The sequence below is a fragment of the Genypterus blacodes genome, unplaced genomic scaffold, assembly GCF_046128005.1.
Source record: "Genypterus blacodes isolate CSIRO-AG114 ecotype Tasmania unplaced genomic scaffold, CSIRO-AGI_Gbla_v1 ptg000022l_1, whole genome shotgun sequence".
In the NCBI taxonomy this organism is placed as follows: domain Eukaryota; kingdom Metazoa; phylum Chordata; class Actinopteri; order Ophidiiformes; family Ophidiidae; genus Genypterus; species Genypterus blacodes.
Window position 1 is genome coordinate 5,614,597 of NW_027466835.1, and position 139,467 is coordinate 5,754,063.

Consider the following 139,467-nt stretch of genomic DNA (forward strand, 5'->3'; position numbering starts at 1 on the left):
TTTACCTGCAATCCAAATTTGACATTCACAGAATCAGTTACAAAGCAAATCTGGCAGAAATAAACAAAATAAACCCCAGTAAAATCATGAGGGTTTCAGCAATTAGACCCCTAAATATTGAATCGAATAAATATTGAATTGAAAAGCAGCTTCTGGTTTGCTGAATGGTGGCTGCAGCTTACACAACATCATTATTTTTCTATTTTGTTCTTTTAGAGTATTTTTTCCTTGATCTTGAAATAGATTTAGTTGAAAATCATTTAAGATCCTACAGTAACAATCATTTCTGACGTAAACCTTTGGCAAACGGGCCTTGAATTGAATGCAACGAAGCAAAAATGTGGAATGTGCACAAAACAAGACACAAATAAAACGAACTTGCACATTGTGCACACATACACTCAACTATTATAAAGGTTTGAGAGAAAATAAATAAAAAATGCATATAACTGAACTGAACGTGTAGGAGTGTTTGTCAAGCTTCCTGTACACTTAATTGCCACTCCATATACGCTATTTTCCATACTGCAGCACTTTAGTTGAGGCACAGTGAGGGAGCTCTGTGGGCGGGCGAAAGGGACAAACAAAACAACGCAATAGTGGAGGTATGCAAGTCAAAATCAGGCTTTACTCATTAAAGTATCTCAGAAATCAAGCCAATTAAAGGTGTTAATGTTGTAATTTTTGTCACAAAGTTGCCACAATGTAAAATTGACACAAGCTGCCACTCTGGTTGTGAAGTCTCATCTTTGAACATCCTTGAAGATTTATGGCAGATAAACCCAAAAATGGGCGTCTGTCGGCCACAACTGCTGTCTCAATCTGCAGAGCCTCAGTCCATCAAAGCTTTGTTTACAGGGCGTTTGAAGGATGCGGAAAAGGAATTTACTCTAGCAAAAGGATAACAAAGTCTGCCTTGACAAAAGGTGGATTTAGTGGATTAAGAAATGCTAAAAGTGCAGCAGGATGAAACCAATACGTCTTAGTGTAGATGGAAGTTGAAGTTCCTCTCAGACACACAGTTTTCATTTACAGAGATGAGTCTGTCTGTCCAGTATCTTAAATGTGGCATCTGCACACTATTGTACTGCTTGTGCACAAGTATCTCCCAGTGGTGCAGAAGCTGAAGTAAATACGTCCTCCTCTCATCCCCTCCTGTCTCCTGCTGAGTGGAGGGGACACTTTTTTTGAGGTTTTTTTTCCCCCCGCCCAGTTGCCCAGAGATTGAGTGTTGATTGCCTGTCCCCCCGCCGTCCCGCAGCATGGGAGTGATCTGCAGGCGTGAGGACAGCAGGCCATTATTCAGTCTTTAGACGTGCTGCCTCTTATCAGTGCGCGGGGTTGACTGAGGCAGCTGCTCTTGTCAACACGCCAGCACCCGAGCGTCCTCCGGGGGGCAGGATTTGATGGGAGGGGGCCGCTCCACAAACTCCTTGGAGGAAAAAAAGAGGGAAAAAAGAACACGCGGTATCTGCAAAGAGCGAGTGTCAGTCTCTTGAATATGCACAAACGCACACACACACACAAACACACACACACCCCACTCCACCCAAACATGATTGCCCATCTCTCACTCTGTCTGGGGTCTGGTTTTCAGTCGGAGGACGTGGAAATGTCTGACAGCCTGTGGTCACTTTAAATCACGTAGATGACAATCTAAAATGAGTTCCCTCTCTAAATGTGTTTCCTTTCCCCCTTTTCATGATTTGCCACGTTGGATTAAAAAGATATCGGCTGCGACTTTCGAAGGCATATTTACCCACAGTGATTAACCTAATGTGTTCTCCTATCTGCCATCACACAGATTAACAACACAAATCATCAAATGACTTATCAGTGGTGCGCATTTAGAAAACACTCAGGTGTGCCAAATGTGAGCTTTACGATCATCAGTCACTGTAGAATAGACTCAATCATCATCATCGTCATCATCACAGACGAGATGCCTACTGAGATTTTCTGGTAGACTCCCATCCAAATGAAGCTTCTCTCAGCAAGTTTGTAAATGTAACCAAGGTCAACAAAATCCACCGGTGTTAGATGAGGTTCGGCGTGTCACACTGGGTGAAGAAGCAACTCACTGTTCAAAGTTGATCTTTTTCTTTGATCTCCGCTAAAACTCGACCTGTCTGTCTGTCACTTCTATTATGTATGACCAGCTTGTGTTCAGCAGCTCATTATGTTAATCGTTTTCAACACATGTGAACCTTTTGTTTGACGCAGTAGACGCACAGCAGCTGTATTGATGATGAAGCAGGTGAAGCGGTAAACTCCATCATCATTGCTCTGGAATGTTTGGAGAGGCTGATCTCTGTAGGTTTTTGCCCAGAACCCCAAACTTTGCCATTGTTTGGCTTTGATTGACTTTGATTTCATTGGGAATCCCAGATCTTAGTGAGGCATATAGCTGTATTTAATTATCTGTGCATTAAAGGAAAATGAAAGCTGCATACCCAAATCTCAACCATCTGCAATCTGACTGGAATCTGAAAGAAGTCGACAAATATAAACTTTAACATGGTGTATCTGATCGCCGCCAGAAAAACTGCTGCGTCATTCTTGAGGAGAGATTGGAGAAAACAGATTTCTTCTATGGTTGGTGTACATTGTGGTTTACTAAATGTGATATTGCCTCCCAGTGGATGAAGTCAATGTCCAAACGTGTATCAAAGAGAGAATGAGACGCAAAAGTCTTCGCTCTCGTACACGTTTGCTTGATGTAAAGTAGCATATCATCGCCTTTTGAAGTATCTTTGTTGCGCCTCTGGTCACACCCCAATCAGTGATGTCACACCCGATGTTTTCCATCTGTTGTTAAAAGCAAAACAGCTGCGATTGCAACGCACATTTAGAAGTTTGATCCAGAGAGCCATAGAGCAGCAGATACCTGCCAAATACACAGATGCAATTCTGGGTATACATCGCTAACTGCTGATTGGGCTTTCATCATGTGATATTCTCAAGGATTTGAGAAATATAACACTGGCAGGAATTCTGGCACGGCTTTCTGCAAAATATCAACCTTGGAAAACATCACCCTACCACCTCTCCAGCTGTGCCTCCTCAGGTAGCCAACTCATACCTCCTGCAGCCGTGCCAGGAAGTCCTTTAACCTTGATATTCAAACAGGAGAAATACCATATAAACAAGACGGCTCCTTATTATTACACATATTCAGACGCTGTGAAATGCACAAACAGCTTTAATATTGCACAACTTCCAAGTATGAAACAGTGATTATGATTAGCACAAAGAAATACTGCTTTGCAAACTGGCTTTCCTAATTGAAAAGTTTCCCTTATTTGTATTTAGTGCGGTTAGGAATCATTTGATATTCTGACTCGAGATGTGGGCTTCTTTTATCTAAAATTAGCATTTCAAATGTCTTTTCTGAGTAGGAATTGGTAAGAATTTTGCCCATTATGACTTCCATTAAATGCATAGTGTTTGCAGAATCCTTTGGGTGAATTAAGAATAATGAAAAGACGAAGGCTCACATTGAGGGATAAATTTCTACATTAGCATATCTGATTATCTTCTTTGATTACTGCAGGAACTAAGAGGCTTTTTGAGACTGAGCGTTTTCTTGTGCACAGCATGTGTGTCAAAACTAATAACAATATGTGGAATAACTTACTGAAAGAGCTCTGCTTTCGGGCTTCTCTGCACTTGGTGGGTAATATCTGCTTTTTAATAAAGGGCAAATAAGTACTGGGAAACAAAGACATCACCCTAACAAAGCTGTTTACAATTACAGCTGCACTATTTACAGCACATTAAGTCGTTCTAACTGACCTCTTCACAACTATCTGGTGGCCAATGTAACCATGGAAATGTAATCTTAAAGGGGGTGATGATGCGCTCCTTTTATTTTCCCTCATTTCTATCTTGTAATATAGTATCGTCAATACGCATATCAGATTCATCACACACACCGAGTCAAGGGAGTGTTTGTCCATCATCCTTGTTGCCAGGTCAGACCTGATGCAGCAGTGTTTTGATACAGGTTTCTAAAAAACACAGTACCTAAACGGAGCTGATTTCAAGGCGGCACAAGGGTAAGTAGAAGTGGATCCATATGTTTTTGTGCAGTAAAACATTGTAATTGTTCGAAAAAACAGCCTTGAAAGCCAATATGGAGGTGTAATACTGTATGTCCCCTTTAAGGTGCACTGCGGCCTCATCAATTATGCAAAACTGCAGTGTTTATAATACAACACGCATCGTTTTCCATCAATAATGCAATGACGTTATTGTCTCGTGTGTTATTGTTCTGCATTAAATTTGAGCTGTGAAATGACAAAATAAAAGAATACACAAGAAGAAACGGTTATCAGTGCGTCAAGGTAAATTGTGTGTCATTCTGTGAAGATGAAGTGTGTTTTTACCTGAGGAGCCATAAGGAAATCCTGTCAGCATTTGGCATTTTATGGTTTGAGCTCGACTCAAATATGAGCCTCTGGGATAGGAGGAAGGATTTCGCATTTCCACTCTGTCCTCAGCCAGGGAATCACAAATAAGCCGTGGCTGCCCACACAGATTCTCTCACGTGCAGAGGAACACATGAATTACCGGTAAGTATTGGAGACGGGGGGCTGTTCTGCTCTGACAGCTTCCACTGACAGACTGAGCATCAAGGAGAGGCTCTCCAGAGCTCTCCAGAGCGGCTGCTTGATGCTCACTCTGTCAGAAGTTTATCAGAGGGATCAGAAACAACCTCTCATCTCATCATGTCTCTACCTATTGAAGGACATTTTGGGGAAAAAGCAGATGAGGTTGGAAAATCTCCTGGAAATCCAAATGAAATACCTCTCAGCTGCTGGATGATATACATAATGTCAAGATTAAGCCATTTTTAAATATAAAGATGGTTTTACATTTTTCCTTGTTACTGTTGTATATACATCAACAAACAGGAATCATTTTGAGTTAGAATAAACTGTTAGAGTAATCTGAATTCAGATGTGAAGTAATTCCCCGGATCAGATCTTGGCTATAATTGCCTTTTGCTGTTTATCTTTCTATGAGAGCAGAACATAAATCTTTTTGACATCAGTGCATCCAGTCCCTTTGTCATGTGAGACAACTATAAGTGTTGTTCCCTTTGGGCTGTAAAAAGAGTTTGTGAAGTTTTTTGAAACCTCCACACAGACTTGTGCAGCGTGTCTCCCTACCCTCAGTCTTCAGTCTGCCAGTGACCATATGCAAATGAGCCAGGAGGCGGGGGCTCACCAATATCAGCCATGATAATGACAGTGAATTGTGATGAAACATTTTGGACTAAAACTGCTTGAACCATTGGGAGGGAAAAAGGGGGGCAGGTGCTGCAGCATCCAGAAGGTTCGGTCAAATTTCCGGGTTGTGACAGACCTGGATGACAGAGGGGCGAGGATAAAGTGGCTTTGTCTAATATGGCTCCTTTAAAACATTACAGTGGTTTCAAAATAGAGCCTCAAGTACAAACAACCACATGGAAATCTGTAAAATATGTCCCTGAAGGTACTGGACTGGACAAAACGTATTTAGCTGTAATTCCATAGTCATTAAAATTCAGTATGTGATAAAACGATAACAGAGGATATCAAACTATAATTAACTAGCTTGCAGATTACATGTAAATTAAGTGTAGTGATACATTTCCTAATGTAAACTGTTTTTCTGTTGCCACTTCCTCTATTCTGTATTCTCATGATACTCCTCTGAATGTGTACACGTGTTATGGCTGTATTTAAAACCCCTGATGTGTTTGAACGTAAGCACGGCACACACAGACACACACACTGAAGCATCGATCCGCCCGCCTCATCTCCTTCTTCTTTCAACATTAGCCATTGCCAGGTCCACTTAAGGTTACCATGCTGACTGCATACTAACAATGTCATTCGGCAGACATCCCCGTGTAGCAGACTTCTTTGATCTGTCCAGGCTTAAAATAGCAGAACATCCAATCTAAAATTAAGCCCTGTTCAATCATACATAAGACAAAACTCAAAGGAAAGGTGCTCAATAATGGAAACTAATTGAGATTCCCCTGCTATTGTGTTTAAGTCCCTCTGAATTAACCCAGACTCTCCTCTAACACTCCCCCCCACCCCAACCACACACACACACACACACACACACACACACACACACACACACAATGTATATCTTTTTGCCTTTACCAAATATTGCATTTAAGGAAAGTTTCCACTGTTTTCCTTCAAATCTTTTGAGAGCTGTAGCTCTTCGTGCTTATTTTGGCATCAATGTTTCAAATCTCTTTGCTTCCACCTCACTCAGCTGATGCAATCTCAGCATCCACAAAGCCTGTGATATATTCTTTATAAAACAGTCTATAATGAATGCCTACGCGTGGTGCAATGTGCACACAAGACTCTGGAAATCTTGTGATACTGTTTCACTTTTGAAAATAAATTCTCGGGACCGAAGAGATTTTGTGTTAGATATAAAAATAAAGGCTATTGCATTGAATATCGACCCCTCTGGTCACTTATTGTATAATGAACTGAGGGATTTAATAGCTTCCAATTGATTAAATATCAACTTAGCTGTGGACAGACTTGACACTCTTGATTGGACCCTCAAGCCAATAACAATAAAACTGCTCTTTTTCGCCTCCGCATGGATTTTATAATAAATACGGGAACAAAGACACACTACCAAACCCTTCAAACAAACTGGGATAAAAAAAATTATTTGATATGTTAAAACCTGACAAGACACAACATCACTGCTTAGGATAGAATATATCCACACATTACTCTCATTCATTTAAAAGGGACATACTGTAACACATGGATTTAGCGACATGGACACCTGATCAGACGCACCACCATCAGGGGCTACAGGGAGGCTTTGATCAGCATCCATGTTTTACAGTCCCTGGATGTTGCCAACAGGCCAATCAGAACACATTAACTATTTTTGGAGGTTCCCTTAACGAGTCATTATGCAAAAAAGGCCTGTTCTCAGTCAGTGTGCACTGTGGTGCTGCAGACAGGACTGCACATTCAAGCATTTGAACTGTTTCAATATCGAGCCCTAAATGTCAATAAGGACTTTGGAATCTTAGAAAAAATAAAAATAGAAAAGAAGATACAAGATACTAGATACAAGACGATGACTTTTAAATCCAGATGACGCTTTCAGTGCACTTGAGATGATAAGCAACATGGTTACAGGGCGGTGACAGAATAACTTTTCAGACGTTGTCTTACAGAAACACACAGGCTTGTGTTTGTTGGTGTTGTTCAGTGTTTTGGAGTAAACACACAGCATGTCTGCAGGAGGACATGTCTCCTGGCAGTGTGACAGGAGCAGCTTGCGAGGATCTGAGCATTCCTCTTCGTGACTCTCTGCTCTGAACTGTCATGGGAGCAGATGGTTTATCAATTCAAAGTAAAGAGGGGAAAAAATAGGGAATCCTGCATCAGACACCAAACAAAACACAAAAGCGATCAAAGTATCGCTGGCCGTTGGATCCCTCTCCATCTTCTCAAAAATACATGAAAGGAAATACACAATGCTGCTGAAATTTATACATCCAGCAGTCTGGGAATTACACTTGGATAGGAATGCATGTATAGTAGGCAAATGTTTTATTCTCTTTCAGTTGACAGTATGAGCATTGCATTTCACAGTGACACACTTTAGATTTTTTGACAGTGGGAGGTGTGGTAACTGTGGAGCGATCCAACAATTACATCCATGTTGACATCGGCAGGATGAAAATTTAAGCCTCTTCAATGCAGAAACCAAAAAAGGGTCTGCATATGTTCACATTTGATGTATGAGTTGTGTCCAACACCCATTATGCTGATAAGGAAAGAAATGCCTATTACTGCAAAGTGTACATGCGCACAGAAGACACTGCAGTCAAAATGCAAACCAACACAGTGTGGGTGACATTGTGATCTCAGGTCGTACAAGCCGCAGTTGGATAAAGTTGAAAACACAACTTAATAATGTTGATAAATACACATTAATAAAGTTATTTTCAAATGTGCCTACACCTGGAATGAGGACAGCCCCAGCCCATGTAAAAAAATATGTGATTTGGTTGGTTGTCACTATTCAGATGCAGAGATTATATTTTGAGGCTAAATATCTATCCATATATACAGTATATAGATATATATAGGTTATATAGTCTTGTGGATGAGTTTCCCGTCTGGATCAGTGTTCAAAAGACTATACATAAACACAACTCAATTTGTGAAGATACTCTGCAGAATGTCAAGGCGGAACCAAAATGATAAATTCATTTCATTTGCCTCACTTTGCCTTTGAGTAATGAGTTTACAATCCTCTGTCATGTCTCTCACGGCCATGTGGGCTTTCATGGCGAATCGAGTTTCCACAGCCTGCCAAGGCGAATGCAGGGAGACGAGAACGGGCAGTCTCGCCACTTTCATGTTTCACCTTGCAAATTTCTCAGCCTCGTCAAAGCACATGAGGTGAGCTTTTCAGGTACTAACAAGCGCATCTAAAGTCCTTCTTAAAGGTCAGCCATCCATTGAGAGGTGTGGACTTTTTGAATAATTCATTTCCACTGTTATCCTTTGGAAATTGAGACCAAGAAATCAATTTCACATGCAAAGCACCATGGTCCATATTTAACGGTTCAGTGTTTTAGGCAACGTTTACTCTCTAATTAGTAGATAATCAACATGATAATGGATTTTACAAGGTGTGTGGAGTGCAGCCGAATGGTTCATGAGAGTTGGAGTTTAGTTTTTCCAACACAAATTATTTCCAGGTGGTGAAAACACTTCTGGTGCAGTGTGATCGTACTGTGAATTACAGTGTTCACAGTGTTGGTAACAGGGTGGAGGTCAACGCTAACATGCCAGAACACTACAGATACCTCACAAAGCTGTAAATGGCACCTAGAAGCATCTAATGCCTGCACTCAACAGTGAAGGGATTAACTGTGAATTCTCCTCAAATGTCTGATTCATAGAGGGAATCGCAACATCTGTCCTAGAATTTCCTAGGAACTAATAGCAGATGTATTTAATTGTAAATTAGTCAGTAACCTTTCAGAATATTTCTTTTTTTCTCTCCAAGATTTATTTGTAAAATTGTCCCTTTTTGCAAAACAATTTAGGGTTTAAAAGACATTTATTAATGATTTATGCATTATTTAATGCACAGATTTCCCTCAACTGTAATTTGGGTTTATATTTTTTGTTAGACATGTCTTTGCTGTACCTAAACAGGCTTTGATTCTATTTTGTGCATCCACATTGTGCTTTCATTCATAACTTTTTACATTCTCGTGCTATTCTTGCTTTAGTCTTAATTACATCCTAATTTTCTTTGTTGCATCCTATTCCTATTTTCTGCTGCTATGGCCCATTTTCCTTGGAGGGATCATTAAATTTTAATTTAATCTGTCACTAATTCAAGAGACCTATGACAAATTCACCTCTAATAGCCCTGCCACATAAGCGTCAGCACGTCCTCTGGAGACATACAGTATGAGGATCGGCTTTTGGAAAATCTAGCTGCTCCATAGCAACTGGCCAATCCAGCAGAACCAATAGTGTTCCAGCAATCATCTTTTGGCCCTTGTGGGTGGCATTTTAAAGTAGGTGTCGTCACAGTGTAAGGAAAGGAATAATGGTGAGAGAGCACTCCATTGTGGCCTATGGCAAATGGATCAGTGATGTTCAGGAGAGTGTGAGCTCCCTGGTTACCTTTGAATATCCTTGAAAGCTGGTTGATGTCATTTTCCACCCACACATTATTCCCCTTTAGCTTTCCGTCTTCACATGTGCAGACTGGACACACACAGGGAGGAAAATGCAGGCAAATGTTTCCTGTCGAACAAACACATTTACATTATGTGTTCTGTATTATTATTATTAGGTTAAAGGTCCAGTCCTTCATTTTATGTCTTTCCTCAACTGCACCGGTTTGACATCTATATAAAAACAACTCCTGCATCTTGTGTTTCTAGCTGTAATTTAATATGTCTGTTTAACTATGTGCTTGGTGAGATTGTCTGTCTGCAGTCTGTGATTGACAGGCAACCTGTCCAAGGTGCGCCCAGCTGCTCACCCATTCAGTGTTAGGATGAGCTCCATCCTCCCTATGACCCTGAAAGACTCAACCATGAAGAACAGATGGTTGAAACTATACATGCGCGCTAAAACGTACTGATAACACAACGGTAACAAGTCGACATTTTCAAACACAAACAATCAGACTGAAATGGGTATAAATCAACATGTGGGTAATGAGATCTTGAATTTCAGCCAATTTACTCAAGTGTGTAAGCCGATAAAACAATGAATCATGTATATTCACTGAACGATAGAATCCTAATCCCATTCAAGTATACGGCTTAGACTCTGCAACGTTGCCTTGATCGCACTACTGACAGAAATCTCACTCTAGTGTATATGCACATGTACTGAATGCAATCCTCTCTCTTCCTCCTGAAGTGACTGTAAAAGGAACTGACATCACAACATAAAGGCAGTTTCAGTCCTTCTTTGCCCCTTCTCTGACCTGATCGTGATTTATTCAAGTACAAGGTTGTTCATAACTCTTTGATCATTGTGTGGATTTGATGTTTATTTTTAGATTTCTTGAGACTCAGCTTAACCAAGACCAAACCTTCCTTTGTTGCTGTGCAGTCACCTTCAAATCTTACCAAGAATTATTTTGAAAATTGACACAAGCAAGTATAATATCGGTTAACACTATAGAGAGTTTAAGTACCTCCTTTGACAGCAGTTGTTAAACATACTGTATGAAGGCTCAGGCTCAGCCTCAACCTCAGCCACAGCAGCAGAGTGGCCGTAGCACTCCATTGCGCTCTCTTGTTCTCTTTCCCTTTGCTCTCTCTTGTTCTGACAGCTTGCCTGATGAAGTTAACCTGGAGATCTGGGTAATAAATCAAGGCACCTTGGTTGTCCAGTTGATAACAGCTCATACTCAGCAATTATCTGCTGAATCAGATTGGTCACCGCAAGTCCTGGGAGCCATAAATCTGCAGCATCTTCTGATGCCTCTGATATATCCAAGGGAAATGAGCACGGCCAGGAAGCTGCTGACCTGTCATTGTTTCTATATGAGCGAGCAGAGCGAGGTTAGAGAGAGATTGTGACTGAACCCACCGATACAATGGGATCTTTAATGTCTTCAACAACGGCAAAAAAATCCTATAAGTATAACGCGTGTTCAGGAGATATTTGTGTAACTGTGAGGAAAAGTCAGGCAATGGCTATGACCAGAACCGAGACAGTGACGCTTCAGCACAAGGCAATAGAAAGGGAAAAGAAGGGGGGGGGGGGGAAGCTACCTCAGGACTTACTGTCCTTAATAAGTCCCAGAATAAGTCCTGAGGTAGCTTCTTGGAGACTCTAGTGGAGCAGCATTCGCCCTTTAACCAGAAATGCTGCTTCACAGTCCACATGAACAGAGTGGAACACTAGGAAACTGGGAAGTCTGCTCTACTCTGGACCAGGCTGCCAGAAACTGCACTTGAAGTACCACAAAAACTGAGATACAAGCACAAAACACCTAAAAGTAGCTTTCTTTGGTGACAAATTTGAGATTCCTTTATGATACATTAGTTTCAGTTTCATTTTTGCCTGTGAAATCACTGTCAGATTTGTAACGCTGCCTGTCAGAATGAACTCCATTGAACAAGACATATGTGGACAGTGTGAGAGACGAAGTTTTTTTGTCTTGCTGAAGTAGGTAACCAGACCTCAGAGGGAAAGACAGACAGAATCCACAGCCACAGGAAAAGCTGTGTGGATCCTCTGATGGACACGCCTGCCTTGACTGCCACCTTCTGGCTGTTGATTTCACATTCGAATACAATCAATATTTTCTCAAATTTTGATGAAAATGTTGTATTTTACCGCACCGATCGTCTCAAGGTATGTTATGAATTTAAATCTCTTAGCCTTGATGAAATATCCGTTTGCTTGACCCAGAAATCGCTGCAGCGTCCATGAGGAATAGTGTGTTTACCGCTGCCTCCCTGTGTATCGCTGAAGTTGTGGATTTATATCACACCATCTACTGCACACAGAAGAGAATTAAAGAAAGCCCAAAGTTAGGCGACCGATCCTTCCCACATAAATCACACACTGTTATGAGTGGAAACAGCCTGGGCAGAGTTGAGCAACTATGGTGAACATTGAGCAAAATAAATCATTTATCACTTCTAACTGCAGCCACTGAACCGTGCAGTGGTGAAATAGAGGAGGTAGACCCTGGAGTGCTTTGTCAAGACCGCAACAAAAAACCAAACTACAATCTATTCGCACCGGACGGAGACTTAAAGGCGCTGGGCTATGAGTCGCACCATGAATTGCAATTCAAATTACAGCTGTGAGTCACGCGTTGGGATGTGGGTGATTAAAGTGCTGCAGTACACGGCCAAGCTGTCACTGCCATTTCAAAAAAAAAAAGAAAGTCTGTTCATATTTGATGGCCCTGTTAAAAGGATACAGTGACATTTTCAGTTTTCGGTCCATTATTTAACTTCACCAGCAGCTTGCCGTTATGGAGGAAGAGGGGGGTCCATTTTTATCCCAGTTAACCCTCGGGAACCACTGTCAGTGATCCTAAATGAGACCAATTTGCTGTGGTGAGTGACAAGGCAATGGGACTGGTTTTAATTAAGGGTGCTGACAGTGTCAAAAGCCATTCAAGCCAAGTCAAAAGTGTGTGTTGGAGTGTGTTGGTGATTCACAAACTTGCATCTCTCTCTCTCTCTATCTCTCTTTCTCTCACGTTGTTGCTTTTCCCACCTCCGGCTCCTCTTGCACACCTGGCAGTTTGAGCAGAGGGAATCTCTCTTTGAATTGCCTCTCCTGGGAATTCTTCCCTTTTTTTCCTATGTGTTAGGCTTTTCTTTGCCTTCTTGGAGAGAGTCGAGCTACAGGGAACCATTGCTGTCCTGTGAAAACACTATATTTGATACTCGGCTACACAAACAAACTTGACAGGCCTTGATCTACACACCTGGTTGGACATACCTGCAACGTGAAAGTAGTAGTCCGTGGTTGTTGGCAGCTCAGGCCTGACACAAGTGGCCAAACATAAAAGTGTTCTGGAAGGGGGTACTTAAAGAAACATTACCCACAAATATCACCCTGCTTTGCTGGTGAGCAGAAGTGTATATTTTCAAAAACGCTATCAAGACAGACCCAGGAAAATAAAAACATGGAAAATTCCAACCTTTCCCTGGTTGGTACAGTATGAGTATGAGCATGTCAGAGCACATCCATACGTATGTCTACACATGCTGCTACAAGTTATAGATCCAGAGTGGAGTGTGAAGTCTATTAAAGTAGTTCACTGCACTTCATTTTGCCTGAGAGCAGACAGCAGTTACCCTCAGTGTGTTCCCACTGCATGTCAGCAAAGCTCTCAACCAGATGAGACACCTCGCTGCTGTGGGTGTATTTTCTGCTCTGGGATATCAATTCGCATGTACAAATTTCCTCTTCAGATGCAGTCGTTCACCAGCTCCTTGTGACAATTTTGTGGAGTTTTTTTTTTTTTTTTTTATGCCAGAACTGCTCAAATCTCGCAGCTGTCAGCATCCGTGTTCCCTTTGGCGGGACGTGAAACCGGTCCTTCTCCTCATTATGCGTGACCTCCTCCTTGTTTGTCTGTATCTGCCCTTGCATCCTGCCCTCCACTTTCTGTCACACACAGTATAATCATATTCACACAGTGGAAATCACATTATATATTAACTGCCACTGTGGAGGAGTTCAGGCCAGTGGCTGGACAAGACTAATGAATACCCAACCATCAAAATGACAGCGATAATGGCATGAAAGGAGGGTCCCAAAATATCCCAGGCTCCCCTCCACCTGTCCTCCAGCTCCTCTGGGTAGCAGCTAATACACGTGTGTACTGTATGTCACCGTATTACCTCCATCCCATGCTGGTATTAAAAAAATTATTGAGTCCTGAAAGCCAGAGGCCAGGTTTATAGTGACGAGTCAAAGACCCCTGGGTGCCCAGTTACGTTCACGTACATTACCCTTAGCTATAGAGGCAGCTAGGTTTAATGCCACTCCTGAGACGGAAAAGTTTTGTGTGCTCTGTGACCTTGGCGAAAATGAAAACAAAGTGCATTTTCTGTTTTATAGTCCCTTATACGATGATTTAACGGTTGCATTCTTTCCTAAAATGTCTTCAGCCTCTGCAGATTTCTTTTGGTTGGATGATTACAAAAGATTTGATGTATGTTTTAGGAAGGTATTTTTGCTATTGCAGAGTGTGTGCAGAGCCTGGGAGAGGAGGCAGAGAGGACTGTTTATGTTGAAAGAATTTGTATTGATTTATCATGTAGAACTTGCTCTGCAGTTTGTTCTTTTGTGACAGATTTTGTTGAACTGCTGCGAGATATACTTGTCTTCTAATGTCTTGGCAACGTCTTGGCACGAGTTCTGCCTGACACTATAAAAATCAATCAATCGTGTACAATATACGCGTTAGCAAGATGTAATACCTGCCGAAATTGTGGGGGTGGTAATGTGACTTTTGTCATGTCAGCAGTGCTCTGAGGTGAAACTGATCAAGCACGGCTGAATTTGTTTAATGGCCTCAAGTGCTGCTGCCGCTGTGTCTTTCGTCCTCTTGTGACATGCAGATCTCCATCTTTGCTTCCATTCATATTTACACTGTTGCAGGGAATGAGATGTAGTGTTTAACGTGTTCTGGAGTAAACTTGGATCACTTTATCACATTTCCCCCTCACGAATGGAGCAATGAATCCTAATATATCCTCCTGATATAAAGCATGCAAGCAACTTTGTCAGCATCTTCACTAGTAAGTCACATTTATGATTACAACATTTTTCATTGTGTAAGGGAGTTTTTATGACACAAACTGGCTGCAGAAATAATTTGTCTGAACTGATTTCAGTGTGAATTCATATGATATAACAATTCATTGTGAGCATCTGTCATGCTGTAATGGCCCTTTTCTTCATTCTCGCCTAGCTTTATGAGGAACGTCTAATATCCTTTGGCACCATCCTGGCTAATTTCAAAGGTAGTGAATTCAGTCTTAAATAGTGGGTATCGTTTCAGACAAGTTAGACCTTAACTGCCACAAAAGTGCAGATCAATTGAGCCAAAATGTCTTCAGTGTGTGCAGGGCAGATTAGCAGCAGAGTTGAGTCTGATGGGGTCAATGTGACAACTAAAGGGAAGCTTGCATCACCCAGGCGATCCGAAGCTTAGTGAATATTCATTAAATCCTCCACAATAAGAGAGAATTTAATCTGCCAATTTAATTATGAGGCCGGCACAGAGGAAGGCTTTGGTCTAGATTCCGTTTCCCTGAGAGATTTGCCCTCTATCCATCCCTTCTTAGATGAGAGAGAGAGAGAGAGAGAGAGAGAGAGAGAGAGAGAGAGAGAGAGAGAGAGAGAGAGAGAGAGAGAGAGAGAGAGAGAGAGAGAGACAGACAGAGATCGCAGCCATTTTGACCAGCCAAAGAGGGAGACCTGGCCTCGCTGCTGCCACACATACCAGAGGAGGAATAATGAGTGAGGGATGAGATGGGAAAGGACGCAACTATACAACAGAGTGGCCATTACATCTCTATATGGCCCATTATACTGAGAAAACAAGCAATATCCCACACCACAAATTAGGACACTAGAGGAACAGGGAGTTATTGAGGCTAGGAAATGATATTCCTGAGTGGGATGCAGTGTCAGTAATAGCTTTCAAATAGAGTTTATACAATACCGGTTCCAAGTTCTTTTCAGCTATATGGTGGAGTGAATGACCCCACAATTATAGGTGAGGAAGGGCTGGACGAGTTGTCTCTGCTTTAGAATAATTCATAAAAATCACACGCAAGTATGATCAGTATAAGTCAAGTGCAGATAAATTCAATTTCTACAATTGGCATATACCTACAATATGTGTTTTCTTAATTCTTCCAGATTAGCTCGTAGCAAACCTATCCCTTGGACTAAAAAAATCAGACCGTGATCGCGTGCAGCCAGAATGAGTTTCCCTTGTTGGCCGTTGGGACTTTGGGGCCAAACTACAACTAAACAACGTGAAATAATACGATTGAGTCGACACAGCCAGTGGTCCATGCCCTCCTCAGGCCTTTCCTGGCTTGTGATCTTAAATACCCCCATAGCTCTAGGGACGCTCTGGAGGTGCTCAGTCCTACAGCCTGAGAGATTAGACCACTGAAGCTACACCTTTACCCGGTCAGTGGGTTAGGGAAGGGATGGTAGGTGTAGAAAAAGCAGTAGAAAACAACACACTCCTCCAACATTTGTAGCATTGTACTGCAGGCATCAAAGGATGTGAGCATCTGCAGGCGCACACTCTGGTATTTGTAATTCTGCTCCACGTCAACGTCCACCACAGCCCAATGGGGACCGGCCAAAGGGAATGCTTCTACTTTCAAAAGTTCACAGCTATCTCCTTTGGTGAGTCTGTGGCAACACTCTGAGTTGCACTCGTCCAAAGTGACCAGGTATATTTGCAGGCAGATATGATGAGTGAATACAATCAGAAGAAAGAACTCAAGCAGTGACCACATACAGCAGCACCAAAGATGGACATCAAATACACGCCAAAAATCTCACAGATGGCAGACAGCAACACTAACAAGCAGAACCTTCAGTGTCAAACAACTGCTGGCAAACTCTGCTTCTGCGGGTTTGAACTCAACGTGGAGTTTGCACAATTTGGAGTTTGTCATATTCAACCTCCAGTGCGCGCTCAGTCATCCTTTCCCTGTGAGACAGCTCTGTGATTACACTGGACAGGCAATAGTCTGCCTTTGCTGAGCTGTTTATTATGAAAGGCGAGAAGGAGAGGTTTGAAGCAGAGGTGATTCACTTCGGTTGTCTGTCTCGGTGGATTTGTGTGGATGTTGGGCTCTTACGTGCTCATTCTGATCTCTGCGAGCTGCAAGACCCCACTCGGTGATATTTCTCAAGGGTCCAGTAGAGCTATAAGGACGAGGCATTACGCATATGCTGTTATTACACCTACAACAATACCTGGATAGTTTAAGGCTGTGAAATCACCTGGCTTATTGTCAGAGATTTCCATATATTATCTTTACTTATCTGTGTTTTACCCACATATGGAACTAATAAGAAGACAACGTGTAACTTCTACAACAGCTACAACAGCTAATGTGGATATTATTCATTCAATTTACTTTATTTCAAAATGTCAACTGTATGACTACTGCAGGTCCTCTTCAGGGAAAAAAATGAAACAGAAATTTGAAGGGTAAACTCACTTTCAATTTCTGAATAGATATCAGGAAAAGAGACAAATGAGCTGGTTCCCTCTAGCTTACTGTACTAGCGCAGTAATGGTCTGTCAGTGAACGCATCACGGCATGGTCTAACCTAGGCCCTCGTCTGTCAAAACTTGGTCCCCCTAAAAGAGGAGGGCAAGGCTTCGGTGAGCTATAAGCCTTTCAGAAGCTGAGTACAAACAAGTCAAGTGGAATACAGCGAATACAGATCGTGTCAACATGTGAGCATAGACAGATAACTGTGTGCCTGTAAATGTAGTCCTTTAATACACAACAATGCACCTGCTGGCTTTTAGATGTAAACTACTGCTGTGAGACACCAAACTACAACCAGAGAAAAGCTGCCTTGGAACAGGTAAGAATGAACTTGTGAGCGTTCCTCAGAAAGCTTACATGAAAATTGTTTTTGACCTCATGAATTGCGTCAAAACAAATCATCGCATCTGTCTGGCTGTTTGTGGGAGACGATCGGGGCATCCAGGGATGAGAAATGCGTTTCATCTCGGTTTAAGCCGTTACCGCACCTAAGCAGGGCAGCAGAAGAGATAATGAGAAAAAGGAGTTCAGATCCCACGACACAACCGCTTCAAACACTGGGAAAATGAGCATGCAAAGGTGCCATCTGAAGGAATTCTACTGTGGTGGAAGATTTAGAGCGTCTATCTAGTCTACTGCTGTGACATCAAATGTAAAGATTTTATCCGGTGTTGCCCGCACACACATATTAATAGAGCAACAGCAAGCTATGTAGGCCTACTGGAGGGAAATTAATGGCTTTGCTGGGACAAGCTCAGGTCCCACAGGTTTCCCACCACAGTGGAAAAAGACGAGAGATTATTTATAATAAAAAGAAAACTAAATCACATCTACAGTTGTTAGAATTCCATGCTGCTTTCGAGTCCAGATTAGGGAAGTTAACTGGCCGGATGACCCGCTGTGCCCATGTGTTGCCGTCCCCGGGGATTAAAAAGGTGAATCTCTACCCACTGTTATTTTTCCCCAAATTTCTCAGCAGGTGCAGGCTTGTGCCCAGCAGATCATCTAAAGACGATCATGTCAGGCAGTGGAGAGATGAACCGACCCTGCGGGGGATGGAGGGATCCAACAGCCCGAATAATTTCCGGGCTTGGGCCAAGCTCATTTCTCTTTTCTCTCTGGTTTTCTCTGTTTTGTGTGGGATGCATCCCTTCAGGGAGTCCAAGGCCACTGCTGCATTAAGGTAAAGTTTAAGAGGAAAACAATAACAGAGTGTAACAATATTAAGGGTATATGATTGGATTTGCATTATGAGGCAGATGAGGAAATGAGGCAGAACGATCATGTTTACTCTGTAGGCTATGCAGGGCCGACGCTTTTCGATTTGAATCAAATGCAATGGAACCTTTTTTCGTACCCTTTGGACAGGAACAAACAAATATATCGAGCCCTACAAACAACCAACTTATGGAATTTCCGTGAGTAAAACTGATGTATCTAAAGTCATCTAATCTTGTATTTTTTTTGAATATGCAAAACACAACAACAACTTTCAAAAGGATTATTCAATATCTGACAAGAGGAGTGGCACCAACAGCTTCTCAGTACAGATGGCGGAGGTTTTTCTGTGCATATTTATGGGATTAGTAAAGCAGAGCTAAATCTGATTTTGAATAAAATAAAAATTGGTCGTGTTCCTTTGTGCGGTAGGAATTGTGGAAAGCTGCAGCCTTTGTTAAAATGTTGAGTAATAAGGACTTTGACTCATAACGTTCAGATTCAGACTTTAGGACAAAAACAATCACGTTTTGCAGGAGAAAAGCTTCATCATCTCCTGTGATCAGATGTAAGGGACGTTTGGTTTATATGGTGATAAATAGGAAGGAAAAAGGGAGGTCCATAAACAAATTCAGGTTCAGGTTCAGGTTCAGGTTCAGGTTCAGGTTCAGTGGTGAAGAACACACCCTCGTCCTTTCGGGATTGGAAATGGAATATGAAGTGAAATCTAAACCTTGACTGCCTGATTTCACTCACACTCACACAAATCCCATAGTCCATGGTTCTTTGATTTATGGGCATCCACATACTTTCACCCATGGCAGCCTACCCCGCCAACCAGATTCCCAACAAAGAAACATCATTAGGCGCTCACACACGCACGCATGCACACATACACACATAGTGTATCTGAGTTTGCAGGGGAAAATGCAGTACACAGACTCACTCACAGCTGGAACCCGACAGATCAATGAGTCCCACAGTCTCATTCTGCAGAAAAAAAAGCTATTGATTACTCACAACAACAAAAAAGTTGTAACAGGTGGCACCACGTTAAAATAAATCCCCATCTGTACTCAGAGAATCAGCTTCTTGTTTGTTTAAATCCCTGAAAGCTCAGAGTCTTTCAAAACCATCTCTTCTAAGTTGGACAACATCTCAGACTTTGCGGTGTGAGTGAGTGTGTGTGTGTGTGTGTGTGTGTGTGTGTGTGTGCTGTTACAGCTTCTGCATTATAAACAAGTGAACATTCGCATGCTGACCTGTAAGACAGCAAAAACATGGCAGCTCCCTCCACTTAGCAGGTTTGTCACATTTCATCTGCTGAAGTCGGTATTACCTGCCAATCACATAAACCAGCCATGGCAGAATTGCGAGTGTTTATACGATGAAATATGAAATTTTCAATGAGTATGTTAAGAAACTAATTAAAATAGAACTGGGTGAAAAACAGGCGTCTCCAGCAAGATATTAGCCCTGAGAAACATTTTCAAGTATATTCAGGCAGATAAAACAGTCGGGGCTGAATGAAAATGGGCAGCTTAGATATAAGATATATATATATATATACATTATATATATAAATATATATATACAGTATATGTGTGTGTGCGTGTGTGCGTGTGTGCGTGTGTCAAAGTGCCTTATTTTGAAATTCTGTTCTATCTTCAGTGGCACAGGGAGCACGGACTCCATGTTAACTGCCAGAAAAACAATCTCTCAGCATTTCTTCCAACTTGGACATAAATGTGTCCACAGGAGTGAAACAACGCCTTGTTCAATTGTTCAGTCATCCCTCAAAGAAACAAAGTTCTTCAAATGGCAATAGGAAGAGCACACGTCCATCAAATATTAACACGCGTTCCTCTATAATAATGAATAAGCACTTGAAAGGCGAGTGTCTCAAAGACAGCCAACCTGTCTGTTATGCTGGTGAGAATAGAAGAATCTATATATCCAAGTCGTTTCTGTTGATTTCAAATATTTAATTCCTGTTTCAACAAAGAATGTCCAATTATGCTAATTCCTGGCTCTACTGTTTTCCCTACATCAATCATTCAGCGTTAATGATTTTGGATTGTAGTAACAATTCCTTCCCTTTCTTTCTCACGAGTAACATTATGTAAAACACATTCTGAGTGACTGAGAGTTGATTCACTTGTGCTTCTAGCTACTAAAAAACATAGAAGTGAACACTAAACACGCCCTCAAATGATAAAAGCACAAACACGACGGCAGCTTTAAACTCGAGTCACAGTCCGCATTTACAGCAAGTCGCAAATAACTTTATGAATGGTAGCGAGCAGATGGGGGAAGGCAAAGCGGAGAGATGTTTGCAACTCGTGGGCGTACTTCATCTCTTAAATGTGTCCTCTGTGTAGGCAGTGCATTCACAGCTGGATCCTCGGGACAGAGATCCATCCACAATGTGAGTTTAACTAAAGATGGATGTGGACACTTTCTGATCACTTATCCTTCTGCAAGCATTTACACCTTGCATTAACCTGTGACCCTGTTATCTGGATAATGAGTGTCGATTATGATAGAACACGCAAATGTGTAAATGAGGCCAAAAAGCCATCAGCTGAAATATTTTGGACAGCAAACAAAATTACATCTAACAGATAAAACATCTGAGGTAATTCTGTGTGTGTTGTACTCCAGACTTATCACTCAACCTTCCTGTGAATTTCTTTGACGGCATCCAAGCCTGGGAGCAATTCTTTGAAGTTAATTGGCTTGCTCAAGGGCATTTAGAAGAGATTGGATACCGCTGATGTAATACCAGCTACCCTCGCAGGTGGCAAGCACCAGTTTGACAGCGGGGGTTGGGTTACTGGTTGACCTGTCTGCGCCTCCCGGCCATTCCGGTTTACAGCAGTAAACTCACAGAAGGCGTGAAGACCTGCGGCAAATCAACAGATTTATAATTAAACAGCTTGCAGCACAGGGAAAGGAGCTCACCTGCAGTAAAGCCTGAAAGCGTGTCGGATTAAGGAAGCCTAAACTCATTTGACACATACCATGATCACAATTTACTGAAATCATCCCTACTCTTTAATAAGTCTTCTTCTGCTCAGCTGTGGCCGTGCATTAAAATCACATTTATCCCTGATAGGCACTGCACAAAAGAAAGCAAACCCTCAGAATAAAAACAGCATGTGTAGCGCTATAGTTCTGCTGCAATAAAAGTTTCTGAGCTTATAGTAAATCTAAACCAAGGACACTGGCAGGGATTTATGGAAAGGCTGAGATTATATCGCCATACAGTACAACGATAATAAGCCTCAACCAATTCATCACCACAGTCAGGAACCCTTAGCTCAGCTAAAGTCTGCATTCATTTCTCCTGAATAGAGACAGTCTCACATCCTGTTTTGCCTTTTTTTTTTTTTTTCTGATTCTTCCGCGTGATAAATGAAAAGTTCCCCGGCTCAGAAACAATTGCTTTTCTTGTGGATTTGTGTGTCTTTTCATAAGCGTTTGACTGGCTTAATTCATTTGTACGGTGAATTGTTATTTCTCAGCCTTTCCCATTTGTCAGCAGACACAAACAGCAAATGTCGCCGTTTGTGTGATCTGAATGCTATGAGCACTAATGTTTCCCCCTCTATAAGTCTGATTCATTTGTACAGCAAAAGAGAACAGAAGCTATGGAGTTATGCGATAAATATGTCAAAATCATAAATATATAATATATATAATATAATATATAAATCAAATCAGAAATGTAAGAATTTCTTGTTTTATGAATGCAAGATACACATAGCTGTGTGTGCTCAGGCATTGAGCCTTTAAGTACATCCTTATATATTAATAGAGCAGATTATTGACCCATTCGATCAGAAAGTTGCACTCATTCAAAGCTTGATTTTTGGTCACTACATACAAATTTAGAAGACACTAAACAACATTCGCAACCCACTACACTCATATTTCTGTCCACCTGATGAAGTACAATACACTCTCTGCTCTTCAGGCCCTAAAGTACATGCTGCTATGTGTGTGTTCGCCGACAACAACGTCAATAACAATGGTGGAAGTTTTTGAAGAGAAAATCTGTGATCTTGTCCACAAAACATTTACTTGTGCAACGGCGACGCGGCCGCTTTTTCCCTTGTGATCTCAACATCGACATTAAAGTCACACCCTCGAGTGTCGCCATGTTTATTTATGTTGTGCAGATTCTCAAGTTTTCAAGGAAGATCCATCCGACTCTGATCTGCTCCCATGTGTAAATACTTTTTAATCCTTCGGGTACAAAAGTACGCAGGGAAGTACGTGAACACTGATGCTTGTGCAGATTATTACAAAGTAACCAATATGCGGCTGAAACCACAACTCTCAAACTGTAGAGTTGATGGATAATCATCCGTAAATTTGTCAACACAAGAAGCGCTTTCACATCACATTTGATTCAGTGTTACTAAACAAAATGTAATTAATGCAGTTTAAATCATCTTCATCTCTGTATTCACAAATGGTTCAAGTTATCAAAGTGTGTAGGCTCTTAATGCTTTTGTTATCATCCTTGCCATCTTCCAAACACTAAACCATTGTGATGCCTTTTGGAACACTGGCTTCATTTTAAAGCAGTGTGTCGGATCAGATTTGCAAACACTCAAAACAACTCATACTCAAAGGGTCCCATTGTGGACTCGCTGGTCCGTGATGAATCCACTGTAGATTCCAAGGTTTGGGGGCACGTTTAAGATTTTGGATCTGTGTTGGAGGAACGGGGCAGACACCAGGCCGAGGTCTTAATTATCTCGCGACTCCTTAAATCAACCTTTCACGTATGTCTCTGGTAAAGAAGATAAGACAAATCCATCTTTGTCTGTCTCTCTTCCCCAAGGGGCCGTGTTTATCTGCTCACAGCATCTCCACGGAGAAGCCGCCACTGCAGTGTGTGATAATCCCTTACTCCTCTGCTCAGCGGTAAAGGAAATGCTGTCACTCTTTCTCTCATTTAAACCTGGAGAAGTTCATTTTGCTACTTATTAGCAGGTGAATTTGTCCTTTCAAAAAAAAAAAAAATGTTCACACTCCATTTCCTAAAGAGCCTATTACTGCAGTACGACATCTCATCTTGATTGATCAAAACACCAGAATTCAACATCACAGTCGTCTTATTTCAGAGTGGTGGGAATGTTCTACCAACATAGGATAACAAGGACGCAGTGTGTAGCGAGTCTTTGATGAAGCGAGAGTTTCTCCCCCTTATTACAGGTGGGGAAACGGAATCTGGAAGCCTGCGTCTGCTCAAACGACCACGGAAGCATGAATGCAGCAGGACCGCACGCTGGCCTGCAGGGAAATCAAAGCTGCGTGGGAGGATATGGAAGCTGAAGGCAAGAAGACTGTAAGTGCTGAGATTTGACATACAGATCTGTAGTGTCGGACCATCAGGGGTAATTGGGGCTCCTACACAGTGTGCAGGAAGACAGATGGTTACATCAGCCTGCAGTGGTTGAAGAAACACAAAAAATCCTTCACTGAAGTAAAAGTGTTAATACTACAAGGATATTATGCTATTTCATGGGAAATTCACATTTTGTCCTCAAAGGTTATCATACAAGTATTATTTCTCTCCAAAGAGCTGAACCGTGACATCAGGGTGTCCAGACATGGGGGAGCTTTGGCTGGAGCCTGAAAGCGTGATTTGAAATATCCTTTTTTCATTTCACTGTGGCAATAATGTTTGAAAGAAAGAAAAATATCTGTGATGGCGGAAAACATTTTTTTCTGTGGTGGAAGGAATCTAAAAAATCCAGGAAAGTTTACAGTTGTTCTCTTCTTGATTCTTGTGTAATGATTATTTTGTTATCGGGTCAATGTTAAATTCAAATAAAGCAATACTGTGAATTCGTACTCCGGAGCAGAAATGTCCAAACTCAGTCCTGTACACGGGCCTCAATCCAACAGCTTTCCAGTCCTGTCACGCAAACAATTGCTTTCACCCATCCAGGTACCTGAGAACAACTTGGAATGTCATGATTGAAAGCAATTAATCGCATTGCTGGATAGAAACCTGCTTGTCAGAGGGCCTACGCAGGGCTTAGGGGCTCCGGGTTCTCACGCCAATCAAACCCTTTTCCAATGGAATTCCCCCGATCGGCTCCTCATCTCAGGCTGATCATTGAAATCAGCTCGCTTATGGGCCCCGGAAGGGTTAAACACGGACACGAGACAGACTTGCTGCCTTTACAAATCTTTGGATCGCCTTCTTTTCACCTCTGCACAGGTGCACCAGGTGGTTACACGGTCTCCCTTGTCATTTCCTCCAACAGTAGACATAATTCCACACGGCCCTGCACTGCGGCGGAGGTATTTGACAGTCAGCAGTATCCCCCGCAGAATTAAAGATAAGCCACAACTGTGTCAGTCACACCTCAGACACTAAACTGGGGGTTCTGGATCAGCTGTGACAAATTCCACCTCGAACAACGCACCTAATGAGAGTAATGAGCTGGCTGACCTAAATCCCTGGTTTGTGGTACATGAATTCCCATTATGATGAGATATAAGATACGCATACACTGATAAATACGTGGCATATGAGCTCTCAAAGGAATGCTGGTTGATAATACGTACACCCTTTAGAGCAGCAGCTTAAACTCTGCAATTCTCAACTAGCCTTTAGTCGAAAATGCAAAATAGTAAACTAACTACATAGTCGTTTGTCCGTCCCTTTGTGTTAGAACACATTTACTCTCCGGCCATTTTGCCGTGTGAGACTTACAAGGCAGCCTTCCGATGCAGCTTGCCCCTCATGAATGTGAGAGTAGCTGATTGGGGTTTTCTTTTTCTTTTTTTTGGCCGGGGGGACGATTCTGACTTTATATTCACATGCGGGGCCAGATGAGAGCCGGTGCTTTCCGAGCCTCCCGAGGTTTGCCTCTCAGACAGTCTGTTAATGCAGGGCGGCCATGCTGGGGGGAAGCGAGAGAATAACCCAGGAAGGAGAAGTACACGGAATACTAATGTCCCACGGTCGCACCGCCTCTCCGCTCCACAACAAAAGCTGCATTGGCACATCTGAAAAGTCATTTTCACAGTATTGCAAAGTTATCAAAGCTCTGGTGTGGAACTTTGATCTCATTTTTGTGGCTTTTCTCTCGCCGTCTTGCGGGGAGTCGAGGGGGGGACAGTGAGGCTCTGACTGAGTCCCCTCTGGCTTTAGAGTGATTTACAGGGGATGGATGAAGGTGTGCGAGCAGCCCGGATGAAGATCTTGATTTGAGGTGACAGCTGATGGACAGTAATGCACGAATCCTGGTCAAATCACCGGGGACAGATCGTCTGACCACAATTACCGACCTGTCCATGTGACTGTGACCTCCAATCTGAGAGGCTGAGCGCTCGGGTCTCTTTTTCACAGAAGTCCCGTCAGATTACCTCACACTTTGATTCCTGCCGGAGGAGAACGGGGCGGCTCTCTGAATCAGCAGCCAGGCAGAAAATGTGAAGAGAGGTGAGCAGGCTGCATAATTGACTTTGGAATGAAGCGAAGCGTTCAGGTGGAGGAGGTGTATCTGATTGTAGTGTCCCCCTCGGTTCAGATCTGTCTCCCATCATTCCACACCAAATAAACTAAGACAAACATGAATAATGCAAGTGCCTGTTTATGTGATGATTTCATATTATAATAGCAACTCCTCTCTTCTCCTCTCCTTCTTCAGCCAAGAAGCAGGATCCAGGGGCGGCAGCGAGGCTTCTTCCTATTCTTATCCTGATTTAAGACAGAATCCTTTGAGGGCCTAACCCAGATCCTCTAATAGCTGCAATGGCAGGAACAAGATTGCAGCAGAAGTCACATAAACGTTTACTTTTCCAGGGAAAGATGGGGACAAAAGCCTGTTTATGGTCTCTGTGGCGCCTCTGACTACTGATGTTGGATTTGGGAAAAATGTCTTCCCCGGTAAAATACCAATATTTACCACAAGAGGAGTCGCTGCCTTAGTTGTCAATCATGTCTCACATTCTCAGGTGGGAGCAGGGAGTCCTTCCTGATTTCCTGTTTCCCAGTATGGCTTGTGGTTGGTGGGTAAAGGATTTGTTATCATTTCCACTCATCCCTACCCCTTCCAGGCCTCTCCAGATGCAGGTTGTCTCTGGGCCACAAAAGGGCCTTAATGGACTCAAGTCCCAAGAGCAAAGAATCTTCATCTCACTCCTTCACACACCAGAAAATAAACTCCAACTCCCAGCTGAAAACCACTAATCTCAGGAAATTCACATTTCACAGTTTGCTTCATATATTTAAGTCACCAGTCTTATCTAAAAGGCAGAGGGGGGTCCTCTCAATACTGCTGGTTCACTCTGAATCTTTGGTTGGTTTAACTTCTGGCTGAGCTCATAGAATGAACTCACTAAGTATGCAATGCAAGTCCACACGGGGAAATAAGTCTCATTGGTGGGAAATGTCAGGAAAAACAGGCTTGGGTCTTCTCTGTAAGCGAAAGGTCAGGCCTCTGAAATCAAAGTTCATCCTGCCTGAAACACTTCATGTGGGTGGTGGGAGTCATGTCATGGGCCAAACAACTCAAAAATGCCTCCTCCTCTTCCTCCCTTCCCCACCTAATGTCCAAAAACCATGGAGGAGACCAGCAAAGGAAGTCTGATGGAGGATCCTTGCATGTATCCTTTTAGGGAAATGACATCACTGTGTCCTTTAAATCAAAACCTACCAAAACTTTATGTGCAAAAGCCAAACTTGAGCAGTCGGGTTGCCTTTTCATGCACGCCCAGCAGTCCCCAAGTTTCCTTACGATGGACATTCGTTAGTGTCGAACACAGGTTTTCGATCTGTTAACTATATCCGAGATAGTCGGTGAGGAATTTAAATCTACACTGCAGTCTGTAATTGTATGGTTTCGTGTGGCAGATGTGATTGGCTACTATTGTGGGAGGAAGAGCAGAAATCTGTGACTGGGCCAGTTCATGGGTTGTTGATGTTGAATATGAAGGTGGAGGACATGGTGGAGACATTAATGAGACAGACCCTTTATGTCTACAGTGTCTACAGCATGTCTGTACTGTAGTCTGTTTTCTATACACTTATAATTGGTGTACAGTGACTGACATAAGACCGAGGTTTCGTTTATTCTTCCTCCCTTTGTTGGACCCTAGTAGTTTGAGCAGTGCTGCCAATTATGTGCAACCGACCCTTCAACCAGCTGAAATCCTTGATGGTTTCCTCACTGTTCATGAGAGGTGGAGCAGATTCCTACAGCTACTGCGCCCTCAAGTGGTAACACAAAGCCATCCTTCATGAATTCCTGCCAGGTCGGTCGATCTCCCTCAGCCTGTGGCCCCTGTGATAAGCTTTGATGGCTCACTATAGCCCCCATGTGGACTAATGTGAAAGCAAACACGAGCAATCTCATTTATTTCCTGTCATCTTCGCCTGCTCCGCCTGCTCCTGGAGCTCAGAGATGCTGATCAGTAGAATGCGAAATGAACTGATGATACTCTGATTCACCAGGATGGAGCAAACGTCGGGTGAGAAGATGAGCTTCAGACAGAGGAAGATCTGCGAAGGCTCTCACACACACACCATCAATCCAGGACTAGTGGTTTGGATTTGGGATATTGGGCCACAGAAAGGTCACACATACGCGCGCACACACACACACACACACACACACACACACACACACACACACACACACACACACACACACACACACACACACACACACACACACACACACACACACACACACACACACACACACACACACACACACACACACACACACACACACACACACACACACACACACACACACACACACACACACACACACACACACACACACACACACACACACACACCCATCTGACCTGATTAGAAGAAACCCTGAATACCCTAGAAACTGTAGCATTAACAGAAACGTAAGACTTTGTGGTGCTGCTTTGTTGTATTGATTGGCAAAAAACACACTATGTGCACTGCAGGGAAATAAAATGTACAAGCTTTTTAAAGAAAAGCACAAAGCAAAATAAAAATCTAACACTCTGTTTGTGTTCCAATTCATTAAAATAAAATAACTGCTCGCTGTTCTCCGACCGTTTGATCAAACATTAATGACTCAGGCTTCAGCTGGATTTCAGTCTCTTAGTCTCTACGTTGTGCGTCAGTGCCTCCTGCTGGTCTCGCTTGGCACCTCGGCTCACGTCGGCCGTCGCTGCGGTCCACAGCCCGTGCATGCCGCTTTCCTTCATGTGTTTCAGCTCCCTCTTCTCCCTCCTCTCCTCCATCTCGCCGATCTCGTTGGCAAAGAGGGCTTTGAGTGCAGGAATTAGCCTGGGGAGGGTTTTGAAGTCTCCAAAGCGAATCTGAGGGAAGGTGGAGGAGGAGGAGGAGGAGGAGGAGGAGGAGGAGGAGGACAGGGAGAAAACGGTCAAGAGGCTCCATCTCAACCCACTCAGCAGTGAGGCTCAAGGATACAACTGTATGACTTCACAGGTCTGGAGCTGGAAATCAAATGCACCCGAGTCCGCTCACGTTTTCCTTCACTTCACACGATAAATCCCAAAACGTGCAGAGTGGGAGACAATCAGCGTTTTTTAACCTTTAGACTCCGTGTGCCCATATAGTTTTGAAAATGTCACAGTGTCGGCAGTTTTGGAGACACGGCACAGTTACACACAGTGAGCGTCACTTACTTGCATATGGTCAAATGATATTCCCACTCGGTTGCTGAAGTCTTCGCTGAACAGAGGGATCTTGGCGTAACGCTGGCTGAAGTGGTTGAGCATGATGAACTCAGCTGTCATCTTCATGCCCATGCCGATGGCCTGCGAGGTCGTGCTGTCAGGAAGGAGAACAAGTCATCGCTGTAAGCCTTTGCATAGACCACGTTCACATTAAAGCCTCAGAGAGATGCTACATGATTGCAACGTTTGCTACATTTACACTTCAGATCTTGGTGCCCAATTCCCCAAAGCCCAATTTGGGAGAGCCGTCTTAACAACCCTCAAACACAGAGGAGGGTTTGGTTTTGAAGATGGAAGTAAACAAAACGCAGCCGTGGTGAATGCAAAGATGCAAATGAGACAGAAATTATACAAGCGGTTGCTTTACAAAGTTTCTTCCAAAGATCTGCAAGACGTCCTTAGGAGCCTGTAGCATCGTCAGAACTATTTTGTTATGTGAAAGTCACAAATTCACTTGAACGCCTGGTTTGTTAAACAAAGACTTGAAGCAGGAGACAGCAATGTAAGGGCTTGGGTCTGTGTCACGATGATGATGATGATGATGATGCATGTTCCCTGACCTGTGCCTTTTCTCTACAGCCTCCTCCTCCATTCCGTCCTCTAGCGTGGCCTCGTGGATTAGCAGGGTGGCATCCTTCCCTGCAAAATAAACCAAAAATCACAAACTTGAGATGCAGGAGCGCTGCTGCACAGGCGAGCACTTCCCTCCTCTTCCCGTCCCACAGGAAATCAATCAGGTAGTCCTCGTAATCAAGAATCGGCACACCCCGTTCGTCTACTGAGCTGAGCCGTCTATAATGAACAGGCATGGGAGATACTCGCTGTCTCGCGGAGGCTTTGCTTGGAGAGAATCCAGTCGAGCAATTTAAGAGCAGTCAATGAAGTGAGATCCCCCAGGATACATTAGAAGAGCTCGCCTGCTGTGAGAGTGATCGAAAGCATTAAGACACGTCTGATAAATTATTCAGGGCTGCGATGAAAGAGAGCTTTGGATTTGAAAAAAAAGTGGAGGAAAACCCTCATAAGGCCATTATCTGTTTTAGTCAGCATGTGTGGGCGTCGTGCGTTCTGACTCATACTGACCGATGCGTGCGAATGCGTCACAGGGCATTGTGTCGCCAGAAAAGGCCAACTTCCAGCCAGAGCGGTGAGTGAAGCTGCAGGCGAAGGCGTTGTTGCAGTGACGCACCAGGCACGTCTGGAACTGGGACCCGCACAGAAACACAAGCAGGTGAAACTTTGAACTCTGCCGCACCAAACGTAAAATAAGAACGCCGTGTTGGAGCAGCAGCAGACCTTTTCCAGATCGTTGTTCTTCAGCAAAGCTTGGACAGCCCTGGCTTTGTTCTGTGTCACCTGGCCGCCTTCAGAGAGAATGTCGTTAGGGATGATGCTGAAAAACAAAACAATAGAATGAAAAGGTTCGTCATAGCTACGATGGCAAACTCTCTACAAACTCTGTGTCCACATACTTGATATGGCTGCGGATCTCCTCGCAGTAGTCATGGTACTGGTTCAGCCAGGTCATGATCCTGACGGGAGCCACCAGGCTGATTGGAGCGAAAGGCTTTCCTACAGTTGTCTTAAGAGCCAAACGTGCCAGTCAGTCAAACATCAGCATCATCTGGGCTCACTAGCTTTCTCACCCTCATCTATTCCACAATTTGTTTATAGTTTTCATGTTAGTGTACAATTTGTTTATCTCAAGTCAACTCACCAGAGCTCTTTTTCTTTGGTACAGCAGCTTTAGTAGACCCTGAGACAAAAGCAGGGATGTCAACTTTAACATTTGGAATCAGAACCACGACGACTTAACCGCCACCACCACTACATTCCAATACGTGGATGCCGGCCGCTGCTTACTGTGTGATGGTCGGCGTGCAAGTGGGAGATGAAGACCGTGGAGATCTTGGAAAGGGCTTCATCCACGCCGGCGCCGTAGTGACGGCAGAGCTGACCGAAGGTTCCCTCCCCACAGTCCAGCATTAAAGACTGACTCGGGCTGCGTGGAGGTGCAACACAAGACGGAGTTACAGAAACAAGCTGGGAATATACGCTGATAGAGATCTTCATTGATCTTAATTGATGAATCATCTACACATACCTGATGTTGACTAAAGTGCCGCTGACGTTCCTGGTCTTCATCGGAAGTGAAGATCCTGTCCCCAAGAAAATCACCTCTGGGTATTTATCTGCCTTTTCTGTGCGAGCAAACACACAAACACACCTGTATAATCACAAAAACACGAATAAAAAAAGGCAGAGCGTGGCTTTAATATACCAAAGGAAACTTGCCAGAAAGCACTGCGGCATCAGCAGAGCGCAGCTGCCCGCACTTCTCCACTTCCTCCAGAAACTTTGGCACCTCAGACGCCTCTTTCACAAACTCCTGGGTGTCGCAGGAGGGGACGGCGTCTCTAACGGAATGAGAAACACGGTGAAGGAAGCAGAGACACACACCACTGCACGCAAAAACACTTCTGGGGAAACGAGGGATTCTTTTCCGCTCCTGACCTTTCCCGCCGACACTTGTAAGACGAGGTTAAGAAACAAAGCGGCGTGAGTGCAATGGCCCATTCCGGATTGTTTTCCGGGACAGGCCAGCGCGCTGCGAGCTGCTGAGGAATGTTTGGTGAATTGAGGGCGGACTGAAGGACAAACTAACCTTTGCCACTCCATTACAGGTCTGAGCTGGAACTTGAGCAGACACTGGGCTCTGACGCTGGGGACGTGCAGGGCAGCCTGAGACTCCTGAAGAACCTGGGGGGGAAATATTGTTTAACAGAGCAACAACAACCTTCGTTTCCTCATTTCTTGCTCTATTTTGAAACCTGTAATACACAAACAAAAGCCCACATTGATCCACATGTCCTCTCCCCGCTGTGCACACTTAGGGAAACCAGGATGTTGTGCCATCCCTTTAAGGAGAAGCCCACTGTGTTCTGATTGATTCAGGCCTGAGCTGGCAACATCCCAAGTGTCGTACATTGTGTGTTTGTCTAATCCGTCCTTTGCAAAGGTGTCACAAGTTGATCTAAACGTGTTAAAGTAGAAGGCATCATTAAAATGAAGCTTTTGTGGAACCTTCAGGATCTCTGGATTTGTCTTACTGGAAGCTCAATAACCAGATTTTTTTGTAAACACTGCGTTTAGAAAGGTCCAACAGAAATCATTGCATAGATAACAGGATCTTTACCTTTGATTGGTAAGACTTGAGTTCTGGAAAGATCTCCGGGTGGATCATGTTGAGCTGAGTCTGGATCTTGTGGCTTCGGATGTTGTGGATGGTGCACACGTCTTCGTTGAGGATCAGATGCTGCGTCGACGATGGAAACCTACAGAAACACGATGCGCCACTCTCAAACTGGGGAATATTGTGTTGAGAAGATTGTGGTGAAAAAGTTGCGCGCTTACCTCTCCATCCACTGTTTGTACTGATCCGTTTTCAAGACGGACTCCGGCGTCATGTGGACCACCAGAACAGCAGGGTCCTCTGTCCCGCCTGTCTGATACCTAAAGGGTGACGGACACAGTTTGACCTGGAGCTCTGGAATGAATTACAAAATGCTGTTAGATACAAAGCGTATCAGGCTGCTACCTGCCCAGCTGCTGATCGGTGCTAACGGCGTCGACAAACTCCTCAGACGGACACTCGACCACGATGAAGGCGACCCCCGGGTCGGTGGGAGTGCAGACCTGCTCGGGTCGAATCTACGGGGAAAGCGAGGCAAAGCGTGATCAGATAGCAGCGCGGCCAGGAGCGGGAGTCTCTCAGATAAGCTCCGATCAGAGAGGCGATGTTTCCCACGCACCTCCTTCCCCTCATACGTGATACTTTCACCGTTTTTCAGAGCGGTGACGAGGGGACCAATGGCTGATGTGCCACTGTGGGAGAGGAAAGGAATGCATTTAATGTATTTTAGAACATGGAATGATGTCACAATGCCTTCTATGAGATCGATATTTTATAACATCCATGCAGCTTTGTTGTTAGATGTGACTTTCTATGCTCAGCTCAGAACTTACCAATCAACCCTCATAATGCTCAGGACAGTCCTTCGTACACACTGGATTGAATTAGAAGCCCATATTAGGGTTAATTCGGGTTAAGAGGTTTCTATAGCTACACTGAAACATGCAATCCATCATATCAGAGGACGACTGCACGGACTGGATCGCGCTTCATCTTCATTAAAACACCCAATCACAGCCATGCATGCCGTAACCATAACAACAATCCACTTACAGGGGCAGTCCGAGCTCCTTGGCTTTAGTGACTATGAAATTTCCTTTCTTGGGATGAAGCTGTGGGAAGAAGAGTGTGACGAGTTAAGACTGTGGGGAAAGGTTTCTGCACATGCTCATCAGACGGAGCGCAGCATGCACCTACCTTGCACACATAGGCGACCACCACAGAAGCGTCTCGAGCCCCTTTGAGTTTCCCACCTATGAGAGATATCAGACAATTGATGGTTCAACTGCTTTTATGCAGACACGCCCGGACAAAATCTGGAGTCGATGGGCCTAAACCTCACCTGGACTCCTGGGCCGTTCGGTGTGATTGCCCTCCTTTCCCTCAGGGGTCCCCTGCTCTCTCCCCGGGGAGCCAGGATGTCTGGACGGGCTGCTCGCTCCCGATCGGGGGGAGGCATCTCGGTCGTCGGCCCTCCGCTTGGCTGGAGGGTGAAAAACGGAGAAGAGTGAGGTGGGCGAAGAAGAACAACGAGCGACCGACAGCAATCAATATTTCAACTCACCAAACAGAGGCACTTGATGAACCCTCATTGTTTCGTCCGAGTACGTCTCTTCAGTGTACGGCCGAACCGCTGCGAGTGTACCATACAGCAAATGTCACACAACAGGGGAGATGACGCAGGAAACGCAATTATCACAGCTTAGTTCAACTAATTCAACGTACACAGCTTGATGTCATCCAGCGGCCCGGAAAACACCTTGATGGCATTTAAGTAGTTTTCCTTCAATGAGAATAAAAGTCAGTAAATAACAGTTCATGTAAACAGTTCATGTCCATCGAAGGCCCATTTCGGACGTGCATGCTTCACTCTCTCACCAGCTGTGGCGGCCCAAAGAGAACACACTCTGGAACGCCCGTGTCCTTCAGAGTTAATATCATCCCTGCATAAGACAGCGTAGACATGGAGTAACACAGGTGTGAATGTACAGTGATGCAACACAAACAAAGATGGAAGCCGGTCAACAATGACATCTACCTGATAAGCCCCCGACATTGTCCCAGCTCACACGGGTGAGGAAGATGTTGTCCAAGCGAGCAGCCCTCAGCCTGACAGAAGAAAGCATATTTAGATTAACTCTGACTGATGATGATGATGCAAGTATGGGTCTTACAGAGAAACCAGCTTACTTGTGTTCCTGCATGAGTCTCTGTGTTCCTTCACCACAGTTGAACAAGTACCTGAATAACAAGAAGGGAAGATTTGATATTTATATTTTGAGTTATGAACCCCATTTTGCCATCACAGCTGATATCGATTTGCCAATATTATTGATCAGCTTTAAGCACATCTGACTGGAATCCAGCCAGTAAGAGTCTGATTAATTTGGCAATACAAAACTCAACGTGACATTTACAACAGTTTCTGCCTCATCACGACACTACATCAGTTTAGGTCAGTGGTTCTCAAAGTTTGAGCACGGGCGCCCGAGAACGTCCGTTGCCGGCACACTTGCCGGTGAAAATCACGGACAACACGTTTTTGCTTTTAGATTATTTCCGGCCACCGGGACCACCGTCCGAAACCACCAGTGGCACCACCTGGCCCCTCCTGTAACTTGAGTTACAGGTGAGTTACAGAGGGGGCGATATTAAACCCGGCACCAGTTTTCACGCGCGCGGGCGCCGGGAACGTCACGGACAACACGAACAACGTATGATCTATAAAAGGGGGGCGCGAAAGAAAACGTTTGAGAACCACTGGTTTAGGTTGATTCACGCACTGCAGCCCTGATTTCAAAATAAAAGCCTGAGCTCGTGCCCTGCTCAGTGTGTGTGTGTGCGTGTGTGTACCTGTTGTACTCGGAGAACACATAAAGCGATGCGTTATTATCTCTACTCCCCGCACCGACCACCTGCAGGTGCACTGTGGACGGTCCCGACGGGTCCCCGCGTTTGTTGCGGCTCTCTTTAATCTTCACTCTCCGCAGAGGCTCCTTCGCCTTGTCTTTCTTCCTCGCCGGTTGTCTTGTCTCCGGATAATTGGTCGCCATTGTACGGAAAGACTGGTGGAAAAGAGGATCAAAGCGTGTGGCTGCAGGCGGCCGGGAGGTGAGTTTGCCTTTCACACACAGCAAAGTTAAGGATCTGATCACGGTAATCATAATAAAAACACGACGTGGTTAGAAGTCAACGAACCAACGTCGGTAAATCAGGTGTAAAATCACTAAACGCATGCTGGGATGAACATTCCCGGACGCCTTAGTGGGCCTGTGTTGGTTACCTCAGTGTAGACACACTCAGCTGCCGGGACAGGAACACGCAGAGGTGTTTGCTGGACTCGGTTGACACATGTGACATTGGTTCCGGCATCTAAAGATGACGTCACATTAGGTCACTGCTCATTGGGGGGGATTCGTTGTTTGGCAAGTCAGCGGACCAATCACAGGCGGGGACCGAAGAAGCGCTTCCAAAAAAATAAAAAATACAATTTGATTTAATATTTTACACAAAAAAGCTCAAGAAGTAAGAATGATCTACTTGTTACATTCTCTTGAATCAACTAAACTGCTTGAGCAAATATAAGGGTTCTTTTTTGTGTTGTTTTTAAAATATACAGTGCTATTAATTAGACAGGAGAAAAGTGTGCATCACTTCCTGTCTGCATCTCCTGTTACCCAAACCCATTAAAACTACTTCTGTGGCTTTGCTTCTAGCACAGGGAATCGATTTGAACTTTGCCCTCCCTGGCTCCACTCCAGGTATAACACATCAAACGCCCTTATTGGAAGTCGCTTTGGATAAATGACCGTAATGTAACGTAATGTGACACACAGACTCCAAACAAAAAGCACATGGCAGTTTTCCTTATTTTATGTTTATTCATACATCAGCACATAATTCACAGCACAGTGAGGGAAACCTCACAGCACTGTGGTTTAAACATGATTATGTCCACCAACGCGTTAACCTTTTAAATTGCTTAATACCCTAAGAAGCAAAGTTCCATTAAGATAACAAACACAATGCTTTCATTCACATACATGGAAGAAGTGGGACAATTCACAAAGAGCGTGATTCCAGTACGCAGACAGTCTCCAAATCAAATATTCCGTTTGACTTAGGTTCTATAAATACAATTCCAGGTTTTTTTTAAATCACTGTACTAACGACTTTAGAGACGAGTCAAGACCATGATTGACTGATTTAGCTGCTATTATACTTACATGAGTTTACTTTGTGTGTGTATGTGTGTGTAGATGACAGAGAAACATAAGTGTGCAGATGTTGATATATTACACAGGCAAAACTGAAATAAACACCACTTTAATTGCACAGGGTGTTCTCAGCTTTCAAATTCTATTTAACACTGCAATAAGGGGAACCAAGCAAATTTACACCAGGATTTGTTTTGTTTACTTTTTTTTTATCGTTTCTGTTGTTGCTCTCTTGAAGGTTGCAGGCTGCTCTTTTTAACTTTTTTTTTTTCTCTTCTTATTTATAATGGATGTGGCGCGGTCTCATCCTGCCTGTCAGTCCACGTACATGGGCGAGCTTGGGGAGGCCGGCATCTGATCCATGATCCTGCAGACGTAGCTGGCCACGTCCACGGAGCGCTCCTCGTACATTTGAATGAACGGGTGTTTCTGTGAGAAGAACACACACACACACACACACACACACACACACACACACACACACACACACACACACACACACACACACACACACACACACACACACACACACACACACACACACACACACACACACACACACACACACACACACACACACACACACACACACACACACACAAGCTTGCATCAAGTAATACTTACACAGCAGCTCAAACAGCCGGTATGCTGTATGATATATGTATAAATTATTCCCCATGAACTCACCAGTAGCTCTTTGTACTTTGGCCTTTTTGAATCGTCCTTTGTGAGGCTTGTGAAACAATGAAAAAGACAATTAGGAAGGCGCTTCACTATTTTCTAGATGAAGGCAAGTCACCTTTTGTCCACCAGGGGGAGAGAAAGCAGCAGCGGTGACACAACAGCACAGCATTTCAAGCACAGACCATTTTTATTTTAAAGGTCTAAATTTGCTGTCATTCAATCATCATACAAACAGACATGTGTCCATCCTCACACGTTTGTCCAGAACACTTTCAGGGCCATGTTGCCTTACCACAGGTTGACAAAGGTGATGAATTTGGGAGAGAAGCGCCTCTCCTCTGAGTTGCTGAGTTGTGGCGGGTCTCCCCTCACCACCTGGGTCAGCTGATCAAACACACTGTTCCACTTTGGGTAAGGAAATCGCCCTGTGGCCAACTCATACTGAAACACAGAACCACACATGACTAACAGCGTCAGATTATCTGGCAAAATCTGGCTTAAAAAACTAAAATAAGGTTTGAAATAACACTGTGTGCAGGAAAGCACAAACACTTTATACCACTAGATGTCACTAGATTACAATTGGACAATTTGAACATCTCCATATTTTCCGAGGCCTTTTGGACAGCCTGGTTTAACAAAGGTTGGCAGATTATACTGGATTTTTTCTACAATTGAAATGATTTCTGTATTAAGAGTTAAACCAGTAAAAAGTGGCAAAAGCTCACCAGTGTGATTCCCAAACTCCAAACATCTGAGCGGACGTCGTACCCTTGCCTGGAGGCGCTGGGGTCTATTCGCTCCGGCTGAGAAGGAAACAGGAAACTGATTAAAATGCAGGTTGGAAGAGAGAGACACAGCGCTGGGTGTTACAGGTATCAGTGAGCGAGCAGATACTTTAGGTGGCCAGGAATAGCACAGGAAAGATGGAAAGGAATGTATGAATGCATGTTTTGGCTGAGTGTCTACATTTACATGCCTGGAGAATTCAGGTCTTTACAGAAATGACTGAAGTGAAGTGCTTCTCGCTTTATGCACTCATGCTCGGAAAATGTGAAACCCAGACTGAAATGTTCGTCTCGGTCCAACGTGAACGAGTTACTGTGCCCAGAAACATCTCACTTATTTCTATTTTGAAATACTTCAGACCCGTGCAGCATTATGGGCACAACGTGGCCTCAACTAACATTTAAAGACGTGAAGGAGGTGAGCTTCACTTTCAAGAGTTGGAACAGTTTTGTGACCCAAATATATTATTTCTCATTTCCACGTCCCGTTTGTGGAATAACAGGTGTTGATGTCCAAAACACGCACACACCCCATTGCTCTACCTACTCATCTGACAGAATACCAAGCCCCCTTCATCACCTCTGGGCATGTTTACACCTGCATAACAACAACATGTCTCACTCTGGGGCTACAAGTGACATGTTCTCCTTCCAGCCCCTCAGGGCCGCTGCATGTCTCTGCATGTTTGCTGCCTTCCACCTCCCGTTTCTTGCCTTTTTCTATCATCCATCCGCAAGCGGTTAGCGAAGCTGCTACTGGGAGAATCCTCACTGCCGCCGCGCTGCACCTCCCTGGCTCGTTTACAGGCCCCCGGAATTAGATGCTGATGTCACCCAGCAGTGAGGGACAGTCTGTACTGCGGCGCTGATGCGTTTAGTGGAACAGCAGCTGCACTCTGCATAAAGGCCGGCTCACATCTGCCACGACTGGAAACGTGGAGCCGCTACATTCGCGGCCGTTATCAAGTAACGCCGGCATAGATTCCTTTAATAGTTGTACAGTGCGGCTTTGAATAACATCTACCGCCAACGCACGGGACCTTTACCTCGCTGGATAAAGGTGTGGCTGAGAACACACAGACACACACATCCAACATCTGAATGTTGTCCGAGGTAAAGGCTGTGTTTGCCCGTTTATGGCGGGCATACAACCATACATGAAGTCAGGTTCCGCAGCTGTACCGCGGTCACTTTGACGTCATAATGCCTGTAGTAACCAGTCACGGGGCGATCAAGCACGCAGCATGTCGGCCAGCTGGAAAGAAGAAACGAGAGCCGTGTGGCTGAGATTCCTGGGCCCTGAGCTCACGGCCGTGGGAAGCTCCTAGATGGCTTCGTGTGAACCAAGATCTGAATGAAGCCCTTTCCTTGGCCTTTCAGACAACGCGTGTGCGCGTGTGTGTGTGTGTGTGTCGGGGGGTGGTGGTGCGCCACTACAACACCTACCAAATTTAGAATGGAAACTGCTGTGTAGCGACGGTGGTGAGGTGGGAGGAGAGTGACATCATCTCACCAAAAACCCCACAAAAATCAAACTCTGTGATGACGCCACAGTGACATCACTCCCTCAGCACTGCCAAGGTCTCGTGCCCAAGAAGTGAGACGTCAAGAGAAGAGTGTAATCAAGACGTCCACCTGCACCTGAAGATCTGAAATCCCACCAATATTAGCAACTCATGCAGGATTGAATGTATTAGACCACTGCTGGATCACTTAGCAATTCCTGTAACTTTCACTATCGCCGCATTCTTTGACCGTCTGGCTTTCTGAACCCTCAATTTGCAGTTTGTACCTTCGCTTCAATGCAACCTTTGCCTCCCGTTGGCATTTCCAGTAGCAGGAACTCCTACTGGTTGCACATGAATCCCATGAACCTGCTGCAGGATTTAGTCACCGTCCAGTCTCCCTCATGTCAGCGGTGATCACACTCGATTCTCAGCAGCGTTATCGCCGATCTGTACCGATTTGTACATTCCTTGACCTATCCTCCTCATGTTGCGCGAGCAGATGAGTCACTGAGACCGGCTCCCATTCACATCTGCTTCTCCTAATGTTGAATTAAGACGATACAAGTCTAAACCTGTTGACCTTTGTAATTTATGACTCCCTGTGATTGTCATTTATTAGTCGCACACAGACAGTCCACAAGTCCAGGCAGTTCTATTGAATATAATCTTTCCCAACAGTGTCTCCTGCTGTGTGTGTGTGTGTGCTTGACTGAACTTGACTTTACTGTCACACCTACTCAGTCTCGACTATCGCTCCATGCTAGACTACAGTGCAACATCTTTGTGTTCTGATCGAGCCACCTCTGCGACACACACCAGGTCTTGCGAGAGGAGAGTGTCCTACTGGTCCAAAACCCAAAACCCTTCATCCAACCGTTCCACTTTACGACATCGGACCCATCCTAACTTACTGCCATGTATGGTCTGCAACCGGCATCTCTGGTTTTGGCAATGGAGTCCACCAGCTGCCCGCTGATGCCGAAGTCGCAGAGCTTGATGTTGCCGTTCCTGTCCAGGAGGATGTTGGATGGCTTAATGTCTGACAGGGAAGAGGAGCAGGAGCGTGAGGGGGTTAACGCAACCACATTTGGGAGAACACGAGTACCAACGCATCAGATATCCACTCACCTCTGTGTATGATTTTCAAGTTTTCTTTTAAGTGGTTAAGTGCTTTCACAGTCTGCAAAGGGAAAGGTAAATAATTAGAAGCGGAAGGTCATCATCATTTGGCGACTTCTTCAAGATTTGTGCATAAACATCACAAAAACACTTACAGCTAATGTTGTTCTCCCTAATATTTCCTCTGGAATCACGTCGTCTAATGAGCAATACACATATTTGTAGAATTTGTCTAACGAGGTAGCCATAAGTTCCATACAAATCCAGCAGTCGCCCTGAGAACGCAACACAACAACGGTTATTCAGCGGACAGACACAAACAGGAAATACAGAAACGAGTGGAGACGTAAAGCGGCTTCACCTCTCTGAAAAGAGCGCCGTAAAACTGTACAATGTAGGGACAATCGCTGCTTCTCATGACCACGTCCAAGTCCATCAGCAGCTGCTTCTGCTCCTTTTCATCCACCGTTGATCTAATTCTCTGGAAAAGGAAACATAACGCGCGTCGATAAGATGGAATCCTCTACGGCGCGTCGAAGCCAAACCAACGACGCATTCAGTGATCGACACGCCCGCTCACCTTGACAGCCATGATCTGGTTACTCGGCTTGTGAACCATCTTGTTGACGGAGCCGTAGGCCCCTCGTCCGATCTCGCCCAGGTCTTTGAGATCCTCGGCGGTGAAGTCGCAGTGCTGCTCGGGGGAGATCTTCAGCTTTCCCGATGACTCAATGCTGTGCGTCCTCAGCCTCTCTCTGACAAAGGAGGCGGCGTTGGATGTTACTTAGTTTGAACACATTTCCTAGAGAGTTTGGTTGTTTACTTACATGTGAGGGTTCTGAAAGGGAGGTCCGGCTGTATTCAGCGTGAACCTGGTGGTGGATTTGATCGGCGGGTTGGCAAAGTTTAACTTCAGGGCTTTGCGTTTGCCTGAGCGGGGGGGAAAACAAAGCCACAATCGGATCAGAACTCTATAAGCACCGACAAACAAAGGGTGAGGAATGAGCAAGTGATAAGCAAACGTGTCACACTTGAGGGGTTAGAGTGGGAACTGGGTGAGAGCAGAAACGTGTGCGATGAGACAACACAGGAATGAAGAGGCAAGTAAATTCATTCAATTTACTCAAATCCATGGATGTCATGCTTTCCATAGAACAGGGGGAGAAGTAAAGGTGTATCACTGCATGTATGTGCCTGCTTTACTGGATACATGCTACATTTACTACAAGGTTTCTGACAGATACTCACCCATAGGCATGAGGAAATGTACAGAGTGAGTACTTCACATGTAACCTCCCTTAACATTCCAATAACTACTAGAAGCTTTAATTGCAAGCCACAGCTGGAGGGATTCCTGTCTACCTGAAGACTTACACACCGAATGTTCTGGTCAGACCTCCACTTAATCCAAATATCAGACGCATTATTTCCGTCTTACACTCGAGCCGAGGCCGTCGGATTGATAGTGGTGCAGGCGTCTCCTCCTCAGAAACATCTTAAGGCTATAGATAAATTCTATTCAGCGGAAGCAGAAATGCAGCATGCCACTAAGATCCCAGAAACCTACGGTACGTTCACAAGACAGGGACAGAAACCCAAAAGGTAAACACAAAATGAGAGGGGGGAGAAAAAATGACACTAAATGAATCTCAGTAGAGACATGCGTCAAGGCCAACTGCTTTGATTTCACCTTGAAAAGAAGGAAGAAACCCTAAACTCGCCCTGACGCCGGCAGAACGTGTGCACCTGAATCCCGGTAAGAGTTAAAATGGGCTTGAAATGCCAACTTTCAAGCGTGCTCCGTGTGTCAAAGTGTGCACCCCATGCCAAAACAAAAGACACAATAGATCGTGTGAAAACACTACAGGCACTACGTTTTGCTTGTTAGTTGCACACTGACAACAAATGAGGTAGAGCTTCCATTACTGTATTCAACTGGGAAATTAATTCTTTAGTTGACGTAACAGAGGGGTAAAGAGCAGTCGAGAGTGCCCGGGTCAGGATCTTGTTGCGGAAGTATCAATGGAAGCTCTAAGCTTTAGGCTTGTGCCGATACGGAAACATACACAGACACCGCAAACCTCGTCTGTATTTGCTCTTTTTTAAAAGAAAAAAAGTATTAAACTCACTAAGACGATGGATTTCACCTTTGCGGGGCATAAAATTAGGAAGGTAAAATCCTCTCAGTGCAGGTATCGGTCACATTAAGCTACCGGCACAAGCCTACTTGAACCCATCAGGTCTCCACTTGGATTAGTTTGGGAACAGCAGGGCAGACTCCCCCATACCAGACTGTCAGGCGGAAACAAAGGGATGAGAACTGTTGGTGCTGAAGCAAAAGAGGTTTGGCTTACTTGGGGGAGCTCCAGACAGGTTTATCTGAAACCCTAGAGGCAAGAAGACAGCTTTAATGATCTTCATATTCCACTTTTATATCTCAGAGGCCAGAGAGAGACTTATCGTAACCTCCCTGGCTCCCTCGCTCACTCGCTCACTGCGTGCTCTCATGTTCGCCTTCTCTTGTGTGACACTTCTCCTGAAACACAAAGTTGTCTACTTGGCACCCTGCAAGCTAAATCATCTCATATCGGGTGACCAATCGCAGAAATTGGCCTTGGATCACTGAGTTGTCAAACACACTGAAGCATTCCACTGCAGGGTTAAATGCATTTTTTTGAAAGTAACCATGCACACACATTTACGAAAAACAGTTACAAGCACTTGAGTATGGTGAAGGGTCACTGTAACAGCTGCAACATAGCAAAAGAAGGAGGGAAATGGACCTGCTGATGACGCAGGTCAGGTGGGGTCTAGACACGAGTGTGGCGTATGATTATGAAATGATTTTGCATGAAAAAGACATTACAGTTGGATCAACATTTTCTTGGGACATCTCACCATCATTCAGCATCAAGTCAGGAGTTAGGGATAATAAGTTAGCAGCATTAAGGTAAAGGAAAAGGGTCAGGGGGGTTGAAAGGCAGGATCTTATACATTAGAAATTGAATGACATTCTAAACATCAGATGTTGAGGGCTATAAGCCTCTGCTCACAAGTGTTAGGCATCATTATGTTGATGTTCCTAAGGTGGTAACCATGGAAATAAGACTTCACAGTGGTGGGTTCACCTCTCACATGAAGGGGAAATCAACAGATATCAATTATAGACCAAATGACACAAATACTATGAAACGACATCAATAAAACGATACAAGTTACTTTTGAGACGTTTAGCATCACTGAGTCATTTAAAACTATCTCAAGTTAAATGATTGCACATGATCAGCAGAGATCTCAGCAAAATGACTCACAGCTCCACAAGCATTATGCCGAGTCTGCAGATCTGATCGCTTTGATGATATTGCAAGTCCTTCATTTTTAATTGAGCGAGAAGCAAAAGAACCCTTTCCCCCAAATGATTCCCCATCAATGCGGAAGAAACACACATTGAACATGAACAGGTGATTAAAACCATCATTCATTAAGCTCATCATGGTCCCTCACTACCAAGGCAATGAAGTGTGTAGCTACCTGTTTCACTCTGACATCTCCAGCAGGTGTTGGGCTCTGAAAGTTCAAAACGAGACATTGTTTGTACAGAAACACAGCATAGTAGTGAGGCGGTGGTAAAGAGGAGGAGAGCGGCCCTGCTCTGGCACTTCTGCTGAAAGGACGGAGCCTCCAGATTCAGGTTTCACTCACACGGGTCGTCGCTGCAGACTTTCATACTACACAAACACACACACTCTCACTCCACCTGAGAAAGCTTAATGGAATGAATGGCCCATTTTTTCTATCTGTTTTTGAATAGTGACAAATGGCAAAACGTGGCATGGAGTACCAGTATCAATTACTTATGATCATTCTTACATAATGACAAGTAGATACGATTAGAAGTAAATAGATAAGTTTGGTGTCTCTAAAACTCAATTAGCTCTCCGATACACTGTGGAGCTATTCAAAGAAGAACCAAAGAGAATAACAGATGGCTCGGCACTTATCATCTCTTAATTGAACGTAAAACTCCACAGGGCAGAAATGGAATGGAATTTAAGTTTGTTTGCTTCATCTATCAATCTATCTGTGATCATTTCTGGTAAACCAATACATTGTTTAGTCTATAAAGTGGTCCCAACTGCCGATCATACGTTCCAAAGTAACATATTTCTTGGTCATGTAATTTTGCCATCATCATTATTCACTATTTCTGCCGTCTTTCATAATTCATTTTATTGTTTAAATATAAAATATTCTGCTTCAGGATAGCAGCTATCATGACTATATAGTAATTCCATTTGAAGCAGCTCTGGAACTAAAATATTCCTTTATGCTATGTGTCACATCCAGATATTGGCTGATATGTTGAGTGAGCAGGTCAGATTCTGCTAAAAACGTACATTTAGATCAAATTTTCATTTATATTTAGGAGAGCCGGACCCAGTACACGGTTTACTTGATTAAATCGTGATTGATTACCTTTCTATCGGCTGATAAATCGACTGTGTGGCAGCACCGCTAAGCTTCTGTCACGATGACATCTGCGGTATAAACTAAACCGTCTATTTTAATTTTTGACGAGTTTCACGTAAATGCCTCGCACAACTCGGGCCTGCGATGACAATCCAGACATTAAATGCTGTCTTTGTTTTGCAATAACATCATTTATTCTCCATTTATGTTTTAATAAGGAGTAATTAAGCTATAATCGCGTTCTGTCTCCCGTGGGAATGATTCCGTGTCCCGGGTGCAGCTTGAGCCTCCCACGGCTAACAGTGCTAACGTTAACCTTCATTTACTAGCGACTATTCCGACGATTTCCGCCCCGCACACTCACCCTGCATGCTGCTCATGGTTGTTACGTGTTGAGACTGCGACTGCGGATGGTGGAATGCAGCAGATCCTGCGTTATTGCTGCTGTTGTGGCTGCTTGTTGTTGTTGAGTTGTTCGGACTGGGAGTCGCCATTGTTGTGTGTCTGAATTCCATCAGCAGCACCGACCGGGCTGCACTGCGGAGACACGGAGCAATTTCAGCTTTGCAGCCGGGGTAACGCACCGACGCACACGGGGAGCAGCGGGGACAGCGGCCGTGGAAGTGGTTTGAAATGTTAAAATGGCTCGTTAGAACAGTTTTGGGTTTGGTTAAGAGCTTGCTGTGTAGTAACCTTAACCAAAACAAACAACCGAGGCTAACTAAATTGGCTAGCAGTACCAGCAAAGAGCCGCAATCAGCTGACCGAGCGACACACGCATGTCAACACCCTGTTTAGCGAGCGCAGTAAGCTAGCGATAACTAGCCAAAAAAAGGATATAATTCTTAACCTGTCAAAATAAAGCACAACGACAGCTTTGCCAAAGAAATTTGACGGGGAGAATATTTCCGCAGTGGCCAGTAAAAGATGTGATTTAGATATACATATTTTTTTTAAGTTATAATTTAATGCCTGTGTCTGAATCATCACAATTACCACTCCCTTTATCTGTGTTTCACCACTCTCGACAACGGAGGAAACTGTAACACTCATCACTTGTCTTGAAGCGAGATTTACACATTGAGTGTGTGTTCAGTAAAGTGGAAAATGGTCATCCCTTATATGTGTAAATATTTTATTTGATATTAGGTATTAATTGTTGCTGACGTAGGACTGAGTTTAAGAGTCGCACCCCCATTTTATTTATACGTATTTTGTCATGATTTAGGCGTTTTCAGCCGTGAAAGGTTTTCATTTCATACACGGAAATGTATCACGTTTTAACATAGCTAACTTGACAATGATGCGTTCGTTTTGCTTTTGGGTGGTACTTTGTGGGGGCTCGTTTTGTTGTACAGGGCAGCCAGTTCGGGTAGCGTAGCGCTTTTAAGCTAAAAAAAACCGAAACATTCAGGATCGGATTCACGACAGATTACGTAAATGTATCGTATGAACTATTAAGAAGATTAATATAATCAAATATCGTATCCCCATTCTCTATGCAGACAATATTTTTTCCAGCTAAAGTAACAAAGATAAAAAAGAATATATGTACTCTGCTACGATGCTATCAGCTCCTGTATCTAACCCGGGACTTACTGTGCGACTCATTTTGGAATCTGTAGAATTAAATCATGGAATTATATCAGTTTATGTCCACACTCAGGGCACATTGGGTGTGACTTAGTGTGCAAATCGAGCAAACCCCCTTGCTGTTATATCAGAGGAGGGCCTGTTTTGTGTTACGCCCCGCACGGACGGGCGGGGAAAGCAGCAATGGAAGGAGTTTGTAAGGAAAACCTCACCAAAACATGGCTGTGTGTCATTTGGCAAGTCTGCAACGGTTTTATGTCTTTATTTTTCGCTCTTGCAACTTACGTACAGGTAGGCTTTCTTCTCTTTTCTCCTATATTCAACCTCTCTCTTTAAATCGCGACACTCAACCAACTCTCCCCACTCTTAGATCAATGATCCAGATGCAGGACTGTGGATGGTAAGTTCTGTTATTCTTCTCCTCGCATTTTTATTTTGTGTCATAAGTTGAATGACTGACAGCTCTTTCCTGTTGCAGGTTGGTTATGGTGTCCCTGCACTCCTGTGTGCATTTATAACTCTGAACCCCCAAGTGACAGGTAGACATGTACACATTCGCTTCCCTATATTAGTTTGTAGATGTTTGTGCTTTTTGAAATGAAATTAATCACGTGTATGAATGGATGTTTCCTGTCCTGCGACTCGGACACGTTATTTCCCTTTCCCCCCTCTTTGAGTTACTTCACACTTTGGTGTAGGTTGGACTCCGATCCAGTGCAAAATCTCAGTGCTGACAGCGCCATCAAGCGGCTGTAGCACGTTTATACACGCCACAACAATTCTGCACTATTTGCTCTCACTTTCCATAATATAGTTTTCTTATTTGAATCGCAGAGTGTTCGCCCTGGAGGAGACTCGCTGATCTCCATGTGATGATTTCCAGCGCTGTCATTGCCATGTTGGGATGGTCACTCTATAAAGGACGCATCACAGATATCTTCCAACAGGAGGAAGGGAGGTACTCACTTCATTTGGCTGTTAACATATTTAAGTTAAAGCCACAGAGCCTGCAAAGTACACATACAGGGGAACGTTATCATAATGCATTCGTAATCTTTACCCTGTTAGGGAATTTTCTGGTCTCATGTTGACAGCTGTTTGGCTTCTCTTGTGTCGTCACTCTGGGAGGTGAGATGAAGAGATGTGTGTGTGTGTGTGAGCAACATACATTCATACAGATAGATCCCAGACTGTCACCTCTGCCTTTTTACTCATGTTTTACGATTCTGTTTTCTGCCAGGGCTCCGGTTGGGATGCTGAGACTATCGACAGCCGTTGCCATCACAGTCTTCCCCTTTGTGGCCTGGCTTTATTACTACATCAACAAGGAGCTAAGATCAAACTGGCCCTCTCATTGTAAAACTGCTATTTAGACAACAAATTCTAAGTAACCAAAGTAAATCAGGGTTACTTTCATTCCTCCAGGTGAGTCTTGTTCACAGCAAAGCATGTAAGAACAACTCCTTAGCCATTCCTAGTATTGCTGTGACAAGAATGCTGCCAGTGGAAACCTTCAGAGTGAAAAACTACAAGACTTCAGGTGGGGGCATTTTTTGAATTTACTCTGCCCATTCCATTGTATTCTTAATTTCATCTTCAGAGATGTATTACTGATCTTCAATAAATAAAGTCTATAATAGACGATGGCTTGAAGTAGAAGACGAAAGAAGGAGAAATAGGAAGAGGGAAGGTGCAGACTGCAATCCTCTGTCAAAATTATTGCACTATGTAAATAAAATAATAACAATAATAAACACCCACAATCATAAGAAATACATTTTAGTCAGTTTGTTGTGTAATAACATTCCCAATAAAAGTTGCAGATTACATGTAACAAATATTTGACTATTTATTTCAGTGTACCAATGTCAAATAATATAGAAAACGGTTGAAACTAGATCACAATAAAACACATAAGCCAAATCAATTACCAAATCAAATTCAATAATTTAATCATTTCTAGGACTCCTATGTATATATCCAGCACAAGTACTCAACATGTATTTAATTGTTCATTTTAATATGAAAGTAACTTGAGTCGAATAATCTGAAAGGATGTGAGAGGAAGTGGATGTCACGTCACTTCCTCTTGGCTTCCGGATTTTACTGCGTTGATCTGATCGCCGATCAGTCCGCTGACTTCTGTCGTGACCGCTTCGTCCCTTACCGCCGTGCAGACAAACGCAGGCTGACCGTAGATCAGCCGTTTGTTCCGCGGCGCTTGTCGTCGCTTCCTGGATGTCCCCGTGAAAGTGTAAAATGGCTCTTGGTGCTTTATATCGCAGATACGCTCATTTCTTACTGAGGTCCTCTCATGTCCACGCCGTCAGACCGACGGCGGGTGTCATAAGCGTGGACACCGGGGCGGTGCGCGCACGGACCGTCCACTGCTTGCCGGTAGGTCATTGAATGCACCGGCACATTGTGGAGCGCGTGAATGCGCTAGACTGCTGTCAAAATAACCAGAGCTCACAATTCATTCGCCTCTTGTAACGCGATTTAGAACCTTTAACCGAACAGTTAATTTAGTAAAGATTACAGTTCTCAAAGCAACACTTATTTTTGTGGATTATTGTTGAACATACAGTTATGTAACTTCTTAAATAAACTCCTCGTATAATCAGTTTGAATTGTATAAAGTGAGGCCACTGTGAAATTGTGTCCACAGCGCCTCCTACAGTCGGAGTCTGATTCGGTTTGTATGAAAGTTGTGGTGCGTGATCAGGGTCAGGTTTGACCCAGGATCAACCTTTGACCTCGAACTCTAATGATGATTATTTGTATTCATTCATATTGTCAGACACAATTAGAGTGTTTTCTGTATCTATATTGTCTTTAAAGATATAAATGCTGATCATTTATAACCTTTCTTACAGGTTTTGAGATTAACTAGCAACAACAATAGGAAATGTCTGTTTGTCTAAATGTTATGCGCTCATTCACCCACTGCCATGAACTCATTTCCTGTATTTGTTTCATTTCCAGGTGAGAGCAAGCTGGCTTCTGACCTGCAGAGCGTCACAGCGGCTGCCTCAGTGTTGCTCAAGGGCATATTCATCGCTTCCTCCTCCGCCGTCGGGCAAGGACAAGTCGAAGAAGTCGGGTGTAAGTGAAGGGATGTTGGGCTCAGTAAATGAATATTCCAAACATGTTTACGGTTCACAGGCCTCTTCTATTCTTTGATATGCATCTGAAAGAAATGTGCCTCTCTGGATCTTGGCTCTAGAATTCCTCTCATAATCACATCAAAGTTGCACAGACCTCTAGTATGAAATTTGTCTAGCAGATAGTGGAGGTAAAATGAGATGGTAAACTCTGAGCTGTTTGATATTCTTCGTCTGATAAAGGAGAGCGTCGCTTTAATCCCTTTGGTTATGCAGTCAATAGATTAAACAATATGATAAAACATTCTCTGTTCCGCTTTCCACCCACTGCAGTTGTTAGATTTTGATCTTTCTAGTTGCTGGTTAAGGTTCAAAAGTTTTTAAAGGGCATTTATTAGCATTTTCTCCTTATCTGAGGGATTTAATCTAGATCTTGTCTCCTCTTCAGCCTGTGACATGGAAATCTTTAGCAATAACATTTGCTATAGGAGGCTCCATCCTCGGAACCATGAAATATTTCAAGAAGGAAAAGGAGGAACGTAAGTACAAATGTGAACGACGGTCTTACTGTCTTAACCCTTCAGCTGCTTCACTCTCCATCTCTGCTGGTGGTTTGCAGTGATCGAGAAAGAGAGGAACAAGTCGATGGGCAAACCTGCGCTGGGCGGTCCATTCGCCCTCATCGATCACAACAACAAGCTCACCAAGAGCGAGGACTTCCTGGGCCAGTGGGTCCTCCTCTACTTTGGGTTCACACACTGTCCTGACATCTGCCCGGACGAGCTGGAGAAGATGATAGAAGTGGTGGATGAAATCGGTATGTGAAGCGATTTCCACGGTGATACGTGAGGGAGGCTCTACTGGATATTAAAAAAAATGAATGCTGTGTTTTTGTCATTCCACAGATAACATCAAGTCGATCCCCAACTTGACACCGATCCTCATCACCATCGATCCGGAGCGGGACACGCCGGAGGCTTTGGCCGCTTATGTGAAAGGTACAAAAACACACACATATACACAATAAGGAAAGAACGTGAATAAGAGAATACGAAGCTTTCCCCCTTTAAGTATGCATTGTCTGCGTCTAGTGGCACTTGTGTGTAACTACTTTATGTATTTCTCAGAGTTTTCTCCTAAGCTGATCGGCCTGACGGGAACGACGGCTCAGGTGGAGCAGGTGTCCCGATGCTACAGGGTTTACTACAGCCAGGGACCAAAGGACGAAGACAACGACTACATTGTGAGTTCCTCTTCCTTCGTCAGAATAAGGAAGAGGTCACCTAGAATATCTGACCCTCTGTCTAAACCCTGCCTCTTGTCTCCCTCAGGTGGATCACACCATCATCATGTACCTGGTGGGACCGGACGGAGAGTTCTCTGAGTATTTCGGACAAAACAAAACCAATGTGGAGATCGCAAACACCATCGCAGCACGCATGAGGAAGTACAAGAAGCCAAGTGGCGGGCCGCCCTGAGGCTTGGTGTGTGGCGTTTTGGACTCTTCCTCGCTGGCAGCTTGTATTTATTCTGGGTTTGACCATTGTGCAGCTTTTACTTTTGCGGTAGGACATTCCTGTCAGCAGGCGGCGCTCAAACCAAACTTCATTTCTTTCTTCACTTTGCATTTCACGCTGTTGCTGCTGTCCCAATCACAGATGGAGAAGAAAACACAAGTGTCTTCATGATGGACTCTGAATTCTCTGAGGAGATCAGAAAACCTGCAGACAAATATTTAAAAATAATAATAATTGCACTGAAAATGTGTAAAATTACTACTTTTCATTAATAAATGTGCTTAAAACTCTTAAAACTACTTGATGGATGTTTTGTGACCTGACAGTTTTGGTTCGCTGCATTTCTATTGGAATAATGGTTTGAATCACAAACCTCAAATCTGAGCTTTGATCAGCGTCTTTAACAGAGCAATTTCTTGGTTGATGTCCACGAGGAGGACTTGCTGCTGTTCTGAGTTCCTCTCTTCTCTTCCAATGCTTTGACCTAAAGCTGCACGTTTAGTCTGCGAGCGGTTGGCAGTAGCTTTATTCTCAGTCTGGCCCTTGTCTCTCCCGTTGACCCTCTAATCCCGGGCAGATGCACCCGTCGTCAGATCTATTTTCCATTAGCTTTAGCCATCGCTCCCTCTCAGACACAACCAGCTGATGGGGATTTTCTCCTCCCATCTTCTCTTTCTTGTCCCGTGACCTCTGAATGCACCTCGCGTGGCCTCCTAATGTCCTTGACACGGTCGCACTTTCACGCACACTTTTGCCGCCATGTCGCGACTGTAAGCGCCCGTGCCGGTGTGGCTACTCAGACCATTCTTGTCCACCCAGAACCAATTATAATCGCAGCTGTCGCCAGACCTTCAAGTGACATTAAGGGTCTATTAAATCAGCAATTAGAGTGTCCCAGATGCATGGCCAGGGCGCATTATAGCGTGACAAAATGGCCGTGTCATACCGCTCTTTCCACGGAAACGCCACATTATTCCCTCTCCTCTAAAGAATAAGATGAAAAGATCAGTTCACTCACAGCAGAAAAGGAACAACTGAGACGGTTTGGCTTTATTTACAGAAGTGATCAAAGATCTGCAGACGGGTTTCCTACACATATATGCCAAAGAATTGCCAAAACCTTTTCCATAACCTTTCAGTTGTGCCATACTGAACTATAGTGACTGCGTCGTTTCTACTGTGACATCGTAAAGTAAACTTCACCCAAAGTGTAGATTACAACATGAAGGACGAACTTGTGTATATGTTTTGTTTGACAGACATTCCTGCGACGTCCCACCTCTGAAACGTTTGAATATAGATTTGTCTTTGTCCAAATCTGTGGCTTATGTTATAGTAGATCTAAAACATCATTCCAGCCTTCAGCAAAGACGAGCAGGATGAACCCGTGTGCATATTGTAAAGATATAGGGAAGGATTTGAATTTAACACCCTCTGGCCTTAACAAAGCTCCCTGTCCAGGCGGTCACACTGGTCTAACATACAGTAAACATGAAGCACATACTTGAGCTGTATAGACTCAGACACATTATTAGATCTCCCACGCGGCGGATTCCCGGTGGATCTGCCAGGCTGCAGTGGATTCATTGTTGTTATTCGGGGTGACGACTCGGTCACACTGGAGGTTTTTGGTTGTGGAGCACGTGGAGCCATCTTGAGTGTGTGTGCCAACAACTCACTTAATCAGCACATTTGAGTTCTTGTCGGTTCATAATACATCCTGTTATGATCAGCACTCCAAAATCATCTGATAGTTTTGATACTCTAATGATAAAAATCAGGACTCAGCTTGAGCTTTACTTGAATAAATGTGAGCTTATAGGCAGCAGTGTGTGTGTGTGTGTGTGTGTGTGTGTGTGTGTGTGAGAGATGAGCTAACTGTTGCCCGTCTGCCCGGCTGCTCACAACACACCCAAACACTCCTGCGTAATCAACTCAGAATTCCAGCAATGCCCTAACAGACCTAATCTTCCCTGATCCCAGAAAATGAGGCCCTCCATGTCGGGACCCTAAGCCCCCTAAGCTGTCGCCCTTAGCAATCATTGCTTTTTAATGGACGGGCTGAAGGATCACAATTGAAACCATTTAAAAGTGACACAATACGTCTAAACATAGAGAGTTCAAAATGTAAAATGGGCATACTTGACTTTTCAAAGGTGGCACGTAAGCCAGATCTCCCAAAATAGGAGAAGCCGTCGGTGAAAAAGGCCGGAGCGTCTCTTATAAAAGCTGTCAAAGTCTCGTTAGGGCCGAGGAATGTCAGCGGCAATTAGAAACGGCACAGCGCGGACAGTTTGTATCAAGAGACTCTGAGACATTTCTCTGACTGCAGCCCTCAGGTGAGCGTCTACGTGTTTCATTTCTGCTCTGTTTGATTTGTTATTTTGAATACCAGTCTGCCCTGAGAGTTCATGTATTTGTGTGTGTGTGTGTTTGTCACCATGCAGTAGAAATGGTCGACCCTGAGATCGAGACGTTTGGGGTGGCGGCCCCGTATCTTCGCAAATCAGAGCGGGAGAGAATCGCAGCCCAGAACAAACCGTTTGATGCCAAAACGGCCATATTTGTGCCCCATCCAAAGCAAGAGTACGTGAAAGGGAAAATCAAGAGCCAGGACGGCACCAGTGTCACCGTGGAGACAGAGGATGGAAAGGTGAATGTGTCATCCAGAGAAGAGGGTGTAAAGATGGAAAAAGGGTCACTGTCTGCTCTGCTGTAGGTCATTTGAGACTTTAATTTGACATTCCAGGTTGTGACGGTGCAGCAGGACGACGTTCGCCCCATGAACCCTCCTAAGTTTGATAAGATAGAGGACATGGCCCTGCTGACGCACCTGCATGAGCCCGCCGTGCTGTTCAACCTCAAGGAGCGATACGCTGCCTGGATGATCTACGTAAGGACGAGAAGAACCAGCAGAATCTGAATGATAACGTTTGTTGTTTATTTACCATGTTTCTTCGTTGAATAATTAAGATTTAAGTAGATGAAACATTATTCGTAAAAGTAAAAACGTATTAGAACTATATATTTATTTTTCATAACGATAATAACTTTAAGATAAAATAAAATAAAATAAAATAAAATAAAATAAAATAATGAGGAATGAGTTTTTATTCGGCTCCCATTCAGTGAACAGTAGAAATGCATTAAATTCCAGTTATGATACAGGACACTTGCACTTTGTCATCTTGATCTTTCCTCGTCTCGTCCATTCACAGACCTACTCTGGGCTCTTCTGTGTGACTGTGAACCCCTACAAGTGGCTCCCAGTCTACAACCCAGAGGTGGTAGCTGGGTACCGTGGGAAGAAACGCCAGGAGGCTCCCCCCCACATCTTCTCCATCTCTGATAACGCCTACCAGTACATGCTTACAGGTACTTCATCATCTAACAACTTCACTTTCCACTCACCTGTCACACTCTCTACCTCCTCAAAGCTGCTATCAATTTGTTTTCTTTGAACAGATCGAGAGAACCAGTCCATCCTGATCACGTGAGTGCAGCTTTGTGTGCTGTTTACAAGAGAGCACTGTGTTTACTTCAAGTACCGTCATTTATCTGGTAATGTCCCCCTGTCAGCGGAGAATCTGGTGCCGGGAAGACGGTCAACACAAAGAGAGTCATCCAGTATTTTGCAACAATTGCATCGATGGGAGACTTCAGCAAGAAAGAGCAACCTGCAGGCAAAATGCAGGTTGGGTCCGTTTATCTGACACTCTGACAGCGAGGAAACTAACTCCAACTCCATCGTGAACTTTGACCACTCAACAAATTGTTTGCAATAGGGAACACTGGAGGATCAAATCATCCAAGCAAATCCTCTGCTGGAAGCTTTTGGGAACGCCAAAACCGTGAGAAATGACAACTCCTCTCGATTTGTAAGTTCACGATTTATTAGTGAAATATATGTGCTGAAATATATGTTAACTACTAATAACAACTAAAAACTCTGCAGGGAAAATTCATTCGCATCCACTTTGGAACAAAGGGGAAGTTGGCATCGGCTGATATTGAAACTTGTAAGTTTGCAAACATGATCCTGGTCCTATTTGACAGCTTATCAATGTATTTAATCCCGGTTCATGCTCTCCATCTTTATGCTTAGACCTTCTGGAAAAATCCAGGGTGACCTTCCAACTCCCGGCTGAGAGGAGCTATCACATCTTCTATCAGATCTTGTCAAACAAGAAGCCTGATTTAATTGGTGAGGATCCTTTGTCTGCATTTCTTCTGATATGTGAAGAACTTGAGCCTGTGCATGTTTACTGAAGCTGCACTCAAACACCTCACTGCTGACAGAAAGGTTTGTGTTTCATTTCAGAGATGATGCTGATAACCAAAAACCCGTATGACTACCCGTTCATCAGCCAGGGGGAAATCACGGTGCTGAGCATCGATGACACAGAAGAGCTGATGGCCACAGATGTGAGTGAATCTCTTGGTTTGTGGTCTAAACAAACTGGAATGTGGAACTAACACTCTCAAATCCCACTACAATGCTGGTGTCTGATCTGTAGAGCGCCATTGATATCCTGGGGTTTAACACAGAGGAAAAGGTCGGAATCTACAAGCTGACTGGCGCTGTGATGCACAATGGGAACATGAAGTTCAAGCAGAAGCAGCGAGAGGAGCAGGCAGAGCCGGACGGCACTGAGGGTGAGCTGACAGCACAGCAAGGAAAACAATCTGATCGAACATCACAGTGATCCATTATGATGAAGATGAAATGAGTCTGAGCCTTCTTAAGAGATTCACTCTGTTTCTCTGTCAAATACAGCTAAGTTGGCAAAGTGGATTGTAATACTGATACATTCATATCGTACATTATAACATCTGTTATAAGGACGAAAGGAAAAATTTGTAGTCCGACTTTAACCCACGAAATCCTCAAATGAACAACAACGAATTTAGTTTTGTGCACTTTTAGCTTGAATTCCTTAAATCTTAGCCTTCAACATCAGTTCCTTTCTTCTGTCTTATTCTTCAGCCGTGTGTGTATGTATTATACAGTTAGACGTGTCTGCATCTGTTTTGCTGTCAATCAATCAATTCATCAAACTTCATAAAACAAATAAAGAAAGACAGTGACAGAGATAATAAGTCATAAACTAAGGAAAACTGTCAGTGAAGGGAATAAAGAAGAAGAAAAGAACCAGTCATCTATCAGTCAGTATCTGTCATCTCTTTTGTTTTGCGTTTAACAGTGGCAGACAAAGTGGCCTATCTCATGGGCTTAAACTCTGCTGATCTGCTCAAAGCGCTGTGTTACCCTCGCGTGAAGGTCGGCAACGAGTACGTCACCAAAGGACAGACGCCGCAGCAGGTACGGCCTCACTGTGTGTCTGCAAACCAAAGGAGATCACATTCAGTTTGAACAAGATATCAATGACACGATGCCTCATGTTTCAGGTGAACAACTCTATGGGCGCCCTGTCCAAGGCCGTGTACGAGAAGTTATTCCTGTGGATGGTCACACGGATCAACCAGCAGCTGGACACCAAACTTCCCAGGCAGCATTTCATCGGCGTCCTGGACATCGCAGGGTTTGAGATCTTCGAGGTGAATGTTGTTCATCATACAGGGCATTTTTACTGAAGTGATTCCACACATTTGCTGATTGTGCCGGTGCTCTCCGTGCAGATGAACAGCCTGGAGCAGCTCTGCATTAACTTCACCAACGAGAAACTGCAACAGTTTTTCAACCACCACATGTTTGTGCTGGAGCAAGAAGAATACAAGAAGGAAGGGATTGAGTGGGAGTTCATTGACTTTGGTATGGACCTGGCAGCCTGCATTGAGCTCATTGAGAAGGTACGTCAGCTTCTCATAACATCAGATCACACACATGGCCACATTAACATCCTGGTCTAGTTCCTTGAGGTTCCCCGAGTTCCTTGAGGTTCAATTGTTGAAACTTCATAGACGAGAACGATAACAATCTTTGTGTCTCCTGCAGCCAATGGGTATCCTCTCCATTCTTGAGGAGGAGTGTATGTTTCCCAAGGCGACAGACGGCTCCTTCAAGAACAAACTGTACGACCAACACCTGGGGAAGAACAGCATCTTCCAGAAGCCGAAGCCATCCAAAGGAAAGGCCGAGGCTCACTTCTCCCTGGTGCACTATGCCGGTACGGTGGACTACAATATCAGCGGCTGGCTGGAGAAGAACAAGGACCCGCTGAATGACACGGTGGTGCAGCTTTACCAAAAAGCTTCACTCAAACTGCTGTCTCAGCTTTTTGCGACGTACTACTCTGCTGAAGGTCAGATGATGAAACAGCTATAACACAGATTTCAGCAATGGGATATATATGTATAACACATTTTCATTTATTTGTGTTGCTGCAGGTGGAAATAAGAAAAGCACAAAGAAAAAGGGCTCTTCTTTCCAGACAGTTTCTGCACTCTTCAGGGTAAGAACCAGAAATAATCACATATGTCCTTGTTTAGTATGACATGGTATCAGTTCCCCACTAGCAGCATCATTAGCTGAGGTGACAAATCCCGTCAACTAGGGATCCAGCCTGTGTTTATCTCCTGCAGGAAAACCTCAACAAACTGATGGCCAACCTGAGGTCCACACACCCACACTTTGTCAGATGCCTTATCCCAAATGAGACCAAGATACCAGGTAAAAGAAGAAGAAGAGGAGGTGATTTCAGCTTACTCACCCCACAGTTGACCTTAATAGAGATCTATTATCAAAATAGGGTCCATGGATCATCATTTGGTTCTGCACCAGCTCCGCTGTAACGGCGTGCTGGAGGGAATCCGGATCTGCAGGAAAGGTTTCCCCAGCAGGATTCTCTATGGAGACTTCAGACAGAGGTAATACACACCATAGTTGGTCTGTGAGGAGCAAACAGCAATGCTCACTCTGCTTTTAAACTCAACTATCTCTCTGACAGATACAGGATTCTGAATGCCAGTGCGATCCCAGAGGGGCAGTTTATCGACAGCAAGAAAGCTTCAGAGAAACTGCTCTCCTCCATCGATGTGGACCATGCGCAGTATAGGTTTGGATACACAAAGGTAGATTACAGAAAGCACCATATGTGTGTCCATGCACGTGGTAGACACGTACACACTGCAGTTTTTATGCTTATGAAACCAAATCTTGTGAAATGGAGATCTACTGAAATGCAGCACCTGTCCAATGTGTAGGTGTTTTTCAAAGCTGGCCTGTTGGGTCTTCTGGAGGAGATGAGAGATGAACGGCTGGCAGTGCTGATGACTCGCATCCAGGCTGCGGCCAGAGGCTACGTCACCAGGCAGAGGTTTAAAGACATGTCAAAGAAAAGGTCTGTGGGAAATATTCTTTCCTCCAGTTTAATAATCAGGATGTGATGTGCAGAGTGGACATTTAGGGAACTAAGTCTCCATCGTTTGCTTTGTCACTACACAGGGAGTCCATTTTTGTCATTCAGTACAACATCCGTTCTTTCATGAATGTAAAGAACTGGCCTTGGATGAGACTCTACTTCAAGATCAAGCCTCTGTTACGCAGTGCCGAGGCTGAGAAGGAGATGCAGAACATGAAGGAAGAGTTCTCGCGACTGAAAGAAGACTTTGCAAAGTCTGAGGCCAGGAGGAAGGAGGTGGAGGAGAAAATGGTGATGCTGGTCCAGGAGAAAAACGATCTCTTTCTGCAGATTCAAGCAGTACGTAAACAAGCAACCACGAGGAGAACAAAGTGGTTTGTTTGTATTGATTTCATGTTAACAGACAGATCAGGAGAGAGAGGAGATGCCATGTGCAATCTCAGGTCCTGTCATCATCATGTTTCTCTTTTCTGTTTGGTAAGGAAAGGGAGAACCTCTGCGATGCCGAGGAGAGATGTGAAGGCCTGATAAAGAGCAAAATACACCTTGAGGCCAAAGTCAAGGAATTCTCTGAGCGAATTGAGGAAGAGGAAGAGATCAATGCAGAAATCACTGCCAAGAAGAGGAAGCTGGAGGACGAATGCTCAGAGCTGAAAAGGGACATAGACGACTTGGAGCTTACCATAGCTAAAGTGGAGAAGGAGAAGTATGCCACAGAAAACAAGGTGTTATTTATATCACTTTTACTAAGCACTGAGGTGCATTCAAAGTCCTGCATGTGAAGTTTTACATGTATTACAAGTATTGACTGTAACTAACCTTCACACTCAAAATGTATCTGCCCGTAAATGGCGACGATGCACTGCTCCAATGAGCAGTTAAACACAAATACTCAGATAGCGGCAATGCACAGCTCTAATAGGCAGTTAAACACAACTACCACCAGATGGCGACAATCTACACACCGTTGTAATAAGATAACGCACTTTCAAAGTGGGTAATTAAAAAGAATTTCCACTAGATGACGACAATTTACTCTCATACAGTGGTTCAAAAGAATTATCACCAGATGGCGTCAATATACACACACATGGAGTTGTAATTAAACACAAAAGCTATGACACGTAAATAGCTGCCCACCCAGATAGAAAATATTCCACCGCAGTAGTAGTAAGTTACCTTATTGTCAATTTCAGGATAGTTGTGCAGCTAGTTTCACTGTTTGGTCACAGTTTATGCCGGCTGTTATCCCCTTTGATGTGTGTGGTTTTCAGAATACGTTGTGATGCATTCTGTCTTTTACCACTAGGTGGCGACAATGCACATGTATCATAGTACAGTTAAATACATTTACCACTAGACGGTGACAGATTTAGTTTGGGAGATAAATAATCTTTGTTTGCCCAAATGTCTAAAATCCACTGGATGCGGATTTGTACAAAATATAAAAGCAATATTTTAGTTTACCTCACATATCAAGATCAAGTGTCATAATTTGTCATCTCTTAACCAATACAAATGCACACACTATTATTAAATAAAGTTGTTCTTTGCAGGTGAAAAATTTGATCGAGGAGCTGGCCACTCTGGAGGACAATCTGATGAAATCTTCAAAGGAGATCAAAGCTTTGCAGGACGTGCATCAGCAGACTCTCGATGACCTCCAGGTTGAAGAGGATAAAGTAAACTCTCTAATGAAGATACAGATCAAGCTGGAACAACAAGTCGATGATGTAAGTATCTAAAGTCAAATCATCACTCAGTTCATCGATGGACACAAAAGGCTTTTCCATGATTGATTAACAGTTGATTTCAACATCTTACAGCTGGAGGGCTCTCTAGAGCAGGAGAAGAAGATCTGTGCAGATTTAGAGCGATCCAGGAGAAAACTCGAGGGGGATTACAAGTTGTCCCTGGAAACCATCATGGACCTGGAGAACGAAAGACAACAGATGGAGGAGAGACTTAAAAAGTAAATGACTTACTTACTCTGTGCCATTTATTTATCCTGGATGGAATGCAAGTTGATGTACATTTTTTGTTTTAATAACACTGAATTAGAGGAAATCTCCTCGAAGGACAAGACTCTTAACAGTTCACAGAATGTTATGAGTCAACAGAATGATCAAATGTGTAAATAAGCAAATGCAAATGAAAATGCAAATGCAGGCCAAGACTCAAGCCTAGAATAACACAGCATGCTTCAGCTGCTGTATGAAGTGGCTTCAGGGCACACAGGTGCACTGTTGGTGGATAAGTCTTCAATTTGAAGTGCCCAGTTTGCATGTTCACTCATGATGAAAGGAAACAATTTGCAATGGTGTTTTATCACACTTGTTTTCTCTCGTTGACACAAACACTGGCAATCTGCGGCATTTGTATACTCCAGGCAATTCTAGTGTAAAAAATAAACTGATTGCTCGTCTAATGTCATCGCAGATACTTGAGAAAACCTGATATTTCTAATCTGGATTATGCACGTCTCTTTTCAGAAAGAACTTTGAAATGTGCAACCTGCAGAGCAAAGTTGATGATGAGCAAGCGCTTGGCACTCAGCTTCAAAAGAAGATGAAGGAGCTTCAGGTAGGAACTGTCAGGAAGCTTTATTTCAGGGTCTCAATCTTTGGTGTCGTCATACATAATTTAATTAAATTTCGCTGCAGGCTCGCATGGAGGAGCTGGAAGAGGAAATTGAAGCTGAACGCTCAACTAGAGCCAAGGTGGAGAAGCAAAGATCTGACTTGTCCAGAGAACTGGAGGAGATCAGCGAGAGGCTGGACGAGGCCGGGGGAGCCACGGCTGCTCAGGTGGAGATGAACAAGAAGCGCGAAGCGGAGTTTCAGAGGCTTCGTCGTGATCTGGAAGAGTCCACCCTGCAGCACGAGTCCATCGCAGCTGCCTTACGCAAGAAACAGGCTGACAGTGTTGCTGAGCTGAGCGATCAGATAGACAATCTGCAAAGAGTCAAGCAGAAACTTGAAAAAGAAAAGAGTGAGCTAAAGATGGAAATTGATGATATGGCCACCAATGTAGAGAGTGTTCTGAAAAGCAAGGTAAGAGGTCTGTTGTTAACATTTCTTGCAGTTAATTGTGGCTTCTGAAAACTGATTATTATTTCAGGCCAATCTGGAAAAAATGTGCAGGAGCCTTGAGGAGCAAATGCATGAATACAAGACCAAAGCAGGCGAAGGCCAGAGGTCACTGAGTGATTACACAACACTGAGTGCTCGACTGCAAACAGAATATGGTGAGTGTGTGATTATAAAGAGAAAGATATAAAAGGGAGGCGGATGATAAATAAGTGTGTGTCAACTGCATATCTGGAATAGGTGAACTATCACGTCAGATGGAAGAGAAGGAGGTGACTCTGTCTCAGCTGAACCGAGGGAAAACTGTGGGGAGTCAACAAATCGAGGAGTTGAAACGACTTCTGAATGAAGAAATGAAGGTTTGAAAAACACATTCAAGCTTATTTCGATAAGACAACCCAATATAGTCCCACATATAAACATAGTCCTTCATCACAATCTGGTTATTCAACTGTAGTAAGCTTTTCTGCACTGCGGTAGCCCCAAATGATGTGAAAGTGTGTGCTAATACACAGAAACCAAAGGCTTAAACAGGCAAATAATGAGTCTTGTTTAGTCCAGGTTTCTTTGAACATTTATATTGATTTTGTTCTTTGTGTAGCCAATTATCTGTGATCACCAAGAGAATTGAATTCGATCAGTTTTTCTCCCTGTACACCCTGATGGCTTTTACAGGCCAAAAATGCCCTGGCTCATAGCGTGCAATCATCCCGCCATGACTGCCAGTTGCTACGAGAGCAGTACGAGGACGAACTGGAGGCCAGAGCTGAGCTGCAGCGCTGCCTGTCCAAGGCAAACAGCGACGTGTCTCAGTGGAGAACCAAGTACGAGACCGACGCCATCCAGCGCACTGAGGAGCTCGAGGAAGCAAAGTAAGAGGAGCTCTCAATCATCGGCAGTAAACACAAATGCCGAGGCCCTTCACTGGAATACAAATCCTCCTTTTACGCAGAAAGAAGCTGGCCCAGCGGCTGCAGGAGTCTGAGGAGATCACAGAGGCAGCAAATGTCAAATGTGCATCGCTGGAGAAAACCAAGCAAAGGCTGCAGGCTGAGGTGGAAGATCTTATGGTGGAGATAGAAAGGTCAAATGCAGCCAATGCCACTCTGGACAAGAAACAGAGGAACTTTGACAAGGTATTTATCTTCAACTCTGACGGTTCTTTGACTTCCTGCAGCATTCAAACTATGCATCACACTGAGGCTGCACATACTCGTTCTTCCTCTGTTAGATTCTGGCTGAATGGAAACTGAAATATGAGGAGAGTCATTTAGAACTGGAAGTCTCTCAAAGAGAGTCTAGAGGGCTGAACACTGAACTCTTCAAGCTGAAGAATTCCCATGAGGAGGCTGTGGATCACCTGGAGACCATGAAAAGAGAGAATAAGAATCTACAGCGTAAGGCTTCTAAGGGAACACATAAACGCCTTTGGAGCGATCAACCAAACTTCTTACTTATTGATGAAGAATGTGTTTTCCTTTGCATCTTCAGAGGAAATTTCCGAGGTCACTGAGCAGGTCGGGCAATCTGCTAAAACCATCCACGAGCTGGAGAAAGCTGCAAAGCAAACAGAACAGGAGAAGGGAGACATCCAGGCTGCCCTAGAAGAAGTCGAGGTTTGTTTTGTGATATTAAATGACATTCATTTATACCTCCGACAGCATTTAATGACCGTCGTGCCTTCATGTAGTCTTCTCTGGAACATGAGGAAGCCAAAATACTACAGCTTCACTTGGAGCTGAACCAAATCAAGTCAGAAATGGACAGAAAGGTGGCAGAGAAAGATGAAGAAATGGAGCAGCTGAAGAGGAACTACCACAGAACCGTGGAGACGCTGCAGAACACCCTGGACTCAGAGACTCGCAGCAGAAACGACGCCATCCGGGTCAAGAAAAAGATGGAAGGGGATCTGAATGAGATGGAGATTCAGCTGGGTCACGCCAACCGCCAGGCATCTGAGGCAACCAAGCAACTCAGAAACCTGCAGTGTCAGTTCAAGGTGTGTGGGAATGAAAAATTGCTCTCTCCATCTCTTTACAACATTGATAGAGAGATTGGAACAATATATCATGTCCTCTTTACATTTATACCCCAGGATACCCAAGTCCACCTGGATAATGCCCTACAAGTTCAGGAGGACCTAAAGGAGCAACTGGCCATCGTAGAGCGGCGCAACAACCTCATGTTATCTGAGATCGCAGAGCTGAGAGTGGCTCTGGAGCAATCTGAGAGAAGTCGCAAGCTTGCTGAGCAGGAACTGATGGACGTCAGTGAGAGGATTCAGCTGCTGCACTCTCAGGTTAGACAACACCATAGATGGGATGGAATAGAATGGGATGGGATGAGATGAGAAGACATGAAAAGGAATGGGATGCGACAATATTAGATGGAGTGGGACAGGATGGAATCATTATGTGTTCTGTTTCATATCTGAACCACAGAACACCAGCCTCCTAAACTGCAAAAAGAAGATGGATTCTGATTTTGTTCAGCTGCAGTCAGAGACGGAGGACAGTGTCCAGGAAGCCAGGAACGCCGATGAAAAGGCCAAAAAAGCCATCATGGATGTGAGTTTAATTACTGCAAGGAATGAATGAATGACTGAATGCATGGATTTCACTGTGGAGTTCATATGGATGTACTCTGCAGGCTGCAATGATGGCTGAAGAGCTGAAGAAAGAGCAGGACACCAGCGCTCACATGGAGAGGATGAAGAAGAACCTGGAGGCCACCGTCAGAGACCTGCAGCAACGCCTGGATGAAGCCGAGCAGATGGCTCTGAAAGGCGGGAGGAAAGAGCTCCAGAAACTGGAGTGCAGGGTAGGAACGACTGAATGGAATAGAAGGAAAATAGAAAACAGAAGAGGTAAGAAACTCAATCAACCGTGTGTTTCTCAAGGTTCGCGTGTTGGAAAACGAGCTGGACACAGAGCAGAAGCGAAGCAGCGAAGCTATGAAAGATGTGCGGAAATATGAGAGGAAAATGAAAGAGCTCACATTTCAGGTAAGTTAGATCCTGCTGCGTAATTATAATAAAGTCACAAGTGGAGATTTGTTTGCGGCACAGTCAGCGGAATAGTAATAACTCCACTGTTATAGGGGGACGAGGAGAAGAAGAACGTGGCTCGACTCCAGGATTTGGTCAACAACCTGCAGCTGAAAGTGAAAGCGTGTAAGCGACAGTGTGAGGAAGCGGTGAGTCGAAATGAAAGCGTATTGTGTTCATTCTTGCGTTGATATGAACCGAACAGAATAACTCTTTCTTGTCATCATCAACACTAAACTCCTGCGGTTTCAGGAGGAACAAACCAGCGTCCATCTGGTTAAATTTCGGAAGGTGCAACACGACCTGGAGGAAGCGGAGGAGCGAGCGGACATCGCCGAATCTCAGCTCAATAAATTACGCGCTAGGAATCGTGATCTTTGTGGCAAAGGGGAATAGAGATGAGGCCTCAGCGTCCAGTCCACCTGAATAAATATGCCAATACTCACTGATGAACTAGGATTGGATTGAACGGTTTGGACTATTTACCTCAGATTATATATCAACTAGTATGGATTACTTTTAAATGATGCTTTTCTTGTTTTCCCTCATTTCTATAGTGGAATAGGGAATTTGTATTGTCTCATGCTAATTCTATAAAGGAGAAAGGAAAGAGGCCTTGATTGTTGTATGCAGGCTTGAAAGCCATCATCTTGGTTAGATAAACAATTTTGCCTTTTATGGTGAAAATTAGGGCAAAATCGGTGACAAAATCAAACAGAAAACAATGATGTCAGACTCCAAATGCTTCAATTGGCCCGATGAAGACTCTTTCTTCTGCCGTCCGGTCAGCGGGGCAGCGATAAGCAGCAGCTGGTCTACACAGTACGTGACATTTGTCGGTTTGGGTTACTGCTGTGCATGTGTGACTTTGGAGGGTCACAGGAAGGAACATGTGTTGAAGGTAATCTCCAGCTGTTATGAAAACACAAGAGGGGGGGGGGAGGAGCCTGAGGAGAGATGAGGCGACTGACAGGACACATTAAGCTTTAATCATGTGTAATGTTTCCACAGCAGCAGATGGTAACTAGTATTTACGGACCAGAAATTAGCCCCAAAATGATTTATCAATAGTCAGTCTCAATCAGAGTCAATGGTTAGCAGCACACTGGCATTATTTTACCTTGAGTGGAGTTCAGGCCTCATCCAGGTGACTCCTCGGGTCACATGGGACTCACTGAACATGAAGTGATGAGTGGAGTCACACAAATAGCCCAGAAATCCCAATCAGGAAGATGAAAACAAACCTTAACTTGCTACTAACTTCTAACACAAGGTTTCTTTCCCATAAATAATAGTCATTTGTAACTTCTTGTTGTTATTCAAACCACAATCTATCAAATAAATATGTTGTAATTCAAGCCAAGTCTCTCTACTTCTTCTTCAGTCATGCCAGTAATCTCTAAAGGTTTGGTTTCTGTCTAACTTTGATCCTTTCTGTCCATCAGTATTAACACACAGTGTGACGCTGCTGTTCACACTTCCTCACTCACGCGACTCCCCCTGACGTGATGACAGCAAAGGCTCACACACTTCTGTCCTTATTTCAAATGCAGGACAGTCGGATCATTGTCTTTTCACGGTCTTTCCAGCTGTTTGGGGCTCATAAAGTCTTAAATATAACACACACACACACACACACACACACACACACACACACACACACACACACTGGATGCCCCCGTGTGTTCACTTCTAAACAAATAAGGTTGTTATGTCAAAACTGTGAGATGATGGAGTATCTTTGCAGTAAAATCCTATATAAAATACAATCATCTCATTGTAAATTGAATCTCATTCCTCTCAGACTTAACTGTGTGCATATTGTTTACACGGTGCTGTCTTACAGTCCAGCGCTTATGCCAGTAAATCCAAGCAAGGTGCCTTGGAGGAGAATGAGCAGGTGGTCCTCAAGTCCAGGATGAACACAGAGGTCAAAGAGGATCACACACACCGGAAGAGGATGACTGTAAAATGAATACTTTACACCATAAACACACACAATAGCAGTTACTCTCTCACTAAATTGAATATTATCTCAATCGATTCATGGATAAAGCAGTCTGTCATACATTAAACATGAGACACGGCCTGTTGAACAGCAAGTACACACACATGACAGTATGGATGGTATGTAAAAATAGTGCTTGAGGATCATCACCTGTCACTGCAGACTTGTTCCTATTACCACTTGAGGATCTTCTTGTGCCATATTTAAGTGCAGAGCAGTAATCGATAATGCGACTTGATTGACATTTGAATAGAATGACATTGCCAAGTTTAGCGTGTCCTCTTGGCTCCAGCAGCACATTGGTCCTGATAAAAGGAGCCGGAGGAACCGACCGGCGTCCAGTGAGAGGAGAGTCAGTCAGATTCAACACTGTTTGCCGTCTGCGAGGTCATTGACTTACAGACTGTGGAACTTCTAAATAGTCTCTCCTGGGGCCTAAACACAAGGTAACTATGACACATAAATATACTCCAAAAGATAGAGAATTAGTGTGTTTTACAGTATTTGTTGTCTTTTTTTTAGTGAGATTTCATCATGAGCAGTGATGCGGAGATGGCCCAGTTCGGGCCGGCTTCCGTCTATCTCCGCAAACCTGAAAAGGAGAGAATCGAGGCTCAGAACCGTCCGTTTGATGCCAAGGCGGCCTGCTTTGTTCCTGATCCCAAGGGTCTGTACATCAAAGGTGTCATCCAGAATAAAGAGGGCGACCAAGCCACTGTGAAGACCGAAGCAGGGGAGGTGAGTTCTGTTTCTCAACCCTCACAACTCTGTCAACAACACTTCTATCTCATTATTCTAATCTCTATATCCTCTCCTCTCCTCTCCTCTTCAGACTGTAACAGTTAAGGAGGAAGATTGCCTTGCTATGAATCCCCCAAAGTACGATAAGATTGAGGACATGGCCATGATGACCCACCTCAATGAGCCCTCTGTGCTGTTTAACCTCAAAGAGCGTTACGCAGCGTGGATGATTTATGTAAGTACAGATTCAGTGAGAGAAATGTTCACATTTTCATCTCTGTGTTTGTGATTCTCTGCGTGGCTTCACATGATCTCTGATCTGCAGACCTACTCTGGGCTCTTCTGTGTCACTGTGAACCCCTACAAGTGGCTTCCAGTGTACGACCCCAAGGTTGTGTCGGCCTATAGAGGCAAAAAGCGTATGGAGGCCCCACCCCATATTTTCTCAGTGTCTGATAATGCTTATCAAAATATGCTTACAGGTATGCAATCACTGAGATCTGACCTTACCTGAACCTGTAAGAAACCTCAAATGAAAATGATTTATTATCATCAAATTGTGAAGTTTTGTGTCTAAATTCCATAGAAAAAGAGAAACTACTGCTGAGTTTAAATTCATGTGTGTGTCACCAACAGATCGGGAGAACCAGTCTGTCCTGATCACGTAAGTCTGTTGCATATGAACTCATTCTAACCTCAGACTGCATGAGTTTGAGCTCTGATTGTGCAGGTCCAAATAAACGTTTAGGTCAGAGCCAAAGCATTGGTTGTGTTGTTGTCATTTTCATGCATATTTCTAATTATTGGGGAAAAATACGAGACATTCTTCAACACAGTCTCACACACACTTCTTCTTTGCTGCATATGATAGCAGACACATTAATAGGCAAATCGGTAATGGGTGTACATTTGCACCTTTACGTCGCTTATGCACCAAGATTGTTGTGTGTGATGTGTTGTTGTTCAGCAGTTTTGTGATGGCTGTGTGTTGTTGTGTAGTCTGACTCAACTATTCACAGAATGTGTTTAGATGTCTTGAGGTATCTGTTATCGATATCTTTACAGTGGAGAATCTGGTGCAGGAAAGACTGTCAACACCAAACGTGTCATCCAGTACTTTGCGACAATCGCAGTGTCTGGCGGCGCCGACAAGAAGGAGCAGTCGTCTGGGAAAATGCAGGTACTGGAAACAAAACGCCATGGATTCAGTTTGTAATCTCACAGGACAGCACAAAATGCATTATGGGAAACTGATGGAGTTGGTTGTGGATTCTAGGGGACGCTGGAAGATCAAATCATCTCTGCTAACCCTCTGCTGGAGGCTTTTGGGAATGCCAAGACTGTGAGGAACGATAATTCTTCTCGCTTTGTAAGTATGATGTAATACTCTGACGATCCACAGAACGCTTCAAGATCTAAGACTCCACTTTCTTGTAGGAAGTGTTCTTGTGTCATTTGCCACACAAACTAAAGGGAATGTTTTTTCTATGATAGGGTAAATTCATCAGAATTCACTTTGGAACCTCAGGAAAACTGTCTTCCGCTGATATTGAGACCTGTAAGTAGCCTGATGATAAATGAATTAATTCCTCTGATGCCACATTCAAATGCTGATCCTGATTTGACCTCATGTAGATTTGCTGGAAAAGTCAAGAGTAACCTTCCAGCTGTCCGATGAGAGGAGTTACCACATCTTCTATCAGATACAGACGGGTCACAAACCAGAGCTCATAGGTGCGATGAAGACAGCATCTGGGCAGCTAAGATACAGTTTTAAATATAATATTAAGTCTATTCATGTTTTTCCTGCAGAAATGCTGCTTATAACAACAAACCCATATGACTTCCCCATGATCAGTCAGGGGCAGATCACTGTGGCCAGCATTGATGACAAAGAGGAGCTGGTGGCCACAGACGTGAGACACGTTTCTTTCACTTACAGTGGCAGAGATGCACACACATATTTAGTCTCACACTAACATTGATACTTTTTGACAGACTGCCATTGACATCCTGGGCTTCAGCAATGAAGAGAAAGTGTGCATCTACAAGCTGACTGGTGCCGTGATGCATTATGGGAACATGAAGTTCAAGCAGAAGCAGCGTGAGGAGCAAGCAGAGGCCGACGGCACTGAGGGTGAGGAACTTTAAATGGTGTTTATTATCTACAGCGGCATATGTTAAGTGTTCACTATCGCTATATTCCATTTCTCGTTTGTCTTTCAGTGGCAGACAAAGTCGCTTTCCTCATGGGGTTGAATTCTGCTGATTTGGTAAAAGGTCTTTGCTACCCACGAGTGAAAGTGGGGAATGAATACGTCACCAAAGGCCAAACAGTCCCTCAGGTACTGGAACGCTCAAAAAAGAAATAAAGTACAAAATAACAGATGAGGTGGAGGCAAAACTATTCTGTAATAATAACATATAAGCCACAATATCACAAGTCATTTTGTTTAGATTGTGTAGTCCGGTTTCACTAGTAAGATAACTAATTGTTGCTGCGATGGCCTAGTGCACTCATTTATAGCAGTGATTGATCAGAGGCCACAGTAAAATCTAGTTTTGATTCTAAATCAACAAATTCTTGATGTAAAGTATCATCTCACAATCTCCACAAACCCCTGATCAGGTCGTCAATTCAGTGGGCGCCCTGGCTAAGTCCATCTACGAGAAGATGTTCTTTTGGATGGTTATTAGAATCAACGAGATGCTGGACACCAAGCAGCCGCGACAGTTCTTCATCGGGGTGTTGGACATCGCTGGATTTGAAATATTTGACGTGAGTTTGGACCCTATGTTCTCTTTGAATCAGCTGATTGTGGCAGGTTTCTTGGTTTTGATGTGAATGTCCCATGTTTGGTCACAGTACAACAGCATGGAGCAACTCTGTATTAATTTCACCAATGAGAAACTGCAACAGTTTTTCAACCATCACATGTTTGTGCTGGAGCAAGAAGAATACAAGAAGGAAGGGATTGACTGGGAGTTCATTGACTTTGGCATGGATTTAGCAGCCTGCATTGAGCTCATTGAGAAGGTGAGATAAATGTAATGCACATTATTGAACAGTTAAGCTCATTGAATGCATCATCATCCCTCATAAATGTGCCTCTGATACATTCAACAGCCAATGGGCATCTTCTCCATCCTGGAGGAAGAGTGCATGTTCCCCAAGGCGTCGGATACTTCCTTTAAGAACAAACTCTACGATCAGCATATGGGGAAAAATAACGCTTTCCAAAAGCCAAAGGTTGTCAAAGGCAAACCTGAGGCTCACTTCTCCTTGGTGCACTACGCCGGCACGGTGGACTACAACATCACAGGCTGGCTTGAGAAGAACAAAGACCCGCTAAACGAGTCTGTGGTGCAGCTTTACCAAAAGTCGCCCATGAAACTGCTGTCTTACCTGTACGCCTCCTTCTCTGCAAATGAAGCAGGTACAACATCAATACCATCAAAGACATTTCACATTTATGGTGATTAGTGTACTGACAATAATCATAATATTGGTTTCCTTTGAAGAATCTGGTGATGGCAAAACTGCAAAGAAAGGGGGAAAGAAAAAAGGCGGCTCTTTCCAAACCGTGTCTGCTGTTTTCAGGGTAAATAATTGATCCACTTTTCAAAGGGACATTCATTTATTTTTGGGCAACACAATGGCCTGATGTGGCATCATCAAGCTGCTCTGTATAATCATAGTTTTTACATTGTAGGAAAATCTTGGAAAACTAATGACAAACTTGAGGAGCACTCATCCTCACTTTGTACGCTGCCTGATTCCAAATGAGGTGAAAACACCAGGTACAGACAAATATCCTGAAGTACAAAATCATATTTAGGATCCTATTAAAGGAACAACATGTGCTATATGTCACTAATGTCTGTTGGAAATGAACATCTTACATTGCAGGTATCATGGACAACCACCTGGTCATCCATCAGCTCCGCTGTAACGGTGTGCTGGAGGGAATCAGGATCTGCAGGAAAGGATTTCCCAGCAGGATTCTCTATGCTGACTTCAAGCAGAGGTGAGTACTGTTTTTTTTCCCTGAAAGTGCGATACAGAATAAATGCTTAAGGTTTGATTTTCTACCTTTATCTAAATTTAAACAGGTACAGAATACTGAATGCCAGTGCCATCCCAGAGGGCCAGTTCATCGATGGAAAGAAAGCTTCTGAGAAGCTTCTTGGTTCGATTGACCTTGACCACACACAGTACAGATTTGGGACTACAAAGGTATTTCTTCAAGAACTGTGAAAGGTTTTTGTAGCGATATCGCATGTAAGCCTTTTTAAATGTAACTGGGTTGGATTTGTCATTAATGTACTTTGCAATTGCAGGTCTTCTTCAAAGCTGGTCTACTGGGCACTCTGGAGGAGTTGCGAGATGACAAGCTGGTTTCCCTGGTGACGCAGACTCAAGCCCTCTGCCGCGGGTTTCTGATGAGAAAAGAATTCTCCAATTTAATTGCACAAAAGTACAATCCAAGCAATGAAAGCACATTTTTTAATGACAGATGCAAAGAAGTGAAGAATGAATTGAGCTTAAGCTGTTGCTGTCATATACTTTGTATTTTAGAGACTGCGTATGGATTCTGCAGTATAATCTGCGCTCATTCATGAATGTGAAACACTGGCCATGGATGAAGCTGTTCTTCAAAATAAAGCCACTTCTGAAGAGTGCGGAAACTGAAAAGGAGATGGCAACCATGAAGGAGGACTTTGTCAAATGTAAAGAGGATCTGGCAAAGTCAGAGTCTAAGAGAAAGGACCTGGAAGAGAAAATGGTTTCCCTGCTCCAGGAAAAGAATAACCTCGTCCTGCAAGTACAAGCTGTGAGTGTCAATGAACTCTTTAGAACCACCATCCAGCCCATGGTGATTAATATTCTATAATGTCCCTAATCGCTTACTTTAGCACATTTGGTGCCGGTATCGTCTTTGTTTTTCATAGGACACAGAAAATCTTTGCGATGCAGAGGAGAGATGTGAGGGTTTGATAAAAAGCAAAATCCAGCTAGAGGCCAAACTCAAAGAGGTGACCGAGAGACTGGATGATGAAGAGGAAATCAATGCTGAGCTCACCGCCAAGAAGCGAAAGCTGGAGGACGAGTGCTCTGAGCTGAAAAAAGACATTGATGACCTGGAGATGACCTTAGCTAAAGTGGAGAAGGAGAAACATGCCACAGAAAACAAGGTTTGTCAATCCTCAAGGATTTATTGGCTTTATGCATGCATGTTTCTCATTACATTGGCGTGTATGTCTCACCTATTGCAGGTGAAGAATCTAACAGAGGAGCTGGCTGGTCAAGATGAAAGCATCGGCAAACTCACCAAGGAGAAGAAAGCCCTTCAAGAGGCCCACCAACAGACCATGGACGATCTGCAAGCAGAGGAAGACAAAGTCAATTCTCTGACCAAAGCAAAGTCGAAGCTTGAACAACAAGTGGATGATGTGAGTGAGAACCATGAAGACAATGATGAGTTCAAACACTGATGTCATTTATCAATGTTTTTAAATGTATGGAATTCACTTTCAAGCTTGAAGCGTCGTTGGAGCAGGAAAAGAAGATTCGCATGGATCTTGAGAGAGCCAAGAGGAAGCTGGAGGGCGATCTGAAGCTCGCGCAGGAATCCGTCATGGATCTGGAAAACGACAAACAACAATCTGAGGAGAAAATTAAAAAGTGAGGTCATGCTTGATTGTGTCCACATGCAGATAATGTACTGTTTTCTGGCCTCACAATGACAACGTGAGTTATATTATCTTCTCTGTGCAGGAAAGAGTTTGAAAACAACCAGTTCCTGAGCAAAATCGCAGATGAGCAAGCGATAAACAACCAGTTTCAAAAGAAGATGAAAGAGCTCCATGTAAAACGGATTGGGTGTATTCATTAATCATAGGAACCAGTTCTTCCCTTCCCTCTGAATTGCATTAATGATTCACATCTTTCTGTTTTAAGGCTCGTATTGAAGAGCTGGAGGAAGAAGTGGAAGCTGAACGAGCTGTCCGGGCGAAGATAGAGAAGCAGAGGTCTGATGTCTGCAGGGAACTGGAGGAGATCAGCGAGAGGCTGGAGGAAGCCGGAGGAGCCACCGCTGCTCAGATTGAGATGAACAAGAAGCGTGAAGCTGAGTTCCTCAAACTGCGGCGAGACCTGGAGGAGTCCACGCTCCACCACGAGGCCACTACTGCCTCACTGCGGAAGAAGCAGGCAGACAGTATGGCTGAGCTGGGAGAACAAATAGATAACCTCCAAAGAATCAAACAGAAACTGGAGAAGGAAAAGAGCGAGTTTAAAATGGAAGTTGATGACTTGACCGGCAATATGGAGACCGTTGCAAAAGCAAAGGTATACACATCAAAGTATTTGAGCATGAGGCAAGACAGAAAAGCTCCCGACTGAATGTGTTTGTGAAATGACAATGTTTAAAGGTCAATTTGGAGAAGATGTGTCGCTCACTCGAAGATCAAGTTGTGGAGCTAAAGACCAAGACGGATGAAAACACCCGTCAAGTGACTGATCTCAGCAATCAGAGGGCCCGTTTTCAAACAGAGAACGGTAACGCTGGCACACTACATTCATCCATTACTTTGCTTCGCTCATTCTTTTGATTAAAATATGGATTCACGTTTCCCTCAGCCGAGTTTGCCCGACAAATGGAAGAGCGAGAAAGTCTCATTTCCCAGCTGACCAGAGGAAAACAAAGCTTCACCACTCAGATTGATGAGCTAAAGAGACTTACTGAAGAGGAGGCCAAGGTACTAACGGCCACACTCCCTGCACTTTCCCATCTGGCTTGATATTGTAGTCACATTCTATGTTTCTGTATTTCCCTTTAGGCTAAGAATGCCCTGGCGCACAGCTTACAGTCAGCCCGTCATGACTGCGATCTCCTTCGTGAGCAGTTTGAGGAGGAGCAGGAGGCCAAAGCTGAGCTGCAGCGCAATTTATCCAAGGCAAACACTGAGGTGGCTCTTTGGAGAAACAAATACGAGACTGATGCCATCCAGCGCACCGAGGAGCTCGAGGAGGCAAAGTAATTAAGATCAAGATATCCAATGACTTTGGCTTTCATTAAATATCCAACGCCAACGTTTCAAACTGTTCATTTTAATTTGGTATCAAGGGAAAATCTTCATCATCTTTATCTTATTAACAGGAAAAAGCTTGCCCAGCGTCTGCAAGAGGCTGAAGAACAAATTGAGGCAGTGAATTCTAAATGTGCCTCACTGGAGAAAACTAAACAGCGACTCCAGAGTGAGATGGAGGATCTGATGGTCGATGTTGAAAGGTCCAACAGCTTAGCGGCTACACTAGACAAGAAGCAACGGAACTTTGATAAGGTATTTGTTTAAGAAAGATAGGGTTTAAGGTTCATCTCTATGTTTTACTGCACATCGGAAAGTATTACTAATGTTTCTGTCGTTTCAGATTGTAGCTGACTGGAAGCAGAAGTTTGAGGAGTCTCAGTCCGAGCTTGAAGGTGCCCAGAAGGAATCTCGTTCTCAGAGCAATGAGCTTTTCAAACTGAATAACTCATACGAAGAAGCCCTAGATAATCTGGAGACGCTGAAACGGGAGAATAAAAACCTGCAACGTAAGTCATCATTCATCATTTATGAAAGAAACACTTCAAATCAATGGGAATCTGAAAACCAGCGTCTATATTTCACAGAGGAGATCTCAGACTTGACAGAGCAACTTGGGGAGAATGGAAAGCTCATCCATGAACTGGAAAAATTCAAGAAGCAGGTGGAGACTGAGAAATACGATATGCAGACTGCACTGGAAGAAGCTGAGGTACCATTCAGACTGTAACCTGTCAAACGATTGGATTAAAAAATTGTAGATTCTTGCCTTTTTCACTTGAATGAACAAATAAATGTTTTGTTTTAAGGCCTCCCTGGAACACGAGGAGTCTAAGATCCTCCGTATACAAATGGACCTGAACCAGGTGAAGGCTGAAGTGGACCGGAAGGTGGCGGAAAAGGACGAGGAGATCGATCAACTGAAGAGGAACAGCCTCAGAATGATGGAGTCCATGCAGGCCACTCTTGATGCTGAAGTCCGGAGCAGAAATGATGCCCTGAGACTGAAGAAGAAAATGGAGGGAGACCTCAACGAGATGGAGATTCAGCTGGGTCATGCTAACAGGCAGTCTGCTGAGGCTCAGAAGCAACTGAGAAATATTCAGGGGCAACTCAAGGTAAACCCACAACATTCTTCTGAAAGTTATCCACAGCAAGTTTGATAGATATCTGAGCAGGGTTGAATGGAGGAATGAGAAATCTAGCCAACCAGCATCGCAATGAATTTAAGATGATTATGAATTTAAGGTATTGAACAAGTGTCACTGTATTTTCAGGATGCGCAAATCCACCTTGATGAGTCTGTTAGAGGTCAAGATGATATGAAGGAGCAGGTATCCATGATGGAGCGCAGAACCAACTTAATGCAGGCTGAGATTGAAGAGCTTCGAGGAGCTCTGGAACAGACGGAGCGTGGACGCAAAATAGCTGAGCAGGAACTGATTGATGTCAGCGAGCGTGCAGGGCTTCTGCATTCTCAGGTCGGTCGATCGCCAGTATGAAGTTATCAAGCCGACCTTTTTACTTTTGCATCCTGCACATTGACACTTTACATTTGATTTGTCCGTGCAGAACACCAGTCTTCTGAACACCAAAAAGAAGCTGGATGGTGATGTCACTCAGCTTCAAGGTGAAATAGAAGAGGCGGTTCAAGAGGCGAGGAATGCAGAGGAAAAGGCCAAGAAAGCCATAACAGATGTACGTGCATCTTTGATTGAGTTAATATAGCGTTGGTAGTATTTTAAAACTAAAATCTAGCCTCATGTTGGGGTGCTTGCAGGCTGCCATGATGGCTGAGGAGCTGAGGAAGGAGCAGGACACCAGCGCTCACCTGGAGAGGATGAAGAAGAATCTGGAGGTCACTGTGAAAGACCTGCAGCACCGCTTAGATGAGGCTGAAAATTTGGCCATGAAGGGTGGAAAGAAGCAACTCCAGAAACTGGAGACGAGGGTATGATCTGCACTCAGCTCAAATCAATGTTTAAATCTATAATTAAAGTCGTACAGACTCACTGAAGCAACATGTAAAGACCCTACAAAATTCTACTTTCTGTTAAGGTTCGCGAGCTGGAGAATGAGCTGGACGGTGAGCAAAAACGAGGCGCTGATGCCATCAAAGGAGTTCGTAAATATGAGAGGAAGATCAAAGAGTTAACCTATCAGGTAAATCTACCATAGTGACGGTGATTTGGTGTGTGGCATCGACTGTTAAACCTCAATGAGACTGAAACTTTCTGATTAACGGGCCTGAACATTCTTCACCCTGTAAAGTTCCAATCCCAGGGTACTCGGAAATGAAAAATTCAAATCATGTAGAGATCATTCTCATATTTTACTGGACTGAGAGAAGTTTCATTATTCCTGTCAGGCTGAGGAAGACAAGAAGAACAATGCTCGCCTCCAGGATTTGGTGGACAAGCTGCAGATGAAAATGAAGGCCTACAAAAGACACGCAGAAGAAGCCGTGAGTGAATCCCTGTCAAGAAATCTATTCAGTGGTTTCTTGAGCTGTCAGATCGGCAAATCACTCATTTAAACATCACTGTTTGGCAGGAGGAGCAGTCTAATGCCCACATGGCCAGATTCAGGAAGGCTCAGCATGAGTTGGAGGAGGCAGAGGAGAGAGCTGATATAGCCGAATCACTGGCCAACAAGATGCGAGCAAAAAGCCGTGAAATCGGGACAAAGGTATTGAATGTTGTTGACTCTTCTTAACCTTTTTCCAAGTTGACACTTCACTCCCACGCACCCACCATTCAGAATCCATGGGTGTTGCCAGTGCAGGCCTAACACAGGTGACCAATCAGAACAGGGCAAGCACATTTATGAGGATGTCTTAAAGCAACAGTGCCTAAAATGGCCTGTGTGCACTCAGTGTGCAGGGCAGTGATGCAACAAGGAAGAGTTGAAGCAGATCAGTGAAAAAAAATAATGCTATCTCAGTTTATCACCAAGAAGTGTTTGGCTTGATCATGATGATTAAATATTATCAATATATTTATTTATGGCTTCACAAATTTTAAATTTATTTTCTAGGTGCAAGAGGGACCAGGAGAGTAGCAGAAGGCCGACGGAAACTGCATACTGGACACTGATGATTACGAATATGCATGATATTAGTCTTGATGTGTGGGAATAAAATCATTTATAGTAGTTTAAAGTTCAGCACATCAACAGTAGATGAAAACATAGATAAACTCATGTGTCATCTGGCAAAAACTGAAAATAGCTTTTCATTATTCAATGGAAGCTTTTAATATAGGGATATTAAATGTCAAAGCTGTTCACCTCAGAAAATTCCTGATACACAATTACTCTCTCGTGAGATACATTTGGCTTTTGAACAGGATTTGAAGTGTGTCATTGATTAAATTAAAGAAGCAGCTTCTGACTGTATTGTAGCTTTTGCTTCTTAATGTTCCATCTAATAAACATATGATCCTGCAGCCTGTCTCGGGCACTTTCTTCAAACCCACCTGTGTGCAAACAGATCGATCAAGCTACTGTTAAATTATTTGTTTACTAAATTTTTGTTAGTAAGTTTAAAAGTTAGAATTATTTTGTCATGTTATTGCGCTCAATTAAGTAGAAAATAGCATCTGTCATGCACTGCTATAAAATATAAATTAAATAAATAAATAAGTCCTCAGCCCCTTTTTTTTTCTTTTTTTCTACAGACTCCGGACTCTAAATTAAACTATCTGTCGGATCTAATCCAAGAGAAAAGTTCGGACAAACTTTGAGGGTTCATTAAGAGGGTTTTTATCACTGAACTAGTGTGATTTGTCTTGTCATTAGTGTGATTAATGGTACAAGCAGAGAACAATATTTCAGAGGATTGATTATGTTGCTTTTCAAGGATCATTTCGGGCAGCTGTTACAGAGATAAAACCATTCAGAGGCTCAGTGCAGTTGTTTGAACAATGAGTCCAGTCTAAATAGCAGAATACATAAGGATGAATGCAATGCTTTGTACCCGTGAGTCAGTCATTGAAACCACTCAACAAGCAGGAACCTTTCATATCACTAAAGGCTTCTGGGCCCGCCACATAAAAAGTTCATCTTTTGTAGCAGCTGTAACAAGTATTGTACTCAGGGGAGCTTAAAGATTAAACACAGACGAGTTTCCAAAATCCACAGTGAATTATTCCCTGAACAAATCTGGATTATTCTCAATGTTTACAAGACATAAGTATGGTTCCTTCCTTAAGCCAGTCTGGGCCCCGACCCCCCAGCTTCATAAAACTGCTTTTGCTACAGCTCTTTGGCTCAAAAGTGGGCATAGTCGTGACTGTGAGCAATGCTGAGATGTCGTTTTAAATGGAGAAAGTTTCTGTTTTGCTCCACAGGCTTTCCCTTGAAACTTTCATCAAAGCAGTGAAACCCCTCTGAAGGCCCTGAGCCGAGGCGCATTGGTTCAATAAAATGTAATTGCTCGTAATACGACAGGTGTTAGTGGGATCTTTTGCCTTCAGCTTCGCTTTACTCCTCCATACACCCTGGCAGCGTCTTGCACACAGCAGCTACCATGGCTACGGGTATGCATACCTAACCTCAAGTGCAATATAATCCTAAGAGTACATTTTATGTGGATAAAAACATAAGCCACTAATTCTGCAGAGCCAAAATAATAAATATTAATGACCACTTTGTGACCGTTATAAGTAAACATCTGAAATCAGTGAATAATGTTTGTATGACTCTTACAGTGGGACTCTGTTGTTCTCACCCTTTCTGTTTACTTCCTGACAGCCACTGATAATAACAGATTGCAATGTGAGTAGGATTATAATGGGAAGATGCGACGCTTTCCCAGAAGTATTTAATCACTGGCTGACAGCTCCATGGTCGACTGATCGGAACAGAGTTCTTAAAGTCAAACTCGAGCTGAAAGGACACGTTTTTAGTTTGTCATTGGATCAAAGAAAAGCCACAATCACAGAAAAGTCTGTTGGTCACAGACATGTTTATCTATTTGACTGTCTCCTATAATCTCTCAGTTGTCTCCACTTTTGCCCATATGACAAAGCTGACCCCTCCTTTTTTGGCAATGGCAGCACTGGAACCAATTAATGTTCAAAGGTTAGAATGAGGTCACAGTGACAAATGAATACAAGTTAACATCCCGTCCATCAGCTCATTTACAACACTGATTTATGTTCACTGGAAATGTTTTGGACATCCAGATACACCAGAGGATTGACCTTTGACCCTGACCAATCACTGTAGATTGTGCAACTATTCTGTCAATGTAGTAGATTTATTGTGTCTGAACAATGAAAAAGCGCAAAGTGATTCAACTTATATTCACACAATAGAGCCAGACAGCAAATCCTCACAATATTATGGCTTTATTCATAAAACAGTAATTCAATTTCTGTGGATCAACAAACTAATTGGACTGATTGCAATTAGACTGCTGATTGTTGGCAGCTTGATTATTTCTTGGATATTGCTTCACTGTGGCTCACTCCAGTTTCAGGCACTTGGCATGAATCCCATTCAAACCCAACAATGACGTCTTCAGACTTGCGCCGTTTCTCTGCCTTCTTTGTCTGTTTTTGGGCTTATTTTGATTTTCCGGATCAGGACTAGCTAGCAAGACAGTAAAGTCCTTGTTGTGTCTCAGTAGTCCATCACAGATTTGCCTTACAGTGTCTGCTTTTGTGCAGCCCGCTGCAGAATGGGAACCACTGGATGCTTAAACACTCAACAAAGACTCATAGAAAATGTCCTGCACCGACCAGAACCGAGGAGTGTCTCTCTTCCTGGCCTTTGATAATGTCCAACTGGGACAACAAAGCTTTGCTTGAAAGATCTTCAGTGTCTCTTCATTCCTTCTCTGTCCTTCACTGTGACCCTGCTGGCTTTGGATCACTGTGGACATTAATGACAAACCAATAAGAGCCAACGATTTCTGCAGTCCTTTTACTCTCATTCCAGTGGTTGGCTGGAGAGCGTGGCAGCATGGTAAGAACTTCTTTTTAATGGCTTCATCATAGTGTCTTTTCTTCTCTCGCCAGCTTTTTGTAGGATAGTATGTGCAGTAGAGACTGTGCCCACAGCATGATATAGAAACAAATACAACATGTGCACTGACAAATGTGTTTTGTCTTTCAAATTTATCCTCTAGAAAATGTGTTTTTAACATTTCAACTTCAACTCTCAACTACAGATGCATTATGTCCTGACTATAGCTTTTTGGTTGATAATTGTGTTGCTTTTTTGCGAGTCAACTTATTTAAAGAAGTTATTTGAATGGATTTAGCTTCCTATTGAATGTTTATACCTGATTGAACTACTGTATATTTCATTCAAAGTCCACCTATGGATCATTCAAGAGAGTCACAAGGTTTCTCATGTACTTCTTGTTCCTTATTAAACATTTCAGAGAATTTAACTCTGAACTATAACTGTGATTTTGACAGCTACAATGCACATTTTAAACATTCAAATAAGCTACTATTGGTCTATACCAGTAGCGCACTGGAATATGAATGTACATGATCTGTGACATCACATGAAACTTTTCCAGTATACATTCAATTTAACCATTGTCATCCATAAAACATATTCATGCAAAATAACTGTGGATGATCGTTAATCATAGTGGGAAAAATAAGTTGGACATTTTAAACCCACTTTGGGGTTCTGGAGCATGTGAAAGTCAGCGGTCATTAATCTGTGAACATGTCAGCAGAGCTCAGTTAGGTTTGTTGTGTACATTAAACATCCTCTCAGTGTGAATACTGACAGAAATACTGCAGCACACCGCAGCTGCATGACAGGAGCTTGGAAACGCAGCAAACGTTAATCAAATGAAGAGACAGAAAGAGCGAGCGAGTGAGAGGAGTCCCTTTTATGTTACACAGCAATCGGCTGGTTCACCCACGTCTTATCATTCCATTAATAATCCCCAGTTTCCCCACATTCACATCCTCCCTCCTCCCCCTCCTGCTGTCCTGCAGTTCAGCAGGCGCTCAGTCAGACTGATCTGAAGGAGTCGTGCATTGTTGAATCTGAAAATGAGCAGCCAGCCAGCGATCCCTGGTGATTAGAAATGATTTCTCCCTTGTAAGGCCCACTGCAGTCATATGGAGCCCAGTGTATTCAGAGTTCATGTATAATGCCTTCCTCACTGCGGAGCCTCCTGGGTGCTGCTGATAAGGCGCAGCAAGCATTTGTCATTATTTATACATTTAATGGATCGCATTACACAAATTGAATAACGCCATTTATTTAGCGAGTAGGAAAATGCTGAAAAGCAAACTGCGAATTTGATGATTATAACATTGCTTTTTGGAAAATCTGTCATGACTGGTATATTTGAATTTGCTATATATGCAAGTTTGTGGAAATATGTAACACAAAACTTTTAAACTTATTGCATAGGACACTGAAGCAATATATCATCCAGTTTTTGTTATTCAGTCTTGGTGCACAAAACTAAACTAACTAACTAACACACACATATAACTTGGACCTTTTTACTGAGAGAAAAACATCCACTTTCAGACTCAGGATCTTCAATAGTTAATGGCCACATTACACAGCGAGCATTGTGCCAGAATGCAGGACTTATTCTTTCCTCATTCCTAGATGTGGCTGCACAGCTCCCAAATTAATCAAGTTAATGATGTTTTCACTAATTACCTCAGATTTTCCCCCAGAAACCCAAACTTGGCCCTCAGAAACTCAGCAGGGGTTTGTTACTTGTTATTAACAAATTAGAAGAGGAAAAACCCTCAATTACAAACATTATAGAGAGACAGACAGGCCATAAGCAACTGGAGCCATTCAGGATGGGCTTCTCCATTTACACTGAGATGATGAAATGAAATTAAATGAAATTACTGAAGGCAGTAATGCTACATAATTTAAATTAAATCAACAAACCAGCAACTCAACAAATGTTCATTGATTTCAGGGCTGTTCTGTTGTATATTTTCAATTGTTCCTATACAATAATGACTTTGAACCAAAAAAGACAAATACTCAGACAAATTAGTCCAATCAGTTTTAAACAAAATAATGCACCCAGCAGTGAAAAGTATCTGCAGTTGAAGAGTTGTTCTTGAGTAAGGAACATGAGTAAAAGTATGTCTTTACCCTCCACCTGTCATAGCAGAGGCCAGCAGCTGTAAGCCCTGCTGCATCCCCGGAGCAGACTGACAAGCTTCCTCTTCCCTCAGGCTGGAGATGCAACATGTCACCCCAGGGACAGAAGTATCACGTCAACAGCTCCAGTAAAGGTAACAGAGTTACACAACTGCAACTGCAAGTTTGCTGGTAAACCTCTCAAGGCCCCAGTAAACTTCTTCTGAGACCAAAGACCTGGTACCGTGTCCTCTCTAGGTTACGCACGCACGCACAGTCTGTAGGGGTTGTAATTTCAGATGCTATGGCTATCATCTCTGTAGGTGTCCAAACAAGATATGTTGTTGACAGATTGTGTCCTATTTGTAAATGATAAATAATTCACAGCTGCTTTTGTACAGAGCTGCAGGTGGGGCTGCGATCAGAGAGAAACCAGAGAGCGATCCAATAAGTGCACAAATGAAAAGTGATCAGTGGCTGCGGGAAGTAAACGGCCTCTAAAAAGCATAAATAGGTGTGTTTGAGATAAAACGTATGTCGATTCTTCCAGGGCAGGAATGAATATGCGTCATAGTTCCATACTGTGCTTTGTAATTCTAATGTGCACATGAATAAATTATGTAACACCACATACTATGGGTTTACTACTTATCCATCAGCTTTAGACACTCGCACACATAGATTCCACACACTTGGACAGAGGTTTGGTTTTGACACTCCTATTGCCACTGGGATTCATGTGTGACAGCACAGCCAAAACATTTCACGGCTCCAGTGTGTTTTTTTAGAAGAAGCAGCTTGATTGCACTGAAAGCCTCAGAGAGCGGTTGCACATCACCCACACAGCAATTACAGACTAAAGGACTTCCTGCTCTGCTAAGTGTAATGATGAAACATTGAAAATACTGCAGGTGGAGGTGTGATGTCCCTGTTTACCAGCTGAGGTCCCACATAACTTCTCACTATATGGTATAACTGAGTCATTGGGACTTTATTTAACACTATCTTTTACTACAGTACCATCATGATAAATGGTGGGTTGAAGGAAGTAAAAAAGTTTACAGCTGAAGTTGGGAGACTGTGATTTATGAAGATGAACCACTGACCTGTGTTTTATAGCATGTCTGTCCTTTCTAAAGTCTGTTTTGGGATCGAAAAGAAAAACTGTATCTGATAGCATCCATAATTTCCATCAATGTCTGCTGTGTAAACTGGGAGGCTTCTACCTTCATGAAGATTGTTTCCAGAAGGTTCTGGAGCCACAGGTCATGATTTATATTATTTTTCGGCAGACATTCATGCAGTTGTAACAATCTGCTTATTGTGATGAGACTCAGGCTGTGTAGATATAAAGACACAACGCTGCATACGAGTAATCATGCTGTTTCTGCACAATGTTTGGCCAAACAATTACACAATACGTCCTTTTTTTATTTGCAATATCAGTGCAGATCTGAGCATAGAACACATTATCATTCAGTGCTTTTAAATGAAATCCCACATAGGTTTTAATGAATAACTTGTCTTGAGCCGTCACTGCCAGCGTCCTCACCAACATCTTCTCAGCAGATAGCAGATGGTTTTTCTTCTTTTCGCCGGCATGTGGCCCAAACATGCACTTGAAGGAAAAAACGAGCTGGGAAGCAGTCAGCCGCTGGGAGGTTTGTCAGCATTCAGCCAGACAAGTGCGATCTTCCGAGGAGAGACGGGAATCTAACGAAGGCCAGGTTTTAGAAATCGGCGACGCCTCCCTTTAACCTCTGGAGAGAAACATCAGGAAAGAGAGAAAGAGGCTGGACCGAGCGGTTTACAGAGGAGGAAAGAATCAAACAGCGTCTAACAACCAGCTGAGAAGAAACGAGACTTAATTGTTAAAAATGTGGCTCAGCATCTGTTGGCCAGCTTTAGTTTTTTAGGATTCCTTTGCAAGTTTTTCTTTTGGAAGCCCTCCTCAACATCATAAAGGTTCATTGACAAATATAAAAGCATTGTCGTGTTTTGCCTATGTCCTCTTCTTTATAGCCGTCTGTGTCCCAAGATCCAATTCTTGTGTGTACATGGTATAGCGGTGAAATAAGATGCGTGCGGAAATGAGGTTTTAGTTTCTAAGTTTAGCAAATTGGACACAAATGAGTCTCTCCAAGCATCCTCTGGAATTACTTACTTGTGGGAAGATGGAGGGTGAGATTTCATAAAGCACAAGTCGGAATGGCAAGACGATCTGTGGCCATAAAGCTTATGGGATATGTGAGATGTTCCACATATAAGCAAAAAAATCAGAACTGGGTCATTTGCTGATGTAAACGTAGCATAACATCAGCACAACATCAGCATCCTTGCAACTGCAGGCTGTTACTTGATTAATGTTGGGACATACTGCAAAAGGTACAATTTTACAGTTCCATTGACCACAATACCTGTATATCTGCAGAAGTATCTACAGTGCATTTCAGTTAATAATGCATCATTCCCAACAAATAAAGGAGAGTGACAGACTATAGGATCAATATTCCCGTACCTGTGGTGATGCATCACTTCCTCATTGTGTTTTTGATGAATCTCTACTCAAGGTACCTTATTGTTCTGTTGTGAAGGCGTGACTATTATTAATGACCCTGACAGACTGCTTATCGTAGAATTATCTGTGTTGTTGTAATCAACCGTTCACTGATGGAGGTCAAAGAAGGTCACATATTTTTGAACATCTCCTGAAGCTTAGAAATGATTGTCTCTATTTTTGGAGCATTTTTCTGAGGACAGTCTCTTACTTTATGAGTGTATGATGCAGTGATGTGTGGCCCCGGGGGAGGGGGTCACACCGCCAGGCTCGCTTGTTTACCTTCAGCAGGAGATCGGACAGTTTTATATGCAAAGAGTGGAGAGGCGATGAATCCCCGATGATGAAGATCCATTAAGGACTGGTAGGATTAAGCCAGGGGCATGACGCCACAACTGCTCCTGGGGCTGTGAAACCCTCAGGCCAGGTTCATTAATAACATTCTTTCAGTGTGTGTGTATATGTGTGGCTCAGGGTGAGTGGAGGCATGTGGCATTGACCCTTAATATGTCACATTTAAGCTTAGCTTTGCGTTTACACTACCCTGTAGCATTAACAAAACTATATAAAATATTCATTGGTTTGGTGTGAGAAGGAACCTCTCTGACTCCTCCTCCTCGATATCACAAAGTCACATCACCACCTCAGTGGAACGTGACCTTTTCCCTATAATTGAATCACGTGCTGCCTCTCAAAGTGTGTATTGCTCCCCATCTGCTCTTCATTGTCAAGTGATTGTATAGAGACGCGCTGTCAGCTGTCGGTCTTCCTACTAACACCTGGTTTATGATCTGTTTGTCTTCAGTGAATGGATGTCAAAGCAGTAAGAAGTCCATCCTGCCCACAGAGACCACTGGTGTTGCTCTACGGAAACAGGTAGGCACTCATCCAAAGCGTGCACACCGTTATTACATTCACACACTATAAATCAATAATGCATTCAGAGCTGTTTCATATTGACTTCATTTACGGTGTATGGACATATCACAACAGTCCACTACCACGTCCTGGACCAGGTCACTGCATAGACAGTTTGTGTACCTTTGCCTCCTTGACCTTCTGAACCTAACCATTGTTAATGATGAATGAATGGATCAATCATTATCATTAGTTCATGGGATATAACGGGAATCGCTAATTCAATAGCTGCTGTGGCTCTAGCCCCTTGGCTCTTGGAAATACATCAACGCTCCTCACAAGATTAGTAGTTACAGTAGTTGCATACAGTATTTGTAGTCCTACTAGATGTTGGGCTATGGCTGGATCCTATCTGAAGCTCCTTTCTGAAAAGGATATTTTGGAAATGCATTTTTGACCTCCAGATCCAGATTTTGGCAATCCAGAACCAGATATGATGGTAAATTGCTTTTAATCCTACCTTCTACAGTTAAAACAGGACTCACAGTCTGAATGGTTGTCTATGGTCCAAACTGTCATGCAGATGTGCCTCAAATCAAACAGAATATTCTATGGCCCATGGTCCACCTCTCCTCAGAATTTCACTATGATCTATCGCTAACTGTATGAGCTATCCTGCTAACACACATAAATACGCAACCGCACACTCACACACACACACACAAACCGAGGCAAAAATCCCAATTGCACAATTGCGATACATGATAGGAGTATTCCCATGGCATAAAGCTGACATTCTCTGCACACTGAAGCTAAGGCCACTCCTGTAACAGTAATGAACCTGGGCCAACAGCGATGACATGCCAACCCACGTGACTAATTATGAGTCGGATGAGGGCATGCCGTGTCATTATCGCACAGGAGATGGACAGACAGTTGGGCCATATGGGCAACTGAGATTTGGATTCCGCCTCTTAGAGTTTGTCAGCCTTGTCAGAAAGGAGGCCAGCCAAGACAGTCAGAACTCACACTGGGATCGCTGGGGCCCGGATCACGGAAACCAGGGACTGTGCTGGTCTGCCGCCATGTTCTGCGCTACGAAGGTGAGAGCGATTTGATTCAGGGTGCCTTGTGATGGTGTTGTTGGGCCGTTGCAGGTGGATGTTGTGATAAGGTGTGCGAGTGCAGAGAGCTGCTGCCGCGCTTGTGTTTGTTGCCTCGGGTGGTGAGCTGTCACACTAGAAAGATAACGATGTAGCCGCCTCTCTCTTCCACACCCACGTACACACACTCACACACACACATACACACACAATTGAAGACAAGGCATTGCACAGAAGATGGAAATACACACATTTTAGTTTTTGCTAAATGTTCATGTTGTATAATCTGTCTCTGCTCTTCCTCCTAACCTCTCTGATGTACTGTCTCTGTGTAATCAGTACCGATCTCAAACACGCGCACACACGCAGGCACGCACCCACACACCTCTTTTAACACCACATGATCATGAACACAAACAAGGCTGATTTCCATTGGCTGTTGGTTTCCCCTCCCCACCCCCTCTCCTCTCCCCCTCCTCCAGCCTCTCTCCCAATAGTAATTAGTCTTGTAAAGATCATCATTCAAACATTTGAATGATGATCACACACACACACACACCAGCACCTCCACCTATGCTCCCTCCTCCCTCACTATTTGGTCTCTCAGGGGAGAAACGGGGAGGTGTGGCAAGGATCATGTAAATAAATCCCCCTCCTCCTCTCCTTCTCTCTCTCTCTCTCTCTCCCGCTCTTACTGTTTCTTCTTTCTTTGTCCCATTTGTTCTCCCCCCTCGCATTTTGTGTCTCACATCCTCCCCTTCTGCCTCAGTGTCTGTGTGCATGTGCTGCCTCAGTGGTCTGTCGGCATGGACAGCGGGGAAAGACCCAGAGGTCCCTCACAGGCTCCATCCATCTTCTCCCACCCAGCCTCAAAACTCATCTGACGGCAGCGTGTCCGGGGGCTAGACTCCGTCACACTCCCAGAGCAGCAGCCGATTACCCCCAACCCCCCGCCCCCCCCTCCCTCCTCGACACCCCACCCCCTAACGCTACCACACACACACACACACACACACACACACACACACACACACACACAACCCTGCAACGAGACTCCACTCCACTCACTCTGTAGCTTGGCAGCGCAGGCTGTGAGACTGAAGGAAGCCTCAGTGTGTGTGTGGAGACAGAGAGAGAGAGAGAGAGGCTTTCCCAGAATAGAGGAGCAGGAGGAGGTGAGAGGGATGATGATGGAAGCCAGCTTTGACACTGAGGAGAGTTTTGACGATCCCTCCTGTCTCGCCCCGCAGCCCCCTGGCGCTGTTTCTCCGGCCAAGAGGCAGATCAAAGAGGTCAAGGAGACCAAGATAACCGTGAGTACCCAGCAGCTCCACTGTAATCCTCCTCTCTTACTCTCCTCTGATGCCACCTCCTGCTTCTGTCAGCCGCTCCGGCTCTGTTGTCGCTCTGTCTCCATCCTACCAAAACTGACATTTCCCCACATTTCCATCAACAGTAAATGTTTGTGCGTTTTGTATTGTGGTTGAGTGAAGCTGTGGAGTAGCTTGGGGAACCCCATAGACAACAAATTCAATTCCACATTATTCTCAATGAAGGAGCTGTTAACGAATCCTGCAGCCATTTCCATCCCATCAACTGACTGGCTTTGGTCCATAGTATTGATTAATGCTTCACACGTGCCTGTCAAAGAAGGAATTAGGTTTGTAGGGAGCAGATAAAAGACAGCCAGAGCATTTTCACTACACTGAAATGGTTTAGAGAAGTACAAAGCCTTTGTTGCAGCCTGCAGAATGTTGCTGGTATATTTAGAATCACCATCTTTTGTCTGTCAGATGAAAGAAGTCATCTTTCGCGGGGTTTTCTCATCAAGTTCTTGGTCCTGGATGTCCCCTTTTCCAGCCTTAAATTGGTCTACGGGTGAATCTATGGGGCAGTGCGGGACACAGTACTGCAGTTTGTCCACATGCTGTATTTGGAAAGTGATCACAGGCTTGTGATGAACTCGATCAGTATCTGCAGACACATTCATGCAGATACAGTCACGGCAATCTGTGATTAGATTGTTACACAAGTCGTCAAACACATTTTATAGAGTGCGGTTATTGGCTGGATCTATACAGTTAAGATGCCTGGACAGTGGCTAGGCTTATGTAATCTTGTAGTCTATATTGATGACTGTAGGAGGAGGAGAGATGAGGAGAACGTGTGGTGGTGGTGGTGAAGATGAGTGCTGCGCTGAGAGAAGACAGACAGAGGTGTTTTTGTGTCTCGCAGGGCTGTTTTTGCGCTCGGTGGGCTCGCTGACCTGCTGCAGCCACGGGAGCCGTCAGTCTGGCTATTGTGAAAAACCCACAACCCTCCTGCAAGAGATGCAGCAAGTCCAGTTTCCATGGTGACAAAAGCAATAGCACTGATTAATGGCTGTTGAAAATGGAAAATACTGCCATAGGAGAGACATATTCACTGTGTGTGTGTGTGTGTGTGTGTGTGTGTGTGCGTGTGCGTGTGCGTGTGCGTGCGTGTGTGTGTGTGTGTGTGTGTGTGTGTGTGTGTGTGTGTGCCGCGTGAATGAGATTATTGTCTTTGTCTACCTTTTCATGGCCATTTCAAAGGCTTTCACAGCGCTTAGATCCATTGTTGACAGCTTTGGTTTCACAATTCCAGTAGATTCTCATGTAATGTGGAGCCATAACAGCACTTTATGAGCAGACTGTTTGCTTCTCAAACCAATGTGACAGCAGGAGAAGAGGACATCATGTGCACATCTCTTCCTTTCTTAAAGCGTACAAAAAAGGGCTCTTTTTTTTTTGAATGAGAGGATCATTCATTACAAAATAACTGTGCAGATGAGTCACATACTAAGATTAAATGCGTCCAAGTGATTACATGGATCCAAAGCCATGATTGCATGACGTCAGACCACAAAGGTGTCTTTTTGTTTGCTATGGTGCACCTCCCGTTACACAACCCTGACAGCCCTGCAGTTGTCATGGAGACATGCACATGCATGACTGTTGGCAAAATGGACTCCCACAGGACTCCAAGGCCTGCACATCAGATAGGAGAAGGAGCCATAACCTTGCTTTCACCTTCAAGAGGATGTAAAGTGTGACCAATGCGCAGCGATGTGACTGTCAGACTGAGTGCGTTTGCTTCAGCCCTCAATGTTTTTCACCTTATTAAACATTGATTCAAGTGCTGCTTGACTTGTTGCTATGCTCTGTTCTGTGTAGACACTCGGGGAACAGCATCATCGGGCCTCGTTGGCGGGAGTTGGACGGGTCATTTGGATTGGATTGTGCCAGAGCGGGCGGTCTCATTCAGTCTGAGCTGGTGGGAAATGAATAACAGACAGGAGAAGAGAAGGAAACGTAAAAGCAAGAAGAGAGAGGAAGTCTGTGATTGTTTTGTTACATGCGGTGTAATGGGGGGGTCCTTTTACAGCAAAAGTAATTTGTCGCTTAGCAACAGTGGCAGAGCATCCTACAGTCTCTTTCGCTGTAGCAGAATTCATGTTGTCAGAAATGGGTGTGCATGCGTGCATGCGTGCGTGCGTGCGAGCATGCGTGCGGGCAGGCGTGCGTGCATGCGTGCGTGCGTGCGAGCGTGCGTGCGTGCGAGGGAGAGTAAGTATGAGTGATGAGGAATATTGTGTTTCCCGGTTGTATGTTTGACTGCCAAACCATTACTTTTATGTGTCTCGTGGGCCATTTATTCTTTCACTCTGTCATGATTTTTTTCCCTCTATTCAGCAAAACAAATAGAGAAAGAAATAAAAAAGACCAAAATGTGTGATCAAATGAGCTATTGCCTCCAGCCCCACACACAAAACCCCACGAGAGCCAATGTTTACCGATACTGAGTGAGGACAAAATGTCCCAGTTCACCCCACAAACTGGTGCTGTTGTTTGCTAATAGCCTAATGGGCTTCATGTTGAGCTGAAGTAATGTTCATGGATACTATTCAGCGTATAAGCTTCAACTTTTTTAAGACCTGAACTTCAAACATCCTCACAGCCACCGACTCCTTCAGAAGGATTGATTACACGCTGAGTTTCCCTGTGTCGTGAAGGTAATCTATATTAATATTTTAGTCCTAACCCTGGAGCACCTCGCTAAGCACCCATAAAAGAGAAGTGACTTAGGGAGACAGCCTTTCTTTAGATAAATGGTCTCATTTTCAGCTGGATGTGAGGGGGAGATAAACAACATCCATGATAGATATGGAGCCATTCTAATGGAAAATTTGGTGCCCATGACAATCAGTATGATCTCTGAGGCAGAAAATGAACAAAGTGACTGCTGGGCGTGCAGAGTAAATCATGAGCCACTGTTCATTTAGATTAGAAAGTGTTTCTACAAGTCAATGTCCCTCTGTTGTTTATGCACGTCGCTGCAAAGCCCATGTTTTCCTTCTCTCATACCAGTTTACCTGAATGGCAACTGGCTTCTGTGTGGATTTCGGTGATTACATAAAGAATGAAAGCACACTACTCATCTGTTTCTGACTGTTTGTTGTTTGTTGGAAGCGGTTCAGATCGAGTGGTGCGCTGGCAGCCGAGAGAGAGAGTGGGTCAGTGATGAGTGCTCATGGGCCTTTCAGGTTTGTCATGCAGAATATGTTTGATGGTCAAAGCTGTATCAGATGTAATCTATGAAAAGTACACCCACGTTTCCAGTCTAAGCGCTGAGCCAGGCTGCATCCCAGCATTCTCATGTATACTATCACAGGAGCGTGTTCAATTTCGGTGTTGCTTCTGTTTACGTTGCGACACACAAGACGTGGAAAATCAGAGGAAACTGTGAAATCAACAGCAATGTGTGACCTGCATCTTCCACTACATTTACATTTACAACTGCTCACATGTGGTGCATATTAGATACGCCTTGAACATGCAAATAGCAAAAATGGAATCGGATCAGTCCCATCTTAAACGAAGTCATAATGTTCAGAATCATGTCAACCTATTTTGGAATAAGGAAATACTTAATAGCAGAGGATTATAATTATTAAAACATTAAATCCATTGCGTTGTGGCACCGCTGTTATTATCTCTGAACTGTCAACTGTGCAACTGTGGGAAATTACTCTGACTTTGTGTCCATAATATTACAGCTTTTTGTTGTAAAATATCACCACTTTATTCTCATAATGTATAGCCTTCATCGGCAAAATCTCTCTTTTCAATGACTAACACTAGATCATACTGGCTTCACCGTAGAACTCCAGAGCTATTCTCAGATACATTTTGGGATTTGAATTATCTCACGTATTTATGCTTATCGCTTAAAGATGCTTTGAAAAGCAAATTGCATAATAAGTGTGGTCTCATTTCCCTGAATTCAAACTTTGGATTTCACTCAGAATTGTTCCTTTCAGGTCTAAAAGTTTCCTTCCACTGCCATATGTCACCTGTGTGCAGAGTTGCTCCATGTTCACCGTTTTCCTGATCTTTATAGCGAAAGCAATGAAAGCACAGCGGCACGGTCTTAAACTCTGCAACCCTCTGTGAACAGCTTGTGTGATTGTGGACGGCCATGTCGTTTGTAGCAGCGGTTGCCGTGGCACAGAGCAGAGGGTATCTCGCTGTGCCAGGAGGGAGGGCTTGCAGATGGCCAACATTACATAATTGCAGCCCCAAGAGTAATTGAGGACGCCGTGGACCATGGAGTCTGTATTCAGTCTGAGTGCTGGGTGTGTTTATCTGCAACGCCACATATTCTCATGTGGGTACAGCTGATTTGAGGGAGGTTCACCCACCTCGCCCTCTCCCCCTGAAGGCCCATGGGTCACCTTCTGGATGGCCAACATCACCACGTTCATGTTTACTCACGCCTGACCTTTTGTGCTCCCATCACATCATCCAGACAAACCCCAGGCCCGTAACCTCCCGCTGCAAAAGACAAGACGTCATTCCAACCATTTCCACAGACGCTGCAGCTCATGTCCTCATCTAACGAGCAAAATCACAAATAAACCCTCACAGAGCTGCTCGGCTCCCAGCTCAGCAGCTCTGTTGTTTGTCACTGTTTTTCATTGTGGAGCTCTGTAATTAAACCTTTGTTTCTCATTTTGTGTGTTTCTTCTTTCTTCAGATTAACTGTGTGACTTTTCCTCTACATGGAGAAGGACCGGAGCAGCAGCTCCTCAAGCCCAATGACTGGAGCTACTGCGATTACTTCTGGGTGAGATCTACTGTTTGTATAGTTAAGCCTTTATTAATTCCTCCTTTTATTATGAAAGTAAAACCAGATGATGATGAGGCGATGATCCAGTTGCTTTGTCCTTCACTGAAGCCCAGGATCTGTAACTATAAACAAGGCTCGGGCAGAAGATGTTCAGTCTGAGTACACCGTATTGTTGCCTAATGAGGCAGCTTTTTTGCAGTAATGCCACATTTGTTTCCACTTATTCGAATCAAAAGAAATGTAGGAATATGATGAAGTACCTTGATTCGTCAGGCATTTCATCCACTCCATCAGCCAAAAGCAGAGGTTCCTTGTCCCTCTTTGTTGTTATAGTGTCTACATTTGTCAGTGACATTTCCAGAGAAGAATGCTTTGTGCTGCACTGATGAATGAGATGAAGGAATGAGATCACATACAACACAGTATACGACACTTTTCAGTTCTCATGCTGGTCGTGTCGGTCAGTGGTGTTCAGTTCCAACTCATTTTGAAGAAAAAACAAACCTGAAGACAGATCGATGTTCTTCTGCAAGCTTGAAATGTCTGCAGTTCTTCCTTTATTGGATTTCATAATAGCGGGGGAGTTGGACTCAGATCACAGGTGGAAGGCTGATGGAGAGCAAACACACTGATTGTTTCTGCATCTAAGGTCTTCTAGTGGGTCCTGCAATTTTCATTTCCCCTAAATTCACACACTTCTGTAGATTTTTATCAAAATCCTTGAGCTTGTATAATTGAATGAAAACCAATTCCCATTCCTTCCCTCTTATTGCCGTTTGCTCCTTGTTTGCAGTCGGTCATGCCAAGTTGCTTGTGCTGGTTTGTAAGTTCGCCGGCCTACAGCTCAAACCTGCTTTGCGAAATCCAACCCTGGTCCAACTGGTAACACACATTGGCCCTGTCAAACACACAAGTCCTGCTAGAATTTTTATTCACAGAGAAAACACAAAATACACATCTTTGATTGACGCCAGTACGCTGACGCACGCCATCCTCGACATGCAGCTGTGACTCACACAGTCACGTATATGCTTTCTGACTCAGTCTCGCCAACCCCTACACACTCAAGCGTAAACAACAAAGAGGCGGTGCTGGACATTCTGTCCACCAACGTATACGTGTGATTCTATAAGTCAGTTGGTGTGACCGAATGATGCTCTTCTCTCCCTCAGACCGACAAGAGAGACCCCCAGGGGACCACCTCCGTGGCGGGCTTTGAGGTTCTCCTGCAGAAGCAGCTGAAGGGCAAACAGATGCAGAAGGAGATGTCTGAATTTATTCATGAGAGGTAAATGTTTGAATTAAAAAAAATTACAACTGCTGTCTAGAACATTTTTGTAGAAATTGCATTTTATCTTGGTCTGATCCCTACATTGAGCGCTCTGTAGTCAGCGCCATGTCTGTGTAGCACCTCCTACTGATGGAATCTGATTTGGAGAAAACCATTCAGTCCTCCATAAATCCAAACATTTACCAGAAAGGGAATCGCCTCCTCCATTGTCTCAGTCACGTCATACTCTTTAGGTGGGAGGAGTTGTGGAGGCAGGTAGGAAGGAGGAGGACAGGCTGGATCAAATTCCACCCACTCCACAGTCTCAGATTGTTAGGCTGACTGCTGTAGGTTTTAACAACTCACAGATTCCCTCTGTTATGTGGCTGCTAATTGAATCCGGACCAGGTTTTCAAAAGCATCATGAATACTAAGGAATTCACTTGAAAGTTTTACATCCGATCCCACGTCTCTCTATATAATTAACTCCAACTAATCTGACAAAGAGTCTATTCATGTCTCTGGTCCTGGGAAGTTAATGATTCTCCTTGCAAGTTTGATTGGAGAGGCTTCAGTCTCCCTAATCCTTCAAGTAGTTTCCCCTTCAGTCCTGACCTTTCTGTGTTGTTTCCCTGAGTTGCTTGGTGCCTGAATATCTGAGCATTAAGTCCAAAGAATGGGGCTTGTGACCTTCTTTAGGTGACAGATTTACTCAGGTGTGGATGGTAAATGTGAAATCAGCCACGGGTGTGAATGTCAGAAAGGGCACAAACATGGCTGACCGCTGTGAACGGCCCTCAGGGAGAGTGTGAGCAAATCTCAAATTTTACTCTCTAAAGTGAAGATGGAAATGAGGATTGCTGCTCCAGAAACAGGCTGTTCTGTAAAAATACTGAATGTGTCAGAAGTGCAGCAGGGTTACAGATGTGCACGGGTCATGGGTGAGTGTGACATTTTCCATTCCAGCAAAGTGTACTTGAAGTGTCTGTCATACTTCAGTGCATTGGTGAATTTGTCTAACTTGAAGCATTTCCTCCTTTGCTAAATCAGATTTCCTCGCTCCCTTGAGCCAGGCAGCTGAGGGTCTTGCATTGATCTCTCTCTTTTGCAGGATAAAGATCGAGGAGGAATACGCCAAGAACCTCTCCAAGCTGTCCCTGAGCCCTCTGGCAGCACAGGAGGAAGGGTGAGCGCAGTGTGGTTTTGCACAGCGTGCATCTTTGGCTCGCAATCAATCCGCCCATTTCAATTTACCAGCACTACTTTTTCGCATTTTGTCTTAATGTGTTGGATGCACCTTCAAAGATAGCTGCTCTCAGCACAGACAGACTGGCCTCGGCTCACAGATCAGTAGATTGTATTTCTATAATTGTGCATGTTGTTGTTGTTTTTTGCCATCAAAATAGAATGAGAAAGGAATAGGATTAAAGCAGGGGGTGGGAATTGATTTTAAGTGATTTAACTGTTGGTAAAGATGCCTGAAGGCATAAGAGCAAAGAAGAGTAGTTTGTACTATGGAATAAAGATGTAACAAAATCCAGATATAGTGTTCTGATATGAATAGATTAAGCATTTTAAATAGAAAGGCGATATGTTTGATTTCATTTCACATTTTTAGAACCTCAACAACAGTAATTTCAGGTAGAAACCTTTATTAAGGAGTAAACACACATTTAGCAGGGTAACTGTTCCTCCTTTTGTATTGAATAAGGGCACTAGCATCTATGCAGAGACAAAGTTTGACTCCATTAAATCCATTTTCTGGATCTTGTGGAGCTTTTTTCATTCAGCATGTGAAAACAGCTGCATGAAGGCTTTTTGAGGCTTTAGACGGAGATGCGCTAAGTCAGGGAAACAGTTACTGTACTTCCTTTTGGGCTAAAGACCACAAATCCAAGCTGTCAGGTGCACTGCAATTCTGTAAAAACTTCAAGGGCAGAGATTCAGTACCAGCAATTGTTCAGTGCCAAGGTGAAGTAACCGTGACAATGTCAGGTCAGTTTCAGGTTAGTTTCCCTGACAACAAAAATAGAAACCAATGTTTTTTGCTTCACACCTCAACTGTATAAAAGCTTTTTACTTGAAATATTCCTCTAACTTAAACAGATTTAAACCAGATATGATGTGTTTTCCAGGACCCTTGGAGAAGCCTGGACTCGGCTGAAGAAGAGTCTCCACGATGAGGCTGAGGTGCATCTGAAGTTCTCCAACAAGGTAAAGATTGTTAACGAAGTAATGGGTTATTGTTATTAACTGTGAATTCAAAGACTTCAGCAGAAAAGTGACAGGAAGTATGGTTCTAGTAACATTTATAGTTTTCAACAGGTCATTCGTAATCTTGACATGTTGGACTCCAACATGTTGGAGTATTTGTCTTCCCCTGGATGCTGCGTTGATTAAAGACGCCGTGAGTTTTTCTGCACCTTGGGGTCAAGTGTTTAATGTTCTGAATCGATGAGTAAGTAATGATGTTTGCTCTGGCTGCATTCAGGGGTGGCAGCGTGTGTTTACCTCAACCTTGATGGTGTCGACCGAAGAAAATGACCCGTCAGCGGTCTAATTACCAGCAATGCAGAAACCATATAGTGGCCTAAAGTGAGGCGCACGCTGCCTCTGAGCTTTTCATAGCCCTCTGTTGTCTTATTAATTAGCTCTGACGTTCTGACAAGCGTTCACCTAGGGCGATGCAGGCTTTTCCCTGCTCCACTAACACTCTGACACATGCCTTATTATGAAAGCGGTGGTAAATTGTAATGTTTGGTTAGCTGGAGAATGAGAGTCTTATCAAGTCTACTGGGTTTGTTTTGTTTGAGGCTTGTTTTTTTGATTTATTTTTCAGTGAAATACATTTCAGACCAGTTCGCTCGCTTTCGATTACAATTCAATGTGCAGGACCGGCTTAACTGACAAGCAATTAAAAAGCTTTTGTAGGTGCATTTTGTAAGAATATTTTAAAAGGGAATTTGCTTTTCATTACATTCGTTTCATACCTTTGGGATTCCTGTACATTTCTAAAACATTTATTGGACTTTCTGTCATCTCTATTAGAAATGTGTTTGGTTCATATTGGACTTTATTATTTGACAGTTTTATTATAAATACAATGTGTAGTCATTTGTTTTATACAATGGATCTTACTTTGAAAAGGAAATGCACTTGTGGAATATGCAATTCTGGAACATTTACCAACACAGGTCTTGTCTGCTAAAAATCACTTTTAAGGGGTCATATTGTGTTTTGTGTTATTCTTCCCTCTGAATGAAAGTTTAAGTGTGTAATAGATTTGAATTGATATGCCTACACTCATGGTTAAACACACCCTCAAAGCACAGGGCTAATGAATGGCTGTTCAGGCCTGTTCAGAGGGTTTCTTAAAAGAGACAGTACCTTAAATACCATTTTCACTCCATGTGCACAGGAGTATTGCAAAAAGGGAGCGCAGGCACATATAGACCCCCAAATAGAAGTATGTACCCCCTGCAAACCCATAAAATAACAGTTAACTATAAATTATTAGTTTTTTTACACATATTAATAGTTCCATGAAGCTGTTGCTAAGCAGCAGAAAGAATGTGCACATACGTGTGTGTGTCTGGGTGGAGATTTCCTGTAGATGAAATGCGCCTACACTTGGTGCCGTCATGGGCTGAACAGATTGCAATCCGATCTGCCCAATCAGTCCAGGACGCACTGAGTGACTAAGTGTAAAATGTCCTTCGAAGACCAACTGCTGAATGACGCGTCTCACTCTCCACAGCTCCACACTGAGGTAGAGAAGCCCTTACTAACGTTCAGGGCCGACAACTTCAAGAAGGACCTGAAAAAGTACGACCACCACATCGCAGACCTCAGGAAGCAGCTGGCCAGTCGCTACGCAAGTGTGGAGAAGGTAACACACACACTCACACACACACATTGATAAATCTGTCTTTATGCAAAATGGAATCCATCTTTCCATCAATATCCCACCTTCTGCAGCTTCCCACCTGCTAAATCACTGTCTTAGCATATTTCTGCTGATCTGGCTGCGTCTCATTTTGAGTTTTATTTGGGAGGCTTGCTGGTGAAGTCATGGTGAGCGGCAGCAGTGCTGAGTCTGCACTCGTGGAAATGAAACAAGTGAAGGATGAAATGGAAGCAGGTCCCTTCGCGTTATCTCTTATTCCAAATACGGCCTCCCGTCACCCTCCTCTTCCTCAGTATGTCAACTTTACCCCTCAGCTGAACGCAAAGACAGAGAGGCTTTGGATGCAATTTCTCAAATCTGCAGTGTTAAGAATAGTTCTATTGTGGATATGTTATTATAAATAAGCAAACAACTGATAAATACATACAGCTTATATAGTTTTATGGTTTCATGTCACCCAGTGGTTTGCAAGTGTATGAGTGTTTATTGCTCTTCCTCTTCTTAATTCACCAACGCTTACTTACAGCTGCAAGATGCACATATTGTATGCAATTAAAACATTGTGTGAATTATTTATAGCTATTATATAGTCACAGTCTGCATCAATATTAATGTTTGTTTGTCTTATTAACTGTGGGTTTATGCTAATCGAAACCATTTCATTCCCTATTTACCCACTGATAATGAAGTTAATCCATCAATGAAGATCAGAGAACTCTAACCTCTATTTCTGTTCCACAACTTGAAACCATCCTATAGGTGGTAGTTTAGAATGCCTCAGTCTTCTTATGGGCTTAAATATCAATGTAACTGTACGTTCACCATTCAAACACGATCACACTGTGACCTTGGAGAGTCGGCTCAATAGAGAGGAAAAGGAAAAGATTCAGTTACATGGATTAAGTAGAGATTAAAGGATGAAACCGGGATTGGAACATGAATGTCAGTTACCAACAGGAAAAGGCTGTAATGACTCTTGTTATTAATGTAGGTACAGTAAATCTAAGGATTATGCTGAGTGACTCATTGTTTCTTCATTCATACGTCCCACTCTGCTGTATGTGTGTGTGTGTGTGTAGTCCCGTAAAGCCCTAGCAGACAGGCAGAAGGATCTGGAGGTGAAAACCCAGCAGCTGGAGATTAAACTCAGCAACAAGACGGAGGAGGACATAAAGAAGGCACGGCGGAAATCCACACAAGCAGGTGAGAGGTCGTGGATTCAGCTTTAAAACAAGTGCACATTCCCACTGAGCGCCTGTGGATGCATTTCAGTCATACTGAAACATCACAGAAATCTAAAAAGCATTAATATGGAGCTGCTCCCCCTTCACCCACAGCCACCCACCAGGGAGTACATAGTGCACAGTACATAGTCCATGTTCTCTGTAGCAGAGAAGTGCATGCAGAAGGGAAATGGTCTTTCTGTTTGCCGTGACATGATATGTGTTGTTATTATGCGAATATTCCCCTTTAGGGTTTCATCATTAGTATGAATATAAGATAAGTGAGACATATTACTTGTGATACATACTGTTTGACATTTTAATGTTGTAATTGCTCTCGCATGCAGTTCTGCAAATGCAGTACAGGAAGTTCTCTCTCTCTCTCTGTCTCTGTCTCTCTCTGTGCCACTGGGTAGATTAGTCACAGTCCACTGCATGAATCAATAAAGCTCATAAGAAACAGCTGAATGATGTCACCCTTGTATAGGTGATCACCCATGCTTCCTAAAGGTTGGAGCAAATGTCGTTCCAGCTCGCTGCACACGCTGTCATGGACACAGACGTGTTTTAACTACACGGACTGAATTTTCATAGGTTACCCTCTGATTTGACTCTGTGTGTCAGGATAGAACAGAGATGCAATATCCCACAGCTTTAGTCTGAATGTTGAAAGAAAATATTACCCATTTTCATTCCAGAGATGGAAATAATACATAAATAATAAAGACCTCAGATATAGATTTCTATTTCCATATATTTTATTCTGACTAATGTATTTCTTCACTTTAATGGTAAAATCTGGGATCCAATTTTCATGAAACTTCAAAAGAATTAAGGATTGGAAGTAGATGTACTCAGGAGAACGTCTCTGATGTACACAGAGAAATGATTTGTGAGCGCCCTCTGCTGACTATTAAGGATTTAGCTTCATATGTGCCACTGCTTATGCAACCAATGAGATTACACACAATTGGACAAAAAATTGTATTTGGTGAGACAATGATCAGTTTTTCCCTGTGGTGATAGATCAGTGAATACAGCTTGGTTGACCTCCTGACCTTCCTTTCTTCTTTCTTTCTGCATTCTTCAGGGGACGACCTGATGCGCTGTGTGGATCTTTACAACCAAACCCAGTGCAAGTGGTTTGAGGAAATGGTCACTTCAAGCATGGTAATACTTTGTCATTGGAGTGGAAATACTGCAATACTTCAAACGACTTCTTTTGACTTTTGTCTTTGTGATATTTCAGGAGCTGGAGAAACTGGAGGTTGACCGGATTGAGTGGATCCAGCAGCATTTACGCCAGTACACCACTCTGCGGCATGAAACTGACATGTTCAACCAGAGTGTGAGTTTACTGCTGATATGCTGAGCTTCATGCCTGTGTTTCTGTTTTGGAGATGAGATATTTACAGGCAGCCACATAAACTGGAGTGTGTTTTTAGTGGGCAATAAATCCGCTCCAGCTCATTTTATCCTCATTTCCCCTTATACAGAAGTGAAGTTAGTGACCTGGTTTCTCCTGACATAAATCTTTATGACCTAAATTCCTACCTCAAAGTAAGCACAGTGAAACGCATGTGGAAGTAGGTTATACGAGGATATAAGCTAGTGGAGAACACGTAGAAACAAGTAAATGTTCCTCGTTTCCTCATGAAATTAGTTTGAACATTTGTAGAATATTTAATCTTGGTAAACGATATGTTTCCCATAATGTTCCATGGAAAGTTCTGAAAACCTGCTGTATTGTTTTAAAAAACAGGAACATCTGACCTGTAGTTCTGTTAAGGTTTCATCATTCAACGTTCTTGAAAATACATGTCCACTCCATTTCTTTCATTTGTCTTCTGTGTGACATGGTGAGACGATTGGATGAATTGTAAAAAGTGCCATTGTTTTATTCTGTCCGTATTTGTAGACGGTGGAGCCGGTCGACCAGCTGCTCCAGACCGTGGATCCAGCCAAAGACAGAGAGCTGTGGGTGAAGGAGAATAAAACCGGAGAGGTTCGCCCTGTTGATATGAGCTTATAGACCCACCTGACGTGGCTTCAGCCCCTCTGTCTTCAGTATTACAACACATCCACAGTGGCGGAGTCTCAGATGACTTCCAATAACACTGGTACAAGGACGGTGCATGTTCAGGCGACTGAGCTGTCTGTTCATCCTCTCTGACACAAATAACAGGAGCAAAGATTCATACTTATTGCAGTTTGAGTCAAGGAAACAGTCATGGATCATAAAACTACCAGCATGTTCCTTCTAAATTTTAGTCATAATATCGTCTACATTAGCTTCTTGAATGCCATTTATCATATTCAGCTGTGTACCTGTTGTAAAGTGGAGAGTATTAAAAATGTATTTTGACTTGTTTAGTTTAGCTTCTATCAAAACCTTTCCTGTTTGGGCAAAAAGTCTGATAATACCTTTATTTTAGATACAGATATTGAAGCATACTGACATATCTTGGAATGAATATGATATATTTTCATATTTTGCTGGTTCAGTTAAGTGGAAATGCATGTTTTGAATATCTTGCTTTTATTGTAAATGGAGAGCTGCACATTTTGTGGAACTACGATGGTTGTTTTGAGTATGTGCAAGACTTAAATTCTAGTTAAATACTTAACACAAGGTACTCTGCTATGTTGTCAGTAACATTCTGTGAGCTTTCTCACAAAACATAGGAATTAATGTACGGCGTTGTTATCCAGTAACCTCAACTGATTAAATACACAAACATACAGGATTCAGACGGTGAATTCGGTCCCAGCATGTGGTGGATCGGATTCAGGCCAGGGTTTATTTTGGATCAGTCCCGAGGAAAAAGGTGGTCCATGTTACACTGAAACACCTTTTAGTGCCTAACGGTTATATACCTGGAATGTTCTTGATATACTGTATTCTATTCTGCATCAGTGTACATTTGTACATACAAGCTAGATGTATTTTGCCGTCAAATGTTTAACAGGCCTCAGTCTTTGGCCCGATGAGGTGTTTGTACTGTACAATGTTGTTTGTTTTATTTTTGGTAAATGTACAGAGAATATCTTTATGGTGATGTTTGGTAATGGAGTGATATGCAGCAGAAAGCAGAATTTGCTCTAAATTATGTAACGATGACATGCATATTGTTTGGAAAAAAAACAAGAAATTGGAGTGGTTTTGTGGTTGTTGCAGTACAAGTAACAGATTGTCTTTCACCATTGATTTGGATCAATCTGACAAGCACGTTGAGCAAACGCCAACTGAAAACTCCTACTCGCACAAAGAAAATAGACATTTTAACTGCATGTACAGTAAGTGTCTGTGTTTACATGTACGTGTGCGTTTACGTCTGTCTCTGTCTCTACATTTTTGTTGCAGTTTGTGTGTTCTGGATCTAATAGGATAATCACCTTTCTGTGACCATTGTTTTCAATTTCAAAATAACCTATCTGATAGAAGTCATAATCCTTGTGCATCTTGTAGTCTTAAAAAAAAGGAAGGATTCAATGTTTACCTGCTTAACCATCGACACATTGGCAGTGAGTAATGTGCAATCATATTTACTATTTACTATTACTTATGTTTTGCATTCAGTAAAGAAAAGTCACCTTTATTTGAATCAGATCTGAGGGATTCAGTATGTTTAGATTTGCTTTGATGCTTAACCCAAAGTACAACAGCGCAGGTTTAAATAGCATATCTGTTGTAAGTTTATCAGTGTGTCAATGTCGTGCACTAAATGTGACAAGTTATTATGTTCCAACTAAATGTTCTTGACAAGGATCAGAAATTTCATGATGCCGTAAATGAGTTAACTGCCTGACTGTGACAAATATTTTCCATTATGTGCATTGAATCAAATGTTTCCGCTGTTTTAGGAATGTTTAATCATAGGTGACCAATGTCCAGACAGTGTACTGTGGAATGCAGTGTCCAAAATAAATCAAAACTCCTTAAAAATGAAATATTGTACATATTGTCTTTAATGGTTTTTCACATTTGAATTGGGACAGAGGAGAACCTTTACGTATTAGCTGAACCTTCTTTGTGATTATGTGACACTTTTGGCTTTAAATGTTGCTTATAGATGTGGAGGAAGTACTGCTAAGATGTCGCTGAGTAAGAATATAGATATCTCATTATCAATCATGTTGTTAAAAGTAACATTTACTTATGTACTTACTTAAATAATTGAGGAAAAGTCACTACGCATCTGATTTTACATCAATATCAAAAGTATTTGAATGTAAGTTAATGTATTTATTGAAAATTAAAGTAGATGCTATAGCTAACTGTTTGCTACTTCAAAAGCCATTCGTTAGCAAATTAAATAAATTAATATTCAAAGCTAAAATTTGCTACAAATGTCAGGTTAGCTGCTAATGTCATCTCAATTATTCTCCTTCTCTCTTGTCCCTTGTTTTTACACACACGACTCACAAACAATGACTTCCTCAACAGCTTTTAGTCCCAATCTTTATTTTATTTGAGCATATATATTACTTCCAACCACAAAGACTGAGGCGATTGTTTGTTTCAACTGACCTTCAGCTCTTAGCAGGATTAGCTGATGCACGCGGATTGTTAACTTGAGCCTAATTCCCTTCATAAGGAGCTCTTGTCCCGACTTTACAGCTATTATATTAATGAGGGAACCAGACTGTGAAAAACACGGTGGAACCCGAACAGGATAAGAAAGTCAATCGGACCATCTGGAAAAGTCTGGCAGGCAAGCATGACGGGTGGGGTCTGGTTTGTCATGTTTCAAGTGCTAGAAACATGAGCGGACATCAATTCAGAGATGAAAAGGTCTGGAATGATGTCACCGTGCGTTCAACATAGATCCAGAATGTCTCAGGTCATCTCCTACTGGGTGTACAAAAGCACTCCTGGACCGAAAACCAACTATTTCCATGTTTTGCAGTCAATAAATGTGATCATATTACTGTTTCCTCAGACACAGAGACAAAAAACAACACTGCTTGTTGTGACCAGAAAAATACCCAAAAAAGAAAAGAGAACAGTCTTGAAACAAAGAGGAAGAATTTGTTTCATCCCAGACGTTAATTCTTCTTCTCTTTCAGCTTGTCCTTAATTTTCTGAGGTTCGTCGTATTGAATCAACCGCAGGATGTCCTTGTTGTCCATTACGCCCTGAATGAATTCACCTTCAGCGATTTTATCTGTGAATAGACAAAACATTGTGTGAGTACAGGATATAAAAATTACGAAAAAACTCCTAAAGATGTTAATTTCCGTTTAGATTTCCATCCTATTCACCATTTTCCTGCTTTCCAAAGAATTCCCAGATTTTTTCTGCTCTCTTCTCCGGTGTGTTTTCATCTTCAGGGAGATTATTTTGGTCATCAGCAGGAATCATGTTGAATATCGACTGTGAGAAAATCATTTTAAAACACTGCTTAAATTGTACTATGAATATTGGCGTGACATTTACGTAATGTATACATTATTGTTCTATCTTATATTTTATGATTGATGAACAATTTCTCTAAATTGTACAAACAACAGTATACACCTTCAACTGATCCCAAAAAATTACAACATTTACAAGAATTTGAAGCTATTTAAGATTCAATTCAATAGAATTAATGGAATTAGGACCAGAATCCTGAAAGATGAAGATATATAATGATAAATACCTTAACAATCTCTAGGATTTCATTTTTGCTGATGGTTCCATTCCCGTCCACATCATACAGGGCAAAGGCCCATTCCAGCTTCTGCAGGGTCTTGCCACCGGAGGTCAAGTGCAAAGCAACAATATACTCCTTAAAATCCAATGTTCCATCTGCGTTGGTGTCGAAGCTCCTGAACACGTGGCGGGCGTACGCTGTGGGGTCTGCATTGGGGAAGAAGCTGGCATAGATACCCTCAAACTGTTCCTTGCTAATGTTCCCAGTGGGACACTCCTTCAGAAAGGACAGGTACCAGGTACACAGCTCAGCCTCTGAGTATTTGGTGTTGGACTTCAGTTCTTCCAGGAGTTCCTTTGACAGTGCACTGCTCTTTGTATTCCCCATGCTGTAAACTTGCACTGGCAAAGGAAATAAGGTTCCTTTTCCCCTCTTAAATTTAATCTAATTTATCCGTACAGCTGTATTGTTTTGCTCTTCTCTTTTGCCTCGTTGTCCCTCTGCTGTTTTGGGTTTGGGGTCAAGACCTCTTTGTCTCTTCTCTGGTTTACTGTGTCTTACTTTCACAGCAGCTCCTCAAGGTACTCAGCAGGATTATGGTTTTCACTACCTAAATCCTTGCAGCCTGTCCAGATTAAGAGGATAACCACGTAACGCTATTATGACATTGAAACTGTTACTACTAACAACAATAAATAGCTAAACAAAGATAACCTGTTGTGGAGTTATGGATGAAGAAGAACATAAACTTGCCTGAACTGAGTTTATCCAGATTCTTCTATCCAGTGATGCACAGTATATACTTGTGTTTAAAGGTTTTTTTTTTAAATCTAGATTGTTGCACTACTGTAATGTGTCACACACCTAAATCTCGATCCCTTGTGTTCACTCAGAACCTGCCATTCCTCACCTGTCCCGTTGATGTCACCCCTGAGTTTACCACACACCTGCTTCTCGTTCCACCATCAGCTTTGTATATCCCCTGACTTACAGTGACATAGGAAGACAAAAACATGAGACAGCACTGTGGACGCTCAGGTTTGTTGTGGTGCTCCTCTACAGTGGGATAGGATTATCTGTGTCTGTAATAATCTCAAACCAGATTATAAAACCCATCTGCTGCAGAGGCACCAAAGCTACAGTGGAGTGGAGGTAATTCAAGTATTGGGGTGTATGTGTTGTGTGTAATGGCTGTTTGTTTTATATTAATTAGCACCTCCCAAAAACCCTAAAATCTTTTACTGGTGATGCAAGATTGTGGATTTTGACGTCAACTAACAAGACAACCATCAAAAAAGCACTGATTACAGGATGGTTACTGACATGTTGTGCAACTCCTGCTGGGGTTGCACAACATGTCAGTAGGTGTGAGCAATGGGCCCCTGCTCACACAGTTTGTCATGCTTACCTTCATTCTCAGGAGACTGATTACATCCATGTGCTTAGCATTCACACTTTCCTTCCATAAACATACTTTGCTGCCCTGCTCATTTTTCAGGCAGAGTTAAACAGACAAACATTTCTGATTAATGAATTCAATGTCCAGCCTCCAAACATCCGTCGTGTCCTGCACATAGGAATCTGTCTTCATTCTGGTGATTTATCCCACGTCAGCCATCGTGTAGAGATGAACAGATGCATGGCCAGGCATTATGGAAGGATTTTTATATGAGACTGTGCACAATATGTCACGGGTTATCAACTATGAAGCATGTATTTGGTCTTGCGTCTGTCGTTGCATTTATTTAAGATGTGTTGAGAGATGAAATGCAGGAGGAGAAAAATAATCAGGGACATGCCAAAAGGATAATTGTGCTTTGGATTATAAACTAAACTTGTATCAATCTGTCTTCATTAATATGCTGAATGGAAGTCTGGTATGTAATTTGCTATGTGTAATGGATAATATGGGAGTCAAAGACTTGTTGGAGTGGAGGAAGGGGTCAGAAAAGCAGCAGAGGGTGAAAAGTAAGAGTCTGCATAGTCAGTGGAGTGCTGGGATCATACTGTTGTAATGGAAGAGAGGAGAATGAATCTTCTAATCAGCAGACTGGAAGGATGTCGAGAACTCTCCCATATACAACAAGATGATGAAGATCTGATGTACACAGTGGCTGCAGATCATGAGGCTAGAGTGAAGCCATCAGGCCCATCTGGCACTCGCCCTCATCCTTGTGCTGTTTGCTTTTGCCGTATCAGCAGTGACCACCAGCTACTGGTGCAAGGGGACCAGGAAGGTGGTAAACCTCTCTGCACAGGACTACCAGCCAAGGTTAAACAGTGGTTGTGCATCTGCTTCAACAGCTCCAACCTCAACTTCCTCATGAGGAAGTTCCACACTGGAATACTTTTCTCCTGTGAGCAGGCTGATGAGCAGTCAGGAATGCCAGTGAATAATTAGAATACTTTAATTTATGCATTATATAATGTATACAATTATGAAAGTTAGATGTGTGAGTGTGTGTTTTTGGGATTATCTTTCCCTGAAATGAAGGTTGGTTCTTATCTTACCAGACTTATTTACAAGTCCTATCCTACCTTTTAACATAAAACAAATATTCACATGTCAATATATGTGTATATAAGGATATATACTGGATTAAAATAATTTTTCATAATGTTGTTTGCAAGCCTTCTCCTCCTTCAGCTTCATAGGCTGTGGAAATATTAATAAATACTTGCCTTGGAGGATTTACTGGTTTGTGGACTAATCAGATTGGAACTGTGGACAGAGGTTTTGGGCCCACCTACCCCACCATCTCTTGATCTCCACTGGAGCTGGCAATCAATGGCAACAAACCACACAAGGGAATAGTTGAAATGGTGGTGGTTTGAATGAATGATGTACCACATCAACAAGAAGAAGCTTATTGTTAGACATGGATCACCTTTCATGTCCCTGTGCCTTCCTGGAATACTTATCGGGTTTAGTTCCTGGACACAGATTATCTCATTCCTGGATTTCAAAATAAAACAGCAAATAATATCATTATAGGAGGAGGAACAGATTGAATATTGAATTTCAAAATCTGTATGTGAATCCGTGGCAGTCTACAGGCATGAGACAAAAGATTGTTCATCATCCTCGCCACTGAACGCACAAAAATCCCTCCATCATTGGCAGAAGTGAATTAAATTGAGAATGACTTACAGTGCTTAAGCTCAATCAAGGCGTCTTATATTCGTTAAGAGCCCAAACTATGCATGATATAATCGTGCCTGTGACGGAGGAACAGATGGGATGAGCTGTTGTATTTGCAGTCTGTGTCTGTGCTCAGTTTACCGTGCAGCTCATATGGGGGTGAGAGGATCAGCTGATGCTCGTTGCTATATGTGATCACCGCTCAGCAGGCAGCACCAACACAATATGTTCAAACCCACGAGAGGAGAAAGTGTTTGTTTTTCACACTTTCGATGGCGCAAGTAAGCATTGGAGCATTTGGATCAACTTCTTCTTTAACGTATGAGCTTTAATTCTCACTTCAGACTTCAAACTTACATAGCATATGCTGTATGTTTAGAGCAGGTATCGGCTTTGACTGTTACCTTTGGTGGAGTCTTTGGAGGTGAAATGGATATTGATCATGATTTAATTTGAGACATAAATCAAACTCGGACAGTTCTGGACCACATTAGAAGATAAAACTGCTGACACACTTAATACAAATGTCTCTGCCTGTGAAAAACCCTGACATGGGCAAAAACATGGAACAAAACAAATCTATTCAATAGTCATTTATTATCAATTACTAAAATTTCAGTCTCGAGTCACAATAACTCAAAGCTCATTTACACAATTAAAGTGCAATCTGATATACAAAATAAGCACTGACTTCAGGTTAAAAACATCCCCTAAAATCAACACTATCCATCATATTTAACCCCTCATCTACTTTATTATATCCACAATCCTGCATCACCAGTAAAAGATTTTAGGGTTTTTTTATATATCATATTTTCAATATAGGAGTCTTCTATTATGATTTTAAATGCAATTATAGTTTGAGGTATACATCTTAATGTTGTGCATTGTTCATGTCCTCCGCCTGAGCCTTCCTGACTGCACGACACACAAGGTCATACTTCAAAATGAGGTAGACGAGTATCGATTCCTGGAAGCGGTGTAGTCAAGTTATGACGAGGTCTTCATAACGAGGCAGCGGGTGGTCCTCAATGTATTTCTTAATGTACGAACAAGAGACACGTGCCTGTAGGTTTTCTTCAACCACAAAGTCCATGGCAGCCTGTGGGGGAAACATGGTTGATACAATGTTAAAATTATACAGGCAGCTGGAATGCATGGAATTATGCCTCTCCAAGAATGGATACAATTACCTTTGAGAGCAGCGCTGCAACACCTCGGCCCCTGAATGACTCTGGTACGTAGGTGGACGACAGATCCACCTCCTTCTCTGCAGTGGATTTGTAGCACAGCACTGCACTCTCATGGCTCCCTGATGTAAAATCAATGGAAACGCTGGAGTTTACATGAATGTTTCAAGCATGGTGGCTTACTGTAAAGAAGAACAAATCAATATAATGTGATTATTGTTATATAGATGGCGCTTTCATGGGACTTTTACGCACAACACTATTTCAGAGATCAATAGTAGATGTAATGAGAAAACAGGTACATTTGAGCCCTTTAACTGTATAACACATTACACCACATCTTGTGTATTGATGTCACAACAAGAGAAAATACTGTTTTGAACAGAAAATGGCCCAATTTCCACTTACTGCTACTGTGGCAATTTAATTAACTTGAAAGGCCATTAACTCATGTTCTATCATTGTTTTCTATTAAGTAAAAACAAAACATTGTTGATAATTGAAATAATGATTGATTTTTGTGCGTGTTTTTCTCACATAATGCAACTGGGTAAAAAGCACTTACAAAATGCAATCATTATGCAATAATTAACAATAAATGCACTTGTTTAGACATAAAGGCCGCGAATAGGTGGTGTGACATTTTAATGAGTAACCACGTTAACTGGTGACTGCAGCGTGACTGACTGATATTTTGCCATGGATTTACATTCACAATTTGTATTTAGTAACTGTTAACCTTAATTTTGTACAGCCAAGCAGTCTGAGTCTACGAGTAATGCTGCTTCGCTCAGGCAGACGAAAAACAACACATTTAGTTGCCCCTGCAAATGCCTGTTTGTTTGTTCATTATTACATTTTGCTAAATATTATCTCCGTAGGTACGTATAATAAGTGTGACACATTTACGTCCTAGATTGCAAGTCGCATTGTGTTAAGTATTAAGCATTTATTACACATTTACTGAAAATGAACAAAAAGGCACTCACTGGGACAACTAAATGACTCCTGGTTACTCAGTCACCCGTTAATCTAGTACTCCGGCTTCTCCTTTCACGCTCTCCCCGGTATCGGAGTGCCATCCTCGGCTTGTCTCCTTACCTTCCCCGACGCCCGGGCTGACGGTAAAGCGCCGGTTCTGTCGGTCATGTTCCACCTTTAAACCGCTACAGTTTAAAACACTGAAAGCAGCCGGATCAGATTTCACCCGGATGTTCTTGTTCAGCACACCGAGTCTGGAGATCAGTCTGAAGGCCATTTCATAAATTAGAAGTTTAGCGCGACACAAGCATGGACGCGTTCCAAGTCGCTTGTCGACTCTCCTCCACCCTCTATCCGTGTAATCCGGAAATCGAACGGATCCGCCACTGTTAACCGTCTAACGTCACCGCTATTCACAGTAAGTTTTTTTTTCTTTTAAATTTCGATTATTAATGGTCTATTTGAACCAACAACAACATTATAGTTTATTTGACATACGATGTGACAACAACATACTGAGTTCAGTCGTGTCAAAATAATGAATCTTCCTGTCAATATGCATTTCCAATTACAAGCTTTTGGATGATTAATCACACTGTATTTTCCACCGTAAAACATGTATAATTAATGGATTAGATTTTAGAGTGTAAAGTAATGATGACAATAATTGAGCCTGATATTGAGTCTCAAGAACATGTTTTCAACTCATTATGTAATCAAAATTTGTATTGTATGTAATACTGTATTTTTTCATACTGTGTAATTCAAAGATGTAGATGCAGCAGATTGTTGCACATTCTGTAATCTGCTGGAAGACAATTCTGTATATATACATATTTTTTATTTTTATGTTAAGGACATTTGGCAAGAGTTTGCTGCATGGATACTTAAATGACACTTTCAACCCCAGATACATTGAGATCGAGTCCTCTAGTCTAATTCACATTGGAGGAGTGAGGAGAGAGGAAAGTCTATCAAACACATTCATTTCAAAGATTTTAATCAAAAACAGAACACAAATAGAATGCAGACAAATATTAAATAGACTGTTTACATGGATAAAAGACAACTGCGGACAAAATATTGTGATTCTCAAACTTTTTCTACAAATCTATTACATTCACTTATTTGCTTTACTTTCACGTCTTGATAAAGCAAGAAAAGTCAATTCAGAAAATATCCCAAATCACTACAATATAAGACTGTATAGGGAAAGACTACATCTCATCAAAGACAGCAGCATTCTTCACCCCTGCAGCCATCACAGCAAAGAACACATTTGGGAAGCAGGATCTGGCATAGATTGCCACCTTGGGGAGAGAGGGAGCAATTACCACCTCCTTCCTCTTGTTGTTCAAAGTCTTCACTATCTCAGCAGCTGCCTCATCTGGAGAAACGCCGAGAGGCTTCTTTGTGTACAACACTGTGAAATCAAAACAGAGAGAGTGGGAGGGAGAGAGAGAGAGAAACTTTATGGTCGCCTTTTAGGATATTACATATCTTACAAAGTTAAATTCTCTGCCTTGTTTTGGTGCCGGATGAAAACTTATGGCGTGTCTGAAATGCAAAGGGTTTATCCTTTAGGGCTGCAAAGATGTTCTCAGTTAATCTCACCGACATTCAATTTGTATATTTGAATATTTCTTGTATAGGAAAGGGAATATTAAGCCTGAAGGAAAGGTGTAAAAGTGGTGAAGGGTCACTAGAAACATCAGGCAACATCCCCTAGGGAACATGAACCCCAACTGCTAATGCACACGCTTTCCGTCATGGTCTCTTTGTCTAGTTTTATCTGAATTTGCTCACATGACCAGATGGATTTGGTGGCCGGTGCCTCTGCCGCCAAGCTGCTGATGAAGGTGTGGTTTAAGGTGCTGACGGAGATGCCGAACTCTTCAACTTCAGCCCTCAAACAGTCGAAGAAAGCCTGAACTGCATGCTTTGATGCTGCATCTGGAATGTAGAAAATGCACCATGTGAGATCTTAATTAACCTGTACTGGGTACGAAAATACATTTGACACTTTGATATAAAAGGATAATCATATTCTTATTGTTAAAACAACTATACTCACATGTAGTTCGGAAAGGCACAGCGAGTTTTCCTTGGATGCTGTTGACGAGCAGCAGGTGACCAGTTCGCCTTGAGATCATGGAGGGCAACACCCCTGAAAACAATAAGAAGCATCATTATCATAATCTTTTGTTTCTGATGTACGTAGGACCGAAACCAATACTGTAGAAGATGTACCTTTGGCCAATGTGACCGGCCCAAAGTAGTTATTGTTCATGACTAACTTGTCCATCTCCAGAGACACATTCAGTGCAGGGGCTTTGACCTTCATGCTGCTGTTGAAGATGAGAACATCCAAGCAGCCATAGCACTCCAGGATCTCTTCGATCGCATCAGGCAAACTGTCCATGTCTCCGAAATCCAGCAGCACAAGTTTAGGGGGAAAGGTCTGAGTGAGAGGAAGCAGAGGAAGCAGGCGTGGTTCATCATTGGATATTAATCCATTCACCTGTCTTTGTGTCTTGGCTCTGCTCTGGTACACTTACCACCGTGGGGTCCGAAGCACTCGCCAAATCATCGACAAGGCCTTCAAGTTGCTCCCAGTGTTTCCCACAGAGGATCAGCCTCGCTCCTCCTTTGTGAAACACACTTGCACATTCTTCATTGATGAATCCATCCAAACAGGGTCAAACAAGACATAGAGAACAAGAGTGAGACGAACCAATTCATTGTTCTAACGGCCATCAAAGTGTTATTAAGTTACCTTTTCCAAGCCCGGATAAGGAATCAGTTATAAGGACCACTTTATTGCGGACTGACGTTTTAGATAACAGATTGGTAACCAGACCGTAGAGGTAGAAAAACCCAGCCGTCAGTACGATGACAGCAGGCACCAAGAGGACAGTGGTGGTCAGTACCGGGTCCATCTCCTCGGTGATAACCTGCAAAAATGTGGGATTTTCAAATCAAATGTGCATTATAACAAAGAAAACAAACAAGGGGAAATATGCAAAAACTCAAGCAAAACACTCAAACGTCACCACGAAGGTCACAGACCGCTCTAACGTTTGATTGTTAGACGTTTGACGATGAAAACGTATCAGGTTTTCATACTCTTTGTGATGTATTGGATGCAGAATCATTGATGGATTGAGGATGCAGATGAGGTGGGATGAGATCTGGTGAGGATGATTCAAAAGCAGCTTATTCATACCAAGAGGCTCTCCGGCTCTGTTTTATTGGAATCCTTCTGAGCTTCTACAATCATTTTTAATGCTTAAAGTTATATTCTTACAACTCTGAAACAAAAAACAGACACAATACATTTTTCTTATGTAAGGATTTCAGAAGCATATGCACAAAATACTACACGTCTGTCTGAGTGTGTAATAGTAGTAGTAGTAGTAGTAGTAGTAGTCTGTAGTGAGGGAGAGTATTGTATACGAGTACATGTGAGTACTGTACAGTGTGTGCAGTGTGTGCAGTGTCCACCGGCCAACTGTAATCCCACCACAAACCAGTAGGTGTCCTCAAACTCACGGCCTGAAAACTGAGTTCAGTGCATTTACTCACATTATTGTATATTATAAAGTGTATCCCCTAACCCTAACCCTACAAACCGATGAAACCTGAGGAGCTGAAAGTGCCTCTGACTTCCTTCTATTCTCTTTCCCTTCCCTTCTCCCTTGTGCCCTATATTCCTCCCCTCTTTCTTTTATACCCCTTCCTTTCCCATTCATACTTCTTCCTAACTTCCATACTTATTTCCGTACTTACGTAATCACTTGCTTGCTTACCTACATATTTGCATACTTACTGTCTTACTTATACACCAAACACAGGCATTAATGTGTTCTAATTCAGCTGTGCAGCGTTTAGAGGATAACCTTTTGGCATACAGTAAGTCTACCATGTCAAGCGCAGTGTGTTTGTCCAAGAAGGCCCCTCTAAATATAAACTGTCCTACAAATAGATCCTGCATTTCTCACAAAGGCTCAATGTCAAACAGTTATACTCGCATGATTCTTTAACAAAAACACAGTGGAAAACTGAAGAGGAATGAAAACAAACTGTCAACCTCAAAGAAGTCCAATTTGTTGCTCAGATTGCTCTCAGGGCTCAAGTGATTCCCTAATAGAGTTTTAAAAAGTACTGTTCATATCTTACCTATAGAGCTGACTGACCTACATATTGTAGGAAATGAATGAGCAGATTTCACTTACTGCTGGGGTTCCTCAGGCTTTGCAGAAACTCTGTACAGTTTAATATCCTCAGACGTAGAACCGGAGCTCGTTCACATGCATGAAGCCAGCAGGCCCGCTCAGGCAATACTTTGGGATTTGGGCTCTTTTAATAGCCACACAGCTGAGTCTGTTATTTTCAATGCATGTTGTCAACATGGTATGCTTAGAATGACAGACGAGGAGGGGCCCGGGGTCCAGGATGAGAGGCGATCCCTCGGCTGGGACTCGCTTCCCTTAGGCTCTGCATTTCATATCTGATCACAGAGACCTGGTGTGCATACAGAATGAGATGCATGCACTGTACATGGACAAACACACGGGGTCATGCGTGTGTGAGAACCATTAGTTAGTCACACTATTTGCATGTATTTACTTTGCCATATTAACACAGGATTATCAAAGTAGCCCATTGAAATGAATCATCCATTTAGTTATTAACAATATTTACAAAATGTACTACATAATTAACAGCTCTGAATGTGCCTGTGGTTAATCTGCTCTAAAGGTTGTCTGCTTTCTCTCTAAAATGAGAGAGAGAGAGAGAGAGAGATTACGTTTTTTGTTGAAATGGTCGCCCCTGTTATAAAGGCTCTTTTATATAGTTTTGAGCTACGTGAATGTGTGTGCGCGTGTGCATGTGTGCGCGCGTGTGTGTGTGTGACAAGTGGCGCGACGCACGACGGCTGTCAAGAGAGCGTCGAAAATTATCTGAGTGAAATCACACAAAATTAGACAAATCGACCGGATAACGCCGTCACAATAAAAGCACACAACTTGACAATTCTGTTAAACGAGAACTAGTATGGTCGTGACTTCAAATAACATAGCCAGCCGGGAAGATGGAGAGGTATTAAAGTAAGAAATACAAAAGACAATTGAATTAAATCGGCAACCTGTTAGATTTTGGAATGAGTGGAACACTGGGGGAAATTTGAATCACTCACTCCCCTCATTTGCAAAGGAGTCATGCCTCAACAATTGCCCCGTTCAAGAACTTGAAACATAAATGACAATTAATGAAGCAAATTCTATTTGGCAATTCTTGGTGAATTTGGGGTCTTAGTTTTCTTACCCCCAACATCATCCATACAGCAATTGGATATGTTACCGTGGCAGATTTATCACTAACCTATCAAATGTCAAAGCCAAAAATAATACACATCAAAAACATTAATTGTACAGATTGGTTTTAAAAAGTTACTTCTTCTTTTTCCTATACGTTTTATTTTGAAATGCAGCCCAGAATCACGTTATTACTTTCGCTTTAACTTGACACCGGGATCAATTCTGTGCTGTGGTTTGTTGCTGCACTGACATCAGACAGTCCTGGAGCTGCACGCACACAAACTTAATCTGTGATTTGTATACAGAAACATTAACGATAAAATGTCGGATTTTGACGAATTTGAGAAGCAGTTGAGCGAGAATCGTCAGGGTGAGTAATCCGCTCTGTCTATGCCCCCAGCTCGGTCTGCATGCTAACGGCGCAGCGCAGACTTGTGCGTAACGTTAAATAATATTATGAATGGACGCAAAACCATCCGGACACGAACTTTGCGCTGCGTCCTTTACCGGCTGTGACTCAGCTGGTTTGGTGACTCACGTTACATTTCCCGTTCCCTTCTTACCTGAGGTTTCATAAAGCCGGTAACCTGAATGCTAAGTGCAGGGTTCCATCTGTCATGACGCGCTGCATGTGGGGACAGAGTCATACCTGTGAGGGGCTTTGACTCCATGGACAAGATCCACCGGACAATCCGCCATTCACCCTGCAGCCTGTTACCTTATAGAATGTAAAGGAGCTGATTCTCTTACTTCAACAACAACAGTATCATAATATAACACAAACAAACATAATCATGATAATATATAAATACAACAACAATAGCCATCTTCGTTTTCATCATCATCATCATCATCATCATCATCATCATCACATCATATTGCATTTGACAAACTGTATTGAATGTTTTTCTCTGTAATGATAATAACAGTGGCAGAAGATAATGTTTAAATGGATTGGAACTTGTATAGCTTGTATATTAAATTTATATTTTCAGTCAAAGTATTGATTTATTGTACATTTTCTTTGAGTCTCTTCTTCTTGAGTGTACAATCATGTATCTGCATTAATATGGAAGCTGGAACCAGGAACTGGCATTCCTACTCAGTAAATACTCTGATTATGAAATTATGAATTATGAAAATTGTTAATTATTTTTTTCAATCTACTATTATTTCAGTGAAAGGAGCAGCATACCACATAAGAAATGTCATTATAAAGTAACTACAATAGGTTTGGTTCAAATTAAAGCAAGTCTACATATAGGTTTTGATCATATTGTTATTATTTGTTATTTCATTTCGTTTGTATTTGGAAACTGTCACAACGTGTAAAGAACAAACACACATGGATCCACTTGTACTTCACTGCAGCTCCACTGTTCACACTGAGTGTCGACATGCCATTTTCGGCACTGTTTCCTTGAAACTGTTTCCTTGAAATTTCTTCAACTACTAATATAGAAAGCTGATTACATTTGAGAAGGGAAGAAATATAGAAATGCATATGAAGAGGTGAGTTCCTGTATGCAGTTAGTTTGAATCCAAGCCTGAACCTCTGCTCTCTGCCCATAGAGAGGGAGAAAGAGAGACACAAGAAGAGGAGCCACAGCGACTCTCCCGGTCGGGGTGAGAAGCATCGCAGCTGGAGCAAAGACCGAGGGAGCCGCAGCCGAGAGAAGCGAAGCCGTAGCAGAGACAGGAAGAGCCGAGACCGCCGGAGCTCGTCCCGCGACCACAAGAAGCACAGGTCAGGGACAGACCACAGAACACTGCAGATCAAATCCCCTTGGGTTTCTTTAAAGTAGATCAGTCACAAAACACTTCAAAGACATCAGACTGGTATTTGACACATTTTTAATGACTTCTACAATTAGATTAGATTAAATAGATGAATCAAAACAAAATCAATAATAAGTTTGAAGATTTACTTTCAGCGCAAAAAGAGAAAAGATGTTCCAGTCAAAATCCTGACTTACTTATCTTTGTGTTTAGCCATTCTCCAAGGCGAACAAAGAAGAAAAAGATCTGCAAATACTGGGACGTTCCACCTCCCGGCTTTGACAACATTACACCAATGCAGTACAAAGCTATGCAAGGTATCTGCCCACTTCTCTTTGCTTACTGCGCCTCAGAATGCCTCATATGAGGGTCAACACGTGATGATCCAGGCACGCTGGCTGCTCTCAATGCAGGGTGTGATGTCTCATCCAATTCTGACACCTCCTGTGACAATAACTATTGAAAATATCATTATGTGAGTGTTTGCATCAGGGGGCAGAGCTCAACCTTTATTTTGTCTCCTTCATTACTTCCTCCTCAGTTGCAGAAATTCATATAAACCGACATTTGTTAGATGACTTGCCTCCACCTCACCTCCTCCTCCTCCTTTCTTCATCTTCTCTGCCTTCACTTTACTGCTAAATAAAATACAGCTACCGCCAGCTTCTGTCTGCGTTTGATTGCGTGTCACCGCTGCACTGACTCACTCTCAATACTGGCAGTGGACGATAATACAGGAAGAGTTTTTAAATATACTGGGCCTCTTAAGTCTTCCCTTACATGCACTTAACCAATTATGTTTACATTTTACACAGGGCTCCATTGAGGATCGCATTAGTTGAGACTGTATTAGTTAAACTCTGACAGAGACCAAAGCAAATCAACCCCTCGTCAATATCAGGACCAACATAGGCTGATCCAAACAAAAGCATTTTCCAAAACAAACCAAGAACTCTGTATGTCCCTCAGAAAAAGGAAGCAGACAGTGAAAGCAGTCTTCTTTCACTGTCTGCTTCTCTCTGTTTTTGCTTGATTTAGTCAAATCCACACCCTGCAGACACAGAGAGGAGACGTGTTTCAAACAGGCATCAGATTGAGAGACTTTAACAAATCATAAAACTATTATGGCCTCTGGACTGGAGGCCGAGGCTGGAATCAAAGCTTTACAGCCTGAGGCCTTAGTATCTGTCATCAGCACAGCCCGTCGACACTGCTCGCTGTTTTGTTTATTTGATATTAATAGCAACTGGAAGGTCATAATAATGTTCAGTCCAAATGTGTCATCTGAACATGAGTCACTGTGATATACTTTATACATACTTAATGGTTCCATTAATGCTTTACACAACAGCTTTGGCTTGTCTCGATTCTTTTCGTCATTTAGCTCTTTAAGCTACCAGGAAGGTCCTCTAATGGACAACTTGACCTTTCACCTCATGGATGTTTTTTAATTTAGATCTAAGTCACATTTACAGCAGAATGCCTGGATCATTATCGTGGAAAATGTTCTTTCTTAATGTCATAAAACATTTAAAGCTTAAGCTCTGGTGATTTATTACAGAGGGAGAACCTTTCATTACTTACATACTTTGGGGAATTTGTACAATATGGCAACCAGAAATATGCTCATATCAATGTCTTGTTATGTAGCAAAGCCATAAATAAATAGGTAAGTCAGAACTTGTAAGCCTTGGGTGAAGTGGCTCTTATCACAAAGTGGAACTGATGTTTCTAATGTACTATCTCCTCCTAAGCGGCCGGCCAAATACCAACAATCGCTCTACTGGCAACGTCCGCAACCACTGGAGTGGCTGCAGCGCCGACACAAGTGCCCATTGTCGGCAGTCAGATGACACGACAGGCCAGGCGGCTTTATGTTGGAAATATTCCCTTTGGAGTAACTGAGGTAAACTCTCCGCTCGCTTCACTCTCCATTCCCAATAATACATTATATTAGTGCCAAACGTCGCTCATGTTGCAGTGTTTTCAGTGTGGGCTTCTCAGGCATGCTGGGTATTATTTTCCCCTCTCTACAGGAGTCCATGGCAGAGTTCTTCAACGCCCAGATGAGGCTGGCAGGCCTTTCACAAGCTCCTAGCAACCCTGTACTCGCCGTGCAGATTAATCAGGACAAGAACTTTGCATTCCTAGAGGTGTGTGGTTATATTTCTGCCACAAAGTCACATCAGAATAAGAGTTTAAGATTATTCATAAAACAAAATGATTTTCCTCTTTAGTTCCGCTCAGTAGACGAGACGACGCAGGCCATGGCCTTTGACGGAATCATTTTCCAAGGTCAGTCGCTGAAGATCAGACGACCTCACGACTATCGGCCTTTGCCTGGCATCTCAGAGCAACCTGCTTTCCACGTTCCAGGTTTGACACAACAGAGTTTGCCTAGAAACAATGCTCTAATATTCATTGTAACATTTGAGATTTGTGTGTTCTTCTTTCTCGTGTTGACTCCCGCAGGTGTCGTCTCCACGGTTGTTCCCGATTCCCCCCACAAACTGTTTATAGGAGGCCTGCCTAACTACCTGAATGATGACCAGGTATTTCTCTCAAAACACACTCATCAGGTGCTCTCATGTTTCCTCATTTCCCTGTTGCTTATTGAGTAAATGTAATGTAATGCAATGTTTTTTAATTTCCTCAGCATCGAAACATTTTAAAGAGAATATATAAGGAAAATGTTCTTTAAGGAAAGTTCTTCAAAATGTAGTCAGTGTGCATTGTAGGGCTGGCCCCTACTGTTCAAACATGAAACTACTCCATTATGTTGGTACCAAAGTGTTGTTGCTTGACCTACACCGGAGTAGAACCACGCAGAAGAAATGAATCGTGTGATTTAGCTTTAAGCCTAAATTACCGTACACATCCACAACGTGTACAATCAACACTTGTATTCATGAGACGGTGGTTATTTGACGTGATGTTGTGTAACGTTACTGTATTTGTTTTAGTTTAAACTGAGAGTCGGGGGAAACACAGGTGCTATTCAAACATGCAATCACACACAACACATGTAGTTAATTTTTTGCCACGAGTGACTCGGCCAATGTTATCGGAGTAATGCTGCCACTTGCTGGACATGTTGAAAACTGCAGCGACTGTCTGGTAATACGCGTTATGAACGTAATGTACTGCAAATTTCCTTAGCCTTGAAACAGTATTTGGGGCCAGCCCTACTAAATAGAACTTTATACCATTGTTTAAACACATTCACTGAAGACTAAAGAGGTTTTTGAATATCTGTACTTGATATTGTAACCTAAACACAAATATAACATTCTCCTCATCTTTAGCTCATCAAAACAAATGTGGCATAAAGTAAATTGGGTAAACTAGGCCTGTGAACGATCATGCTGTCGTGTGTGTGATACGTTGGCCTGAATCGACACAGAGTGGACTTTTCCTCTGAACACACACACACACACACACATTCAAGTCGATATTGGCAGATAATTGGCTTTAAACCTCCATAGCTTCAAACATTTCCCCACGTCTCTGCTCTGGGCAGTAGGTTTGCACTTTGATGCTGTGGCTTTTGATTCTAACTGTCCATTCTATCTCATTTATTCTAATTAGCCTGTAGACTGGTGTTTATTATTCATTTATTATTTAATACTTGCAGTCACTGCTGCTGCGTTGATACTCACAGCTCTTTCATTTTTGTTCCCCCACTTTGTCCCCAGCTAGGGGCCTGTAAGATCGTTAAGTCTGCGCTCATAATTTGTTCAGTAATACTGATCTACTGCTGCCATGCCAACATGTAACACAAGGCAAGTAAGACATTCTGCTCCTCACACGGATGCACCCCGAGCCAGCAGGCTCCCTTACTGGCTACTTTCTCTCTCCCATTGTGCCTCTGGAGCGCGTTTAGGACCCAGGGATTTTGTTAAGCTCTGCTCATTAGAACAGGCTCGGGAATGGTGGTGGTGGTGTTTATGAGGGTGTTTGTGCAGTTTTAAAAGTAAAGGTAAGACACACATTATCTCACCGTTCTGGTGCATTTTGCCTGTAGTTGGCAAAATACGATAGCATTCCAGATTTTCCAGAACTTCCCTAAATAATACATAGATTTCGACAAGAATTGATTTCTGCTTTACTTTGCAATGCTGAAGAAGCTCTCAGTGGCTTTCTCTAATGATACCATGTCCACCACAAGCTCTTACTGCTGACGTCTATAAACCCTGAAAAAACATGAATCCTTTCTTATATCTTTGCTTTAACGATAAATCAGCAATACAGCATCTGTTAGTGAGACGGATGAGATCACGGAACCCACAAATGTACATTTGACTTTACTGTATAATTACTGTATGTGGAATTGTGTACAGTCTGTTTCCAACAATCCTAATGCGAAATACGCCTTTTTCAGTCTATCCACCACGATACAAATGGACATTTAGAATTCATTCAGTAGGTTGTGTGAACCGGCTTGTGGTCATGCTCACATGTGTGTCGGTCTTCATGTTTTGTGCAGGTGAAGGAGCTCTTGACGTCATTTGGGCCTCTCAAAGCATTCAATCTTGTCAAGGACAGTGCCACTTCACTGTCAAAAGGTTACGCCTTTTGTGAATATGTGGACATCAGTGCCACTGATCAGGTAAGGATCCATCCATCCGTCCATCCATCCGTTCTTCACTGCTTATCAAAGGTAGTACACTGAGCAATGTAGCCCAGATGTTCGTCTCCCTGGGCACGTTCTTCAGCTCCTCATGGGGGATTCCGAACACATTCCCAGGACAGATACGATATAAATCCCTCTGGTCTGCCCTGTTGAAGAGAATTACAATGCCTCCTGGAACACCTCCCTAGAGAGGCGTCCTGGAGAGGACAATCTATCGTTTTCCTCGGGGATGGTAAATCCACATGGTGGAGGTCCTGCATTGTCTTTTGGGGCTGAGCCTGACCAGGCCACATAGGTGCTTGTCTAACCACCAGACTCATGCTTAAGGGTTATAATGAACTGCTCTTAGTCGTGCACAGACCTGGGACTAGTTTGCCTTGTGCAACCCGAATGCTGTTGGCGCTGTTGTTTAAAGGTCTCTCTTTCTCTCTCTCTCTCTCTTTCTCTCTCTCTCTGTCTGTCTCTCTGTCTCTCTGTCTCTCTGTCTCTCTCTGTGTCTCTCCTCTCTCTCTCTCTCTCTCTCTCTCTCTCTCTCTCTCTCTCTCTCCCTCTCCCTCCCTCCCTCCCTCTCTCCCTCATCAGGCAGTGGCCGGGCTCAATGGAATGCAACTGGGTGACAAAAAACTCATCGTCCAAAGGGCAAGTGTGGGAGCTAAAAACGCCAACCCTGTAAGTAGGAGTCTCTTGATCCTTGAGCCTCTTTTAATGGTTCTACACTTCCTGTTTAAGCACAAATAAAACACCAATACTAGTTTAATACTGTAAGCAAGCAGAAAAGTTTCTGCAGGTTTTCCATCAATGGGCTACAATGTTTTGACACTGTTGCTGCAGCACAAAAGGAGCTACATTTTCTTGCAGTGACAGATGGTGGGAGTGAAAGGGCATCGGAAAAAATACTCTCAGCATGTTTATCTCCTCCAGTAATGCCAGAGCCACTGAAGCAGACCGAAGCAGAGTGGGAGGAGCCATGGGGTTTATGGGAAATTCGGTCTTAATTTTGACAGTTACAGCACCTAATAGACAACAGATAAAGGATCAGCTTTCAGACTCTGACCATGACGTCATTTCTTTACAGTAAATGTCTCACTTATAATTTGACACTGATGTGTAAATCTGCTGTATATAACAAAGTATATAGCACATTGTGAACTGTACCAACTCTCAACCCACAGACCTCCATCATAGAGACCCCAGTGACGCTGCAGGTCCCCGGGCTGCAAAGGCTACAGAACTCCGGCATGCCCACGGAGGTCCTGTGCCTTCTCAATATGGTGATGCCTGAGGAGCTGGTGGACGACGAGGACTATGAGGAGATCCTGGAGGACATCCGGGAGGAGTGCTGCAAGTACGGCAGCGTCCGCTCCATCGAGATCCCGCGGCCTGTGGACGGCGTGGAGGTCCCCGGCTGTGGGAAGGTGAGCGCTGTGAGAGGACCTGTTGATTGGTTTGTTTTGGTTTGGTGAGTTTAGTCTGTCTCCATGTGACAGACAAGGGTTGATTCAGTTACAGTAAATTTGCCTACCAGTAGGTGTCACTAATAAACCCTCAAAGCATCAAGCGTTGAACCGCTCGTTTTCCATCATATTTAAATGGGTTAAGCTAAGATTGTACCTTTATATAAGTACGTTTGTAATACTTTGTGTGTCTGTATTATTTCTATTTTTCGCCCTCTCTAATCTCAAGTGTTGTACAATTTAGCTCCTCACAAACTGTCCCGTCTTCCAGATCTTCGTGGAGTACGTTTCCGCTGCAGACTGTCAAAAAGCCATGCAGGCCCTCACCGGCCGCAAGTTTGCCAACAGAGTGGTAGTCACCAAGTACTACGATCCAGATATGTATCACAGACACGAGTTTTGAAGGCACATATGAGTTTCATAGAGACGTCCTTGGTCTTCATCAGCACATTTGCTCCGGTCTATTTCTTCTCTGAATGTTGTGAACGTGTCCTCAGAGACGAGACCTGGAAAAGACTTGTTTTGTTACAGCCACCGCATCTTCTACATCATGAAACGATTCTTCAGTGTTTTTCTTAAGCACTAATTATCTAATCCCAGCTATATCTTAATACCTGCACACTAAAATGATTCTAAATAAAAAAGATAGAAGATTTTGCAATATATATTATGTTTGTAGTAGAATGAACGTCACGTATATCTTAACTAAACTAATACTGCCTGACAATGCCAGAGTAGCTGTCTATCAAGTATGCACTATATGAGTAAAACAGTCAAATGTTGGATTTTGCTCCTGAGCACAAGCATTTATTTCTCTGTGTGAGATGTTTTAGATTTTGTTCTAGAGTCAACAGGCTGCTGCAATGTTTATTATGTGGTCATGAGAAAATAGAAAGCCATGGATTTTTTATTCATGTTCATTCATTTATTTTTCTCAACTAATATTTTCTGATATTTGTCACATAATAAAGTTATTTAAGTTTGTCCAATGCTTAACTCAATAACCTGTATGGCTTACATAGGTTAGCAAATGTCAAATTGTTTTGTGAAAAGAAAGCAGCTATTTTGTAAATATTAAGAATACAATGTCTAAACACGAGTAGTACATCCAATTGGGTATGAATGCTCCTGCTGCAAGCTATTTGATTTAAGAAATGATCTGAATGAAAGCGATGAGCACCCATGGGTCATAAGACAGAGGAACAAAAAAACACTGATTATTGTGTCTGCCTTAAAAGCAATAGACTTTTGATTCTGTTAGTATCTGTCAAAACCAGAATTCCTGTCAAAATCAAATTTTGAAATGAGGGAGATTTGCACATGTTAATAGATGCACCTTTAAGGTCTGTGGATAACTTAAGCACTGTATGATTTCTTTAAAGCTTTGATTCTTGTATGTTGCTCTTTTGCATCCCTTGATGAAAATGCATTAAATTATAACAATTAATTATATATAATATATATATATTATAGAATATGTTGTAGCTGCTTGAAGATTAGAGTGCAGGCAAAAATATAATATATCCGAACGAATTTATTTATTGTTGAGTTATTTAACCATCTGTCAGAAAAACTACCAGGTTTGCATAAATTAAATTTGCTCTGTTTTAGTGAACAAATTGTATTTTAGCATAATAAAGTACAACATATCAGATGATAATAAAGAGTAACTGTATTTTATACATTTTTGGATGGCCAAAAATTTAGAACATTTTTAGTTTGTATAATCCCAACCACTGCCATTGCTTTGAATAAATGCTTGCATCTACTGACCGTCTTTCTGGGCCTCATTCATTTTAAACCATAACATTTACACAAACTTTTCATATTACAGTTAAGGTGTATTATTGAGGGGAAAGTGGGTTTAAGGGACAAGTACGTAAGTGAGTAATTTACACTTGATTTACATGTATAACCTATCCAGCAACCACAAACCTTTGGCAGATTGTTGTACTTTAATTGTACTACCGGTATTGGTCAGGAGAGGGCGCTGTTTATTTCGAAAGTTTTCTTCTCGACGTTACCCCCGTCCTTCAAAACAAAAGCACAAGTATCACCCAATTGCTTGCGTAGTTTTTGTCTGTATTGATTAATTTTGAAGGTCTTTGCAGGAAGTATCATGTTGGTACTCCGCCTATACTCGTGACTTTACTAGTTTACACGAGTCAACACAGGCCAGCTTTGGTTTTGACAGATGTTGCTGCGGGATAAACCGCTTCATTCAATGCAGAGTGACCGGGCGGGAGCAGCTTGTGTTCGGTGTCACCCAAGAGGAGAACAGCGCTGACTGAAACATGTCAACGGACAAAGCAACGACCCCCTGTAACAAGTTCCAGGCCAACATTTTTAGTAAAAGTAAATGCCAAAACTGCTTCAAGTCCCGGGAGCTGCATCTCTTCAACGACCATGACATGGAACAGGTAAGATCACGTTCGGTTCCGCTTGGTTAAGTTGGTAGTCAGTCAGTAGCTTGAGATAGACTTTGGTATCTTTGTTATTGTTTTTCTTTAGAGTATTTGGCTAAAAATTAAAATCTTAATCTAAAACCATTTCTTCCTGCTTAAAGTGGACATTATCTACAGTTTGATTATAGTCCAATCAGTTGGCTGATAAGCGGTTAGTCGACTGTTAGTTTAATGTGTTTAAATCGTTATTCTCTATTCAACACACCGTTTAGTCTTCACCTTTTATCAAGCCTGAGTGTGAAAGGAATGTTGTCAATAATCGGAGAAGGTATACAAAATGATTCACAATCAAAGGGTTTTACATACTGTGAATATGTTTAATGATTAGTTTAGTTGGAGGAATATAGGCAGTAAGCAAAGAAGTCCATTTGATTAAAAAAACGCTGGATCATTTAAGTAATTAGTATATTGTTTATATTTTTATAACATAATTAGCTTGCATAGTATGTCTGTGAGTCTTCTGATTCCTTCTCCAATGCTTTGGATTTGAGAAGTTATTCTTCTTGGCCCTTTGATTATCCATCATTCAGCACACACAGTGTCAACCAAACATTTGTATTGATTCCAATCTTTGTAATGTTCAGTTTTTGTTGGAACTGTGTCAGAGGGATGTTGTTCCAACTCTACATTTCTCCAAACTCATGTAGGGGTTGTATTGGAATTCGTTATAGTAAAGAATCAGTGTTTTTAATATACGGACTCCCTAATGTATGCAGAGGAGGGAGGATGAAATATTTGACAAATCTATGAACATAAAATCTCAAAGATGGAATTTCATGGCTGTTGCATTGGATTACACAAAATATGCTGCATTTAGATAACAAATACCTTTAAATCATTGGGAGTTATCCAGTATGTATGTTTCCATATTATTAATCCACTGATCGACAAAACTTTTCAGCAGCACTGAACATTCAGCACATCCCTGACACATACTGAAAAGTGTCTTTACCACACATTGCGCCACTGCTTAGGGCTCTGAAAGACTGCTGTGTGTGTCTGTGTGTATTGTGTCAGATGATGACAGGAAACGATCATGACAGATTTGTACATGCCAGACATTGTTAAAATAGGTTGTTACTGCTCTTCTTCCCCCCTGCATGGTTTCAGTGCTCCCTGTAATTTCAGCCGTGTTGCTCAACCTGTCAACACTACACACAGGTCGGCTCAAACGCACAGTATTGCTGTTAAAACTGCAACTGTACAGGCTTTGTAAACGTCTATCAGATTTTTTTACTTTCAGGTAATTGAAGTTATTGTTGTAAATTATGTGGTTTCTGCAATTACTTATGTATTTACACACATGGTAAAAAGTTGACTTGTTTCTCCTTGATCTCCTGCTCGAAGTCAATCACCTGTCAGGACAAACAGTCCAGAAGATCAGAAAGATTCAAACCTTTGCCAGATTTGATCAAAACCCTTTCTGATAAATACATGTTTTATTTGAATGAACTCTATAGTTCATTCCAAAGTCTATAAATTGTCAGAAATAATGACAGATGCTTATCTTAAGTTCCAAATTCATTAATTTTGTCAATTAAAAATGTTAAATACAAAAGCAGCAATTCTCACATTGAAGCTGGAACCTAAGGGACGGATGCACTCAAATCAAAATTCTCAGGTGAACAAGAAATGGATGACTCCTACTTATTACTTGTTTTTATTATGACAGTGTAAAATGGTGCTTTCAGGTGTCGTCACAATAATTGCAAAAACAACTTCTCCAGTCAGAAACAAGTTTGTAATTGCAGCGCTGTTCTGCTGCTGACTTTTGTGTTTCAGATTCAGTTGTTCCTCTCCACAGGGGGCTGACAACTATAAATTCTCAACCAACGTGAATTGCTGCAGAGTCTCCATTACATAAGCCAGGCCCGGTGTACAATGCCATACTCTGTGATACTCTGAAAAGGAAAGGATTTGTAACACTGACTAACTGGTTTGTGCTTTCGCTCATGACTGGCAGGCAAAACCGATCTACGGAGGCTGGCTGTGCTTGGCCCCCGAGGGGACGGATTTTGACAACCCGATGCAGAGATCAAGGGTAGGAGAGACTGCACCTCATTCAATGTCGTCCAAAAGGAAAATAATTGCTGTTTGTGGTGATTTAAATTGTTGTCTCTTAAATTGCAGAAATGGCAGCGGCGCTTCTTTATCCTGTATGAACACGGCAGCCTGACCTTTGCCCTTGATGAGCTGGTAAGAAACTTGCCATTTAGTGAAAATAAAACACAAGTCCCACACAGATGAACACACAGACTCACAAAGCAAGTAGTGTAAGCCTTGTTTTGCACTGTACACACACCCATATCTACAGTATGTTGGGACCAAGCAGGCATCTTTGGGCCAGATGTTGTGCGCCGAACCACAGCTGATGATTTGGGCTTAGCTTGTCCTCTAATGCACACACTACTCTCAGCCTCTGATCTCCTCCAATCACACCCTCTATCACTTCCACTCCACAAACGAGTTTCTCTTTAATTCCCATTCATCTGCATTCTGGTATCGGTCGTTTGTAACTTTCGATGCTGTAATTCTCCCGCAGACCAGCACTTTGCCACAGGGGACAGTGAACATGAATCTGTGTACAGAGGTCGTGGACGCAGAGCCCAGGACCGGACAGAGGAATGGACTCTGTATCATCACACCGGAGCAGGAAATATTTATCCGGGGTGACAATAAAGAGATCATTAACGGGTCAGTATTGATGGCTTAGTTCTTGGCCGTAATTCTGCCAGTTACAATATTATGTCCAATGATTTGGTATTCATAATCACTCTTTGTTAAGGACAGAGGTATGGCTCTAATGGGTGCCCTGCTTGTTTATCCAGAATTCCATAACCTCATATGCAGCATATTAATTGTCTCTAATGAGTATAAAGACGAAAAACTAAGGAGACCAAAGTAATTTATTCACTTTACAACAACATCGATGGAACTCAACTCTTCTATCAATTATGACAACCTGAAACTGACCTGGCCAGTGAAGTCACACTTTCAAAATAGAGAGGAGTAACGCACAGATCCAACAAAAACATCTACTCCACAACCGACGTGTCACCGTGTAAGATATAAGAATGATAAAGCTGCTTCGTCATTTGTATTTTTAAGGCTTGAAAGCGAGCTTGTTAAGATGAAGCGTGAAACGAGTCCTGAAAGCTTGTTATTAATCATCACAATGAAACCACCCCAGGGAGCTGTGCAAGTTTTCACATCCAGCCTAATTTCTGACAGCTAATGTTCTTCCCCAGGTGGAGTGAGCAGCTGGCAGTGCATCCACGCACCAACAAGCAGAATCAGAAGAAAAAACGCAAAGTGGAACCTGTAGCCACACAGGTAAAAAAGCCGACATTCTTCTTCGGAGTAGTAGTAGTATGTGGGTTTACATCACGGTCTCCCCTCTAGGACAGGCTTGTGATGCGCCTCATGAGAGACTTATCAAATACATGTTACAGTTGATGAGTGTATTCGTAGTTTCCAGAGGGCGATCCTTATTGATTTGAGTGAAAATACACTTTTCCCCTCGTGCTAACAGATCAAAAATCCATTCCTGTGTTACTCATTTGCCAGATTTCCTTGGAATCTGCTCTTTATTATCTCAATCCCCCCCCCCCAATTGTCTTGGACCACTTAAGATAAGAAACCAGTTTGGGAGGTGACTGAAGTGGTTTGATTTTTTGATTTGCACCACAAATCACTTCACTTCTTATCAACATAATATATAATTGGAAGATAACCGTGAAGTTTTTGGTAGATATTCATGGTCCTCAGAGGAGAAATCCAAACAATGTGGTGGCCACGCATTTTTAGTGTTTAGTGTGCAGTGTTTATACACAAGAATGATCAAAATCTAATGTGGAGGATACTTTGAAGTTTTCTGGATACATTCACAGGATAAACCTTCACTGTAACCCTCAGGACAAATGTAACTATCATCCACAAGTTAGTTCATAGCCTTTTCAATTGGCCGAGCGTTTTCCTAGTAGTGCCACAACCAGGACAAGCTAGGTTTTATGGACACTCCTGTTGAAGATTAACAAAACTGTCATGTCATCCAATCCATCCAATGTTTAGTCGTTAAGTTTATGAACACTGAAATCTCTTTTTTTTTGTCTTAAGTCATTTTATGTTTGTAATGAAACCTTAGGAGCCCAGCCCAGCAAAGATGGCCGCCACTGACCCGTGTTTTACATCCATGGATCGCGTTGCAGACTCCGGCCCCAGCCTGTGGCAGGAAGACCAGCAGGGTAGGGGACCGGATATGACCCCATTCTGGACTGTCACACACACAGATCCCCTGGGTCCAGAGCAGAGCCCTGCAGGTGCAGCAGACAGGCAACACACATAAACACACACACACAAACATGCAGTCGAAGGGGACACGCAGGCTTTCATGTTCATCAGCCAATCACAGCCATTTCCTGTCCTCTCACGTTGTCCTAACTCCATGCAGATGTGCACACACTTGCAGCAAGACGTGATTTTATTTATACATCACATTTCTGCCTCGTTAAATCCGGCATGTTGACTCTACACAGACTTTTGCTCATGGGAACAAGCTGGAGGAGTGACTGCTTCAACCGGAAGAAGAGGCTATATAAATACACAGCCTGATACACACACACACATAGAAACATACAAACACAAACACGCTGGGGGATGTGAAGGAAAACGTCTCTCTCTCTCTAACCCTTCAGGCATCATAAAAGCCAAACGTCAGAGATTAGCTATAAAAGACCTCTTAAACAAGTGCTGACAGGCTCCGTGGGGGGCACGGCGCAGGTACGTCGCTCTGAAGTGGAACTGTGCTGCGTGACGCCATTGGACAACAGTGTGCATGTGGCGTCAAGCTCATTTTGGGGTCTGGAAAGGTCCTGTAATAAAGGCCTGGATTAACTCCTGCTGACTTAGCCTACAGGCTGTTTCATTAGCACCACGGAGGTTACAGACAAGGGAGATCCACTGAGGGGGAGAGCAAACAGGGAACAAGCTCTTACTGAATGAATGCTGCCTCTGCTCTACCTTCTGTTTTATTGATTTTTAGTCACGACTCACGATGTCTGAAAGGGCTTCACAGGCCCACGCAACAAATGTTTCCCACCCGGCGTCAAAGCTCTGGAAGAAGAGAGAGAACAAATCCTTAAAACATATAAGGGGAAACGTCCGGGGAGGCATTTCAAAGAGAGACAGAAGAGATAGAATAATACAGGGGAATCAAGTAAATGCACCACTTATCCATTAAAAGGGTCCCAAGTCCACAGAGATGAGATGAGATGAGAGAGAGAGAGAGAGAGAGAGAGAGAGAGAGAGAGAGAGAGAGAGAGAGAGCTGCATAATCCATGATCATCTCTTCTCACTTTTTGAAGACTACAGTTCAGTATAACATTGTGAGTACAGTGTTAAACCTTGCATACCCCAGAAAGATTTAAGATACATTAATGTTAAAAGAAATTCATGAAGAAACCCAACCCAGCAAAACAAGTAACAAAGTTATTTTTATTTAACATGATTTTTGACTGTTTGATTTGTAGATGATGTGTGTGTGTGTAACTTTGGCCTGAAATCTCTTCCTGTTCTGTGGTTCCAGGCTACCTGTGCCTGATCTCCAGCGACCCTTCGGCCCTGGACGACTCGGGCGCTTTCAGCAGCTCCGTCAGCTCCTTGGACTTGGTGGCCGACGGCAACACCGAGTCTGAGCCAAATGACGTGCAAACATCAGCAAACACCAATAACCAGCTGGAGGAGGAGGAGGAGGAGAAAGCAAGGTCAGAATTGAGCGATTCCCAGCTCGTCGGGCCGTAATAACTCGTTCATACGTTGTGTTTGGCAGCCATGCTTGTTTTTGCGTATGTTTATGTGTAATCTGCGGGTAACACAAACAGCCGTTTAAACTGGCTTGGCAGAGGAAAAGGGGCAATGTGCAAGCAATTAGCACAAAGGCCATCCAATGCCTGACTGCTTCCCCTCAGTATAACGCCGAACAGCCATCACACGCCGCTAAACACCAGATCAAAGGCTCACGCTCTACCCCTCCATTAGAGATCTGACTGCCGCATTTTTAAATTTAGCCTAAAGAATCCCTCCCATTGGGTGCCCCCGCAGTATGTAACATGCTCATGTGGGGAGAGGACATATCTCGCTCTTCACTCATTGCCTTTTTGGGAAACAAAAACACTAAATACTTGCCCCCGCCAAATAAGGCCAGAAATTCCAAAACACTGGTGTAATTAGATATCTGCAGCATTGTTTCGCAGGACCTCATTGCTGTCTGTCTGTCTGCCTGCCTGCCTGTCTATCAGACAAAGCAAATGTCAGGGTCAGTTTTACTTTCAGGCACGGTGTCGTCCGTACCCACCAGGGGTCAAAAGGTCGCTAACATACGCTCAAGTAGAGGTTGGTCTGTTCCTCATTTACTCAAGTGTTACTGCAGGAGATGTTGAATGACTCCCTACTGTAGTGTTGTTACCATAGCGTGAGTATAGAGTTAGAGGAGCACAAGAGAGTTAAACGTGATAATTAAACTTTGTACAGAGTTGAGTTGAAACTAGATTAGATGAGATTTGATTTGATTGTGGGTTAAACACACAAAAAAAATCCCATTGTTGATATTAAATACAAATTAAACCGTGATTTAAACTTCTATTATGTTCAAAAACTCACTAAAAAAGTAACTTCTGTTGCAGAAACGGTCCTCAAACCCAAATTTCCCCTCTGGTGCTTTTCATGATTTGACATAACACACAATTTAAAGTTATTTTGGGGGTTTAGGTCCATGTAATACCTGTTCTCCTTTTACACTCAATCCCTTAGGCATCAGTGGGGAGGGTGTCACTTCTTATTTTGTCTTAACAACAATAGAAGTGAAGCTGAGAGGACGATTGTGGCGTCCTCGCTCTCTTTTCAGCGGTACAGATGATGTTTGAAGTGTATTGTCCAGCTGTCACTCTCGGTGCTCTGCTGGTGGAAGTGATGTCAGATTGCACCTGCGTGTGTGTGTGTGTGTGTGTGTGTGTATTGGCATAATCACTGTGTTTTTCCCCAGTGAACGTCTTCACTAATCTGATATTCACGCTTTCACAGCCAACACACCGCAGCAGAGCGGCAGCCGGGTTTGGAGCTCACAGGTTCAAAAGAGCGGGAAGGGGAAACGACCAAATCCAGGAAGGGCAGGAGTGAGGCTCGCACCCGCAAGAGAGAGGTAAACACGCTCGATGCTGATTGGCAGACAGGGATTGAATTTTAATTTAACTAAACAGCCTCATCAACCTCTTACTTGTTGGAAAAGAAGAACTTCACTCCGACCATCATGTTGCTTATTCGTGTAGTTCTTGCTTTTTCCTTCATATATACAACACTCTGCATCAGCAAACAGCATCTTTAATCTATTAGTGTGAATGAAATATCCTTCACTGACATCAAAAGAACCAACATGATACAACTAAGGCCCATTTCCAGACCGCATATGATTATAATAACCATCAATAAGAAACTGTGATTGATTTTCTTTATTGTTGATTCAGTCAGTTACTGTACCCAGCTGGTTGCGTGGGGCTGGTTTCAACATGACTCACACACACACAACCAGGTGTGAAGCAGAGAAAGACGTCACTTTTTTAGTCATAAAACTCTGACCCGACTGTACGCTGTGGATGGCTGGATGAAACACATTCCACAGTGGGACTGTTTATGCCTGTCAGTTTGTGTGAGTGTGTGGATGAGGGAGGACGCCCGTTTATTCAAGTCTTTCCATCTCAGGGATCAGATTGGGTCGTTGTGCGGGGCTGAAAGGCAGGTGATGAGGGTTTGGCGTGAAGCGCGTGGACAAGTCAATCCTGCCTCAGGGGGCCTTGTTGAGGCATGTGTCTGCCCTCTTGCATGTGTGAGTGGGTGCATGTGTCAGCAGGTGGGAGAGGGGAGGTGATTCATTCGCTGCTGTGTTTTGTTTTCGAACAGAACTGGTTTTGATGCCCTGAAGGCGTTTTGTCTGGCTCCCTGATGTGTGTTGTAATCTGGGAAACTGCATTTCTCTGACAGACGTTTTCCAGGAGCCCACAAGCTCAACAAGAGACTGTGTAATGTTGGGAGTAAGGACTCTCAAGGACAAAGCCTCTGCTGAGTCATTACAAGAATCTCACCAGGGCTTGACTAATTGTTCTGATATGAAGCTGAACTTGCTCAAATTTGCATCTGTCCAAGTGCACATCTGTTTGTGAATGATAGTCACTGTCTGTCGTCAGGCGAGACCCTAGTGATTAAGGGTGGTGAGTGAACTACACAAGCATCTGGGTCTGTGTGAGTGTGTGTGTGACAGCAACAACAAAACAGGAACCTGCTGCATACACACGATGTAAACAGCACAGGAGACGAGGCCGAAAACAGCTCTACTGTTACATGCATTCATTTGGACTCAGCAGATGGTCATCACTGAGGGCTTAAGCCAGCTGTTAATCTTTGAAACACACAGGCTCATTCCAAAGGATTTGCCTTTTAAATACGTCACATTTGATCCAATATAATGATTTATGTGTCTTTGGGTGGGTTTGTTTCTGGAGGCAGGAGCTGGTCAAAAGGGTCCACTCAGATCCCGGGGCTGTGTTTCCCAAGGCTAATGGTCCCCATTCCTTTCCCTCTGCCTGTCCTTGGGAGAGGAGGCTTCTTCACAAAACAGTGGACAGACTCTGTCTGCAGCAGTCAGTGATTGTTTGGGGGAGAAAAAAAGCAGTTCTCACTGCAGCCAGAGCACAAAGTTCTCCCGTGTTTTGTGTCCTTGGATAGTTTTCAATATAAATGCCTGGAAAAAAAACAAAGAATGTTCTGCATCGATTAAAGTGGTCATTTTTCCCCATTAGAGGGTTTATATAAGAATGAAGAATGAATCTTTTGAATAGTAGAGGTTTAAATAAATAAAACTTTGCCCTCGCTTCATGTAGTGCTGTGTAATCTGTGATACATGCTATTAAAACAGTTCTATTCTCCAACATGAAACCCAATAATAAGAAACACCACGATCCTTTGCTTTGTTTCTGGATTGTGGCATCGTTTTCAAATGTACGACAAAAAGCCATGAAGCATCAGGGATTATGTAGCCTCTAAATCCTTTTCATGCATTCCATAGCCAAATCCAGTCATCCATGTGCACTTTGCTGGCAATGTGAGTTAGAGTTTAACAGTGACCGGAGAAAGGCCGCTCGGCTCCCCGCGGTGCCCTAAAGCAGGCCTAATCCTTACAGCTGACATCTCTGCCAAGGATCCTGACTATCGGTTACTCCGGTCGATGGAATGCGTGCTGCACATACAGATGAAGCCCTCATCTAATTGAGGACACACACACATCGCTTCTCTCCGTCAGTGAAAGCCTGGTTCTGGCAAATAAGACATTTCATTGAGTGATTGAGTGATTGATTGATTGATTGACTGTTTGACTCTTTTCTAGAAGCTGCAGTCTTGCGGAGACATAGCTCAGCTCACCGCGGCCCTTCCCCAGCGAAGATCAAAGTCTTTGGACCGCAGGACGTCAGAGACTGTCATGATTGTGAGTGTCCACATTGAGACTCGTCAAAATTTGTAAAGATCAATCACCAAGAGAAAATACCAAATAGCTGCACCAGGCACCTTCATGGGCTTGAGTATCCACTGGCAGAGCTGTAACTAAAAATTAAAGCCGCCCCCCCAGAGGCAGTAGAGCTCATTTTACACGACACTACTGTGCAGCTGAGGGTAAAACCTATGTCAGAGCAGAACCAGAGTTGTTTATAATTCTATAGTTGTACCCAATAAACTGGTAAGTACGTGTCGTCCATCGCTGCTAAAATGAAGTGGATGTTAAGTAATTTTTAGTTAACTAATTAAGTTTGTGTGAGTAAAGGAAGTGAAGTTTATTCTTTCTTTACAGCCAGATCTACTCAACTTTAAGAAAGGCTGGATGGTCAAGTTGGATGAAGAGAATCAGGTAAAAGCTTAAAAGCCACAGAACCTGTGGTCTATACATTTTGGAGAGATGTTGCTGCCCTAAATCACTGCCAAACATTGGGAATAATTACCCTTTTGCTGCCCTCTAGTGGAAGAAGTATTGGTTTGTCTTGTCCACAGACTGTCTGAGATACTACAAAGACTCCACAGCAGAGGAGGTATTTTAATGAGATTCTTTTCAACATTTTATTTTGTACGTAGAATCTTTATTGGTGTGTCATTAAAAGCTTTTGTATTTCTTCTTCTGTGCTCTCAGGCTTCAGACCTCGATGGGGAAATAGACCTCACTAAGTGTTACCATGTGTCTGAGTACCAGGTGCAGAGGAACTATGGCTTTCAGATCCATGTAAGACATCACATAAACACCCTCTGTGCTAAAACCCTTAATTTGGTACTTTACCTCATAACCCCCCATTAAAAAGACATTAAGCTCAATCTTTTCCTCCTGTAGACCAAAATGGACGTGTACACATTATCAGCCATGACTGCAGGGATACGCAGGAACTGGATCCAGGCCCTGATGAAGAATGTGCACCCAGCTCATGCTCCTGATGTAGCCAGGTACATTTGTCAGTATGTCTGAGTTTGACCAGTCTGCAGTTGATATTTTAGTGATATAACAAGACATCTTGATGCTTCTTCATGATAACATTCTGTTTTAATCTTGCTTACAGTTTACCAGTCCACCATGTTCCCTGCGGCCCCCCTGAGGCCCTCCCCAAACCAGATGTGACTCAGGACTCTTCCTCTGCCGAAGTCCCTGCAGACAGAGACCAGTGTTCCAAGCCCAGGAGTGTGATGGAGCGACGGCGGGAAGGACGCTACAAGACCTTCGACTGGACAGAGTTTAGGCCTGTGAGCAAGACTGCGCTGGACCCAGAGGGACCGCAGGGGACCGGAGGTCCGACCTCGTTTGACTTTGGCGACGTGGAGAGAAGGAAAAGGCGTGAAGAGAGGAGGAGGAGGTATGAGAGCATGCTGGGCATCTCTCTGGCTTCGGAGGTGATCAGAGATACCACAGCCGACATCGGCATCGAAGCGCTGAGTCCCCGGTCGCAACAGAAAGTGGAAGAAGACATAGAGGAGTGTTGGAAGCAGGTAGAGAGGACGGTCTTCAGCCTGGAGAAGACTGTACCCCTCTATATCAAGGCTGAGAACACTGTGGAGATGGAGGAGCTGCTGGACAGTTACAGGAATACTGTGAGTGCTTTGAAATGTCCTCTCAGATTGTCCTTGTTTCCCATCGTAACCGGCTGGATGTTTTTGTTGTTGAAGGTTGAAGATCTTGAAGCCCAGCTGGCAGAGTCCGACCGTCACAGAAGAGAGCTGGAGGTTCAGCTGAGCAGCTCAGGATATCAGCAGCAGCTCTGCTCCACGGTAAAGTGAAGTAGATTTTTTGGCTTCAGCTGCTTTTTATTTTCTGATATTTTGGGGGGTTGTTAGATAAGAATCATGCTGTGATTTTAAATGATTCAATCACTCTCTGTACCTCACAATGTGGTCGCTAATCCTTCTTTTCCCCCTTTCTCTGTTTTCTTTTCAAAGCTTGGACCCCCACTGAGATCTGAAGTGGATTTGTGCCCAGTGGGGAACAATGAAAAGCCATTTAATGGTCACACACCCAGCTTGAACAGTTTGGACAAAGAGAACACAGAGATCTTACAGCAGCTGACCACAGATCACAGGCCGGCCACGCAGGAAGAGCTGGCTCGTATACCTCAGCACACACCTGAATGTCAGACACCCAGCATCTGGCTGCATGATACAGAGGGAAATTTACAAGAACTGGGGGTTTTGATCCTTCAGTGCCCTGCAACAATAAACACACCATTACTGCCGCCTGTGTTTGACAGCCAGCACTTACTGTCTGAAAGTGAAGGAGAAACAACCAACCTGCAAAGTCAGCCGGTTGTCGTCCACCAGCAGGGGTCGAGCCCAGAAACACACGTAAATGGCAGCGAATATGGTTCAGATTCATTGATAATGGATAAACCTGAGGGGGGAGATAATGAATCACTGAACGTCTGTGTTGAAGAGCATTTACCTTCAGACCAGCCAGTGGTACAGAAGCTTTCTGAAGAGGTGGAGCTACTCACAACCCAGAACGAGGCTCTAAACCAGCGCAACCAGGAGATGCTGAACCAACTGACTGAGGCAGACAGGGAGATTGAAAGCCTTAAAGCAGAGCTGAACAGCAAGTACGACGACACCAATCACCTCCCCGAAGTGGAGCAGCTGAGCCAGACAAGTGTAGAAGATCTAGAGAGGGATCTGAGCATGAGCAACCAGCAGCTCCTGGAGGCCCAGTCAGTGATCACCTCCCTGGAGACGAATCTGCGGGACACGGAGGCCATGCTTTTGCTGAGAGAAAGTACCCTGCAGGCGCTCGGTGTCCCAGCAGAGATGGAGGCAGTAGGACAGGAGACAAAAGACGCATGTTGCTGTGATAAGAAAGCAGAGGGATACCTGCTCCGGTGCTTCGAGGCCACCGAGGCCAAGCTGACCGAGCTGGAGAGGCAGCTAGTACAGTCGCAAGCCACGTGCAGGGACCTGCAGGCCCAGAACGCAGAGCTGAGGGAGGCGGAGAGACGTCGCAGCCAGAGAGCGGCAGAAGTAGAGGTGGACATGAGGAGGGTGAATCAAGAGTTAGAAAAGGAGAGGCTGAAAGATAGAGAGAAGGTGGAAAGTTGGAACGGGTGCGTGTCAGGTGAGGAAAAGATCCAGCAAGTGATAAAGGGGATGGTAGTGAGGTTGGAAGCCATGGGGACGTTCCTGGAGGTGATAGGAAGGTTGGATTTGGGCGCGATAAGGACGGCGACGGAATGTGAGCGCGAGGAAGTGAAGCCCACAGCGGTCAGTCAGATTCAGTGGGAGGAAGAGTTTTGGAGCTCGCTGCTGACTGAAGTGAAAGGGAACCCCGCCCTGCTCAACGTGGACAAGCCCACAGAGACGCTTTTCAA

At 43.1% G+C, this 139,467-nt stretch overlaps 12 protein-coding genes across 15 annotated transcripts in view; 7 read left to right on the top strand and 5 right to left on the bottom strand.

The window, feature by feature from the left end:
• Window positions 1-28,465: 28,465 nt before the first annotated feature.
• elac2 (elaC ribonuclease Z 2) lies at window positions 28,466-35,828 on the bottom strand. Its single transcript, XM_076143148.1, has 24 exons — window positions 35,328-35,828; window positions 34,665-34,715; window positions 34,513-34,583; window positions 34,353-34,417; window positions 34,200-34,257; window positions 34,039-34,107; window positions 33,817-33,957; window positions 33,672-33,727; window positions 33,528-33,586; window positions 33,094-33,166; window positions 32,880-32,992; window positions 32,696-32,794; window positions 32,478-32,616; window positions 31,947-32,041; window positions 31,577-31,698; window positions 31,386-31,482; window positions 31,145-31,283; window positions 30,999-31,037; window positions 30,754-30,863; window positions 30,578-30,674; window positions 30,365-30,485; window positions 29,842-29,920; window positions 29,231-29,375; window positions 28,466-28,900 (listed from the first exon to the last, which is right to left on the bottom strand). The coding sequence occupies exons 1-24, from the start codon at window positions 35,636-35,638 to the stop codon at window positions 28,661-28,663; spliced, it is 2,589 nt and encodes an 862-aa protein (XP_075999263.1). The 5' UTR covers window positions 35,639-35,828; the 3' UTR covers window positions 28,466-28,660.
• Window positions 35,829-36,923: 1,095 nt separating this feature from the next.
• Window positions 36,924-46,041, bottom strand: map2k4a (mitogen-activated protein kinase kinase 4a). Of its 3 annotated transcripts, XM_076142743.1 has the most exons (13): window positions 45,625-46,041; window positions 44,322-44,357; window positions 43,145-43,177; window positions 41,618-41,720; window positions 41,371-41,545; window positions 41,152-41,271; window positions 40,946-41,065; window positions 40,800-40,851; window positions 40,583-40,710; window positions 38,104-38,181; window positions 37,668-37,816; window positions 37,379-37,424; window positions 36,924-37,120 (listed from the first exon to the last, which is right to left on the bottom strand). In XM_076142743.1, exons 1-13 carry the CDS (start codon window positions 45,773-45,775, stop codon window positions 37,007-37,009), a joined length of 1,305 nt encoding a protein of 434 aa, XP_075998858.1. In that variant the 5' UTR covers window positions 45,776-46,041; the 3' UTR covers window positions 36,924-37,006. The 3 variants fall into 3 exon arrangements, with proteins under 3 accessions (XP_075998858.1, XP_075998859.1, XP_075998860.1); XM_076142744.1 differs by lacking the exon at window positions 43,145-43,177; XM_076142745.1 differs by lacking the exons at window positions 43,145-43,177; window positions 44,322-44,357 and having other exon boundaries at window positions 45,625-45,777.
• Window positions 46,042-46,418: 377 nt separating this feature from the next.
• tmem220 (transmembrane protein 220) lies at window positions 46,419-48,681 on the top strand. 2 transcript variants are annotated; one of them, XR_012961032.1, is made up of 7 exons: window positions 46,419-47,144; window positions 47,224-47,253; window positions 47,332-47,392; window positions 47,688-47,811; window positions 47,922-47,981; window positions 48,094-48,303; window positions 48,387-48,681. XR_012961032.1 is itself a non-coding variant. In XM_076142747.1 (6 exons), the coding sequence occupies exons 1-6, from the start codon at window positions 47,037-47,039 to the stop codon at window positions 48,224-48,226; spliced, it is 516 nt and encodes a 171-aa protein (XP_075998862.1). In that variant the 5' UTR covers window positions 46,419-47,036; the 3' UTR covers window positions 48,227-48,368. The 2 variants fall into 2 exon arrangements, 1 of the variants encoding a protein (XP_075998862.1); XM_076142747.1 differs by lacking the exon at window positions 48,387-48,681 and having other exon boundaries at window positions 48,094-48,368.
• Window positions 48,682-48,971: 290 nt separating this feature from the next.
• sco1 (synthesis of cytochrome C oxidase 1) lies at window positions 48,972-51,660 on the top strand. The gene is made up of 7 exons (XM_076142746.1): window positions 48,972-49,250; window positions 49,839-49,958; window positions 50,406-50,496; window positions 50,577-50,774; window positions 50,863-50,955; window positions 51,085-51,200; window positions 51,289-51,660. The coding sequence occupies exons 1-7, from the start codon at window positions 49,113-49,115 to the stop codon at window positions 51,433-51,435; spliced, it is 903 nt and encodes a 300-aa protein (XP_075998861.1). The 5' UTR covers window positions 48,972-49,112; the 3' UTR covers window positions 51,436-51,660.
• A 2,266-nt stretch (window positions 51,661-53,926) lies between these two features.
• LOC142992390 (myosin heavy chain, skeletal muscle, adult-like) lies at window positions 53,927-66,249 on the top strand. Its single transcript, XM_076142799.1, has 38 exons — window positions 53,927-54,127; window positions 54,224-54,367; window positions 54,693-54,849; window positions 54,940-54,967; window positions 55,054-55,168; window positions 55,260-55,352; window positions 55,430-55,493; window positions 55,580-55,678; window positions 55,796-55,899; window positions 55,992-56,130; window positions 56,679-56,797; window positions 56,884-57,033; window positions 57,115-57,285; window positions 57,431-57,737; window positions 57,823-57,887; window positions 58,018-58,105; window positions 58,185-58,302; window positions 58,383-58,506; window positions 58,639-58,775; window positions 58,880-59,135; window positions 59,279-59,521; window positions 60,353-60,529; window positions 60,623-60,768; window positions 61,289-61,379; window positions 61,460-61,849; window positions 61,917-62,043; window positions 62,126-62,244; window positions 62,561-62,757; window positions 62,838-63,021; window positions 63,117-63,282; window positions 63,377-63,501; window positions 63,576-63,884; window positions 63,981-64,184; window positions 64,327-64,452; window positions 64,535-64,705; window positions 64,785-64,889; window positions 64,985-65,080; window positions 65,184-66,249. Exons 1-38 carry the CDS (start codon window positions 53,927-53,929, stop codon window positions 65,325-65,327), a joined length of 5,799 nt encoding a protein of 1,932 aa, XP_075998914.1. The 3' UTR covers window positions 65,328-66,249.
• Window positions 66,250-67,473: 1,224 nt separating this feature from the next.
• On the top strand, window positions 67,474-77,487 carry LOC142992609 (myosin heavy chain, fast skeletal muscle-like). The gene is made up of 38 exons (XM_076143096.1): window positions 67,474-67,677; window positions 67,772-67,915; window positions 68,006-68,162; window positions 68,317-68,344; window positions 68,746-68,860; window positions 68,957-69,049; window positions 69,175-69,238; window positions 69,316-69,414; window positions 69,493-69,596; window positions 69,679-69,817; window positions 69,907-70,025; window positions 70,310-70,459; window positions 70,547-70,717; window positions 70,808-71,117; window positions 71,203-71,282; window positions 71,394-71,481; window positions 71,591-71,708; window positions 71,794-71,917; window positions 72,022-72,158; window positions 72,260-72,515; window positions 72,634-72,876; window positions 72,958-73,134; window positions 73,221-73,366; window positions 73,460-73,550; window positions 73,643-74,032; window positions 74,116-74,242; window positions 74,324-74,442; window positions 74,524-74,720; window positions 74,844-75,027; window positions 75,116-75,281; window positions 75,360-75,484; window positions 75,582-75,890; window positions 76,050-76,253; window positions 76,345-76,470; window positions 76,553-76,723; window positions 76,831-76,935; window positions 77,141-77,236; window positions 77,326-77,487. Exons 1-38 carry the CDS (start codon window positions 67,474-67,476, stop codon window positions 77,485-77,487), a joined length of 5,838 nt encoding a protein of 1,945 aa, XP_075999211.1.
• A 10,985-nt stretch (window positions 77,488-88,472) lies between these two features.
• gas7a (growth arrest-specific 7a) lies at window positions 88,473-102,400 on the top strand. The gene is made up of 10 exons (XM_076143053.1): window positions 88,473-88,700; window positions 93,445-93,534; window positions 94,710-94,825; window positions 95,919-95,993; window positions 96,943-97,021; window positions 98,565-98,696; window positions 99,794-99,917; window positions 101,028-101,107; window positions 101,187-101,285; window positions 101,856-102,400. The coding sequence occupies exons 1-10, from the start codon at window positions 88,572-88,574 to the stop codon at window positions 101,967-101,969; spliced, it is 1,038 nt and encodes a 345-aa protein (XP_075999168.1). The 5' UTR covers window positions 88,473-88,571; the 3' UTR covers window positions 101,970-102,400.
• A 2,586-nt stretch (window positions 102,401-104,986) lies between these two features.
• rcvrna (recoverin a) lies at window positions 104,987-105,963 on the bottom strand. Its single transcript, XM_076143136.1, has 3 exons — window positions 105,583-105,963; window positions 105,203-105,314; window positions 104,987-105,105 (listed from the first exon to the last, which is right to left on the bottom strand). Exons 1-3 carry the CDS (start codon window positions 105,961-105,963, stop codon window positions 104,987-104,989), a joined length of 612 nt encoding a protein of 203 aa, XP_075999251.1.
• Window positions 105,964-109,316: 3,353 nt separating this feature from the next.
• On the bottom strand, window positions 109,317-111,247 carry LOC142992756 (protein NATD1-like). The gene is made up of 3 exons (XM_076143295.1): window positions 111,010-111,247; window positions 109,912-110,030; window positions 109,317-109,820 (listed from the first exon to the last, which is right to left on the bottom strand). The coding sequence occupies exons 1-3, from the start codon at window positions 111,164-111,166 to the stop codon at window positions 109,704-109,706; spliced, it is 393 nt and encodes a 130-aa protein (XP_075999410.1). The 5' UTR covers window positions 111,167-111,247; the 3' UTR covers window positions 109,317-109,703.
• An 859-nt stretch (window positions 111,248-112,106) lies between these two features.
• dhrs7ca (dehydrogenase/reductase (SDR family) member 7Ca) lies at window positions 112,107-113,828 on the bottom strand. The gene is made up of 6 exons (XM_076143222.1): window positions 113,666-113,828; window positions 113,448-113,560; window positions 113,140-113,350; window positions 112,964-113,056; window positions 112,696-112,842; window positions 112,107-112,312 (listed from the first exon to the last, which is right to left on the bottom strand). Exons 1-6 carry the CDS (start codon window positions 113,826-113,828, stop codon window positions 112,107-112,109), a joined length of 933 nt encoding a protein of 310 aa, XP_075999337.1.
• Window positions 113,829-116,531: 2,703 nt separating this feature from the next.
• LOC142992610 (splicing factor U2AF 65 kDa subunit-like) lies at window positions 116,532-125,804 on the top strand. Its single transcript, XM_076143097.1, has 11 exons — window positions 116,532-116,580; window positions 117,783-117,957; window positions 118,203-118,306; window positions 119,744-119,895; window positions 120,026-120,142; window positions 120,227-120,365; window positions 120,462-120,568; window positions 122,476-122,598; window positions 123,205-123,291; window positions 123,795-124,037; window positions 124,348-125,804. Exons 1-11 carry the CDS (start codon window positions 116,532-116,534, stop codon window positions 124,477-124,479), a joined length of 1,428 nt encoding a protein of 475 aa, XP_075999212.1. The 3' UTR covers window positions 124,480-125,804.
• Window positions 125,805-126,256: 452 nt separating this feature from the next.
• The window catches only part of LOC142992763 (uncharacterized), a 16,524-nt gene continuing 3,313 nt past the window's right edge, over window positions 126,257-139,467 (top strand). Inside the window, exons 1-16 of the mRNA XM_076143307.1 lie at window positions 126,257-126,496; window positions 128,505-128,582; window positions 128,672-128,737; window positions 129,084-129,235; window positions 129,790-129,874; window positions 130,686-130,860; window positions 132,126-132,303; window positions 133,619-133,736; window positions 135,972-136,070; window positions 136,431-136,487; window positions 136,597-136,665; window positions 136,764-136,853; window positions 136,959-137,068; window positions 137,182-137,707; window positions 137,783-137,884; window positions 138,053-139,467. The exon at window positions 138,053-139,467 is cut by the window's right edge and continues 934 nt beyond it. Coding sequence (XP_075999422.1) covers window positions 126,371-126,496; window positions 128,505-128,582; window positions 128,672-128,737; window positions 129,084-129,235; window positions 129,790-129,874; window positions 130,686-130,860; window positions 132,126-132,303; window positions 133,619-133,736; window positions 135,972-136,070; window positions 136,431-136,487; window positions 136,597-136,665; window positions 136,764-136,853; window positions 136,959-137,068; window positions 137,182-137,707; window positions 137,783-137,884; window positions 138,053-139,467 — 3,446 coding nt within the window. The 5' untranslated portion in view covers window positions 126,257-126,370. The remainder of the gene's footprint in view (window positions 126,497-128,504; window positions 128,583-128,671; window positions 128,738-129,083; window positions 129,236-129,789; window positions 129,875-130,685; window positions 130,861-132,125; window positions 132,304-133,618; window positions 133,737-135,971; window positions 136,071-136,430; window positions 136,488-136,596; window positions 136,666-136,763; window positions 136,854-136,958; window positions 137,069-137,181; window positions 137,708-137,782; window positions 137,885-138,052) is intronic.

Coding starts and splice junctions, on each gene's coding strand:
- elac2 (XM_076143148.1), bottom strand. CDS start 35,638: ATGATTACCGTGATCAGATCCTTAACTTTGCTGTGTGTGAAAGGCAAA. Junction 31,038..31,144: donor TGCACGCCGACCATCACACA/GTAAGCAGCGGC, acceptor CTTTTGTCTCAG/GGTCTACTAAAGCTGCTGTA. Junction 29,376..29,841: donor GCTGTAGAGAAAAGGCACAG/GTCAGGGAACAT, acceptor CCTTCCTGACAG/CACGACCTCGCAGGCCATCG.
- gas7a (XM_076143053.1), top strand. CDS start 88,572: ATGATGATGGAAGCCAGCTTTGACACTGAGGAGAGTTTTGACGATCCC. Junction 95,994..96,942: donor CTGGCAGCACAGGAGGAAGG/GTGAGCGCAGTG, acceptor TGTGTTTTCCAG/GACCCTTGGAGAAGCCTGGA. Junction 98,697..99,793: donor GCTACGCAAGTGTGGAGAAG/GTAACACACACA, acceptor GTGTGTGTGTAG/TCCCGTAAAGCCCTAGCAGA.
- rcvrna (XM_076143136.1), bottom strand. CDS start 105,963: ATGGGGAATACAAAGAGCAGTGCACTGTCAAAGGAACTCCTGGAAGAA. Junction 105,315..105,582: donor AAATCCTAGAGATTGTTAAG/GTATTTATCATT, acceptor ATTTTCTCACAG/TCGATATTCAACATGATTCC. Junction 105,106..105,202: donor CTTTGGAAAGCAGGAAAATG/GTGAATAGGATG, acceptor GTCTATTCACAG/ATAAAATCGCTGAAGGTGAA.
- LOC142992610 (XM_076143097.1), top strand. CDS start 116,532: ATGTCGGATTTTGACGAATTTGAGAAGCAGTTGAGCGAGAATCGTCAG. Junction 120,143..120,226: donor AGAACTTTGCATTCCTAGAG/GTGTGTGGTTAT, acceptor TTTCCTCTTTAG/TTCCGCTCAGTAGACGAGAC. Junction 120,366..120,461: donor ACCTGCTTTCCACGTTCCAG/GTTTGACACAAC, acceptor TGACTCCCGCAG/GTGTCGTCTCCACGGTTGTT.
- map2k4a (XM_076142743.1), bottom strand. CDS start 45,775: ATGGAATTCAGACACACAACAATGGCGACTCCCAGTCCGAACAACTCA. Junction 43,178..44,321: donor GAGATGTCAGAGTGAAACAG/GTAGCTACACAC, acceptor TCTTGCCTCTAG/GGTTTCAGATAAACCTGTCT. Junction 37,425..37,667: donor ATCACCTTTGTCAACCTGTG/GTAAGGCAACAT, acceptor TTGTTTCACAAG/CCTCACAAAGGACGATTCAA.
- sco1 (XM_076142746.1), top strand. CDS start 49,113: ATGGCTCTTGGTGCTTTATATCGCAGATACGCTCATTTCTTACTGAGG. Junction 49,251..49,838: donor GGACCGTCCACTGCTTGCCG/GTAGGTCATTGA, acceptor TTTCATTTCCAG/GTGAGAGCAAGCTGGCTTCT. Junction 49,959..50,405: donor ACAAGTCGAAGAAGTCGGGT/GTAAGTGAAGGG, acceptor TCTCCTCTTCAG/CCTGTGACATGGAAATCTTT.
- LOC142992609 (XM_076143096.1), top strand. CDS start 67,474: ATGAGCAGTGATGCGGAGATGGCCCAGTTCGGGCCGGCTTCCGTCTAT. Junction 74,243..74,323: donor CCGTTTTCAAACAGAGAACG/GTAACGCTGGCA, acceptor CGTTTCCCTCAG/CCGAGTTTGCCCGACAAATG. Junction 75,028..75,115: donor AGCAACGGAACTTTGATAAG/GTATTTGTTTAA, acceptor CTGTCGTTTCAG/ATTGTAGCTGACTGGAAGCA.
- dhrs7ca (XM_076143222.1), bottom strand. CDS start 113,828: ATGGACCCGGTACTGACCACCACTGTCCTCTTGGTGCCTGCTGTCATC. Junction 113,057..113,139: donor GCCGGTCACATTGGCCAAAG/GTACATCTTCTA, acceptor TATTGTTTTCAG/GGGTGTTGCCCTCCATGATC. Junction 112,313..112,695: donor CACCAAATCCATCTGGTCAT/GTGAGCAAATTC, acceptor TTGATTTCACAG/TGTTGTACACAAAGAAGCCT.
- tmem220 (XM_076142747.1), top strand. CDS start 47,037: ATGGAAGGAGTTTGTAAGGAAAACCTCACCAAAACATGGCTGTGTGTC. Junction 47,254..47,331: donor CAGATGCAGGACTGTGGATG/GTAAGTTCTGTT, acceptor TTCCTGTTGCAG/GTTGGTTATGGTGTCCCTGC. Junction 47,812..47,921: donor TTCCAACAGGAGGAAGGGAG/GTACTCACTTCA, acceptor TTACCCTGTTAG/GGAATTTTCTGGTCTCATGT.
- LOC142992390 (XM_076142799.1), top strand. CDS start 53,927: ATGGTCGACCCTGAGATCGAGACGTTTGGGGTGGCGGCCCCGTATCTT. Junction 57,738..57,822: donor GACGTACTACTCTGCTGAAG/GTCAGATGATGA, acceptor GTGTTGCTGCAG/GTGGAAATAAGAAAAGCACA. Junction 64,453..64,534: donor CCAAAAAAGCCATCATGGAT/GTGAGTTTAATT, acceptor TGTACTCTGCAG/GCTGCAATGATGGCTGAAGA.
- LOC142992756 (XM_076143295.1), bottom strand. CDS start 111,166: ATGGCCTTCAGACTGATCTCCAGACTCGGTGTGCTGAACAAGAACATC. Junction 110,031..111,009: donor CAGCCCGGGCGTCGGGGAAG/GTAAGGAGACAA, acceptor ATTTTACATCAG/GGAGCCATGAGAGTGCAGTG. Junction 109,821..109,911: donor TTGCAGCGCTGCTCTCAAAG/GTAATTGTATCC, acceptor TTTCCCCCACAG/GCTGCCATGGACTTTGTGGT.